Source organism: Indicator indicator, chromosome 1, assembly GCF_027791375.1.
Source record: "Indicator indicator isolate 239-I01 chromosome 1, UM_Iind_1.1, whole genome shotgun sequence".
Classification (NCBI taxonomy): domain Eukaryota; kingdom Metazoa; phylum Chordata; class Aves; order Piciformes; family Indicatoridae; genus Indicator; species Indicator indicator.
In genome coordinates, this window is record NC_072010.1 from 113,594,506 (window position 1) to 113,715,171 (window position 120,666).

At 43.9% G+C, this 120,666-nt stretch overlaps 1 protein-coding gene across 3 annotated transcripts; it reads right to left on the bottom strand.

The window, feature by feature from the left end:
* Positions 1-29,712: 29,712 nt before the first annotated feature.
* Positions 29,713-105,813, bottom strand: RUNX1 (RUNX family transcription factor 1). 3 transcript variants are annotated; one of them, XM_054381275.1, is made up of 6 exons: positions 105,544-105,813; positions 99,969-100,125; positions 82,818-82,922; positions 62,526-62,717; positions 34,737-34,898; positions 29,713-30,206 (listed from the first exon to the last, which is right to left on the bottom strand). In XM_054381275.1, exons 1-6 carry the CDS (start codon positions 105,811-105,813, stop codon positions 29,713-29,715), a joined length of 1,380 nt encoding a protein of 459 aa, XP_054237250.1. The 3 variants fall into 3 exon arrangements, with proteins under 3 accessions (XP_054237250.1, XP_054237243.1, XP_054237257.1); XM_054381268.1 differs by having other exon boundaries at positions 34,737-34,916; XM_054381282.1 differs by lacking the exon at positions 34,737-34,898.
* Between the last annotated feature and the right edge of the window lie 14,853 nt (positions 105,814-120,666).

The following is a 120,666-nucleotide window of genomic DNA, read 5'->3' on the forward strand; positions in this document are numbered from 1 at the left end:
TTTGAGTATAAGTAGGTATCACAATTTCACAAGCCCCATGGAGCCTTGAAAACTTCAGAAAGGTTCATAGTGGTTGTGGACACTCAGTGACTTTACTGGCCACACACGGGAGAGGCCACCTACAAACTGAATTTCCTAGTGTGAGATCTTGAACACTTGACAGGGCTGGGAGAGCAGAGGTTTGCCACATGGCTCACTGCTAAGTTCTCCAGGCAGCAGCCTCAACTGCTATAGTATCCCTGAACTACCTTTAGTCATTTTATGTGAGAGACCCAAGCACAGGCCCTGCTCACAGGTGATGGGGTAAAGCGAGCTGGTTGCTAATACATAGCTCAGACCAGCATTCAGTTTTCCTTTACCAGCACTCTGCAAAGAAGCAAAGGCACGAGGTTTTTCCAAGTCCTCATCTAAACTGGACTCCAGCTGATTAAGATGTTTTTATTGATAAGCAGAATGCAAATTCTGGAAACGAACTAAAGGAAAAAGTCTTATTTCAAAATGTGAAAATTGTACAACTTTTTAATGAAATCAAACCAGTGAACCAAAATAAAAATGAACACTGCTTTTCAAAAACTGATGGCATTTGTTTTTCTTGAGTTTCTTCCTTCTATCATTCTCTTCCCTTTTACTACTAAATTTTTCTCGGTGATGAAAGGGCAAGATTGAGAGGTAGAAGTGCTGGAGGAGAAAAGAGGCCACAAAAATACCAAACAATGGTTTTCAACTCAAAATTAAAAAGTAAATCAAGATGTAAACTAAACCTGTATTCTATTCTGTTGAAAGATATTTGAAAGGTTGCTCTCATCCACTTTGTCCTTCATTTTGAAAACATTAGGATCAGTACCCAGCTACTAAAAGTTTTGTTCTTCTCAAGTGATCTGCAGTGAAGACAAGAAGTCTTTCGAGGTGAAACATCTGCTGCTCCTTGGCCTATAGGAATAATCACAGAACAGATCTTCCAGCTCACTCCACTGTAGAACACTGAAATAGCTGTAGATTGCTCCAGGTAATGAAGCCATACTCACATGAGAAGCTACAAGAATTTGGATCATACACAGGTTCAAGGACGATGGTGGATGTCAAATCCCCTTGACACAAATCCCCTGGGGCTCTGTTCACCTCACACATAACCCTGCTACAGCAGTAAAGTGTTACAAGCCCCTCTGTGTCTAAAGATGCCTGAGGTGGCAGGCTGCAAGGCAATAAGGATGTGTCCATACAGTAAGAGTATTTGTTATGATACCTTGTGATGTGCATCAGTAAAAGCCTTCCTGAAGGTTGGTCTTCTGCTTGATGGCAGTAAAATCTCTGATTGAGCTCTCATCACTGCAGATGTAATAAACTGAAGGCCTCTTCCTCTCTCTCCCATCTCATTCTAGATAAAGCTTGTCCATTAAGGCAAACCACATAACTGCATCTATGAACTGCTAAAACAGAAACAGCCTGCTGAACCACAGCTGCTGCAGAGAGCAGCTGTAGCAGTTAGCCACGTTCCTGTGTCCTCATGAATTAGACACCTTGACTCTGCAGGCCTGTGTGACAGCAATCTAGCTTGGTTCTGCTGTCCAAAGTGCCCAAGTTACCCTGATTTTCTTCACCAAGATGATACTCTGTTCAGGTTAAAGTACTCTGCTTAACAGTGGAGTGGGGATATCTGCAATAGCCTGCTTGTATGGTGCAGACACACCCCTAACACCACAGCAAGGTGGTTCTCACTACATCAAGAGCTGTTCCCAGCTAAATGTGGGAAAGCACTGGAATGCTTTTGTCTCCATCTTCATTTGCCTTATTCAGAAAGTGGGTTCTTTGCCTCTGGGACAAGCAGCTTTAGAGTTTCTACCTAGGGTATGCAGAGAAGCTGCTTGCTCAGGTCTTATGCCAGATTGGGCTGTGGGCAGACCCTGAGCTACAAGGGCCCACAGAAATATAGACCAGGAGGGATACAAATTCAGCTGGCCCTGCAGTGCAATAAGCAACTGAGGTAAGTGGCTCAGGTTGTCCCTGAACCCCACTGCAAGAGGGACAAGAATCAGGAGATCCCAAAGTCAGCCTTGGGCAGGACTGTAGGGTACTCAGCGTGCAGAAAGATGCATGAAGGTGCAACAAAATCCAAAACATAACTGCCACTTTAATTTATACAGTTGGGGTTTCCTTGCTGCTTGGCTTTTTACAGATCAAATGTATTGATCTTTCAGTACCTCAGGTGTGTGTGTGTGTGCTTCAATATTGAAGTGCTGCTGAAATACATCTACCACTATCAACCCACACAGCTGCAAAAATAATGAATTAGATCTTTAGAAGAATGAACTGACTTTAAAAGTGTGAGAGACTGATGATGCAAATGTTCCATCTTCCATTTTCCCTGCTTTCCTACACTAACAGAAGCCAAGAATTAATTGCAAATCATAAAAAAGAAACCTCTGATTTGGGATTCTCCCTCCCACTCAGGGCTATGAACTGCTGCCTAGGCACTAGATTACTGATCCATATATCTACCATCAATATAAATCCAAGGCATATGAAATAGGAGGGACAAGATGAAAGAAGTAGAAGGGAGAAGATAATAGAACAAACAAAACAAAAACAAACAACAAAACAAAAAAGAACTAAACTGAAACAAGGAAAGGGAGATTTTTTTTCTGAGTAACAGGCAGTGTTTGTACTGTATGTATCTGGTATAAACAATGCTTTATATACATACAGGCTACCTTTATGCTTTTGTGCTCAGTCAGAAGGCAATCTCTATTTGTCTGCCCCTCTGAAGAATATTCCTGGTAAGTATGCTAGAACAGTACTTTATCTTGTGAGAAATTACATAACCAAAATAGGAGTGGGAAAAGTTGTAAACAGAGCCAGAGCACCCTTCTTCTCCCCTGAATTTAAGAATTTGTCATTAAATCATATTATAAAATCTAATGAGGGATCAGTCAAAATCATTCATCTGGATTAAAAACAACATCTCGTTTTTACAGCTGACATTTTAAAAGGTTTGAAGGCCAGCTAAAAATAAGATGCCTTAAAATAAAATAATCCTGAAAGATTTCATGCCAAAAAACCGTTGAAACAATTTCTAGTCAGCTTCCTATCTCACCTCTATTGCTCTAGCATTTGAATGCCTTCAAAGTATACTCACACTCACAACACCCCTGTCACAAAAGGAAAGCTGTTACTCTGATTTCACACCCACAGAACTGAAGAAGGCACAAAGAAAATGTTTCTGGTCCAGAGACATCAGGCAAACTGGTGAAATGTGGTCTCTCACACTCCAACCCCAACCACTGGAGAGCTTTCCTGAGAGACACTTTTATAAGTACACAGGGAATTGCACATCTGTTCTCTTTGGTTATATAAGGTCAGATCTGATTCAACTTGACAGTGACTAAAAGGTCTCCTTTATGATTACTGTTCAATTTTTTCACAGCTCTGATAGATTGCTCCTGGTTGTGGGTCTCAACAACACTTGACATACTCAGCATGCATTTGAATTGCCCTAGAAACTGAACCAGTGTTTTGGTATATGTTAGGTGAAGTTGTTTCTGTGGCTGTTCCTGTGAGAAAGTTATCGCTTCCACTAAACATTATTTTAACCTGGCATTTCTAGCAGCTTCTACAACACTAGCCACAGTACCAAAGTCACTCAATAACTAGCTAGACAAAGTACAGTATTACCCTTTAAGTCTCACCACTCTTAATTTTCCAGTAGGTTGGCAGTGAAAACTTCCAGAAGTTCTTTTTTATGTAAAGGGTTCTCATTCAGTTCAGATGGAGGATCAGACACACCTTCTACACTTTCCTGTCCAAACCAGTACAAATGCAAGACAGTGTCAAGTGAGGCAGCCTCTAGAAGCTGAGAACACTGGCAATCCAGGAATCACAAAACACTACATTAGTTACTTTCCTGAGTAAGGATGACAGCTGTCTGGGTATTAGACAACAACTAGAGTAACAAGCTGTTGTGGTTTGGATTGTACCACCCAACTATTTGGAAATTTACCCCAAGGAATAAATTTGCCACACTTACTCAGAAATTTGGAAGTAAAATGAAATTATATTCTAAAAAGTAAATTAAATATAAAAGTATAAAAGGCAATAAACAGATACAAAATACATTTACATATATTCACCGTTCAACAACAGCACAACACCCCCTTGTGCAGTAATTCAGCTCTCTCCAACTCCCCAGACACAAAAAGGCCCAGAGGGCTGTATTACAGCCAGCCCCAGTTATCTCTCTCCCACTGTACCTTATAAAACCCAAACAGAAGGTCAGTCAGACAGCATGCAAGGTCACAGGCAGAACAGAGAAGCAAGTGGCAGCCCAGAGAGAAAAACAAGCTTGTGCTGCAAAATATAAGAAATTCTGCAGTCCAATGGGATGAGATAAAATTATCTAGCATTATTCTGTCCAGCCCCTAAAGACTGCCCATCCCCTAGATTCAAGCTCTTTGGAAAACTCTTGTTCTTATTTACAATACAGACACTAAGCTAGGGCACTAGCCCTGAACTGTAACACAAGGGAAAACACAGAGCTGCCTGTTCCCAGTGTTTCAACTCTCTTTCCATACATCTTGGTGTATGCAAAAAAAGGGAACACAGCTAGAAGCTCTTCTGGAAGATGGTGATTCTGCTTCCTGCATACTTTAGTATGATACATCATGTAACAAGATGCATCCATAAAGAAAATTATCAGAGTTGGCTCTGCCCACAGCATTGCCATGTGTCCCTCAAAGGCCAGCTTCACCTCCAGCACCACTTTTGATCAGCATACAAATAACTGAGTTGTTGAGACTTCTAAAGTGATAGGGAGGTTGCTTCGACCTCTTGAGAGTACAGGGAACATTTTGCTGCTAGTATGGCAGTGAAGACTGACAGAGATTTTAGTAATTGGATGCTTCTTGGAGATCCTCAGATGGGAGACAGATTTGACTTTGAAATCTCAAACCACTCAAACTTTGAAATGCTCAAACCACTAGGTACTGCTACACACAAGCAGTGAAGTCTCCATGTTTTTCTAAGCAACAGGAATACCAAGTCTGCAAGTGCCTAACTACAGATAAGGTGTTACAGTTTGAGACTGGAGCTCTCACTGCTCTGAGACATTAGCACAGAAGGTTTATTTTCAGTCTGAAACACTTGTTCTGTATTCCACTTACTGGTTATAGTGAGTATTGTTTATAGCAGGTAGTTCCCTGCTCAGATGAATTTCCAAGCACTTAACTTTTTGCAGGCATTAAGAAGAGCCCAAGCCCTAACTAAGGAGCAGTAGCCAAGAGAAAGGCACCAAAGTGTGCACATATATTTTAGGCTCTTAGTCGATGCCTGTTTGTGGACAGCAGACCTGAGAAGAGTAGTATCAGTCATCTGCTGGGTGAATGCATCTCTAGCTCTGCTCTGCCTACAGACACATAGCCACTCACATCTGTGTAAGCCACTGTAGTGGATGAGCACTGCCTTGCCACTTTAAGCCAGAACCAGCAAGATAACCAGCAGACAACAGACTGAAAAAAAAAAATCAGATGAAGAGGCACATTTATGTTTAGAGCCTTAAACCCTTTCTTAGTGATGTCACAATCATCTATCACAATGTTAGGCACAAAAGACAGTGCCTTTCTTCTGTCATTCAAACAGGTGAAGGATGAAAACAATGTCTGCTAGAATAAATCTCTAGCACAGTCAGTATAAGCACCCCCAGAATATATCTACTTGTTGCTAGCTGGGTGGAGAGAGCTCAGCTTGGAAACCTCACTGGTCCATGCTGTACATGCATGACTAGCAGAGTGATGAAGAGATTTCCAGATCCAACACATGCTTGATGTTTGAGATTTCAAATCCCAAAGGAACTGAGAGAGAATATTCAGTCTCAGAGCCATGCAGCACCTGTTGAGTTACTCTAACACAACCTTTTCAGTTGGTGCTCACTGTTTTGGCAGGCTTTACAGAAACTGCGCAATTTCAAACAAGATGCTTGGGATTGACCCCAAAATTAGTTTATTGAGAATGTTTTAGCCACATCCTCAAGGAATCTTTGAGGAGATGAAAATTCTGGTTTAGAGAACAGTTGCAGCTTTCCCTGAAGATAACTCATAGGAGATCAACAATGGGAGCAGGAAACAAATAATCTAATAGCATACAACCAATTTTTCAAATTCACTAGAGAGAGAAGTATACTCACTATTTATTTACCAGTACCTCATGTGGGTGTAAACAGTCTACATAATGAGTACACAATGGTGCAATTTCACAACCAATATTACTTGAAACAACATAGATGCACCTGACAGAAAACTGGTCAATATACTCCAAAGCAAATGCAAAATTGGTGGGCAGTTAGCTGAAAAAGGAGCCTGTTGAAGGGTTAACTGTATTATTATGTACTAAATCAGTTGCTTTGCCACAATAACCCCCCACTCGTTTTTAACACTTATGCAAAAACTGCCTTTCAAGATACACACGGCTGTTCTTGTGTCTCCAGGAAAGGAGTTCTTTGCCCTGATGGGGTCTTTGAAATGATCTTGATACAGAAGTACCTAGGTCAGACAACCTGGGTCACAACATGCATAAACTCAGACTGATTCAGGCAGAACTGCCCACTTATGACAAATACCTCTGTTGGGAAACCCTGCTGGGTGTTGTGGCAGATTTAGCAGTTGCAAGGGTCACCACAGTCTAATTCAGCTGACTGCAGAGTGGACAGACTTTTTAGATGCCTACAGACAAGGCAAAAAATTTAGACAAAGTTATCTTTTATTGAGACATTACCAAATGTGACCTGAGAAAGCTGAAAGGTTTTGGTTTGGGTTTAGCTGGGTGGTTCTGTTGAGCAAAATTTACATTGTTTACAGACTACTAAAATTTAATGCTGTTTCCCATAGCAGGATGTTTGTGCCATATTTGAAGCAGCATTCAGTGCTCCTAGGCTTACCTTCTTCACTTAAAAGATGTCCAGTTAATAAACAGTTTAACGTCAATCGTGCACACAAATCCTGCTCTTTGTTTCCATTCACATGTTTTCAGCTCTCATTAAGTTAAAACGGATTTCCTCTTATTTTGTGGAAAAACTTTATGAGAGGACTACGGACAAATATTGAACCTACACTAAGTTTATGATCGAAGTGAGATCCTTGTTTAACCAGGCAGATGGTAGATCTGTCACACTAGAATAAAGTGAGGAAACTCTCATTTATGGAGTGAAACTATGCTGTACATGGGTCAGGTTATATAGCATTCACCCTCTGAAGCTAGAACATGACCTATAGATGTTAATAAAATAGATTATTTAGCCTTTTCTAAGGTATAAAACTAAAAGATCACTGTCCAAATAGAAGCCAATGGGAATTCTGTGGCTTGTAGGTTTATTTCCTGGTTAAATCCCTCTGCCTCCCTGTGTGTGTTTTTGCTTCCAGCTACACTGAAACATGACCTCTGCTCTACAGATATCATCATTATCTCCTCAATATTTGACTCATGATGTGTCACTAGTGCTGAATGACATGGCAAGTTGTACTACAAGTAAAACACACAAAACCAACATTATTAAATGAGGTGCCCTTAAAATACTCAAAAGCAACCTGTAATGACATATTGCTTGCAGTAAGGTTCTTCACAGCCTGCTGTCCTCTCCACTTTTGGATTTTGTCATAGAGAAATATTTCCAAAATGGAAAACTTGCATGGCTATAAGAACTTCTAGTGGAGACAATTTTCCTGTTTCACCTCTCCTTCCCCAGAAATCTTCCCATAACACACAGATAAAGAACTGGTGGCCGCACCCAAAGAGTGGCTGTCAATGGCTCCATGTCCCAGTAGAGGCCAGTGACAAGCGGAGTCCCTCAGGGATCAGTCCTGGGACCAGGCTTGTTCAACATCTTTGTTGGAGACATGGACAGTGGCATTGAGTGCACCCTCAGCAAGTTTGCTGATGACACCAAGCTGTGTGGTGCAGCAGACACGCTGGAGGGAAGGGATGGCATCCAGAGGGACCTGGACAGGCTGGAGAGGTGGGCACAAGCCAACCTCATGAAGTTCAACAGGACCAAGTGCAGGGTCCTGCATCTGGGTTGAGGCAATCCCAAGCACAAATACAGGCTGGGCAGGGACTGGCTGGAAAGCAGCCCTGAGGAGAGGGACTTGGGGGTGCTGGTGGACGAGAAGCTCAACATGAGCTGTCAATGTGCACTTGCAGCCCAGAAAGCAAACCAGATCCTGGGCTGCATGAAGAGAAGTGTGGTCAAGGGAGGTGATTCTCCCCCTCTACTCAGCTCTGGTGAGACCCCACCTGGAGTACTGTGTCCAGTTCTGGAGCCCCTGTTACAAGAGGGATATGGACACGCTGGAAGGTGTTCAGAGAAGGGCCACTGGGATGATCAGAGGGCTGGAGCACCTCTGCTATGAGGACAGACTGAAAGAGTTGGGGCTGTTCAGTCTGGAGAAGAGAAGGCTCCGAGGTGACCTTATTGTGGCCTTCCAGTATCTGAAGGGGGCCTACAAGAAAGCTGGGGAGGGACTTTGTAGGATATCAGGTAGTGACAGGACTAGGGGGAATGGAATAAAGCTGGAAGTGGGGAGATTGAGGCTGGATGTGAGGAAGAAGTTCTTCAGCATGAGAGCGGTGAGAGCCTGGAATGGGTTGTCCAGGGAGGTGGTTGAGGCCCCATCCCTGGAGGTGTTTAAGGCCAGGCTGGATGAGGCTGTGGCCAGCCTGATCTAGTGTGAGGTGTCCCTGCCCATGGCAGGGGGGGTGGAACTAGATGATCCTTGTGGTCCCTTCCAACCCTGACTGATTCTGTGATTCTATATGGGCACCACTTCCTTACAAACACAAATTGGAAAACGACAGTAAAGGAAGTAAGGAAGAATCTTGCTCCATTCAAAAAGATATCTGCCACATTTTGTTACCCAGCTCTAACACATATTATGAAAACCAGCATGCACAGAATCAGCTACATACAGCACCTTCTGTCTGCAAAACCAGCAGTGGATTTGCAAATTTCCAGATTGATTACTTTTCTTCAGATAACCTTTATTCCATTGATTTTTAGGGTGGGCTATGGGAATTACACCTTTTTGTGCTTCATCAAATAATGCCAAAAAAATGAGGATCCTCTCATGCTGATCAGCTACAGAGATCTCCAATAACATCTCACTCTGAGCTTGGTTGGAGAGAAAAAACAAATAGAGAAAAAAGAAGTGTTACAGTGTCCAATGTCAAGTGTATAACTATGTATACACAGTTTTAATAAAGTAAATATTCAATAATAATTAAAATATAAATAATTCTATAATTAGATTGTTAACATTTAAGTATGACATTGTTTAATTCAATAGAAAACATATTAAATCATAGAATCATAGAAAAAATCATAGAATAATCATAGAATAAATAATAAAAAGGATTTATCAAAAGGATTCGTTAAAAGGACTGCAACACCTTCAGCCAGCCAGTTTCTTCAGTGGGACTATAAGACCTACTCTGCCTGAGATTATCTTGCTTTGTATTTTAGCAATTCCCCACCATAATACAAGCATCTTTTCCTCATTCGTTTTACTCACATCTATCACCTCATCCTTCCAACCAGCACACTCAACAGTCACACTCATGATAGCACACTGGTATCCTACTGAGACATACCACACAGGACAGCACTGGGGTCCTGCACACCTTACCTGTTAGATGCTGTGGTTTTTCAGGCACGACTGGAGAAACAGCTACTAGAAAGCCATCTGACATAACTGCAGTGATAAGAATATTAGCCAACATGTTGATTGCCATTGTGGTCAAACAGGATCTTCTAGGTGCTGAAGCCTATATCTACAAAGCTTGTCAAAACTCCTTCAGGCACAATTTCTCTCTGGTTGAACCAAACATCCCATCTCCTGCCTTATAAATCCTTGGCCTTTCTTCATTACCCAGAGAACAAATCCCACATCCAATTTCACTCCAGAAACATGGATTTTGACATTTGGTGTCATGCCTTTTCCTGTTTTCTGTGGTTTGCTTTGTGCCACTCTAATATTATTAGTCACCAACATCAGCAGCCTTTTCTCTGCCCAAGTGAACACATCAGCTGAGTGCTATCACTGCTTGAACAGGAGAATCTCAAATGTGTGTGCAAACTGTGGGATTGAAAGCAGTCACTGCTAACAGCAGCACAGGGGTGATCTCTTGGATTCATGCTGTCAAGGTGGAGAAAAAAAATGGAGCTACCACTTCAGAAGCCAAGATTTCAAACACAGCAGTGGCACTGGCTGTCAGCACAGCAAACAATGAGGAACTGAATAAACAGCAAAGCCTCCAAACTCTGTCATGTGCTCTTGGGGACTAAATCAAAATGTCAAATAGGGGTGAAGTCAGCCTTGATGAATCTGTCAGATGTGGGTTTAAATCACTTGACTGGAGTGTGAGTGGTGTATCACTGGTTTAAGAGTGTTGCCTCAGACTGCAGGGAGTCATAGCCAAGAGCTTCCCTCCTCTGTGTCAGAGGCATTTGGAACCAGAGGAAAGGCTACAAGGGGCATTTGGGGTGGCTTAACTTCCCAGCACACCACAGGCTGTACTTCCCCAACACGCAGGCAGTATAACACAGGGAAAAGGAGTTCCAGAACTACAGAGGGGAGAGAGAAGCAGCTTGGAGTGAGCACTACCATTTTTCTGGGCAAAAAGCTGTCTTTTGATCCTGGCAAAGGGCTTCATTGCCCACTGCAATGTGTTTTTTGTGGTTAACTCCATATACCCACTTCTTGGGTTCCTCCACTGACTAATGGAGCTTCTCTGCTTCACAAACCACAGCTTTCCTTCAGGGAAAGTGCTGCTGAGGTTTAGACAAAGAAGCCTGTAACCCATGCAAGGTTCTCCAAGCACAGTGAGAGGGCTGAGAGTAATGTTGGGAGAAAAGTGCTGCTCTCTTTTCTCATACCTTCACTACAAACAACTTCTGGGTTTTGGTTTGGTGTTGGTTTTGTTGGGTTTTTTTTTTTTTTTGGTTGGTTGGTGGGGTTTGTTTGTTTGTTTTTGTTGTTTTTATCCCCAGCACATATACAATGTGTTGCAAGTGCACTGAGAGGTGGCAGGATCGATCTTCTTCCTGAAAAGGGCAACACTAAGGCATTCTGAAAGGATGCACTTTGCCACTTCTCCCTGAGGAGGATGACCTGGTAGCTTCATTCTGAAGAATTAATGCAGCCCAATGGCCCAAATTCATTCATATTGAGTAAATAGCACCTTGTCTGGCCCTGCTTCAAATGGTTCCCATGGCTATTTGGTCAGCCTTTTGTTGGTCACTGTGGCTGGTCTCAGGTGAGATGACAGTTCAGCACGACACTGCCTCCTGCCTGTTGGCAGTTTCTTAAAATCAAAGCTTGGGCAAGCTGAGTATGGACATTTTTTGGTGGTACCTTTGGCTAAGGAAAACACAAGAGACTAATGAATTGTTTTGACAGGATCTCACATAGCCTGGATGTAAATAAGAAACTGAAGTTGCTGTTTGAAGCCTTGGGGAGGGAGAGGCCAGATAAACTTCATTTACCTGTATAACTTTTCCATAGAGATTTACCTGGGAACAAGGGCTGAGTTCACATCCTACATGTCATTTCTAAACCCAAATGCCCATCCAGAAGCTTGGGAAAATCAAAACCAAACTTTCTGGTGCTCAGCAAGTTGATTCTTCATTTGCAAACATGACTCAGTTGACTTAATAAACAATTACTCATTAGTGGAAGAAAAATGAAGGCAGATAAACAGCACAGCAGACAGTATTTTACTCCTGCTGTATGACTATTTGACAGTTGTCCTTTTTTGGGAAGCTGGTTAGCTCATCTCTCAGTTCCTTCCCTACCTCTTGCAGCAACATCCCACTTACAGCTTGGGTTGGTCAAATCCTGCTGAGCACTACAGTCTGATTCAGATTGTATGAACATTTTAACTTCCACATCTGTTAAGCCATTGACCTCTCTGCAGAAGCAATCAGCAGCAGAGACCATTAGTGCTAACTGTGGTGTATTTTTAGTGACCCCCCCCCCACATATTCATACCAGGAAAGATAAATAGACTTGGACACAGATGCCTCTTGTTGACATAAGATATTGGGGGGTTGACTTTTAAAATTATTAGTTGTTATTTTTGTTATGCAGGGTATCTGTCAGGCAGCAGCAAGGACTAGATGATCCCCAAGGAATAGGAAGTCAGGAGAGAAGGGTGACTTCAGTGAAGGCAGTGGCCTCACTGACAGGTGCCATCCTGAAGGGTCTGAAGGCAGCAGGAAGATAAGGGCTCGTACCAGGGTCCACTGAAAGCCTTTGACATGGCAAGCAAGTGAGCCAGGGACAGGATCAATGCAGGGCCAGCAGCAGGGCTAGAGACAAGCACACCTACAAACATAGCTGAGGCAGGACTGGGAGTCCAGGCCAGTATTGAAATGGGGCTCCCAACCCCCAGGCAAGGGTGGGGGCAGGTCAAGGGGAGGCTGGGCAAGCACACTCAAGACTGTTGGTGCCTGACTATCAAAATCAGAATTCCTAAGTTTGATCAGAAAAATAATCTGCTTTTCTTTTGGGAATGCTGTCACTGAGTCTGTCCCTTTGATTACACTCTTAGAGATGCAACCCAGCCTCTATGTCTGAACTTGTAGAATGGGACATGTTCAGATCTAGGTGAGAGTTTTATCAAAAAGACTGCTTACCAGATTGCAAAAACCACCTGACATTTACAGGTTCTTGTTTTGCCAAGAAGAATACTTCAGTAAACCTCTTTGATACCTGCTATAGTTACAGTGAAGTGGTAACTCATTTACTTTTGAAGTGAAACCAAACATGCAGATGATACAACATCAATAAAGCAGAGAAACATATCTGAACAATCTATTTGTTATCCGGTGCCTTCTCATGTTTTTTTGGATCAGTTTGGATTCTACTGAAGAAAGCCATAAATCTCAAGGACAGCTCATCAGATGTGACTGGAAACATGCTGGCACAGCGCTCGAGCTGTCTCGCAGATCCAGGATGACAAAGTATTTGGCACTCCTAAAGTTTGGATGTGTAAGTATGGAAAGCAAGCAACGATTACTAATATTCTGCATATTGTTGAGAGAGAAGGAATCAACCTGCTTTGAGAGTCAAAATCTTCCTATCAGGCAGTCAGGGCACAGAATGCATTGCTGAGATTACAGCCATAACACAATACTGCAGACAACCCAGCCTAATAGCTTTAAACCTTGTATTACAGTCAACTTTTACATTCAACTTTCAACATTTTCCAAGCTTCCAGGTCTCTGATGTGGCAAGGGGAAGTTCTTTTGAGCTATTTCTCATCTGGATGCATTTATGGTTCCTGACAGTTTTTCAGGACTTCTTGAAATGTATTCCCCAGAAACATTTACAGATCTGTCTGGTTGTCTGATCAGCACATTTGCAGCTAGGCTTTTGTCTGGAAAGGTCAGAATTTCTTTCTGGATGGGCCATATTTACAAGGTCCAAGCCCAGATACATAATACTGTTTACCTTCTTGCCAGGTTCTGATCCAATTAATTAGGAAAGCCTCTTATAGGAAAACTAAATGAAATTTTTTTTTTCTTGCTAGAGATTTTGCAATCTGCAGTTGTCAGAAGCGTTTAAATAATTCATCTCATCTCAGTTGTATGTCTGAGCCATATGCCTGAGCCTTTTCTTCCTCATATTTCGCTGTCCCTGCTCTTTGTAATGCTGTATTTTTGGCTGCTCCAGGCCATCCTTCTGAGAATTGAGCCTTACTGCTCAAGTCCCCCACGTGGTAGCAGAGCAGGTGAAAAGACTTTTTCCCTGATGAAGAAGCAAGGAAAGGATTCATGGATGAAACTTGGAAAGAAATGCCAGATGGCTGTACTCCATTCATTTTCACAGAAGGTATATAGCTACATACACCCCTGGCATGGCTTTGAAAGTCTCATCCAGCAGCAATGAACACAGTAGGTGAAAATGTCTTGCAGATGAAGTTGATGGCTTTTTTAAATTTCCCTTCTGCGAAGAGGGAAAACATGTTGTTATCCTTCCTACAGCTCCTGTATACACATATCCATTGCTCCTGTTAGTGCCTGGTTGCAGCCTTGCTGAGCTGAAGGGCTGTACGATCTCAACTGAAATACAGAGAACTGCTGAAGCCATTTTTTCGCCTTCCTGCCTACCGTGTTTTCCTTCGGCTCAGCACCTAGTTACTACTTCACATAATGACCTTTCCAATTTAAACCCAGCAAGCCAGCACCACGTGAACCAAGAGCTATCTACTAAGCTCACAGATGCCAGACAAATTTTGCAAGCACTCCTGTATCCCTTTATTGATTTAACAGCATACCAAACACCTCTCAGGTTCCTGTCAAACAGCAAAGCCCTGTTGTGGTGGGCCAGGCCTTCTGTACTGCTAAGAGTTAAAGTTTGACAATCACTAATATTTATTTAATTCCGGTTTCTTATTGCTCTGAGGAGCTGCCACGCTGCAGCTGCCCGTGGACGGTGATAACCCTTTGGAAGGGCAACCGTTTGAAACCTGCACCCCCGGCACCTTCCAGCTCCGCTGACCACAAAAGGTTACCTGTCTGTACGGAGGGAGTGAAACGCCGGGGAGGTTAGCAGCTCCGGCTCTGGGAACAATCTCACCGGTGGCTGCATGGCTCTGCTAACACCCAGGCTGGACAATGCCCCGGTTTTGTAAAGCTGTTTCCTCACACAGTACATTACGAGGCACAAAACCCGCCAGGGTCAGTGAGGAAGGGCTGCGGCAGCAACGCTTGGAGCTGAGCCCCGGCCGCGGGGTACCTCTGCCGGCCGCAGCAGACAGGGTGCACCCGAGGCACTCCTAATCTATCACCGTATCCTTATCTCTTCCTCCTCGTCAGAGCGCCAAAGCCCTTGTTTCACCCTCAGCACGCACCCCGCCTCCTGCCACGCTAGGGAGGCACCACCGCCAGCTGCCTGCGCGCCGCGGCTTGATGCCTCCCCGGGCCGTCCTCTGCTCAGGCCCGGGGAGGCACCGAACGCGCTGGCCTATCCCGGCTAGCCCTCGTCCCCTCAGCATCACTACGGGACACTTCCGCACCCCCCGTCCGTCGGTGCAGCCTGGGTTGCAGCGGCGGCCGCCCGCAGCGAGCCGTGGCGGCCCTCTAGCGGCCGGTACCCCGGTTGTGCGGGCTGGGTTCCCCCAGCTCGGGGCTGCGGACGGGCTGGGTGGCCGGGGGCCACCTGGAACCGTGAGGGCGGCGGGGAGAGCCACCTCGGCGCCTGCAGCGGGACCGGGCTCGACCTTGCAGTGCCTGCCGGGTTGGCAGCTCACAGCGCAGCTCGAGGTGGGAGGGTGCTTCCCCCTAGCAGGAAGGGTTCTGCCTGCCGCAAAACCCCGGAGGCGCAGCTCAGGCCTTCTTTGATTGGACCCTTGGGAACAGAGACCTTGTTCTGGTAGGACAACTTGGGTTTGGCTTTGACCAACCAACCCCTTCATTTGCCTCTCAAAAGCGAACGGTCATAAATTCACCTGTGTAACTAACCAGAGGCAGTATGAGCTGTAGGTGACCTGCTGCTGTCAAGGAAGCATCCCTTCCCCACCCTGCCCTGAAAGGTAGGCATCACAGCCTTGTAGCTTGTAAAGCTTGGAAGGACCCATTACAAGTCTCTGACACAAAAGTATTTAGTGGAGGCTACCCATACAGTTTGTGTTTAATATTTCTTCAAGAGGCCAAATGGGTGTGGTAACAACCTAGATTTTTATGTTTCCAGGGCCCATGTCCATGACACTCACAGCCTCCACCTCCTTCACCGATTAAGTCCTGCTCACCAACAAGTGAAAATAATTCCTTCTTCCATCCACCCCAGCACAGCCATTCTCCAGGAAGACCTGAGTCAGATGTTTGGTACCTAAACCAAATACCTGAGGAAGGTGGGGAAGAAGGAGACAATTGCTGGAGGGAGACACACAGTTACTAAACAAGCCTAATGTAAACAAGATCTAAAGCTAGAGTTCAAAGTTATTAAAACTAGGGGGAAATGCCAAAGAAGGAAATTCTTCTCTCTTCAGTCACCAGCTCCAGAGCCAATGAAACCTGCTTCACCACCCCTGAAAGATTATTTATGAGTATGTTTTTAAACTGCAGACAACAATAACAACAACCTCCTCTCCGTGGACCTTTTCATCAATGGAGCTCCAAGTGCTTGTCAAAGAAGGTCAGTGTCACTGTCCATTTGCAGATTAGGTAGAGAAGAAAGGGATTCTGCTACAGCCATCAGCAAGTGAAGAACCCAGGGACAGAATCCTTAGTCAAGTGCCTTTTGTGCTAAGATATGTCACTCAACAAACATAAATCTAAATTTACAAACAGCACCCAAAATTAGGCACTTCTTACTGCAATAGCAGGGACTTGCCCCTCATCATGCTCTAGGTGTTTGTGCAGCCCGTGGACTCATGGGAAAGAGGCACACCTGGTGAGACCACTGAGGCATAGGAAAGGGGGAAAAGTACACTAGTAGCTGCAAAAAATGACAAGGAGATCTGCAACTTGCAGAGCCATGTCAGTTTCTAATGGTGGGTTATTATCAGCAACTGAGAGTATTGCATCATAAGCTCCAGAGTGTGTCAGTAGTGGTACAGACAAGAAAAGAGACCCTCAAGGAATTTAATTCTGAGACATGCTCAGCAATCACTGTGAGAAGATGAGGTTATTCTCCTCCTTAGAGCATCCATCTCCATTAGCATCACCTAGTTCCTTAAATGGTTTATCTCTAGCATATGTTTGTTTTATTAAGAAAAAAAAACCACCCCAAACCTTCAGAACTTCCTACACTGTAAGGAGAAACCACTCTTTAGGGATGTCCTTACACCTCTTTAACAGACAATGAAAAATCTCATTCTCTTTAACAGAACTTGCTTTTTGTCTGCTAGAACTTTTTTCTCTTTCCTAGTTGCAAAATCCATCTGGGAGGGATAACAGGTAGGAAACATAATTTTGCTTAGGTAAAGATTTGGAATAAATCTGACTTTCCGCTTGCCCTTTTCCCCCACAAGACAGAACAAACACAATTCACTCTTCCTTCATGTGAGGCTGTTACTGAAACTGCCAAGGTTTTTGTGGGAGGCAAATCTCAATATGCCTGTAGATACAGCTGCAAACAGCACATACAAATCTCACTCACCAAAGTGACTGAAGGGCTCTATCTCTTCTACTCACTATTGTCTCAGACATTCTTGTATCAAAAGAATCAAGAATCAAGAATCAAGAATCAAGAAGGTTGGAAGAGACCTCAAGGATCATCGAGTCCAACCTGTCACCCTGCACCTCATGCCTATCTAAACCATGGCACCAAGTGCCACATCCAATCCCCTCTTGAACACCTCCAGGGATGGTGACTCCACCACCTCCCTGGGCAGCCCATTCCAATGGCCAACCACTCTCTCTGTGAAGAACTTTCTCCTCACCTCCAGCCTAAACCTCCCCTGGCGCAGCTTGAGACTGTGTCCTCTTGTTCTGGTGCTGGTTGCCTGGGAGAAGAGACCAACCCCCTCCTGGCTACAACCTCCCTTCAGGTAGTTGTAGACAGCAATGAGGTCTCCCCTGAGCCTTCTCTTCTCCAGGCTAAACAGTCCCAGCTCCCTCAGCCTCTCCTCATAGGGCTTGTGCTCAAGGCCTCTCCCCAGCCTCGTTGCCCTTCTCTGGACATGCTCCAGCAATTCAACATCTTTCCTAAACTGAGGGGCCCAGAACTGGACACAGTACTCAAGGTGTGGCCTAACCAGTGCTGTGTACAGGGGTACAATGACCTCCCTGCTCCTGCTGGCCAAACTATGCCTGATGCAGGCCAGGATGCCATTGGCTCTCTTGGCTCCCTGGGCACACTGCTGGCTCATGTTCAGGCACCTGTCAACCAGTACCCCCAGGTCCCTTTCCACCTGGCTGCTCTCCAGCCACTCTGACCCCAGCCTGTAAAAAAAAAGCCTTGAGAAGTGTCAAAATTCACCACCCCCAAGGAGGAGACTCAGCAATGAGTGGCTCCCTTTTCATTTATAATCCACAATGGCTAAATGGACACTTGGAAACTTCTTGGCCGTACCACATAATTGTATATATGCTATGGTAAAGTGTGGAAGACTGATTGGTTTAAGACAATTTGCTCTTACAAGCAAGAACACGCACACCTCCCACCCCCCCACAGATGGGAGGGAAAATAACACAAAAAACCCTGGGTTGAGATAAAGAGAGAGTTTAATGGAATGATAATACAGTGTACAATTACCTTAGCCCATTTCACAGTACAACAAAAGCAGAAACAGCATCAGAAGCCATCTTTAACGCAACCCCCTCATTCTCCAATCCCATAGCCAGCCCAGTGGAAAAGACCAACACCCCAAAACCAGAATCTAGAAGCCTCTCATGTTACAATCTGAACTATGAGTCCCATGATACTTTGTTCCAGCCACCACTTTTACTTTAAAGCTGGCGTGATGTCAGCATGGTATCAAATACTTGCCAGCAGATTCAGCTGAACCCATGACACTGATGCATCTTAGCACTTTAAACTCTGATAAGCAGAGGTTGGAGAGTCACACAGAATCACAGAATGCCAGGTTGGAATGGACCCCAAGGATCATCTGGTCCAGCCTTTCTAGGTAATAGTATACTTTACATGAGATGGCCCTGTCAAATTGAGTCTTAAAACTAATAGTCATCTCTAGTCAGACAGTCAGCACTGGAGACATGGCAACAAAGATTGCCCCAAAGACCATTGCTTGAGACATACATGGAGAACAAACATGGCTTTGCAAAGTGACTGTGTACTTGTATCTTCCAAAGCATGCTCCATGATTTTCATATTTTTAGATCCCTTCATTCCTTCCCAATCTCCTGTCCTCTCTGGCTGCTTGCTGTGGTCTGACATAACGTTCTTTGAGGAAAGAGTACAAGCAAACATAAGTGAGAAGCCATTTCTGTCAGGGTGAGGAAGAACACTGGCAGATATTCATTCTGGAGACAGCAGCTGGTGCCAAATACCAGTTCAGCTATAGGTTCCTCATTGAAACAGAGCAGCCTGCCAGTCTTTAAAGTCTCCTATGTTCCAGATTCACTCCTCACATATTGACTTTACTCTCAGGAGAGCTAAGAGAAGTGCAAATCAAAAATGTTGTGTTTTAAGGAGAATTACAGAATCACAGGATGTTAGGGGTTGGAAGAGACCTCTGGAGATCATTGAGTTCAACTCCCCTGCCAGAGCAGGACCATAGAATCTAGCACAGGTCACACAGGAACACATCCAGATGTGTATTGAAAGTCTCCAGAGAAGGAAACTCCTCCACAACCCCTCTGCGGAGCCTGTCCAGTGCTCTGTGACCCTCACAGTGAAGAAGTTCCTCATCATGTTGAGGTGGAACTTTCTGTTGTAGCTTATATCCATTACCCCTTGTCCTATCACAGGGTGCAATGGAGAAGATCCTGTCCCCTCCCTCTTGACCTCCAGCCCTCAGGTATTTAGAAACGTTTATTAAATCCCCTCTCAGTCTTCTCTCTCCAGACTAAGTAGCCCCAGGGCTCTCAGCCTCTCCTCATAGGGCAGTGCTCCAGTCCCTTAATCATCCTGGTAGCTCTCTGTTGGACACTCTCTCAAGTAGATCCTGTCCCTCTTCAACTGGGGAACCCAAAACTGGATGCAATATTCCAGGTGTGGCCTCACCAGGGCAGAGTAGAGGGGGAGGAGAACCTCCCTTGGTCTGCTGGACACACTCCTCTTAATGCACCCCAGGATCCCATTGGCCTTCTTGGCCACAAGGGCACATTGCTGACCCATGGGTAACTTGTTATCCACCAGGACTCCCAGGTCCTTCTCCATGGGGCTGCTCTCTAGCAGATCACCTCCTAACCTGTACTGGTACAGCTTATTATTCCTTCCCAGATGCAGGACTCTGCACTTACCCTTGTTGAACCTCATCAGGTTTCTCTCTGCCCAGCTCTTCAGTCTGTCCAGGTCTTGCTGAATGGCTGCACAGCCTTCAGGCGAATCAGCCAAGCCTCCCAGTTTGTTATCATCAGCAAACTTTCTGAGCAGACACTGTCTGTCTGTCTGTCCCCTCATCAATGTCATTGATGAAGATGTTGAACAGCATCGGACCCAGCACTGATCCCTGGGGATCCCCACTAGTCACAGCTCTCCAGCTGTACTTGGCACAAAGTTAAGGTGCATGCAAGACTTTAGAAAACAGAAAATGTCAATCTTGGCTACAGGACACTGAGGAAGGACACAAATATTTTCCAACAGAAGATACGCTTAAAGATCCAGGGAGGTTAGGAAGAGTATAGGTCCTTACAGAGTTATCTTACTAATCAAGTCAAATTAAGGGGATTACATTTGTAAAGGTAGAACCACAAGGCCAAATATCTGCCCATTTAACACCTTAGGTCTGCAATGTCACCCAGCTGAGCTGATGGGATCACAGTCACAGTCTTGCCAGCACTGAAAATTAGCCAAAATGCTTGTGTAGGAAGAGGTTGCTTTTGGCCACTTGGAAATATTTGTGATGAACTGTGGTACAGCATGCTGACTCACCTCAACCTTGTCACCAGTGCTGCTGATCAGGAGCATTGCCTGCTTCCCACAGAGTGAGGAACCTGGAAGACCTAGGATTCCCAGCAAAGCTGGCAGGCTCCAACCTCTCGCAACTGAGGTTACTTTGCTTTTAGCATTTTCAAAAGGATACTACCAAACATTATTTCAGGACCATGTGGGCAGATGTTTGCCATGTGCTGAAAGTTTTGGAAATATGACTTGCTGTTCCAAAATAGAGCAGCTATTTTCCCTCTCATCTGGACCCAGAATCATAACGGCCATGGGGTGGACATGCTGGAATTTGACTGGTTGTGATCACACAAGCTCCAAATTTACATATGTTGGACTGACATCTCTGGGCTCCCGCTGCTGCAGGAGGCTGGAGAAATATCAGAGATGGGTATGATAGAGGAGGGTGCAGAACAGAAAAAGAAAAGGAGGAGGACAGTTGCTTTTGCCCTCTGCAAATTTAGCTACTGTTTTACACAGCAAAAGTGAAATATGAAATATTCCCCATGTAAATTAACCCATATTACCTTGTTTCAGAGCAACTCTCTATCACAGACCCTTAAGAGAGGAAGGCTGAAGTCTGCCATAGGGGCTTCACACAGGAATTTTACAATTTTGGTGAAAATAAGCTGATTTTCAGTCAATTTCAACAGACTTCCGTGCCTGTAATGCTCATCTCATGCAAAAACATAGTGCAGTTTGATCACTGGGCTCTTTTGAAGAAGGCCACATCAGCAAGCTGGGTGGTTGTTGGTATTAGAGTATCAACAACTGGAGTACCTGGGCTGGGGCCTGTGGCATGGCATTCAGTGCCCCTCAGGCATGCACCTCCTGAGCTGCTAGGGCTGGGAAATCTGCACTCTAATACCTGTGGTGTCCCCACAGGCAGCAACCAGAGCTGCCTCCTGAACTGGGAGGTCTTGGTCCTGAGGGATCCTGGTGTGAAAAAAACAGGGGAATGGGACTAAGCAGCCAGCAGGCATAAACCTGGTGGTCTCATGAAGCACACCCAGATATCAGAGACCTCCTGGGGAACTGAAACTGCAGGCTGCCTTGAATACAGTCTGTCTTCTCTGCTTCCACAGGACGTGTCAGGTGTAGCAGAGTTAATAGTAAGATTGCTGTCTCAGCTTCCCCAGAAAAGCTACAGATGTTCCTGTGTTTGGAGCAGTTGAAAGTTAAACAGCCAGAGGGACTTTTTCCATGTTACAGGAAACAATTCTGCATCAGCAGGGAACAGGTTCTCTCTGACTGTGTTCCTACCCTTAGGAACCAGCATTTTATGAAGCCCACAGATCCGACCTAACCCCCCCTGCTCTGAAAGTAGGATATGTTTTAAATCTGTGTATTAGATTTTCTTTCTAAATTGTTTTATCCTCCTCTTACAAACCCAAACAATTCCCAGACAGTGACTCGTGCTGACTAATCCAGTCTGGGAGACTTCTAGGTGTCCCTGTAACTTAAAACCAGAAAACAAGCTTCCTAATTCAGTAGCTAGACATTCCAATGAAGACCTGTAGGTTCTGTGCTTTTATTTTTTTCTTCTCCTCAGGGTTAAACATGCTTTTATCTACATTGTGCCTCCCTCCCCCAGCAGGCAAAAGTTGAGCTGAACTGTAATTCGGACATTCCTTCCCTCAGATCCTGCCTACGCTAGAAGTTCTGCTCTGCAGGGCATCCCAGTGGCAAAGTTATTGTGAGTCCTCAGAGAAGGTAAACAGTGAAAAAAGGTGCTGTCACCCAGGGGGAAGAGGGGAGTGCCTGAAGTAATAACCAAAGCATGTTCCCAAATCATCTTACAGACCTGTAAGAAGCCCAGTGTTGTAAAAAGATACGGGGCCGTGGATAAATTGTATTTTTGGCCCATTTACAGTGCTGGGCTGAGTCATATTTTAGTCATGTCTGGAAACTACAGTGCCATTAAAAGGTCTTCCAGTATCACAGCAGTTGCAGTGGTGATAGGCTTCTAAGTCAAAAATGCTGTGAACAAAGTCTGTCTCACAGCAGATAATAGAGTTCATTGTTCTGTTCTGTGAACCACACATGCTGCACCAGTAACCAGCATTTCCATGCCTGCTTAGAAAAAGAGGTATCACTTCTGGGCACAGTAAGCGCCCTGCACTACTAACCCAAGCCTGTTGTCTTGTGAGACAAGCCACTGAGGAGAGGGGGAGAAGCCATGTACACCAAAGGTAGCACACCTGTGTTGTCTTTGCAGGACATCTGTGTCGAGGCGTGTGGTGGTATTTAATAAGCTGCTTTGGCTCTGGAGCCTGCTTTATGGCTGTTTCCTCGTTGCGCAAGTCAAACACAGCAGTGTGGGAGAACACCCATGACAATGGCCTTTTTAATTAAAGGTCTTTTGAAGCTGTCAGTCAGGCTGTGAGGTGCAACAAGAAGTCAACAACCTTTTACGTTCACCCTTGCCAGCCCCTCCTCTCACAAACAGCAGCCTCCAGACTTAGTCTTCATCACCTTCTTTGCCCTGTCCTCTTCCTCCTCCTCGAGCAGCCAGAGTGGGGAGGATTTGAGATGGCCTTTCTCAGCTACCAAAAATGGTATCACAGGGCCACCATGAGTGCTCAGGGATCTCAGAGGGCTGCCTTGACTGTGAACTGCCTGCTCCTGAGTGCTCAGCTGCCCCTTTTGCCAAGTGCCCTGAGCAAGGAGGAAGGCTGAAGGGCAGGAGAGGGCAGCTGCCCATATTCACCCTGCAGAAAGTGTGTGCCATCAACTACCATGAAAGCTGGCAGGCTTGGGGCTAGGAGGAACTCAGTGTAGCTGATCTGCACAAATGCCTGAGCTGCTGCTATCAAGAAAGACACAGCCTTTCTCACAAGGACAGGCAGCCTCAGTGGTAGTGGGAGATGTACATCCAGTTAAAATGGCCATGGCAGCCTGACACCTTAATCTCCTCTCCAAAATGAGAACTATTCTAGTGTGTCCCCTACATAGTCTTCAAAATCTAGCAATAAATATTTCTGTTGAGATGCCCTTGTGTGTAATATATCTTGTTTTGCTTTGTCTGGCACTATTTGTAGCTTTTTTTTTCTGCTGGGTTAAAGTAAGAAACAAAATAAATACGTGCTCTATTTCATCATTCACCTCTTAAAGAAGAGCTCTTGGGTTTCACAGAGTAAGGAGAAGAGTATGTAGGGTAGACCTCTGCAAAAAATGCAAGTGCAGTATTGTTAGGATAACATGGAATTGTGCCATTCCATGAAATGTCAGATGGTCATACTGAGCAGGGTAACCAGCAACCACATCAGAGGTGTTACTGTTTCTAACCTCAGTTCAGCAGCTGTTTCCTCCTCGTGTCTTGGCCCTGACTTTAAAAAGATATGAAGAGGTGGAGTGTTACCTGACAGGTGCTCACAAAAGAAAAATACACCTTCAATAATTTGTTTTGTAGTTTGTTTTTCACTACATTGAGACCAGCAGAGGAAAGTTAATGCTTGTATATATACATTATTGCATAGAAGGATACTACTGAGTGCAATATGTTGTGTAGGATATATGTAAGATTTTTAATATATATATATATATTCCTGTGCATGGGTACCGAGGCTTTCGGAATGAATTTTCAGTATTGACTATGTTCCTTTTTTTCTCATCTGGAAAGCTTGGTTCTCTCATATTAATGTTTCATTAACCCTACTGTTTCATTATTTATTTAAAGAGAAAAACAACCAATATCTCATAAGTAATATGACCTCAAACTCTCTGTTTTGGTGCTCCTGAAGTAAGAGTCAACGCATCAATATCAAAAAGGATCAGGTCCAAGAAACAAAAGATTAAGAGAGAAATATAAGAGCTGTAGACAACGTTGAAATATTGAAATGCAATCGAGAATCCAGAGATATGATGCAATTATTAGGCTTCTGCATCTGCAAGTCTTATTTCAGTCCAATTTTGATGGTCCTATTGGACTGCAGGCCTTTTACCAGGTTGCTCCACAGTGGGAAAATGCCCTTTTTTTTTTTTGTTAACAAAGAAACAAGTAATTTATTTTAACAAAAGTACGGAAACATATTTTTGATGTTGTGAGCAATGTATGGTCAGTATCCTTTTCCTGATGGTTACTTTTTCTCTGGGAGAATTGTTTTCTCTCTGATGAAAGAATACACCAGGCCAATGTGCATACTTGTCAAACATTTTATTTGTCATTCACACTAATTATGATATTGAATTTACAGAGGAAACTGTGGTACAAAGAAAGAAAGAAAGAAAAAGAAAGAAAGAAAGGAAGGAAGAAAGGTCTTCATTAGAACTAACGCAGCAGTCCAGCTGCTCTGTGTGCTAGTCGTAATGAGTTCTCCTGTGGCGCTGGACACAGCCATCCCTATGTACAGCAAGAGTCTACTCTGACGTGGTGTCTAGAGACTTCCTGTAGTGGGGAAAAAAAATCTTCTCTATTGTTTTTTCCTATCTTGTTCCAAAACACAGCACCCCTCCGCTCCCACCACCCCTCCTCAAAGGAAAAAAAAAAAAAAGAAAAGTAAAGACAAATCCTCTCCTATCATAAACCAAAAAAGCAAACTCCCAGTTTCCCCTTCTGGAAATGTTCAGCATTACAGTGGCAAGGGAAAATGTGACTGTTGCAGGATGCTGCAGCATCGGTTTTGTAAACATAGCCAGTAAATGCTGAACAAATACACTTTGATGCCATAATGATAGGAGTGCGTCTCATGCTGTGTCTTCCCCTCAGAGTTGCCATAGGGCCACCTCATAGGGAAAGTTTAGGTTTTGTTTTAAAGAGAGATGTAACTGTCAAACCCAAAATACCACAAATAACCCAGAGTTTTTGCTCATTCATTTCTCCCCTACCACAAAAAAGTGAAGACTGTGGAATAGAGACCATGCTATAACTGTTTACAAAAGTGAATAAAATGTAGTTAATCTTGAAGCCTAAAATAACTAATTCAGAACAAAACAGGTCTCACTACAGTATTTAAGCAAACACAAAGGTAAGATCATTAAAAACACAGAAAAATGGAAAAAAAAAGGCAGAGTAATTACAAGCACTAAATATTTTGCTATGAAGCTTTTGAAATCTATTTACATACATAAATACAAGTAACATTGTTGATGCAACCCTTTTAGGACAAGGAAGAAAAATGCCAAGTGATCGGTACTGACCAAGCCAGGTTAACAAAATTAAAATACAAAAAACGTTATGATGCAGGAAAACAAGCAATTGTTTTGCTCAAATAGAAAAATGATCCACTTCTCCTCAATCTTCAAACACATCAATGGAAAAGGTCACCCAGAAAGCAGTGATGAATGTTTCAAGAGCACAGGCAATTCAGAACACTGACAAAGACTGTGGGCCATCTGGAGGAAAGAATTTTTCTCCTTTCCAGCAGGTAATTTGATATAATTCTACAAGTCAAACCCTTTGCGGCAAGGATGCACTCTGCATCCACCTCCCCCTTGCACTAAAACTCCTGTACATCACCCTGGAAGTGTAACAGGAACTCTTGAAGTGAGCATAAATGTTGTTTGAGAGGAGAGTACTGGGCCTTAGAGCAAATGAGAGCCAGGCGCTATGTTTACTTTGAAGTTGTTATGGCTTTGTCTGGACGAGTTGTGTCTTGTGAAAGGAACACACAGGCTGACAGTAAGGACTGCCATTAACTCTATTTTGGTAGGAAGAAGTGTCTAAGGCACTCTGCCGACTGCAACTTGTGAACAGAAACAGTAGTGCTTTTTTGATTCCATTCAGCTACTGGGATGATAAAACTATATGTATGTTTATATTTATACATGTATATAAATATATACTCATATACTGTAACTTGGAAACGTGAATGGGGAAAATGTTTTATCCAAAAGTCCTCTTCCTGCCTGCTAAGTGCTTTTAAGATATGAGAGAAACGACATCTTTACAAGCTTGAAGATCTTTGCTGTCCTTAGGACATGGGATGGCTACAAAAATATAGATTTGTGTAAACTGTGGTTTCTCATAAGCACTTGTGTGTCTACACTGAAACCCACAGTGATTAATCAGACTAATTAGGAGGGCTAATGAACCTAGCTTTTCCTTTGTAAAGAAGATGCTGGTTTGTGCTGTGCTGGATGTATGCAGAGAAGTTAGACTCAAAAGTTTAGTAGCTGGCAATGACCACAGGTGAGACCCTAGGAAATCCCAAAGGTTTGTTAGATGTCATTAAAGATACAGGGTAAGTGTGGTGATAAGGCCTGCAGTTTCTCATCTTGTTCACACCAGGGAGAGTAAAATTGAATTTCACCTTTGAGACAACTGTAAAGAAAGTAGATGTGTAGACATAAGAAATGGTCAATGCAGTGTCTTCAGGCCATGAGATGCCAACTCCCCATTCTGGTGAATCCCTGACCTTTCAGTCTCAATAGTGGGCAGTGCAGTATTACAGCCTAAAAGGGACAAAAAGCTTTAGCAGAAAGCAGACAGTGGCAACAGACAGGCCTGGGAACATACTAACCACATCAACCTCTCTTCTGCGGCTGGCCTGAAGTCACCCAGCCACAGCAGCCCTGCCCTGTGTGGGGAGGCATATGGCTGCTCTGAGGTCTTCCCTCCCTCACTTCTGGGTTCATGTTGACAGTACTATGCACTTGGGTGGTCCAGTCACAAGGCAGGTGTGAGAGCTGTAGTAAATGATGGTTTTATTTACACATGACAGAGAATGTGTAAGATGGAGTCTGTTACATAGTTACTGTTTAGTGATGAAGGACTTTTCTTTTTTAGGCTACTGAAGAGATGACATACCAACTATATAAATGTCACAGCAGGCAGGATCTCTGTATTTCTGCATTCAGGAGGGTCTCCAGAGTCACAAAATGTATTTTTATTGGTTCTGATAATTTGGATGTTTTCTTCATTTTTGATCAGAGTACACTCTAGAAAGTTATACAGAATATTATACTAAATGAAAAGCATAAGGCTACGAATGTATTTTAAGTGAAACGTTTTGAACTTTTCCTGAGTCTCTTGAAACATTCCCTGTTTTCTGCACAAAAATGACCTTATTGACAATGTAAATTCTTCAATTTGTAACTTTTCAATACCAAAGTGCTACTGCATCTGACTTAAACAAAGAAGCAAAATCATATAAAAACAAAGAAAACTTGAAAAACAATGGTTTTAAATAAGTCCAGCTGTTTTGCTGCCTGCAGCCAAGGATCTTTTTAATTTGAATCCTTTAAATTCTTTTTTAAACATCAAACACTGATCTGAAGTCCTGCTTTCAAATACTCTCTGAGTTGACCTGCAATTGTTTCACTCATTTAAGAGGTACATTAAATAATAATCAGCTAATTTGGAACACACACACGTGTCAACATCAGCAGTTTGTAAGTAATGAGTAGTACAACAACTGCATCCAGACCAAACTCTCAAATAAAAATAGTGCCATAAACTTTACAGTGACATCTGCTATGTTTGTGCTGGTAACGATGGGCAGCAATGAAGACTGTTATTAAATATACTGTTAGTATAAACCCTGCATATTTGCCACAGGGCAGAATATTGAATGCACCAATTTTAAACACCCTTCCTCTTCCCTCAGAATATGGTGATAGAAGCACTGTTAAAGCCTCTTCTTTGCTAGCCTACTTTTCTGTTCAGTTTGAGTTACTTTGTGATGCATGAACTGATCTATTTTCCAGCACACTGGATCGTGGCTTTTGTACTGTGCAGAAATCTTGGCTCTGCTGAGGTGGGAGCAAATCTCACATCGATTCCATCAGAGCCAGGACTTCACCCTTGCCATGCTGGGTGTTGGCTTTCACTTTTGACTAGGAGGCCTCCACCAGTGCTATTAGGAAGCCCAGGACAAGCTTGGTAGTAGAATGAGGCCATATGGGGATGTATTTAGTCAGAGGACATTGAGCCTGCCTTATAAAATATGTACATCCTGATTACTGATCCTGAGGGTCACCATTGGTGACAAAGGGGAAGTGAGGAAGGAGAAAAGATATATGACCCCACTGAGTGGGAAGGCACAGAAAGTCACAGGGATTTTGGTGCCTACATCATTTCAGTAGGAGTTTGGCACCTAAATGCCTTTGAGGATCTGAGCATGGTTAGCTGAATCAAATGACAGTGAGATAATTGTAAACAATATTGCTAGGTAATTGGGAGCTCACTGTACCCATCGTTATTCCAGCCTTATTCAATGTGATAAATTTGACTTTGGCTGCTAGGAAAAAAGGCAATTGCTGATCTTTTTCAATATAGGCATATTTAAATAATAATAGTATCAACAAATAAGAAAAGTCTAAATATCAAGCATAAATATCAATGAATTCATCAAAGTAGTACAGTAGTTGAAAATGACCCAAGGCTGTAGCCGTTGTATTTAAAAAAAAAAAGTCCAAGAGAAAAAAGTTAAATTAAGTCATTGAAAAGGGGGCTGATTCTTTCAGCTGACAAAGCAAGAAAGAAGCAAGCATGATTTAAACAAACAAAAAAAAGAGCAAATATTTTTTTTCTTTTGCAATTTATAAGGTGCCAAGAGAAATAAACAATTTAGATGCAAAGCAGGATGAGCTGCATCCTAAAAAAATCCCTCAAAACCAAACCCAAAACAAAACAATAAAAAAACCCCTAGCAATAAAAATTTCCATATTCTTTGGAATATACAATATGGTTTAAAAAAAAAAAAAGAAAGAAAGAATGAAGTCCAACATATAAAACCTCTCATTCACAGCATTGCTAAAACAGAAGCGTTCACAGTTTCCCTCTGGGAATCTTCCTATACTTCCTTACAGTTAATATGTCCATAAGATGCAGTAAACTCACAAAGATTTTTGTAGGTTTTAAGTCTTAAAAATAGAACTGAACTGAAACTCTCTTAAGGGCTGTGGAGACCTTCAAGCCCAGGCATGTTAGAAAGCCACAGGCCTGAAAACAGACTGGGTACCTTTCTACCCACCCTTGCTACCTCTGGACCACCAACCCTGGCATCCTCCTTTCCAGAAGCTCAGCCCCATTAAAGGATGCTTTGCTGGAGCAATGTTGCTTCACCAGGGGCTACTACATGCCACTTCTGAAGGATTTGCTTCTGAAAGTGATGTATGAAAGTGGCAGGGCCCATAAGCAAGACAGGTGTTTATGGGATACCTATGGGCACCAGGCAATGGAAAGCATGTTAGTCCTGACCCATAACTACTTAAAATTCATTCAGTATGGTCGCCACACTGCTTCCTCTAGCCTTGCCGTGGTCACCATGTTAGTGGGGGAGTTACTGTGGCTCCCTTCTGCCTCAACCACCTCACTTTGGTTGGGAAGGTTGGGGTTGAGGAGCGTTGATCCCGTGGAGGCATTGGTGCAGGGTGGGTGGATGCGTGGCGGGGACCGGTCTCCCCCTGAGATCATGGAGAACTGATAGGACCCGGCAGAGGTTCCGTAGTAGAGGTGGTAGGAGGGCGAGGTGGTCTGGAACGGGCTGCCCTGTGCCTGCGACGAGCCAGGGTAGGGAGGTGGGAGGTAAGTGTGGTATCTCGTGGCTGTGGACATGGCAGACATACCAATTCCTATCCCTGAACTGACAGGTGTCGGCGTGTAGGTGAATGCTCCTGGGTAGTGCATCCGAGGGTCAGAGATGGAGGGTAGCGCGGAGAAGGAGCGGTCAATTCCCACTCGGGGGTCACTGAAAGCAGTCAAGTCAGAAGCACCTGGGTGGGGGGTAAAGAATAAAGAGAACTGTTGAGCTGGCAAAATGCAGATTTACCTGTTTGAGGTGATAACCAACATCCAAACTCTGGTCTACGGTTAACTAAAGTGGCCACAACAGAGCTTTGCCCCACCTGCTCTCTAATGCAGTCATAGATCTGGACAGTTAAGATTCATTTCAGTAAAGCAGCAATTAAACAGGAGTGCCAAGTTCTCACTCTGTTTTGTATGTGTATGTGTCCACTCTTAGAGATCTTACCGTACATGCTGTTATTTACACTGCCGGAGTGTCCCTGTCCTCAAGGGGCAGGTGGGGAAGAGGGACACAGATCTCAAATTCCTTGCTCAGCATCATTTGACTCACTAGGGACATTGACATCGATGGGACCTGTACATTTTCCAGCTTCTGAGTAATCTCTCCTTGCACCCAGTTTTATTTGCCAACTCAAATGGGAAGCTCCATGGAGCAGAAATTGTCCTTCAGATACACAAATGTGCACAGGTGGGGTTTACACATTTAGAATCACAGTCCCCATCGAGTCTTAAGTCAAGATAAATCAGGTTCGCTTAATGTCTCTGTGTTTGGGTCCTCATTTCATGTCTACATAATTGGTACAGCTCTGAAAATCCTGGCTCTAATGGGTATGTAAAGAAGGACAATAATAGTATTGCCTTGTTAAAGTCAAAGGATATATCTGAGGGTTGGCTTTTTTTTTTTCCTTTCATGTATGCTAGAACCCTTTCTCATCCTACTAAGTGAGATGTTTTATGGGACAGTCAAATTCTGCTCTGCTTTGTCTGACATCAGTGGAAGTATGCCCAGTCCTGCTGTCTCCTTCCCTGGTGTGCAAGGATTTAAACAAGAGGAGCAGATAATGGCCTCTTTACGAAGGATCTTCATCATGACTCAGATTAATGGAAGGTGTCAGTCCCTAGACTTGGCAGCTATGCATGCTTAAAATAACAAAAATAATAATTAACAAAAAAATCTTTCCAGAAGATTTCTTCTGTCAGACAAGGCGTGGAGTCTGCAGAAGAGGAGCCATGTGCTGAAGGAAATACTCATGAGAAGAAGCAGAGAGAAAACAAAGTTCTTGGCTCTGACCAGATTTAAAGCTAGAGCAGACACACTTTAGTGCTAAGTTCTGAAAGCTCCTCAATGATACAGCCAGCACACTTTGATGGATTTCTCTAAGTTTCTTAGAAAAGCTCTGATGCATTCTGCATGTTTCAGTTTTGAGTTTGCCTTCCATTTTTTCCTGGAAGATAAAAGAGACCCCTGAACATATTTCCTTCCCCTAGACCCCAGCACCTTTAGGTTTAACATGACAAGATACACCATGGTATGGAATGGCAGGAGCTTCACAGAGTAGCTAAGATTGAAGATGGCATTTGGCAACCTGTCAGATTTTAAATGGTACTTCCACACCTCATTCCTGAGGAAGAAATCAAACTTGTTGAAACTTCCTGGACACAACACTTAGCAGATGAGGGTTTCTTCTGCCCAGTTTGGCAAAAAGAATAACAAGACTTAATGTCAGTATGTTTCAAGCATGTCCTGTGTCTTTGCTTTTTCTTTTGAGTCTTTAGGTGCTAGGGCTTAACAAAACCCCTCAAATTTGCTCCTTGTTCTGACAAGGAAAAATTTCGTAGAGAGACAGCAAGTATATGTGATAGTAATGGGACTGGAGAGAAAATACTGTGAAAGATTTTTCTAGGAATATTAAATGACATTTTACACAGAACTAACATATTGGAAGTATTATAAAAATTACTTAGAATGTGTAAAAATGAGCCCCCTTGTACAGAATTAAGACAGGAAAGAGAATGCTGACAAAGATACTCTGGGTTCCTTCACAAATGGAGAAAGTACACCTGACCCAAGGTAAAGCACTCTGACCATGGGCACTAAAAGCACTGACAAGCCCTAGTGCTGGTGCTCTACCTCCATGCTCACCACATGCCACAAAAAAAAAAAAAAAAAAAAGCAGCACAGCATGCAGTTACTCCATGCACACGTGGCTCTCTTCCGCTAGCCTGTGCCCTCCACCATGGAAGCCTTCAGTGCTTGTGCCACACACAGCACAATAAGAGCCCTGGTGCACAATGACAACATTTGGGTGCTACAGCAGTGCAAAAAATATCACATTTCAATACTTGAGTGCATTCACTCATTTCAGTGCAACCTCAGTTGTCACACTGGTGAAGGTAAAATGTGATTAAGCATCCATTCAACCTGAGTCACTTATCCACACCTCTAAGTACACATGCATCAGGCACCCCTGTATAGGGTTTGAAAATCAAAATAGCTGGCAAATTTGGATTACAAGCAATTTTATCAATAAAAAATTACTTTTCTAAGTAAAAAAAAAATTATTAAATAGTTTGTTTTACTTAAAATTTTCTGGTTGCTATGAAGAAGATAATTTTTAATCTCTATTTTCTCCATTTCTGCATTTTGCCAGTGGAAAGGAGTGAAAAGGGAGAGGAAACACAAGGGAGAAAGTAAAAAGGATTTTTTCATTTTAAATGAAGATTGTGTCAATGAGAAATGGGAATTTTTAGACTATTTTTAAACTGAGAAATTTCTTTCTTTTTTTTTTCTTTTCTTTTTTCTTTTTTGTCCCTTCTGGAAGGTTTCCTGTATTCTTAGCTATGTCTAAGATTTAATTAGCAACCAGACCTAACAAATACTTAGGTTTTGGTGAACATTGTCCCTGTGACTCTTTCAAAGAAGGCTGTACATGACAATAGGATAGGCTGGAGCATATTCAAAGGTTCTTTCTGACCTTAGAAGTCCTGAGTATTCAAATGAAAGCAATATGTGGGCCAAAAGAGCTATTTTTGGAAAAGTCATGTGTAAATTTGTATTACATGGCTCTCATTCATTTTAAGAAAATTCCTGCTATTGAACACACACACACACACACACACACACACAGATACTGGTTTAATATATGTGGTTTGGAGTCAGCAAACCAGGGGGGGAGCTTTCACTTCCATGCTACGTTTTTATGCTGGCTTGTAAAGCTCTGCAGTACAGTTTGATGAAGACGTAACAAGACAATCTAGTGCAACACATAAAACGTCAACCCCCACCATCCTGCAGTCACTGTGTCCACCCGTAAGCTGCTCTGCTCTGGTCTGAATTTACAGTAAGGGAAGGAAGTAGAACTGAAATATCTGTGGCATTCCTTTATTGGTAGATATGATTGCTCTTCAGCACTCCAAACTCTTTTTATAGTCCCATACATCTTCAAAGTGCTGCTTTTTCCTCTGTTTTGTCTTGGTTTTTTACAATGATACCTTGGGCTCTAAACCATATTTCTCTTTACTCTTTGCACAAATCCCAGCAAAGCACTGGAGAAGACTTGCTGCAGACGGCCTGCAATAGGCTTCTTTGTAACTGGACTGCAGCAGCACCCTAGGACATTGAATCATAGAATCATAGAATCATAGTATCAACAAGGTTGGAAAAGACCTCAGAGATCATCAAGTCCAACCTATCACCCAGCACTTCATGACTAACTAAACCATGGCTCCAAGTGCCACGTCCAATCCTTTTTTGAACACCTCAAGGGACAGTGACTCCACCACCTCCCTGGGCAGCACATTCCAATGGCAGATCACTCTTTGTGTGAAGAACTTTCTCCTCACCATGAGCTTAAGCTTCCCCTGCCAGCTTGAGACTGTCCTCTTGTTCTGTTGCTGGTTGCCTGGGAGAAGAGACCAAGCCCCACCTGTCTACAACCTCCTTTCAGGTAGTTGTAGACAGCAATGAGGTCTCCCCTGAGCCTCCTCTTCTCCAGGCTAAACAGTCCCAGCTCCTTCAGCCTCTCCTCATAGGGCTTGTGCTCGAGGCCTCTCCCCAGCCTCGTTGCCCTTCTCTGGACACGTTCAAGTGTCTCAATACCCTTCTTAAATTGAGGAGCCCAGAACTGGACACAGTACTCAAGGTGTAGCCTAACCAGTGCTGTGTACAGGGGCACAATGACTTCCCTGCTCCTGCTGGCCACACTATTTCTGATGCAGGCCAGGATGCCATTGGCCTTCTTGGCCACCTGGGCACACTGCTGGCTCATGTTCAGCTGCTGTCAATCAGTACCCCCAGGTCCCTTTCTGCCTGGCTGCTCTCCAGCCACTCTGACCCCATCCTGTAGCTCTGCATGGGGTTGTTGTGGCCAAAGTGCAGCACCCAGCACTTGACTTGTTAAATGCCATCATGTTGGACTCTGCCCATCTGTCCAGCCTGGCAAGGTCTCTCTGGAGAGCCCTTCTACCCTCTAACCGATCAACACCTGCTCCCAACTTGGTGTTGTCTGCAAACCTACTAAAGGTGGACTCAATCCCCTCATCCAGATCATCAATAAGGATATTGAACAGGATTGGGCCCAACACTGATCCCTGGGGGATGCCACTAGTGACTGGCTGCCAGCTGGATGTGGCACCATTCACCACCACAGTCTGCACTGGAGTCAGCCTCGAGGCTGTGGTGAGGCCTAGTGAGGGGGAACTAATTTTTGGGTACTTACTTGACAGCCGGCTTGAAAGCTCTGCGGTGAGGGATGTCATGCCGCTAGCCCTGCCGGGTGATATTGGTGTGGCAGGGTGCACAGAGGGGGTTGCAATGGAGCCCAGGTACTGGTAGGACTGGTCGTAGGACCATGGCGGAGATGGCTGTACTTGCCTTGTGTCTGCAATGAAAAAGAGACCTATAGGCTGTTTTGAATGATAAAACTTTGCAATCAAATACGTGAACCAAACCACATGGTGGAAATAGAAACTTAGATGCTAAGATAATTACATTTCAGTTCCATAATCCCCTTTTGTCAAGAGACCTTCAGAGGAATTGGTTTCTAAAATATTATTTGTGCACCTGTGAGTTTTGATGGGTTGATTTTTTTCTTGTGAAGCTTTTTGATATTTCACTTTGATAGTGGGCAGGAAAAAGTGGCCAGGAGAAAGCAGATTAAGCTTCCCAAAGTGAAAGGCTGCTCATTGCTGAGATGCATTAGTACTTCAGACCGTATCTTTGCAGCCCATTTAGCCCAAAAGGCATGTCTTGCATGGCACTGAGGAGACAAAATCACTGAACTGTGAACGTTTCTGTGCAAGAATGTAAGTAGAGTAAAAAACCCTCAAGATTAAAATATGTTTATGTGTGAAAGAGATAGAGATGGAGAATGAGACTAGTATCCTCCAGAAGGCAGATTCCTAAGTGGACGAATAGGACTGGGGAATTTGACTTCCTCAGTCTTTTGAAAATCCCAGGCTTAATGAAATGAACAGGTATTTTGTACATCTATTTTGTACATGCTAAAGTACAGGAATACAACTCAGAGCGATGAGTCCATCCACTAACAGTGGCTGAACTTCAAAAAGAAGGTGGCCTTACAGAAGTTCTGTGGCACTGCTAAGATGAAAATGCAGACACACCCCGAGTACCAGTTTTCTGCAGAAACTGCTGGATCTTAGAAGCAAAATCTCAAAATGCACAGAGGCATAAGACATTTAGAGGAAAACACTAACCTATTATTGTCTAGCCACACTACTAGTTTGGCTGACTTTTGAAATCAGAGATGCACAGCAGGGAGTTTGTCCAAATGAGTTGCAGCAAGGCAGAAACAACTCCTTTCTGCTTATTTCATCTTTGCATATGAAGCTGGCATTTTCCAGTGTGTAGAAGTATCGAATTTTTGCATAAATCAAAGAGAGCAAGATTCCTCCTCTTACCTATCAAGAGTTTTTTAAAAATTCTTTTTTTTTGTAAATAATTTTGCATTTTCTTCAGCTCTAAGAGCATTTTCCTGCAGCTTCATCTTGATAATTGTCTTTTTGAAAAAGGCAAATGTTGGATGAACTGCATTCAAATAAAATTGGTATCAGCATGGAAGGGAAGTTTCCCAAATCTGAGATGAAGGACTTTGATCTTCCATCAGAAAGCCCATCTGGAAATTATTTCTTTCGTGCTTTATGGGGATGAGTTTTACATTTTGTTTTTTTCATCTGTTTAGAAGGAAAGATCTACACAAAACTCCAAGCTTTTAAAAAGTTACTGATGAAGTCACATGCACAATAAACTAAAGTCTTGTAAGGACTTTTCTGCTGAGTAATATATTAAAACTCAGATATTATTAATATTTAATCTTTTTTTTCAGACAGACTTCTTTAAAAATAAATTCAGTTGACTCGTCCTGTTTTAAAAGCAGCATCCAATTGGATTAAATGGAATTCAGTAGAAACAAACAAAAAGACACAGGCACAAAGCCTGTCTTATTCTGAATTACAACATCCTCTCATCATTAATGTATGGTCAGTGTTTATTGAAGATGACAGGGAGACAGATGAGGGAATTCAGTCTCCAGGGGTAGCATTAGGATAAATACCACAAAGCACTGACAGAGTAAGCGTTGTAATGGCATGACACTGTGTGTTTCAATTCTGAAACAGGGTTAATTAAATCATTACTCCCTTATTTCAGCAGGCAATTCCATTGATTTCAGTTCAGTAGTGCAGCTGACTACTAGAATCCTGATACCCATGCTGGAGGAATCCCAGCTCAGGGATGGAAACTCCCTTGGCTAGTCTTCCTGCATGGGAAGCCCTCAGTGTGCTCTGCCAAGGCTGATGCACAGAGGTGACAGAGCCTCCCCTCTGTCACCTCTCTCAACGCTATCACTGCAGAAACCATTAAACCCCTTTGGCTGGAAACCTTTATGTTTTTAGGTGCTCTGTGCTTAGGTCACAGCACTGCAGAGAGAGGGGGAAAATCTGTCTTCGGAGAGATCTAGGTATGTGTGAAGGGGGTGTGGCCACCCATCCTTGGTTCTTTAGGCTGAAAGGAGAGAACAGACCGTGTGTTTTCTCCTGTTACAAACTGTCATTGAGTGGCCGGGCAGCTCTGTCCATCACTTTTCTTCTACTTACACTTTGGGAGAAGAAACATGGCTTTGTTTGGTACCTTGCCCAGCACATGTCAGATCCTGGTCCATGAAACAACCCCCAGTGCAATAAATGTATGATCAACACTAAGAAGATGCAGAAAAAGCCACAGCAGTCACTGCAGTGGCAGGAGAAGCAGCAAGACCTTGTCATGGAGTTGCTAAATAGTGGTAAGGCTAAGTTGATATATGGTTTATTTCTTCTAGTGCTACTAGGTTTGCACAGTGTCTTGACTAGAAACTTGGCAATGTACCAAGTACATGTCTAGTGACATCCAGAAAGAAACTGCCAAGGTATCTGACCTGTCTTACCTATTTGCTGTTATTATTGACTTCCAGGGTACTTGAAACAGTGCTAGACAGCTTGAGAGACCCCCCATTATTAGTCTTCTCATTCCATTATGTCTTTCTTAAGTGAAAGTTCGAACAACTAATCAATTTTCCTTCTTGTACCTGTATTCCCAATTGCTATATTTGCTCTTAAAGACTGACTTTTTGACATCAGACTGGTTAAGAAAGTGCAGCCTGTTTAGTGGTATTAATATAGCACATTATATTATATATACATATTAAAGCAGGTTGTGCTGACTAACACCAGGCATCACCTTCACAGTTTTTTAATAAAAAGTAGAGAATGCCAACAAGCAGAGATTGCAACCTGATGCAATCTGTGAATCTGTTATAGCATTTTTATGGCACCATTTCAGTATCAAGAGGCAGACTCAGCTCCCAGTAAAGGAACAGTTTGTATTTCCAGCAGCTTCAGTAGGATTTGGATCAGAGGCTGCAAACAGTATTTTACTTTCATGAGATCTGCTCTTCTTCCACTTGCAAAATTAAACTGTAATGGGTTCAAATTTGTCACAGGACTAGGCTACACAAAAAGGCAACAAACTCTTTCTGACTCCATCTCTTTTCTGCTTTTAAAATCAAGGAATGCACATCTCAGAAGCTAGTAGCTTGGCATAGGGAACCAAGTGTGTGGCTTTTCGTGGCTGAAGTTAATTTGGTGGAAATAAACTGCATGTAAATGGGAGTTGCTTCCCAACTCAGAATACTTGTGAGGAGATTTGCGGAGTGAGCTACTTCAACAAAGGGAAAATAACAGGGCTTTGAGTCCAGACAGTTTAAAAGCCAAACAAGATTCCAAAATAATTTGAAAGAAGATCAAAATAGCACAAAACCAAGGAAGTTACTCCAGTTGGTGTGATCTGTGCCCAATCCTCCTGGGATTTCTCCCATTAGCAAGTACTTTCCATTTCTGCCTTTTTTATGGTGTGAGAAAATGTATTTAAGACATGAAAACAGTTATTAATTGCAATAAAACACTCCAGGGTGAGAATTATGGTGCAATAATTCACACCTTGGTGTGCAGTCACGAGCTCTCGGCCTCCAGCCTCATGCCTAACAAGCTATTAAGCAGAAAATATTGAGCCATCTTTCATGCCTCGTCATGTTTTATTGCCATGAATAAGTTGCGTTCGGCTTGTTTTAAAAACTTGTAATTAAGCTGTTCAAATGTTGCATAATGTTAATAGTTCAATGAAACAAGCTTTGCTTAGAGACTCGGAGACAAAAAACCCAACAGCCAGTCTCCCCTTTTCATGATGCTCCCTCCGGTCCTGCTATTTAGCATTTTCCCAGCCATTTTCGCCTCAGGAAATTAAAACCCTCACCCGAAGGAGGCGGCCGGTCGCTGCTTTAGTCGAGAGGTGCCGGGGCAGCGCCGTGCGTCAGTAGATGGCAGCGGAGACCTTGCAGAAGGCAGCGTCGGCGTCGGCGGCGACTCCGCGCCCCGGGGCGCCCTCGAGCCCCGACGGCGGCTGCTGGGCTCCCAGCGCAGGGCGGAGGGAGAGCGCGGCGGCCAGGCTGCTTCCGAGACCCGCCGGTAACATAACTAGCTTGAGCAGGAATTTTCCCGGAGCCGTCACAACCCTTCGTACGACCTTTGTTGACAGCTCTTAGTCATTCCTACCCGGGACGCCGCCAGCGCTCTCCAACCGCAACTCTGCTCTGGCGCAGTCACTGCACAGAAGGAGCATCTCTCAGGAGCAGCTCTGGGCTCAGTGCTTATCCAAGAGTGCAGATGCACAGGAGAGGTGTGTATACACCCAGACCCGAGGATTCCCATGCTCAGCAGAACCGGTACGGTTAAGCAGGGCAAACAAACAAACAGGCAATGGAGTTGTCCTAGTGTGACACAGGGCATGTTTTGGCTTCCAAAGTTGTTATGGATAGTCAAGTACAGAAAGAGAACTCCCTTTGTGCTCGGAGTACAAGACTTCAGTCAAAACCACAGTTTGCGCAGAACATCCTTTTGCCTCTAAAACTGATTCTGAGCATGCAGAACATAAAAAATCGCTTGGGGCAGAATAAACATGAAGTTTTTGGATGCTAGTTCTATGTGATTATTTTTCAGGGGGAGGCACACACTTTAAAATGTTAAACAACATCCCCTTCTCCCTCCAAAAGAACACACTAGGATGCTGTCAGGCACTCAGAATGTATAAATCATCCAGTCTCGGTGGGACTGTGGTGATTCATAGTACTGCATCAGAATTTGCTTGAGATGATAACAAAAATGTGTATAATCATGTCTATATAACAAATACAACAATCCATATCAAGCTGTCTAAAAGAAAGCCCCTGGCAAGATTTCATGTTCTGATCAGAAAAGATTTTTTTTCAACCATATTAAAAGCTTTAAGCTTCAAATTCAAATCAGATAACAGGTCCCACTACACCTTCTGAGCCCAATGGAAAAATGCTTATGTGGATGTCCATGGCTCCTGCTGGGCTAGATCCCCTGCACCTCTGAATCTGTTTTATGCCCTTTGAGTGCTGAGAGAGATGGTTCTCTGTGTGTCACGGCAGGTCAGACATTGCTGCCGGCTCCCAGCCAAGAGGCGCCGCATGGCCAAATCTCGGTATGATACAGCATGTTCCTGGAAGCCTCAGAAAGCGGCAGCAGGATGTGAGTCAGTACGCAGTGGCGAGAGGCGGGATGGCGGCGAAGCCCGGGAGGGAGCAGGTATGCCTTTGACTCAGCCAGACTGCCCGCCTTCCCACCTTCCCCTTCCTGCCAGGCTGCACTTGCACATCGACTGCCTGCACCTCCGCTCTCCTCCCCGGCCCCTCCACTTCGGAAATGACACCTGCCTGCTGGCAGATACAATTACCTGGACAAACTACCTTCTACAAGTGATTTTTTTTCCAAGCCAAGGTTAGGGGAGACAAAGGAGTCAGCCCCGAGAACCGAACAGCTAATGTCAGGGAAAATCTCCCGATCCTCAGCACAGCAAGATGAAGATGAATTGCGAAATAGTAGCTGCTGTTGCCAGATATTTTTCTCAAGTTGCAAAAATTTCTGTCAGTCATACGCAACAAACCCCGAAAGTCACAAAGCATTGAGCTTCACAATTCCTCCACCATCCTGGCAAGCACTTTAAAGGCAGCAACTGGCAGAAGATGTGGGGTGGAATGAAAACTGGGATTAGTTTACTGGTGTCAGAAGCAGACAAGAAGAAAGTCGGATCCGTAACCACTTTGAAAGGCTTTTCTGAGTCTGAGATTTGTCTGTCTGTCTGCCACTCTGCCCTCCCTTCTCCCCCACCCCCAGTCTGATTTGCTAATCTTTCCAAATGGAAACAGTTTTTATAGTGTGACTTTCGCTTCCTTTGAGGTAAGGCAGGAATGGTCTTGATTAGACTTGTTCATTCAGAGAGGTGTCTTGCTTAACAGAGGAAATGGACTCTGAGCACAGATACTCCATGTAGGTTTGTGCTCAGGAGAAAGACGCTGCCTGCCTAAAAACTTAAATTCATTTTTGCCTCCTTCCCCCTTTTGCCAACATCTCTTACATGCTTTTCTCTGCCTCTTCTTCCTGCTTACTTTCTCACTCCACTGGCTTCAGGTGAAAGTGTGATAAGCAGAAGGGACCATGTTATAGTCCTACATGTGTCTGACCTGGTCTCTCTCTGAGAAGTTAAAGCATCTGAAATGACTCAGTCTCCCTCGCTCAGGACCCAGCAAATCCTCAGCCTAATGCAGCACAGTGAAAAGGTGTGTCATCTCCCGGCAGCTGAAGGAATTAGTCAGTAGCTTAAATAAGGGGGACTTTCCAAAGGACAAGTTCATCACTGGCAGTGGCAGCAGCCGCACAAGGCTGGTATTCTCATACTTCTCAGTGCTGGAACATGAGGAGCTGGAAAATTACAGAGCAAACTGTAAAATTCCACCAGCAGCTACTTCACTCCGCAGGGTGGTTTCCCTCCATGTGCCAGGCTGTGGAAACTGATGTCACATCACAGAGCCACCTCCCAGTGCAACAGCTGGGAGACCTGTAGGTTTCAGAGGTGGGAGCTCTGATTTGCCCCCAGGGTAGGTTTTTTCAAAGCCATCTAATTTCCACTGGAAGTTTATAGGAGATGAGCATTCACTCCTCTCCATAGCCTTGAAAACCCCCTTTTAGATTGCTAACAGGTGACAGGATTTAATGTGGTTGAGAACGACAGTGACAGCTATGTCACATGTCTGGAAATTTTTATGGTGGGGGGGTTCGGAGGGTGGAAGAGCCACCCAAATCCCCAGCTATTCTCTGGAAGGGAGATCTTTAGCAGCAACTTCCTGCCTCAGTATTTGCTTTCATTTTATTTCAATATTACCACAGATTTGTGGAGCATTGCAAAGGCTTGAGTAGGTCTATAGGTATTTGAGCCTCTAAAAAACCTCCTATGGGGTAGAAGAAAGAGAGAGTTTTTCCACACTGAGGTATCACACTCTGGAGAATAAAGAAGAAAGAAATCAGTCTAAACCAGAAACCTTTGAACAAACAGTTGCTGCGGCTATTTGTTCTAGCTACAGTGCTTAAGAGTTGATGCAGAACTTCCCACAGCATGGTAGGTGTTGCATGGTAGGAGGCTACCAGCCCCTGAGAGGGGTTGAATGCATAGTAAAGACAACCATGGAAAACCACAGAGTGGTGTGATTAGGTGCTGGAGTGCAGAGTACCATTTATACTGCTCACTCAGTACTTTGCATTCAATTTCTGTGCATCATCTACCCCTGACTCACATCTTCTGTGTTAGCTTCTTTCTTTTCAGCATTGCACTAGAAAGGGTCTTGAGGACAAAAATGGTGCAACCCTGGCAGTGCCTTTGAGGATATCAGTCATCCAGTGCTGAATGTGATGAAAACCTGGAAGTCTTATATTGATAGCTTTTCTTTAGAAATAGATGGCAGGGAAGGGGGAAACCCAAAATGAATGCAACCTAATGGTTAGTTTGAATTTCTTTCACTCTCTCTATGCCCATGTCAAGAAAGTCAGTGCTCCAATAATATAGGACACCTGGAGATGATACAAAGGCAGCAGGGAAAAGTGTCTGTTCCAACTGTGTATTTTGGGGGGATAGAAGGAGAATTGTGTATTTCCTTATGTTTAAAGCTACCTGAATGAGCTGCCTAGACTAGCAGACCCATATATACACGATGCACCAGAAAGGAAAAGGCAGCATTTTAGTAATGGTAGTTGGCTGTGGGGTGAAGGTCTCCTAAATAACCCTCTCAGTTCTCACTGCTAACTTGGTGCCAGAATCAGGAAGTACAGACAACTCCAAATACCGAACTGTGAAAACTCTGATTTCACAATCAACATGTGCTGCCCTAGCAGGTTAGTACATAAGCTGCTCAAACGAAATATAAACCATCTCTCCTCCTGAGTAAGCACACTCCTTCTGGGCTGGCGTCACTGCTGCTTTGAAGAACATGATGCCATTATGGGCAAACTGCAAAGTTTCTGGGTGCCAGTGACATGCAGAAGTTGGAAAGCTGAGTTTTGCAAATTAAGGATGCATTGTTCTTTGTCTTTGGAGGTATGAGTCACCCTGGAAAGCTGCAGTTATTTGCTCAAGAGGGAGACTCCATTCCACTTCCCTTCTTCCTTTTCCTTCCCTCTCTGCATCCACAAGGAATGAAGGAAAAGAATTCAGCTTTGACTTTCCACTCTTTTGGCTGCCCTGAAGGAGACATGCCGCCAGACTTGATGCCACTGCTGTGTTCTCCCCTATCTCATAAGCATACTGCTAAAGCACAAACTGAAACAGTGAGGAATCAGGGACAGATACCATGTGGACATTGGCAATGAGCAGACTTCACCCTTCATCCCACTGTGCCCAGCCTGGGAGGTGGTGTGTTGCAGAGAGCCCTGTGGCTCAGACAGCAGGATAGCAGCACAAACACATACACGTGTGTCCACAGTGCTGCACTGCACGGCAGTTTCCTCTGGCTTCAGAGATATTAGGGAGAGAGCAGGTTGTATGCTGCTGATAGAAAGACATCATCTGTGGTGACCCACACAGTGACTAAGGAAGGGGACCTGATGAGGGAGTCACTACTCCTTTGTCCATCTTAGCAAATCCTTACCTGGAAATCACACCTCTCTGAGTCTGGAGAGGAATTGCGTGGGTTCTGGGGCAGCTTCCCCTGACCTGCTGCCACCCCAGTCTGTATGACCAGCCATGCTCAACAATAGAACACCTCTGTTCCTGTCCAACTCGTCCCCTCCCCAGCTTCTCCCTTCTGCTGCTCTAGTTCCAGCTATGGCTCTCCTCTTCACCTTTCGTTCAACCACAGTAGTACATGATCACCTCCCAGGTAATAAATTCATTGATCCTCTCACTGCCCCTTGGGGAAGGGTATTACTGCAAGCCTCTTTTTAGCAGATGGAGAACTGATGCTCATAGAAAGCATGGCTCTGGTTCAGTACTCAGCACACAGAGCTTAGTGCTTGGCTGAGTCAGAGCACATGTGAATTACCTTATGTCACCCCAGCAAGGAAAGTTCACCTGTAAAAACAGCTTGAGGGACTTTGTGCTAGTTACCTCACATCCTGAAAGCAATCTACCTGAAGTGTACCAGAAGGGCTCACCACGAAGCAGGTCAATCAGCCCATCTACCTTCCTGCTGGTGAGAACTGCTGGCAGGTATATTATGCCCTGGAAATGCAGACATAGAACTAAGGTGCTAATTGTGTACAAAGTCTCCTGGTGTACTGGTTCTTGGGGAAGGATTCATCCCACCTGAGAGATCTACAGTGAAGGTGTCTACCTCTGAGCTACGTGTCTAGACTCTAGACTTTATTGCCAACAGGGTAAAACAGACACTTGTAGGGAGCAAGTCATTTCACCCTAAGGGAGACATCTAAGCCAAGCCAGGTGGGTGAATCACACCCAATGAACAGCTGTTTCTCTCTCCAGTTGCAAAGATACCAGATGACTGTCAGATGGAGACATACAGAACACAGATGTCTAAAGTTAGGTGAAACGAATCCCTGGTTACACCTCCAAACTTTCTCTTTCAAGGGTTGGAGCAAGACCAAAGGAAGTGGAGGGATATCTTCTGGGCCAGGACCTGGAAGTAACATTGAGTCACTGTTTGCAGACAGAATTGCCTGCACCTTCCTCTCTAGGGCAATACCCTCCATGCTGTGGGCTGGACCAATCCTGCTGGTCCTGGGTGGAAATTGCTGATACCCTGGTGCCCAGCCCCAGAGTTGTTGCCTCAGCAGGGCTCTGCCTTAGAATGTTCAAGAAGGCAGTCATGAGGTCTCATCACAGTGCAACACTTCCTAGTTTTCTATCTGTGTTTCAAGACAATGAAATACAAGGCAGAAAGTTCCTTGGATGGGTTATTCCCACCTGAAAATTAATGCCATTAAAAAAAAAAAAAAAAGGAACAGAGTTGAATGAGGAAGTCTCTGCAGTCCATTGGGATACATGGTGATAAAGGAGGACTACAATGTGGCCTTAGGTATATTACAGGTTGTTCCTGATGTTGTGAACTAATTACTCGATATTAAAGTTCTTTAGCCTATAGATAAACAAAAAGTCCTCATCAATCTCTTCTTTTACACTTTCAGTACTCCGTCCTCTTTCTCAACATGAAAGTAGAGGAAGAAAAAAATTTACTCTCTGAAGCTTACAGTCATTTTATCCACCACAACACACTGACCTTGATATGAACTAATTAGGATTGCAATAGATTATTAATATGAGCCAGTAAGGTGGAGTTTTGTCAGTATAAAAGAGGCCTTTGAAGATAACAGCCATTTACACTTTCATGATCTCATCCCAAGTGCTCAGAAGAAAGCCTATAAACTAATAAAGTAGAATTCATCCAGGGGCACTCTGCACACACAGTGGAGTATCACCCTCCAAACCCTTATTCAGGATGGCAAATGAAATCTGCTTGGATTCTTTTAAATTCCAACACAAATCAGGATTAAAACAACTTTTGGTAATAAGCAGATCTCTGATGATCTAAAGACACACTGGTTCATTTTATTGACTTAGAGAAAGTCAGTGACATATCAAATGCAACCTTCATACTTTTTAACAACTGAGGTCACCTTGAGAAAAGTGATACTGAGCCCAGTGGTATGAAACCTCTCTCCAGAGTGCAGCTTTGATTTACAAGGTGAAGTAAGGTCTTCTTCATATGAATGAATACATATTTGTAAAGTCAGTTTGACTTAGAACAATGCACACATTTTTTTAAAAAGTAGGTAACTAAGAAACTGTTGCTCATTATATTACTCAGCTAAGATGGACTTGTTGAAAGCTCTACTAAGTGAGCCACTCCTCTAAACAGTCGACCTGATTTTGAGGAGATCTGTAAAACCAAATTGGAAAATGAGTCAAGCCCACAAATATGTGCTGAAAGCGCCAACTCACTTGGTTTTTAGGGGCATTAAGTCCAAAAATGTATTTATAATATTATTTAAGAAATGCTTTGCTTCCTTTATCAAATCCCTTGGCACTTGCTGTGTAGTTGAGGAATCCTGCCACGCTGTGACCATTAGCGATTATCCTGTGTGACCTACTCTTGGTGATCCTGCTCTAGCAGGGTGATTGGATTCAATGATCTTTTGAGGTCCCTTCCAACCCCTGGGATTCTGTGATTCCACCTGATCTATGGCCCCAGTGGGTGGCAGTAGGACATCTCCCCTGAGTCCTCCCTGAATCATAGAGGCTGGAGAAGTATAGCTGAAGGAAGGAGGATGAGAAGAAAGATACTTATCTCCTGGTTCAACCATTTGCCACAGTTGTGGGAGCAAGAGTGCTCAAGTCATTCACTAGATCCAGCTCAGCTTGGTGTTCACTCTGCTGGACATATTCATACCTTATACTGATTGATTTTGGAGCAAGCTACAGCTAAATCCAAAGGGCAAAAGAAAGAAGCAGCATGAGAAGTTCAAATGCTTCTAAGTGCTGCTAAAGATGCCAGGCAGAAGCTCAGAAAACCAACACACAGACAAGCTGTTGCAGGACTGGAGCCTCTCAGTAGTCCTCCTAAAGCAAAGTGCCAAAAACGAGACCCCTGAATAATCATAGAATCATAGAATCATAGAATCAGTCAGGATTGGAAGGAACCACAAGGATCATCTAGGTCCAACCCCCCTGCCATGGGCAGGGACACCTCACACTAGAGGTGTGTGCAGGCACAGGGCTTTGAACATGTAGGACTCACCCAGCTACACTGTGGACATAGACTCTCCATCAGGGCAGCTGGGGAGAGGTTTACCCTGAAAAGGGAGGATACCCCTGTGCCACCCATCAGGGCAGTGAAACCTGGAGGAGACCTGGGAGAAACCTGCTGATGCCCCAATTGCCCTATACCTCTCTGCCCTTTCTCCTAGAGCTCTTCCTGCAAGGGACAACCAGGCTGCTCAGAAAGTGCACTGAGGCCCCAAATTCCATGTACCTATGTCCCAAGCATAATTTCTGGTTTGTGTGCAGTAGGTGCTACGAGAGTGGGTAGAGTAAGGAATAACAGCATTGAAGGAAAATTGTAATCCAGTATAGAAAAGAAGTGTCAATGCATGTCAAATATGGCAAAATGTCCCAGTGTGGAAGAAATAAAGTAGTTTCCACTATTAACCAACAAACAGCTATTGTGCTGCCAGACAGAGGCAGATTTCTTTTTGGAATAGGAAATGTGTGATGTTTTATACAAATAACAGTTTTGTTTCCCTTTCTGTATTAAACATCTTAAAAATCAACCTTGAAAATGGTAAAGATTTCTAAATAGCTTGATTAAGTCTTGCTTGTTACAATCTCTTTCAAGTTATATCCTGTGATTAGCCTTTCTGCTCAGAAGTATCATGTAAAATTGTTGTTCTCTGTTAGCAGTTATGAACCTATGAAACACTGACACATCTAAAACTTCTTACAAACTTAGCTCAACACAGCAAAACTCCACTGAATGTGCTGAACTGAGCAGTTTTAGAGAAGAATGGCACAAAGAGTAAGATCACAAGTCATCATTGTAAGCAAAAGAAATATTTTTCCATTTAAGCAACTATCTCAGAGCTAGACACAATCAAGATATGGATGCAAATATTAAATAGTATCCAAGTATGAGTAAGACCAAACAAGGCATTTACATTTAATGTAAAAATCCAATGTGATGGCAAGAAATGATGTTATTGTAGGTTCTAGACTGTTGACTTGCTCAGGGGGGGGAAAAAAAAAATCAGAAATTGCCTTAACTGAAATATTTTTTATGTCTACATTTTCATAATTTTAAAAGTTGGCAACATTTTGAATCAATTCATTTCTATTCAGCTATGAATTCTGTATTTGCTGTTGCTGTTTTTGCACTTGGTGATATTTTGAGACTGCCAGCGAAACAAACCAAACCGAACCAAACCAAACCGAACCAAACCAAACCAAACCAAACCAAACCAAACCAAACCAAACCAAACCAAACCAAACCAAACCAAACCAAACCACCACCATCTCCCCTCACTTATTTGTGCAGCTCTTTAATCTGCTTCAATTAATATGCTGTTACTAATTTTTTCCCCAATGTGATCCCAAAACGGTCGCTTAGCTCCACTCACAGTAGTCTCTCCTGCCAGTGACTTAAATATGAAATAGTTTATTCCCCTGTCCTCCAGCAGCTCTTTCCCCAACCTCACATGCTCATTTAGCCAGTCTGAACCTAGAGATAAGCGGATGATGAGACACTAGAAGGCAAAACCAGACAATTAACTAGGCAAATGCTTGAAGGATTTGGGGCCTGCAGCAAAAATGCTGTTTACTGAAGACTGAAAGCACAATTTCTACTTAGTGCAAGCCAGTGTGTCTGAACTCAGCAGTTCTGGATAGTGGCCACCAGTGGACTCAGAGTAAGGTTTATAGGTGCGAGATAACATCACACTCCTGTCTGCATTTCATCACCGCAGGGCCTTTTGCTGTATTATTAAACAAAGGCATGCAAGTACCAACAGAAGTATATTTTACCATCTGTCTTTATATTCACTCATTACATAGTTAATCATTTATTTTTATGTTGAAGACCACCCCAACAAGGAGCAAGAGCAGATTCTCAGCTAGCCTAGTTAGTAGAGCAAGGCCAACTTATATTGGCTTTCTTTTGGTCTAATTCTGCACTTCTTAAAACTCATTGGATAGAAGCAGGGTTGCAATGCCTCACGCTCTCATTTTTTTCTTCCTACTTTCCTTCTTGCAAGATGTTTTGGGACAAAGAAGGGAGACTGCAGTAAGAGTCAAGATGAGGGAACTTGAACACAACGCTGTGTTGTATTTGACGCCACTCTTCCCACCAAGGTCTCCACATACCCACTCCCATCTGCACAGCTCCAGCAATGCATCCATTAATAGGGCTGGTAAAAATGGAGGAGATTGCCTTGAAAGTGTAGGGAAAGGACATGGGAAAGCCGCTGAATTGCAGAATCAGCATTTCACCTGCACAGGTGGACCCAGTCACTAACAGCACCACAGCAGTTCTGCCAACCCAGGAGGATCAGTTAGCCTTTGCCGATGCATGGCAGATATGTGGGGTGACAACTTGTGCTCCAAGGAATTGCTCAGCCACATGCCTCCTGATTTGGTGAAAAATTGCCATTAACAGTAAAGGGAAAAATCCTGCCAGGGACAGGTCTGCATCCCCTCCCTCCCTCTGCCACCCACTCAGTGGGAAGAGAGGTACAACTAAAAGGACAGGAAAAGGCATTCATTTCCAGAGAATACATATTGAAAACATTTTTGCAACAGAACTGGATGAGGATGAGCAGATCAATGGAGATCACAAGGGCCAAGATGAATGACCAAGACAATGATCAGATTCCTGCCTTCAACTCAGGAGTGAATGGTGTATGGAGCCAGGGTGATCCTCCACCCAGGCTGAGATGCTTCAGTGCCAGGACACAGAGGATATCAGCCATGCTGGCATCAGAGTCTAGCACCTTCACAACCTCTGAGATCAGAAGAAATGACCCCAAATTCTAGGTAGATGGCACAGGTGCTAGGCATGCTGATAAGAAGCTATTAATAGCATTAACCCAGATGAAGGTAAACTTTTCAGTAAGAGTGCAACAAACTAGGTGCCTGTCTCCCAGGCTTAATCCACCAGCCATGGTCCGACAGAGTAAATCCCTGGACATCAACCCTTTGTCACATTTAACTGCCAAGATTAAGCTATACTTTCCATAAGCACTCCATTGGCTTTGTATTGTAAATATATTTTCCCCAACAGGAAAGAGGGGCATGCTGCATCCAAGCACGGGGAACGTGTCTTGTGAAGAGACAGCATTTCCTTAGTTCTACCTTTATTTTTTTTTCCTTCTTCAAATGTGAAAAATAAGTTATAGGACAGCCTTTGGTGGAGATGTGTGCAACAAGGCCTTCATTGTCTCAGACAGGTGTGAGATTGGAATTGATTCAGCGCCAACAACCCCAGTATCAGAGCCAGCTCTGTGAGCTGAAAACATACACCAACCATCCAGTAATACTACTGCAGCCAGCCAGAGACTCAACAATTTAAGGCTTAACACACACACAACATAAATCAGATGAGGATGTACCAGCCAACCGTCAGCTTCTTGGGCAGATGCCTGCAGACCGTCTGTGCAGATCAGACCTTGCCTGTTTCAGTTATTGGAAACATTTTTTTTAAAAATATTTTTTTCATATAAAGATGAGAGGCTGGGTGGAGCTGCTAGCTCAGACACATCTACATTTGCCCTATCTTGCCCCAACAGCCCTCCTTTGCCTGCTGTTTGGAGACAGTACTTCTTGTAAAGTCACTTTATTCCAAGTGCAGGAGGGAAGGAATTACATCTTGGGGAAATGTTTAATGTACAAATACAAAAATCACATGGACATGTACTCAGTATGCACCACCCTCGTGAAACAAAACCGTTCCCTTCCTTGGGAGTTTAGAAGGTTCTGAACATGATCAAACAAGCACAAGAATTAGCACAGCTGGTTTTCTCTTTTCTTTTCTCTTTTCTTTTCTTTTCTTTTCTGTTTTTTTTCTTTTCTTTTCTGTTTTTTTTCTTTTCTTTTCTTTTCTTTTCTTTTCTTTTCTTTTCTTTTCTTTTCTTTTCTTTTCTTTTCTTTTCTTTTCTTTTCTTTTCTTTTCTTTTCTTTTCTTTTCTTTTCTTTTCTTTCTTTTCTTTTCTTTTCTTTTCTTTTTCCTTTTCCCCTTTTTCCTTTCCTTTCCCTTTTTCCTTTCCTTTCCTTTCCTTTCCTTTCCTTTCCTTTCCTTTCCTTTCCTTTCCTTTCCTTTCCTTTCCTTTCCTTTCCTTTCCTTTCCTTCCTTTCCTTTCCTTTCCTTCCTTCCCTTCCTTCCCTTCCTTCCCTTCCTTCCCTTCCCTCCCTTCCTCCCTTCCCTTCCCTTCCTTCCCTTCCCTTCCCTTCCCTCCCTTCCTTCCCTTCCTTCCTTCCCTTCCCTTCCTTCCTTTCCTTTCCTTTCCTTTCCTTTCCTTTCCTTTCCTTTCCTTCCTTTCCTTTCCTTTCCTTTCCTTTCCTTTCCTTTCCTTTCCTTTCCTTTCCTTTCCTTTCCTTTCCTTTCCTTTCCTTTCCCTTTCCTTTCCTTTCCTTTCCCTTTCCTTTCCTTTCTTTTCCTTTTTCTTTTTTATTTGGCTTTTCTTTCCATGAATGGACATATTTCCTTCATTTTTCCAGAAAAAATATTTTCACACTCTCTCTTCTCTCTGCCTTTACTTCTTTCACCTGCTTCAACCTAGTCCCTGCTCCACATCTGGCTGTATTAGTTACCTCAGTGGGGGCAAGAGAGAGCAGTAATTGTGGCATCCCACTCCTCCCCTAGGCTCTGACACATGCATGGAGAGATCCCATGTGGTACCCCACTGGCTTGGGCATGGTCACCCATAGATGACCCACAGACACACTGGTGACAGTGGTGTTCTCCATCATGCTCAAGGCATCTGGTGAACTCTGCTCTGCCTGGTTTCTTCCTGTGCCCTGGCAGCTCAGTTTTAGCTGCCCTCAATTACACATGCAAGCACTTCTTCTGTTCCTCTGAACCCAGGGCTCTTGCATTTCATAACACAGATGGGCAACACTCACAGTCCCTTGTGGAATGAAAGAAGGACCAGAAGGAGGTTTCTTTGGACCAAGCCTGGCTCATGAAGGCCCCAGGCTGGTCCGTTGCTGAATCCATCAGCAGGGCTTATCCTCTGGTTGGGCAATGGAGGAGGGCTTGCAGGGGTGGAGGTTGGGGAGTGCCATCAGCGCAAGAGCCTGGCACAAATACCCAGGTATGTACTTAAATGCTGAAGAAAGCTGAAGGAGAGCTTTTCAAAAAAGTATTTGCAGAGGAGGGGTGGATTTGACAATACATTAGCAATCCATTTGTATCTAGGTGAGTGTTACTTGGCAAATCTTGGTTTACACTCACTTGAAATGTTTCCCTCCCTTTTTTGTGGCTCCTTTTCAAGGTAACACAAGTGTTCACTTTTATAATGTGTGGCAGAGCAGCATTGTTTTCTGATGGACACTTTCCCCCAGGAACTAATCAATACGGAGTTTGAATTTGCAAGTGGTTTTGCATGTAAAATTGCTTATTTATATACAGGTCTCAAAGATATCAAAGAGACTATTCTTTTGAGCAGTTATTCACATGCTTTACTGCAGAATGAGGATCACTGTTGGGACCTGGGATTTTAAAAGTTAAATTATAGTTCAGTAAACTTATGCAATAAGAACTTAAATCATCATAAACGCTACAGTTGCTCAGCTCACTATAAATCATCACTATGCTAATAAAATGAAGAATCGCTTCTGACAAAGCATTGCCTTTCCTGCAGGTCAGAAGACATGGCAGTTTACAGCAACTTCTCTGGATGCTGGACACTTATCAATGGATAGAACAGTGAATATACAACTTTTTGCTATGCAAAAGATTTTTGCTTCTATTGTTTTTGGTTGGCAACGATCAGCTGAATTTAATCTGCCAGAAGCTAAGGGAACCTAAACAAGTCCCGTCTAAAAGCTCTGATAGTTGTGATTATTTAAAAACACAGAGGAAGCAGACTACAATCATTTGTATTCGAAAGCATGCTTAGTGATCCACTTCCATTTTGGAGCAGCTGATAAAAAACACCCAAACCAGCTCTGAAAGTGCCTGAAGTTGTGCACCAGATCCTAGATGGTCTCAGAATCAGTGAGCTTGAACTGAGTATCTTGCCCAACACAGATAAAACAAGTAAACCTCTGGAACAGTCCAGGGCATTTACTTGTTGGAAATCAAGCTGACCCTGACAGCAAACCCACAATTTTTGAATTGATCTTCTTCATATGCTTTTGTTTTTCAATGCTTTTAAGAGGACAGTTGTATAAACACAATGAAAATGGTCATACAGAGGTGATTGTCTATTTGACTATATAATGTGCACTTCCTCTTCTAACTGTTTTCATGAGCACATCTAAGCCCGTTGTTCTTTGCATGTGAACAATCTCCATTTACAGGGGTCATAATATACTGAATACACAGTAAGTTTGCTAAGGGTGTACTGCGTACTTAAGTCATCTAAGAGGAGCCCTGTGAAACCTCTAACCATGTGGGATCCTTACAGGTCTCCTTGACACAACATCTTGTTAAAGGAATGGCAGTGGATGAGACAAGGGCATGTCTGCACTTGATGCTTTGAAAGTAGCCCCTTGCTCCATGGATAAATCCTGCTGGTGAAGAAAGCAGTCTGTGCCAGAGCTCCTGAATGCAAAGCCCCTTGGCTGCTATGAGCACAGGTAACTCCTGCAGCCTCCTGCAGGGCTGGAGGGGCTGACTGCACTCCATCCAACTCTAGCTGTCTGCACCAGTCTAGACCAGGTGGGCTCTGTATGCTGAGGTGTGGTTTTCACTTCAAAATCAAACATTTCAATGCTAGCTTGTGTGCTAGGCTCCTCATTTCCTCCTTCTTTGTTTTCTAGATGAAAATACTATGGATGTCTGTGGTCACTCTGCTCTAATCCCTTAGTTTTTCAAATTTTTAGAGGTTTCTTTCAATATTTAAGGGAAAAGAATACATTCAGTGACAAAATCAAAGTGGTATCTTCTGGCACATGGGTAGCATCAGCTGAATAATAAACTGGTTTCAGTGGGTGTTTGTTTTTAGGGTAAGGAGCTCGTATTTATTTTTTGTTTGCTTTATTTACCATGGAAGGTAATTTGAGCTCTGGTATCAAAACATGTCATGTTCTGCCAAGAGGGGATTAAAGAGGAGAACACTATGGAAAGAAACTGGGTTCGTCAGTAAAGAACTGAGGGAGATTTTATTTACTGGAGTTTTGCAATCAGTGCTTTTAATCTTCCTCACAATTGCACCATTCAAATGCCAAGAATATACTTCAAGGGCCAGTGAAGAATAACCCCAAACCCAAGAAACAGCATCCTCAAATACTGAAATGTTATCAAACATGGCCATGCATCACCATCCAAAGTCCAGGACAGTGGAAGCACCTGCCTCTGGGGCAGGCAGGGATAGTTGCTTTAGACACCTCTAGCATTTCTATGCCACAGGTGAGATTTAGTGCCAGGCAAGAGAAGCTTTGAGCCAGAATAAGGTTTGTCCATGGAAAAGTAGGAGAATCCAGTGATCCAGCTACTCTCAACAGCAGACAGAAATGTACCCTGAGGTACAGTGTATTTAAGCTGCCATCCTGGAAGATGCTGAGCCTTCTCAGTTTCCTCAGAAATGAGGAGAAGAGCTGGCAGAGGCTCCACCATGGAGGAGTGACTCCAGCACTGCTGTACTGAAAGAGAGCTAAAGGAGAAAGAAGTGAGCCCAAGTAGTTCACTTTTTTCTCTGGCAATCACAAAGACCATCAAGAGCACTAACACTAGGCTGGTGGCCACAATACAGGCACAAGATACTGGGTTAGAGAGCAGCTCCACTTATGCAGTGACATAACGGAGAAGGGACTTTGGCATACTAAGTGTAGGATGACAAAACAAAACAAACCAGAATGGATTGCTGTGCAAGTTAAAAACTGAACCAGGGATACTTGTCCCTACCTGCAAGCTGTTTCTCATAGCAGTATCCATCAGCTCAGCCTTGTTCTCATGTGGTAAAAGACATGGACTGATTAATGAAAAATAAAACTGTGTCTTGATTAATGAAAAATAAAACTGTGTCTGGGCATGAGCTGTCAAATTTTATAGCTGCCTAAAGATTCATCTAGACAGGTAGAGGGACTTCCAAAGGCATTTCCATAGCTGTCCCTGATTTCTTTGTGGCTTAGGTGCTTGGGCTCTATCAAAAGTCTTGATAAGGTGCCTTTCTGGTGTGCTAAGTTTTCCAAAGCACTCTGTAAAAATCAAGCGCTAGATAGCTTGCCAAAAGATATGCAGAATGACTTTGACAAAACTTAGAGCAAAATACAGATCTCTAAACTTCTTGATTTCTTTTAAATCCAGTGTTTCCTTTTCTTTAGTGCAAAGTCATCCTTTAGGATGCTCTGTGTGGAGGACAAAAGCTGGGGAAAAAAGCAGATGAAAAATTTGCCTAAGTGAAAATGCTGCTTAGGGATTGAGAACATATTTGTTGCCTTATCTACTGCTTTTTTTAATGTCAGGAAGTGCCAGCAACTGGAAAACAAAGATTGGTATCTTTTAAATGTATCGACACTTGGAAATCTTCTGGATTAAACACCATTACATAACTCTTTCCATTAGGGCCTTAAGTTGATGAAAAAGCTAAACAATTTCAGGCCCTTTGTTTTTTTCTTAGAGCTGAATGTGAGGAGGCAGAGGAGGCTCTTGTGCAAGGCTTATGCCCTGGAGCTGAGTGTGCTGCATGCAACGCGGGCAGGTGTTGAGGAACTGGCTTCCTCACTTCACTGTGCCCCAAGAGGGAACAGATGGAGGAGGCACAAATCTGTGGCTAAAGGGGATGAATCCTTGAGGCGCGTGGATGAGGCAGCAGAATGGATTCCTGCCACCCTCAAATAAGAAAAGCCTTCCTCTTAGGAGGCAAAGCATGAGGTCTCCGACACCAGTGCTGGGGAGACAAATGAGCCTGCGTCCAAGGTGGGATATATACAGAGAACTGCTGAAGATCTGATGGTTCATGTAGGAGTACGGAGTGTACTGGGATTCTGCAGGAAAAGGTTTTAGCTTGTCACTGAGATCCAGCAGAGCAAATAGTTGAGAAGATCCCTGAGCATCCTCCTGCCAGTCCAGGGAACTGAAATGTCCCTTGTTTCACCCCAGTTAATCCACGTGTGCAGAGAACTGATTGAATGGAAGAAAACACAGGCCTGGAGAACATCCTCTGGGCCCTGCAGCCCAGCCACATCTTGTGTTCTGAGCTTGCATAATGCAGCAAGATCCAACTTAAATGATGTCTTGCTGTCTCTGATATCCTCCTGGAAGGCTGCCAGGGCTGCTCTGATACCTAGGAATCATCTTCTAATCTCCAGTCTAAATTCATTGACGGTCAGTTTACAGAATAACCACTTGATCTTGAGCCAACACTGTCCTTCAGAGCAGATGTTTCTCCTCCCTCCCCAGCACTGAACCTCTCTGCTGTGTTTATTGACTGTAAATACCTTCCTTCTCAGCCTCTGTTTTGGCACACTGCATAAACTCAGCTCTGCTAACCTCTTCTTTAATGTAAGGTCTTTATTTCTCTTATACTGTAAGGTCTTTATTTCTCTTATACTAACTGTGACTTTGCACCTGCTGCCACTTGAATTAAATTTTTCTTGGAACACTGATTGACCATTTCTTCCTCTGGACCTCAGATGAGATTTTTCTAAAACCTTCCATGCTGCTATTAATACAATGTCCCACCTATGGTATCTCAAAATGGCAAAACTGCTGACCTGGTACTGGCAGGGAAAGGGGGAAGAGCGGACATTTCTAACACTGGACAGAGGGAATTCCTCAGGACTGCTTTCATTCCTGGGCTGCTGCTGAGTATCACCATCCCTCTTTGTGTGTTACAGCACAACCAGCCCTGCAGATAAGCAAAGCCTTGGCAGTGAAAATGGGTCACAACAACAACATTTTCTCCCTGTCAAAATTAGTATTTGGACACAGCTCTCATCACAAACTTAACCCATCAAATGAAAGACATGCCTCTTGCTGTAAGGAACCTATTTCCACATGAGATGAAATGATTGAGTAAAAAAAGATGGTGAAAACTGAAGTAAAAAGAAAAAAAGACACTATGAGGCTGTGATTCCTTAACTATATTAGGCACATCTTGTGTATGTTTACCAGACTGATATTTTCTAGTCTATACAATATATTCTGTATATATACAATAGCTTCATAAATATTCTCCAAGACACAAATATAGAGAGTGTTAGTTTCAGAGCAAAATGTGAAGTCTCACTTATCCAGAAGCACTACACAACTTACTTTGTGCTTCTGCAGATGGCAAGAGTCACACAAGAGTGGTGAGAGCCTGGAATGGGTTGTCCAGGGAGGTGGTTGAGGCCCCATCCCTGGAGGTGTTTAAGGCCAGGCTGGATGAGGCTCTGGCCAGCCTGATCTAGTGTGAGGTGTCCCTGCCCATAGCAGGGGAGTTAGAACTAGATGATCCTTGTGGTCCCTTCCAACCCTGACTGATTCTATGATTCTATGATTTCTGCTTCTCCCTTTTAGTTTATGCTTTAAAGCAAACTTCCTAAGGCATGTTCCAGTTTGGTTGATGCAAGTAACTGGACAAAAGCAGGAGCACCTGTGCCTGCAGAGCTGCAAGATGGATTCAGACAGTCTTATATTTGTTAGAAAGGGGTATGAAAAAGGAGGGAGTCTGCTCCCCAGAGTAGACTTCTTTTAAACTGAATGAAAGAAGAATTGTGTTGCTAATCCTGTTCACATTCTCCTGTGCTCTTCTCTTTGCATTCAGCTTGGTTTATGACACAACAAATAGACAGCAGAGTGAGTCTGCTGCTAGTAACACTGTCCCCCTTAAAAACAAAGCCTGCAAAGGTTACCCATGGCATTATATAAAGGTATTATGTGTGGAGCAATAACTGCAAATCAAAGAAACATACTGTACTTTTTCCATAAAAAGATGCTTCTTTCTATAAACTTTCTTTTTTTTGATACAGCCAGCTGAAACCCTTCCAGCTAAACAGACCTAGTTTGCAAAACATTTTGGGAAAATAGCACTATTTCAACAAACTCTCTCCAGCCTCCTGGTGGTGGTGGCACTTCGGCTCTGGTTCTATGCCATGGGGGTAGCTTGACCTCCTTCTTTTTCCCTGTGCAGGAACTATTTAATTGTTCCTGGCATTGAAAGGAGGGGAAAGGAGAAAAAACATCTCTCCTCCTCACCTGGAGTTGGCTCTCGGCACACATTTACCAGAGACAGGTGTTGAAGGGGAGCTACATTAAGGCCAATAGTAAAATGTTCACAACCTGGCTCCTGGGGAAGAAATTGTACTCAGGGCTGGGGAGGAGGGCTCTTGAACATCCAGATAAAGCACTGGAGCTGGGGAACTTGGCAGCTCTGGCCATGTTGATTTGAAATTACGTACTCATTGCCAGCTCCTGCGCTGCCAGCACTGCCCGTGGGTGTGCTGACACGACCCACCCCCCACCACTCCACAGGCTGGGGAGGAGAGAGACAGGAGTGGGGTTGATAGCAAGGGTGCCAAGCTCAGGCAGGGGAGTGTATTTTGGGACAGAGAGGTCAAGTGGCTATTCAAGTGGAAATGGGATGATTCACAGATTCACACATTGCCTTGGGTCAGAAGGGACCCTCAAAGGTCGTCTTCTCCAACACTCCTGCAGTAAGCAGGGACACCTCCAAATAGAACAGACTGCCCAGAGCCACATCAAGTCTGATCTGCTATTAAATCACCATTTACCTGCTCTGCAAGTGCACCAGGTTAAGGAAAGATGAGAAGACACAGAGACATCCGAAGAAAATAGAAAAATATCACATTTAGTGTATTGCACAATGCAAAGAGTTGGCAAACCCCTGATCTTGAAAGCCTGTTTATCTGTTTTGGCAGGGAGCTATGAGTGCCTCAATCCTGGATTCTCAGAAGTGCCTGAAAACTGCATTTTGCAACAGCAAAATGGGGAGGCAGTGACAGCCTTGTCGAAGCCTGCTCTGAAACACTGCTGTGCGACCACTTCTAACTCTACTAATCTACAGTATATTAAGCTGATTTCAAAGTGGAAATATTAAAAATTGGGCAGGATACAGCTGTAGTAGGAACAAAGCCATTTTAATTCCCTGGGCTTAAACCATCGCCCTTGACTCCACTCCTGTTTTTCACCAGTTCATGAGAACCCTGATAAACTTGGGCTGGTTTTGGTGGAATGAGATTACGATAGCAAGGACCTTGAAACGTCTCTTAAACAAAGCATATTGCACCTGGAGGAAGACAAAAGGCTGGCTTGTAACAAAATAATCTTTCAGTCGTTATGTTTCATGCTAATTCAAAGACCTGATCTTTAAATGATCTCTCTTGCTTTGCTATCAGTGCTAATTCTGCTGCTTTGCTTTAAGATCTGTTAGCAATTTTATTACAGCTTTTTGTTTCCAGGGATTTTGGACGTGGTCATAAAAGTGTGGTCACAGCAGAAACTTAACATATAAAGTTACAAAATTTAAAAAGAAAAATTAAAAAAAAAAAAACAAAGGGGAAGAAAAAGGTTATCGAGCAAACTCATGTATTTTTAAGGCTGTAAAAGCTTAAAAAGAATAAGAAGTCTGTAGCTTAACTACAATGATTAGTTTTTTTTTCCCCTAGTCAAGAGAAATGGCTTTATTTTATTTTATTTTTTAACCTACGGGTAACTAATAAATCACTAGTTGGAAACATTTTTTTTTTGGCCAATCTGGAAGAAAAAAGAATACTGACGTTTTAAAATTTTTTTGGATTACATTCCTAACCCCACTGGTTAGGAATTAATTTACTGACTTTATTAACTCAACATGAATTCCTTCGAAAGAATACCTCTTGGCCTGATGACTTACACATTTAAAACACTTCTACTGGCCCTGAAAATAAATATACTGTAAAAGAACCACATAAATTCATATTTATGTAAAACTCTTGAATTACAGGTCAACCTATGCTGGTTAACATTAACCACTGTAAAATCAGTAATCATAAATTTAGTAACTTTCCAGGCTGGTGTTAGAAGAAAGTCAGATTTACAGCTATTACATATATAAACTTAAATGCTCATCAAGAGTCTTATCTAAACTTTCCTAAACAACACTCCAGCACAGCTCACATTGCTCTGTTTTCTTTTCACCTCTATACAAAGGAAGGGGTGAGTTAAAGTAGAAGTATGGGCCAGGTTTGAGGCTTTAACTGAATATCCTTACTCTGTGCCTGCAGATCAAATCCTTTGACATTATACGCTTGGTACAAGCACAAAGTAATCTTTCAACTTAAACCATGTGTGATGTGGTGGATGCTTTTTCTCCCCTTCTGTTCCCCTTTGGTCTCTGAATTGGCTATGGTTAGATCTTTTAAATGAACAGGTGTACTCTCTCCCTCCCTGTGATATGAAAGAAGCATAAAACTTGATTATAGCAATTTATGGCCTCTTAACTTGCTTTGACTTGTATCCATGACACAAGCAGCTTTATGCTCAGATTCAGCACTTTCTAAAATAGGAAGTTGAAATTAACCTCAATCCTGTTACAGATGAAAACCTCAACAAATAAACAATGGTTTAGTGGCATGGCAAGCTCCCCCTTTAAATCCAAGAGCTGCTCTGAGGTGCCTGTTTTGAGTAAGTTTTGTGTTTTAAAAAAAAGATAATTGGACTTGGATGAATAGAGAACTAGCCTGTGATTCATAGTGGTGTGACTTAAGACAAAGTTTAATGCTGCTACTTGGAAGTCAGCAATGTATGGCGGTTTATGTCTTATTCAAAAAGCGTTTTGTGCTTTCTTCAGCAAGAGAGAGTTTCAACAGAAGTGTTCCAGGATGCAAAGATGTGTGGATAGGTACAGAAACACTAGGGAGCAGGTCAGAAGTGTTTTGGTTTTGTGTTCTGAAATGTAGCACGGTTTATCAAAATTGGAAAGCTGATTAAATATCCCAACTGTCTAGAGGTCACACAGGACAACAGCGCAAAAGCAAATCACACTTTGAAAACTGAGTTAAAAATGATGGTGCTGGAGCTCCTTCCCACTATATTCCTTTTTCCCCACTATGATAGCATGACCCTGAAAAGATGAGCCCTAGATAGTAAAAGGCGTCTGCAGCAGAGACAGTCCCAAATGAGGCAGGGTTCAGTTTGGGGTTTATTTTATTGATAGAGACTGCAAGCCTCAACAAGTTGCCCAATGGATAACATGCTCATTTTGAGGGCAGAGAATAGGGGAAACTGGGAGAAAGCAGCCCAATAGGTGAAGAAGAGGAAACGTTAGCAGTTCCATTTGCTGTCCTTCTCTGAGCTACATCCGCAGGTGAAACACATTAAAGTCTCGTTGGCAAAGAGCAAAGCAGAGCAACCTACCAAAACTATTTCTGGAGAGAGCAGCTGAATCCCTGGCCAGCCATGAAAAGCCTATAGCTCTGAAGCTGCACAGGCAAGGGACTCTCACAGGGAACCAGGGAAGAGGGATACTTGACGTTAAACTTGATACTCTGCTAAGCATACAGTGTTCCCAAGAAGCTGAAGAATGTGAGCCTGAGACTGATATCTCCACCCACGTAGCCGCTGGCTGCTGAGTAGCCATAATAATATGTGTGTTTTCTTTTATAGGAACAGAGATGTGTGCAGGAGAATCCCAAGGCGGTTTGCTCTGCAAATCACAAAACGAAGTGAGGGGATTGCCAGCTGCTGGGAGAGAAGCAGGATTGGATCCTTCACCTGAGCTGACCTGACATTGCTTTAGAAAGGGAGAGAGCTGAGTGGTTCTTCCAATTGTCCTTTCGCCCCTCTCTTTCTACAGTATGGAACATGGAAATGTGCAGATTTATTTCCCCTGCTTCTCAAATATGCTCACAGCAAAGTCAACAGCAGATCTGCAGATTCTGCTATACAAAAGACCTCTCTAGCCCTGGGAATAAAAGGATGTAACAAGCGCTTGCTTTGGGTAAGCGATAACCTTTTCAGCAGGCAAAAAAGAGTACCCTGACTTTCAAAATAAATGCTGAAAAAAGAACTTATTTGCATTTGTGGTAACTATTTCTTCCCAAAAACCCTGGCAGAGAACCTTGACTAAGGCCATTTCATTCTGGCTGGAAGAACAGAAGAATAGCAAATTCCATCAGGAACAGCGCTCACTAAAATTAATACTGCCCCATACCCTCCCTTAGGTTCATCTCAGTATGAATCTTTGATACGTGTTTTGCAGGACACACAAGAGCTGACGATTTGGTGACCTGATTCACCAAGTTCCAGATGATTCGAGAGACAGAGTTGGTTTTAGCAGACAGACTCAGACCTAGCAGTGGCAGATAGGATTTCAATGACGGCTTGGTTTCACTGGCATCATCTGAGAGGGTGATCTCAGAGGAGATCAGACTCCTGAGTCATCATTTTGCAGGTTTTCATTCAAATAAACCCCCCTGGATACCACTAGCCACAGAAATATGCTCCAACTAGCCCACCCATATTAATGTCTTAGCACTAAGAGATGTCTTCAGGGGACAAAGCACTTTGCAAAGCTCTCTTTGTGGCTGCCTTCCTAGGAAAGGTCAAAACAAGGCACTGATGCTATTTCTCTCTCATTCAAGCACACAATGTAATGATAAATACCTGTCTGGAAGTGCACCTACACATAGAAAAATGCCTGGCTTACTGCATCTTTGCAAGAAAACAACAGCTTTCAAGACATTACAGTTCTCAGTGAGGTTAACTAACACCATGAGCTGTACTGACACTGGGAAGATGAAATAGTATAGACCCCTTAAAATCTGTCAGGTCTTTAGAAATACAGATGTATTTTAGGAATCCCCTCCTTTCACTTGTAAAATGCTCTCACGCATTAAAGGCAGCCAAGGAGAGTCCAGAAGAGACGGAGGGGCAGGAGGCCAGTGCCAGTGAGCCCCAATGCTTCACAGGCTGGTGGGATGGAGGTGGGCAAGCAGGGGGAGGATTTCAGGTACTTACCCTGAATCTGACTCTGAGGTTGAGGGTTAAAAGCAGTGGTGTGGTTCAAGGAGGCTCGTGGGTTGGGTGTGGGGGCTGGGTGGTGTGGGCTGACCCTCATGGCTGTACGACGCAACTGCTCCAGTTCACTCAGGCGCTCTGAAAAGGACAAGCTCCCGGGCTTTGTCTGCTCATCTATTTTCTGACGATGTCCTATTGTGGGAGGGGGGGGAAAAAGATCAGAAAATCTCACTGACACATGAGGTCTGTTGACTTATTTTCTTTTAAAATTGTTTTTCTTATTTTTTTAAACCCCTTGTCCACTGGCAAAGTACCTAAGCAGCTAGCGGCCATCTGAAATTAAACTGAAACCACCTCCACTGCAAGAATAGGAGACACAAGCAAGTCATGCATTGTAATCATACTATGGGGAAGCCTGAAGCATGACCTAGTCTGAAGAACCAGATCCACTGAAAACTGCAATGTCTTTTTACACCTCGCTCTGGAAGAAGAGATTCTAAAAGGAAGACTGTCTGTGAGGATGCATAAAAGGAGGAAACATTGAGTGGCTCCTGTGTTAAACCTGCACTGTTGGGCTATAAAATAGCAAATCCAAACAAATTCCGTTTTTTGATCCTTTTGCAGAGGATTTACAGACAAAAATAGGAAAACCAAACCCACTAGAAGCTGTCAGACTTGAAAATGGAGTAATGAAGTTGCTCTTAGTGGCATCAGGAGCTTCAGAAACCTGAGGTTCCACCAGACATCTGACTATAAGAGAGCAGATACTGACACCACAGCATTGGACAGTCAACTGTGGACTTGGTCATAACCACATGGGAGTTAGAGGGTCCAGCACACCCTGTGGCAGTGCAGTCCTCATGAAGCTCTAGTGTTGTGACCCTGTGGGGCTGGGAGGGTGACAAGGAAGGCACTGGAGAGGCTCAGCTTCAGCACAGAATTGGGACATATCCTGATTCAAGAAAAGGCAGAGACACATCTCATCATGGGCAGGACTATATTCAAGATAAGCCTTAACTAGCAGCAGTGAGTACTATGCAAGGACTAAAGTAATGCATTTCTAACTGTTGCCTTTGGTTGCTCTCTGGACTGGGATCCTTTGTGTGTCAACCCGTAACCACAGAGACAGCACACAGAGCATACAAGAAGGATGTTTCATTTTCTGGAACACTTTTTCTCTGGTAGGCACACATTTTACATCCTTCTTCTACCTCTTTAAGAGCTAATCTACTGTTACAAATTTGCAAACCACTTCTGTGTCCATTGGTTTCCAGCCTTATGAGATAGCCTTCAAAAGTGAGATACCTTATTCTGGAAGGCTGCTGAAGCTGAAGTAGAATGTTTGGTGGAATGTCTGAAATGGGGTGGTTCAGACACATTCATAACCAGTGGAATCAAAAACTTCCTATGTCATTTTCCCCACTCCCCAAAATGCTTTTTCTTCTTAAAGATCACAGAAAACAGCTCTTCAGCAGGAAGGCCAGAAGAAGACTGTCTCTGGCACACAAGTCTGGCTTTCTCCAAAGGCAAGGCAAGACACTGACTGCAATGAGTTTATGAGGACAAAGACTCCCATCTGTATTTAGTCAATGGCGTAGGATCCCTAGCTTCAGAGATGTTATTTTCATACCTTCTACTTGGGGACCCTCATGTGGAGCAATGGATGCCGTGATCTCTCTTTTACCCCTAATTCCATTTCTGCTGCATTTGTCACAGGAAATCAGCTGCCTCATGAATCTTTGTGCTTTACCCATTCCCCTTCTGAACTGGGGGGCACTGTTACCATAATGGAAAAGTATGTGAAATCTCTAGTCTAGAGGTCAAAAAATCTTTTTTTTTCCTACTTGTTCCCTTGAAGAAGGTGGCATTATTCTTGATTTCTGCTGAACATCATAGTTTGCTGTCTATCTGCTCCTGATTTTCATTTTCCTGTTGTGAAGAGTTGCCTTCTGCAGCTTTCTTTGCATCTCTGTCCTCCCTGCAAGGAGGTGGACAGGGTGGTTCCTATGGTGAGTCTTCTCTCAACTCACGGCCACAGTAGTCAAACAGACTGGCACAAAGCTCCTGAAAATAATCTGCTGTGCCCTATTCCACACATCTCTGTAGTACTTAATACATAAAGATTTATAAACATCCAGCTTCCAAATTTTGAATATCAGTGAATAAGCAGCAAAAGATCTCTGAAGAACTCTGTATGCCCCTTACTCTACAGAACACTCTTTCAAGCCACCCTAACAGCTCAATCGAGACACAGGACCATTTTATGGACTAAAAGGAAAAACTACATTTAAAAGCAGTTCCCAGTAGCTACATTTCTAAAATTAAATTTTATAACTCATATTATGGTTCCAAATCGCAGTGGCTCAGTGCTTCTTCCTGTTGCCAGGCCCTTTGGCACAGTTTGAACTGTCTCAAATTCCACTGTGCTGTAAATTATCCCAAGAGGGGAGAAAAAAATATGTAAAAAGACTTTATGTAGTAGCAGTTTCATCATTAAAGAGACCCATTAGGGCTTCTGAAATGGAGAAAACAGGAGGGGAGAAGTGAAGAAAGATGAAAAAGACTTTTATCTGACATTCTGGTTGGTCAAGAGCAAGCACTTCATTTGTCAGCAGTTGCAAAGCGGGATACGGCCTCAAGCCTTGGTCTCCTGACCCTGGACTTGAATGCAAACATGCAGAGTCATGAGACATTTGTAAAATGCCTCATACATTTGGATTATTTTAGGCTTCAACATGCTGAACCTAGGGCTTGCAGAGCCAAGAACCAGATCCTTCCAAATCCATTCCTCCAATGTAATTTATTCCTCATTTCAAATTCCACTCAGATATCTTCTGCTTTTATGGGAGCGCACCAATGACCCCTTGCTACCCAACCTCCTCTTTCTGCTACCCAACCTCCTCTTTCTACTTCCCTGGTGCTGTTCTCCCAGCATCTGGAGCTTTCCTGCCTGGGTTGAAGCGAAGTGTCCCAGCAATGCAAGCCTGTGTGCTAGCAGCCTCACGCAGAGGTGAGTGGTTCCTCTGAAGCCTACAGGACAAGGGCCGCATTAAGGCAGCCGAGGAAGGAATTAGCTTTCCTGCTTTGAATATACTTCAGGTACTAATTTTATACCAAGCTGGCACAAGACACTGGGCAGGGCAGACAAACCTGAGCTTACTCTGAACAAACCAGTGAGAAGGCAGCGAGCAAGGCAAATTAACCCAGGCACAGCATCCTCCCAAGGTCACTGCAGGGCACCCCATTCCCAGGCCAGCTCTCTCTGAGCTGATGTGAGTATCTCCACCTGTCTTTGCACCACACACCCATCAAGTGAATCTCCTGCTCCTCTGTCCACCTCAGCCCTATGCTGTCCAAGATCATCCTGCTGAATTTTGGGCATTAAAGAGAGGTGTCTCAGCTAGCAGCCTCTTGCACTGTACCTCCTTCATAGCCTGGGGGTACCAGTGGTGCATGGGCACGCACAAGATCTGTCTCACATCCCTTGGACTTGTGGAAATTCCACTTGTGTCAACACATTTTGGGAAGGAAGACCATCATCAACAGGCTCCTTCTCAGGGGACCTCTGCTGGTGTTTTTGTCCATACATTGCAATGTTTTGCTGGGAAGTACATAGAATCAATGCCAGGTAAATATCATCTCAAGATGCAGCTCCAAATGTGGCACATTTTCTTTTCCCCTCAGTCAGAAATGCTATTCAACCTTTTTTCCCCTTGCTGACTGCTGCAGGTAGCAACACAGAACCTGTTTTGCATAAAGATCTGCAGCAGCAAAGTGAAGAACTATGCCAGAAAAAGGGAAGAAAATATAAAAGGTTTTCCTAAGCCACTATAAATGCACTGGTAGAGCTTTTCTAGGGTGACTTGTATTTTTATGTTTATTAGCTTTTCTTTGAAGTTACTCTCTAAAAGGCAAGTTCTCCTCGGTTCACCCCTGTGAAGTCCAGGACTATTATTATCCCCCTTTTATAGATGGAAAACTGAGTGGCAGAGAAATTAGGTGACTTGCCTGTGGTCAGGCAGTGACCCTGTGGCAGACACTCACCTCCCAGCTCAGTGTGGTGACAACAAGCTCAAGCTTTCCCTTTGCAGGAGAGCAGCATGGTGCAGGATGAAAAGAGCAGCAGGAAGGCACTCGGAAACTAGTGCAGATCTGCTGAGCCAGCAGAGTGGCCACGAGGATCTGCCACTTTTGCAAATCAGATGGAACTCTATGGAAGTCCATCAAACATCTAGTTGTTGAAGCAAGTAGACATAGGCCCAGAGCTTGCAGGTACAGCAGACTTGCCACAAGACCGCACTGCTGTCCTCTTTCTCTCCTTGGGTCCCCATAGTTTTAGACAAGAATCAGTTTGCAGGTACTAGCAGAGGAAAGAAAATGGCAAAGAATTTTTTTTTTTCCCTTTGGGTTGCAGGGTCAGCGTTCAAATCACTGGAATATGCAGATGTCCATCCAGCCAACTTGGCTAAACCACAGGGTTTGGTGGGGGGGGGGTGTGTGTGTTAGATTTTTTTTTTTCTTATCCCTTTCAAGTACTGCCTCAGTGAGGTCAGGTGAATGTTTTTTACACAAAATATTAAATAAGGAGGGGGCAGAAGACTTTAGCTTTTTTGATACTTTTACAGCAACACAACATGAAAATGCTTTCCCTCTTAATGGGAGGGAAATGCAGTTTTATAGACTTTAAGAGACTGTGGAGCACCCAGTTTGGCAGCTTTCTGGTTTCTGGGTGCAGAAACAAGAAGAACAAAGTGCTTTGGCTGCCCCCGTTTTCGTGCACATTGGACAATCATTGGGAACAGTTGCTCATTCTGGGTTTCACACTATGCCCAGCCCCATGCAGATGACAGCAGTGCTCTGGGCTGCCTGCAGATGCAGAAAAAAAAACGATCTCCCATCACCTTCCTTTTAACCTAGTTTTAAAAGGTGTCACTAGATGCCTTTCAGGTTCAGAAGGGGAGAAGCAGGTAAAACAAAGGGTAAGTAAAGGTGTTGCCACTCTCATTCTGCCAGCTGAGACTACTGAAACTACTCTGAGTATGCAGGACTGTTTCACAAGAAAACACTGCCGGAGTGGATTAATAGAAGGAAGTCACAGGGCAATTACATTCTTCTATTTCTTATTCTCTTTCACTCACAAATTTGACTCTTTGAAGCTCATGCATCAGGAGGTACTAACGCCCACAAAAGGTTTGGGCTTGGAGAACTAGGTATCAGATGGAGACTCACTGGCTCACAGCTGCTGAGCATCCTGGCTAAAAGCAAACCCAAGCAGAAATGCCAGAGTTTTTCATGTTTATTACCCTCAAATTTTCTGCCCCAAATCAGCAGTTTGTATTTGCATGGAGATAGTATAAAAGGAATTTAATTAAATGGAGTCATTTCTCCAGAATGGAATCAGAACACATCCCCTCTCTCCTCTGCTCTCTCTTTACCCAGGCAGAAATGGAAACTTCACATCCAGAAAGTGGATTATACACAAGAAAACACAGCATCTAGCCAGACTTTGCTGAAGTAGGGAGTGGCTGATGAGACCTGATGCTTTGGTTCAACGAAAGCTGGCATCTCCTCTTTTCAGGGCTGTTTGTGTTCAGGGCTTTGTTTTGGCTCCATCTCTAGTGGGGCAGAAAATAATCCATGTTTCATTGTGTTCAGATAACAAAATGGTAAACATTGTTTTGTCCATGGAGCTAAAATAAATCCAGTTATTTTGTTTATAGTGACGGATGTGAAAAAAATATACTCTTTCACACTATTCTAGGAAGTGAACACACTACCTTTAGTGCAAAAAAATGATACATTCTTGTAAATAAAAGTCAATTAAAATGTAGTGCTTCTATATTACTACCAAGCCAGGAATTGTAAATGCTTGAAAATCAGCTATGCTCACAAAATGCTCACAAAAAAAGCTTTTTTTTTGGCTAACAATAGAAATGGTGCCTTAAGTGCATAAACCAGTAATATTTTCCTATGTGCCAGACACCCTAGATAGAAAATACTTGGCATATTCTTTCCCCATTATTTCCTATGTGCAGAGAAAGAGCAAGTAGTGTAAGTTTTCTAGGACACCATTTGCTCTGGTTTCCAACAGACCTGACCTGATCCTGCAGAGATGAACATGTATGCTTTGCATAAGGCACTAACCCTTGTTACATAGCAGCTCAGAGGGCTCTTGGAAATCATGCTTGAAAATAAAACTAATTCGCAGAGTTGTTTCCTCTGTAGCCTCCATCACTTGGATGGAGGCTACTTACACTGCATTCAGGCATTTGAAGGATCAGTATGGGACAGTGTCAGATCTCATTAACCTCTTGCACAGAGTTAGAAATACAACATAAAAAGTTCCTAAAAAAGGAATTAAGCACACTGTACAATATTTTCTCTTACCTCAAGTAAAAGTATTATTGCTAGGGTAAGGAGAAATAATGGTGTTTGTAGTCAGAGCTTCAAGTAGACTCACCAACAATGATGGGGTTTTGCTGTTTTTCTTAAGCACTGTACAGCACAAGCCTTGTTTCCAGACAGAAGGAACATCATGACAGACAGGATATTATGCTTGACATTTTGGTACTGTGTCTGTAATTACCAGCAGAATCAGGGCTGTGCATCAGTCCTGACCTGATTGTAGCACAAGGTGCTGGGCAACCTATGAGTGAGGCTGGATACTATGTGATTTGATGACCAAGCTGACATCCCATGGCCCTTCAGAAGCAAAATGCTGAGCACTGCCAAGCACAGAGAGCTTGACACCAGGAAGTGATGTGCTTCTCCTGTCAGGTCCCTGGCAAATCTCACCCCTTCTGTGTCTCTGTGGAAAAATCTGCCTTGTTACTCCAACTACCTGTAGACAGACTAGACGTTTCAGGTACAATCCTATGCTGGGCATTTAATTTTTTCTAGCAGATAATCCAGTTTGTCTGTATGTTGAACAAGTGTCCAGTGATACCAAGGTGAACAAAGATTTATATGGCAGGTTCCCTGCTCTCCAGTAACTTCCCACTTTTCCTGGGGGACAGCCCAGGTAGCTTCTTGCACCTCTGTTGGGAGGTTAGTCACCCTACCGCAATGACACGTACCCTGAATGGTTGGTGGAGTTTTCCTCTGTGTGTTTTAACAGTAGTTAAACAATATTTTGGCTTTTTGTCTTTTTCTCTTCTTTTCTGTATCAGTGTTTTTAAATAAAACCCACACAAGCAGATCATAGAATCATAGAATCAGTAAGGATTGGAAGGGACCACAAGGATCATCCAGTTCCAACCCCCCTGCCATAGGCAGGGACACCTCACACTAGATCAGGCTGGCCACAGCCTCATCCAGCCTGGCCTTAAACACCTCCAGGGATGGGGCCCCAACCACCTCCCTGGACAACCCATACCAGGCTCTCACCACTCTCATGCTGAAGAACTTCTTCCTCACTTCCAGCCTCAATCTCCCCACTTCCAGCTTTATTCCATTCCCCCTAGTCCTGTCACTACCTGAGATCCTAAAAAGTCCTTCCCCAGCTTTCTTGCAGGCCCCCTTCAGATACTGGAAGGCCACAATAAGGTCACCTCAGAGCCTTCTCTTCTCCAGACTGAACAGCCCCAACTCTTTCAGTCTGTCCTCATAGCAGAGGTGCTCCAGTCCTCTGATCATCCTGGTGGCCCTTCTCTGAACACCTTCCAGCGTGTCCATATCCCTCTTGTAACAGGGGCTCCAGAACTGGACGCAGTACTCCAGGTGGGGTCTCACCAGAGCTGAGTAGAGGGGGAGAATCACCTCCCTTGACCCGCTGGCCACACTTCTCTTCATGCAGCCCAGGCTCTGGTTTGCTTTCTGGGCTGCAAGTGCACATTGACAGCTCATGTTGAGCTTCTCGTCCACCAGCACCCCCAAGTCCCTCTCCTCAGGGCTGCTTTCCAGCCACTCACTGCCCAGCCTGTATTTGTGCTTGGGATTGCCTCAACCCAGATGCAGGACCCTGCACTTGGTCTTGTTGAACATCATGAGGTTGGCTTGTGCCCACCTCTCCAGCCTGTCCAGGTCCCTCTGGATGCCATCCCTTTCCTCCAGCATGTCTGCTGCACCACACAGCTTGGTGTCATCAGCAAACTTGCTGAGGGTACACTCAATGCCACTGTCCATGTCACCAACAAAGATGTTGAACAAGACTGGTCCCAGGACTGATGATCCCTGAGGGACTCTGCTTGTCACTGGCCTCTACTGGGACATGGAGCCATTGACAGCCACTCTTTCGGTGCGGCCATCAAGCCAGTTCTTTATCCATCTCGTGGTCGTGATGCTATAGGTAGAACAAAATCTGCTGTGAAAAAAGAGTTCTGCCCTGGAACAAACTAGAGCATGTGGCAGAATCCAGATCAAGACCCTCTTGCCTGGTCTATGTTAGAAAACAAACTTTGGTTTTCTATTTTCCTGGTGAGTGTTCTGTCAGGCTGAGAGCCCTTTTTGCCACTGATTCGCTATCCAGATGCTCTGGGAGAGCTCCACTAGGGAATGTCCCTTGGAAAATGAACAAGTGGAGGCTATTGACATGGCATGTTGACTGAGAGGCTGTGGACTCTTCCAGGATGAGTCCCCCCAGCTCTCTACCTCCCTCCCGATGAACATACGAAAAGCCTCATGTCTACCCTGAGTTACCACAGCCACAGAAAGCAATCTTGACAATTTTTGCAAGGCAGGTAATATGCATCCTCTCCCTCTAGCTCTGTTATTGAGGCCTGTGCTATACCAACAAATAGCAATGCACAAACACATTTCCACTTAAATCACAATTATTTTGCTTGCTATGGATCCACCAAAACTCCTGGTGAATCTAACATATGTAGGTCTTGTATTTCTGTCATGGAAGTGCAATTATTCTGTGGGTTCACCCCAAGAATTAGGTCACTGCAGAAAAGGAAAAGTAAGGGAACTGAGTATTAGGCGTTTGGAGGCCAGAATTTGCTAATGAAAGTTAAATTAGTCTAGAAAATTATACCCTTTTCTTTTTTTCCCCTTTCCCTCATGTCAATATATATACTTTAAAAATACCAGCTCTTTGACAGAGTTTGAATGACTCCCAGCTTAAGCATCACATTGCCAAAAGTCTCTTTTGTTTCTTTATAGTTTGCATCTTCCCACATGTACAAACTGCCATAAGAATACCCTCCAGCCATGGGCTGAGGCATCACAGTTGAAGATATGTATGAAAGAGTAGGTGTAGAATGATGCACAACCAGCCAACCAACAGCTCAGCAAGTAACCAAGGAAAATATGGGCACAAAAAGGTACCTCTATCAGGAAAAAAAAAAAAAAGCACAACACAAAACAAACCAACGCAACAACACCAAAAAAACTCCACCTGCAGAAACACAAGGCTCATGTAGCAAAGACCGAGCCACCAATTGGGTGACCCCTGGGAGAAGGTTGTCTTTCTGCTGAATACAAGGGACCAGGCTCATAGTTCAATCACCTTAATCAAATGTGCAAGCTGAGATGGGATGACTCTGAACCCCCTCCCTCAGCCTGAGTTGGGAAAAAAGCAAAGGATGATAGCATTTGTCACCTTTACAGTGCCTCTCAGAGGACAGATGAACAGGAAAGCGAGTTATGATGCACAAGCATCATAATATCGGAGGTCAGAGAAATAACTTAAACAGGAACCCATTTCATCAGTCTGCCATAATATCTTTAGACACTAAAAGGCCTCCATCATTCAGCCTCAGACAGAGCTGTACATGGGACCTGCAAGTTAAAGGTCAAGTCCTGTGGCTTACTGTTTACATAAACCAGGAGGATTTGGCAATAGAAAAGTAAATTTACTCCCCACGGATGCTGACCATTCATACTTTGACGACTTGTAAAAAACTTTCCTCCTGTCCAAAAAAAAGCTATAGCCAGGTTACAGGCTTCCCTCAAACTGAAGAGCTTTGCTTTTACCAAGCGTGGTGACTGATGTTTCCACACAATAGTTGAAAATACCTGTTTTCCCAAAGAAACAGAATCTGTAGGTTACTAAGTAGTCTCTCCCCTGTAGTAATGCTCTATTGTGCCTCCACAGGACTGCGGTTCACTGAAAGCTCATAAATTTCATGTGGTTCTGCCTAGTCTTTATTTTAGGTTCTTGAACCATTTTATGCTTTCCTCATTTTCTTTGCAGCTGCAGAGAGATATAGTAAGCTACTGTATAGCATTTTGAAAGCAGGGCCTCTGAGAAGTTTCCAAACTGCATACAAGCAGGTTATTCTTTGGCTTGTTTTCTTTGGCTTGGTGTTAGCAGTACAGAATGAGTCAAACAGTATTAACTTTCAAGAGGGAAGTGGTGTGGTCAACCAAAACTGTTTGCGGCTAGATTGCGAAGATAGGTAGAGCAGGTAATGAAGAACAGCCCATAATGCAGGGTGTAGGTAGGAGAGGCAGACAGACTCAGACAAACAGAATCTTTAATAATTAAATCAACACTGTCGCCTGAATTTTTCTGTGGCTTTATATGCTAAGGTTATGACACAGCCTGGCTTTTCTGGACTGGTCAGCCCTGAGAAGATGGCCTGGTACATGTCATGCTTCATCGACTTGAACTACAATACTTTGCAAAGGAAGAATAAAGGTCAGGTCCTGTTTTAACAAAGGAAATACATCAACTTTTCATTTATGGCTGGTTAAATTTTTTCTTGTGTCTCCTCCCACTTTTACAGGCTGTGCCTTATCTGTTCTATGATTAAAGGCGGCAAGGGAGATGTTTCCCTCCTTTAGGATGTGTTGCAATTATTAACAAGCATATCATGCCCTCATAGTAGAGACAACTCCTTCTCTTACAATTCAGAAGCAGAGTTGAGAGAGTGTCTCCCTAAGCATCAGTCTCCCTCATGCTCTGCACAGACCTGAGCAGCGCAGACCATAGGGAACAGTCTCACCAAGGTTTATCACTAACACTACTAGGAAATACCTTCCTCATTACAATTCCAAATTGCAGCAGACAAGCAAGGAGCAAGGTCACAAATGGAGATGTAGAGCAAGAGTCCTCTTTGCATTCTTCAGAGTGGGTGACAGAGAATGAAGCAAAAGCCTGCAGTGTTTTCCTATGGGCCTGCAATGAAGAAACTGCTGCACCTTTTGATTATCCAGGGCAGGTAAATCTGCAAAGGACTGCAACAGAGATGGATTTTCACACCTTCCAGTTATATTCCAAGAAGAAAATAAGGCTATTCAGTGGAAGTCCCACACGGCTTCATCCAGCCTTTCTCTTAAACACTTGTTGTTTTGGTAAACTTGTAAGGAAGCCAACTCCTCAAAACCAGAGGCTTCAGAAAAGGTCCTAGACCACCAAAAGCTTGCTTGGTGAACAGAGGCACTTAACTACTCCATGCAGGGTGAAAGTTTCCCTTCCCTTTTCCTAGCTGCCTTACCAGCCTGAGAAAAAGAAGACCCTCTCTCCCACCTCCTGTGGAAAGCACAGTGAAGGAGGCAGGTTGCAGAGGTTTTGTGGTCAGGTCCTGCTGCCCTCCAGCACATCCCTGAAAGAAACTTTCTCATCTGCCAGCAGTGTGGTAGGCATTCAGCAGCAAGCCCTGGAGGGACTGCAGGACTGCTGACTGATGCTCCAGTAGCCCAGCTTTACTACCCAACCTCCTTCTAGGGAGGGTAAGGGTTGTGTATGACACCCTTGAAACCACAGTTGGCAGCTCTGCCGCAGGGTTTCAACCACAAGTCCGTCCTTCCCCAGCTCAAGCAAAACTCAGAAGCTTCTTCAAACATTTCGTTTGCTTGTGTTTAATGACTGCCATTCAAAAGCCTTTCCTTGCTGAAAAAATATGATGCATGAAGGACCAGACTCAGAAATCTTTCTTTCACAGCACCATTAACTTCTTCCTGGAAAGACACTTGGCATGTCAGTGGGGACCAATGTATAGTCATATCCCCTAAGGCCAACCTACTTGCCCAAAAGCTGCTTATTAATGCACAAACACAAGACATACAAGTTCCACCTATGCAGACTTTTTTCTTTTTTTCTATGGAAAATGCTCCACCCCTAAAACGCTTGTTCAATGATTTTAACAGCTACAAATTCTTTGTAGGTAAGTGCAGTTGACAGGACAGAGTCAGACCTACTGACTCCTTAGGGAGCATTTTCAGAAGTAATATACACTCACCTAATTCTGCTTTTGTCACCTTTAGAGTACTTGCCCACAGATTTCAGCAGAGCCTTGAAAACACCACCATGTGTAAGCACTTAAAAATATTCACCTCAGCCTTTGTAGCTGTTCAGTCATTAGGCAATATGATAATGAACAGTAAATGAGAAACAATAATGCATATGAAACAGGAAATAAAATTTTAAAAGCTGACAAATACAAAAATAACAATATACCTGTTCTCAATTTAAAATCACACTAATTCAAAGGATGATTGGAAAAAGACCTGGGGGGGATTAAATGACTCAAAAAAGGAGTTGAAATAATATCTAAAGGACTGAGTCAGTCTTACTGCTGTTCCTAGCCCACACCACAGCAATCTGGTTTCCTGTTTACCTATTTTATGCAAGGAAGGAGCTTGTCTTGTCAACACTTCTGTGTATCTTTAAGAAAACAGCCACATGACTAGGCAAATAAATTGTACCCCTGTACACAGCACTGGTTAGGCCACACCTTGAGTCCTGTGTCCAGTTCTGGGCCCCTCAGTTTAGGAAAGATGTTGAATTGCTGGAGCATGTCCAGAGAAGGGCAACGAGGCTGGGGAGAGGCCTTGAGCACAAGCCCTGTGAGGAGAGGCTGAGGGAGCTGGGGGTGTTTAGCCTGGAGAAGAGGAGGCTCAGGGGTGACCTCATTGCTGTCTACAACTACCTGAAGGGAGGTTGTAGCCAGGAGGGGGTTGGTCTCTTCTCCCAGGCAACCAGCACCAGAACAAGAGGACACAGTCTCAAGCTGCGCCAGGGGAGGTTTAGGCTGGAGGTGAGGAGAAAGTTCTTCACAGAGAGAGTGGTTGGCCATTGGAATGTGCTGCCCAGGGAGGTGGTGGAGTCACCATCCCTGGAGGTGTTCAAGAGGGGATTGGACGTGGCACTTGGTGCCATGGTTTAGATAGTCATGAGGTTTAGGGTGACAGGTTGGACTCGATGATCTTTGAGGTCTCTTCCAGCCTTCTTGATTCTATGATATGTGAGTTACTGCACTCCCAGAAAAGTTCTCTTGACACAAGATTTTGTATTGCACATATTTGATAATTTTCTTGAACTAAAATGACACATTCTCTGTCTCATATCACCTGACAGCAACTCACCTAACTGACTCAGCAGGGAGACTGATATATGCCAGGAGAAATAATTCTGTTCCATCTTTTTCATATGGAAAAGAAGTATCTGTACCATGAAACTTCAAGGATGCTTGAATTCAAAACCTATTGAGAACCTACCTAGTGAGTAGGACAAAAAAGGATTCCTCCTCTTCTCCCCCCCCCCAGCATTGTTATGCCAGGGAGTGCCAAGCATTCACATAAATTTCATAATCCTTTGCATGTGATGGAGATCATCCAGTACTGTTTTTAGGAGCTGCAGGTAAGCTGCTAGCCAATTAAAGTCCATATGAGGCAGGTCTTGCCTGAATCTTGCCTACACCGAGGAATCTTTGCACTATGGTAGTTACAGCAGATACTGATCTTTGCTTTCCAGCTCCTGGGCAGTGTGTCTGTACGATTTTCAATCTAAAACCAACTGCTGGAGGGCATGGGCTATGCTTTAAGTTTCTGCTGACAGTGAAAGGCCCCAAGGGAGGTCAAGACTGAAGAGTGTGAGACCTCAGACAACAGGATGATGCTGTGCCAGCCCCACCAGCCATTTTGAGGGAGGCAGCCCCAGCCCAGAGCAGCCCCATCTCTGAAAGGGCTGCTCTGCTATCTCCTCATGGAGGAGAAGAAGTTTGCCAAGCACCAGGTATGGGGGGCACAGAGAGGTCTTTCTGGGTCATGAGGGACCTGAGAGCTGCAGAGGTGACTGTTGATGCTGACTGCATCCATACACATGACCACTGGTCCTGTGCTGTAGCCAAGCTTTGAACATCTAGTATCAAGCGGTCCTGTGCTATGTGATGCTCCTGTGCTATACAGTCCTGTGCTAAGCCAGAAGGTCAAAGCTGTATCATTGGAGTAACTTAGGCCGGTTGCATGAAAGTTCATGCATAATAGAAACAGGCTGATTTCCCCCCTCACTCTTCACTTTTCTTCAGAAAACACAAGTCACAAAGGGACAAACTGCCCTCTGCTCTTTCCCTGTGTACTTTCATTATGAAAAATAGGCTGGTGGCATGCACAGCTTTCACAGCGTGGGGGAGACGTGCCCAATCACAGGACATACATTTTAGGCTGTTGTTCCTTTGTTGCTCTGGGGTATTGTGGAGCTGGCCTGGCTGCTAGGGGACTGCTAGGACCAAGCCTGTTCAGAAAAAGCTCCTTTGGTCTGCAAGCATGCCCTTGCAATATCACGCTACTTTATTGTATTTAAGTGCATTCAATTACTTGTTCATCCTTTGATGAGACATAGACACACACAGAGAAGGGAAACCTGCAGTGACTGCCAACCTATCCATACCAAGAGACAGCAATGCATCAAGTCAATTGTGTGAATTTGAGCTAGCAAAGTTTTGTAACTTCCCTGAGCTGCTGCACGCTTGCACATAACCATTGCACAAGCCAACTACAAATGTCCCCAGAGTGCACCCATAATTTAAGCACTAGTCTACCCACATCAGTGTCACCCAGACAATAGGATGTGGGGACACAAACACACAGGCACAGATCCAGCAGTATGCAATCATCAGCTTTTCTTGCAGCCCATTCTTTTGCCTGTACATGGTCTGTTTAATTTGGAAGCTCCTGAGTGCAAGTACCTTGCCCAAGATTCTTTAAAAGTGATTAGCAAAGCTGGGTTGTGATACTGAGAGGGTGATGTGCTGTGGAGCACACAGCTAGTGCCAGCAAAGCAAGAAAGGGCCTCTGCTGCACTTCTGTTATATAGACAATCAACTCATAAACACCACCTTTTCCTCAACACATTTCCTGTTGAGCCATTTCTAGGCAATGTACGTCTCCAGGTGAATGGAAAAGTCTGAAAAGCCATCAGTGACATTTATATGGTAAATCTACTCCAATTACACAATGATTCATTTTTTCTTCACTTCTAAACTGTTCATTGGTACATGCTGATCTCAGTTTCCAACAGATGGAGGCATTTGTAGCAGAAAGCAAGCAAGAAATGAAGACATTTAGCACTATTTCATCTCACTGAGATTAAAATGAGTGATGATGGAAGTGAGATGAATTTCATCTCACTCAGAAGAAAAGGTGGTTTAGAGAAAGGTCTGGCTTTTTCTTGCACAAAAGGCTGGAGGTGGAAGAGATGTGAAACTCTTAAAGCAGTCATCTCTTCCAAGCCTGACATGTGTGGTCTTCCCCACTTCTACCACAGGATAAGAGGGTGCCAGTTCTCCTCTCAGAAGCTACTCCCAGAACCCGCCTAATTCTGGCTCAGAAGTTACTCTGGGAATCTAAGTCTGTAGGCAACAGTTGGACGGGGCAGAGGAAAGGATAAGCAGATCAGCTGCACTTAACATCATCAGCCCTTGGGGATTCCCTAAAAAAAGCCCTTCAGCTGGGCAAGGGAGTGTTTGAAGGTTTCCTTCAGAACAGCTTGAGACTGTGGGCTTTCCTTGAACATTACAAGTAAGACGGGATCACTTCAGATCAGGGTCTGAGATTGTCTTTAGCTGTAGCTGATCAAAGATTTACCTGCCCCACATGCCACCCTCAAAAACTCCCCACACCCCTCCTCTCTACCCACCCACTCCACCCCCTCTTAGCTTTGCCAGGAGGCAAAAGGAAATTTCCATTTCTAAAAAGGCATTTCTTGGGTCAGCTGCTTTTTAAGCTCCTTCTCAAATGTTGCTTAGTGATATTATTCTCTCCCTCTGCTCTTCAGCATGCTGGTCTTGATACAAGGATGACAAAAAAAAGTGTTTGGGAAACACACGTATCCAATACAGGATGACTGCATTTAATGCCCAGCTTAACCTTGGATATCTTAGGCCCACTGGGGTTAAATCCATGTGGTCTTTTCATTTTGTGCCATTTCCAGGCACTTGGTCCATTAGTGAATTTTTCAGAGCTGTGTAAGTTAAAACAATTCAATGAGAAAACCAGAAAGAAGCAGTCAAAAGAAGAAAAACCTAATTTTTCAGCAGATGTACACAGTAGGTCAAATGGCCTAGGGGAAATATTTAATTTAAGAGTCATACTATTTCTACCAAGTTTCCTAACCAAAAGTATTTTCATCAGGAGCACTACTCTTGATCTGGTTACTGCTAATGATTTTCCCCATGGACTTAGCTCATAAAAACATAAATTGCTTTATGAATCACAGAATCATAGAAGCTGGAGAAGAAAATGATGGGTTAGGTCATCTTGCCCTTCTCCCTGACAGTGCAGTATTATTTCTTTTTACAAAAAAATTAGAAAATAAGCACTCATTCAAAGCTGGAGAATAAAATCATAAGTTCAAGAGAGATTTTTTTAAAATACATCATGTGGAGGAAAAGCCAGATTCTTAAGCACCTTGGCTCTCATCTGCATGCTATTAAAATTTGATCAGTAGCACAGCCAGAAATTCAATTGCAAAAAAAAAAAAAAGGACAATGGTGCAAATTCTTGTGCATGAGTAATTACCACAATTGTAAATGCAAACCCAGTAGTTACACAGGCAAATACGGTGCTAGGCAAAGACCTGGCCATCACAATAACCATGACCAAATGTACAATGGGGCATGCAAGAACTCAAAATCTGCAGGCCTTTCTGCAGTATGAAGGTGGCATGTATGATAACACAGTTGTTGTGATTTCTCCACACATTTCAGTGCCAAAGACTATGCTATGTATATTTGCTTTTATAGCCTTTGGTTGAGCATTTTTCTGTTTTCCAAAACTGACTTTAAATCCTGCTTTGTGTTATGTTTTGAAGGTTTTTCCCTAAGCATGAAGAGACTGTCCTTTTGCATTAAAAAAGAAATCAAAACATTTTGAGAACCCATCTAATTCTGGCTCAGAAAGTGCTCTTGATCTGACATTCACTGCAGACCAAAGAAAATGTTTCTGTTATTTCTTAAGCTAATCAATCTTAAAGTTTTTTGTTTGTTTTGTTTAGTTTTGTTTAAAAAGAAAGAAAAGGTATTTCCATGTCCTGTAAAGCTGGCTAAAGGTTATCCTGGTGTGAAGTTCTGGCTTTTGTCTTGGATGGCCCACATCCTCAGAAATGGTCTTGTACCTTCCACCATTTTTTTTAACATGTTTTTTTCCCAGGTCTCTGTAAAACAGTAGTATCTAATTTTTCTGCCATTACTGTCTTCCACAGATTTCTTTTGAATTGGGATGTCTTATAAAATAGATCTCAGTATTTCTGTAATTCCTTTAGCTCAAGCAAATGAGTGAGTCATGGATCTATAAGCAAGAATGGCTCCAAAATAGCGGAACTAGAAACACTAATCTAGCAATTTTTATTTTGATCCTAGCCTCAATACAGTAAGGCTGATATAATTTAAAGCCCCCTCAGCACACAGCTGCATATTCTGACATATCTAGTCACAAATCTTGTACATGTGTTTGTGCAGGTAACAGCCCTACAATCTATCTTTGTACAGGCTCCACGTGTAACTGATATAACTGAACCAATTCAAAATGGGATACATCCACCCAGACAGATTAAGGAAAACTAGATGTAAAGGCCAAACCAGTCAGAATTGTCCCAGAATGGAGAATGCACTTCTTCTTTCCTTCATACACTGTGGTATATCTCATCAGGCCAATCCCCATCTCAGTCAAACATATAAAGAGAAGAGACATCAGACTGATGGCAACAGCCACTGAGACTCAGAAACCCTTGCTGAGAAGGCAAAGTGAAAGACTTGGCCCCAAGAGGGACGATGGTATTCTGGGGTGCCTAAAGGAGAGTGTGGCCAGCAGGTCACAGGAGGTTCTCCTGCCCCTCTATTCTGCCCTGGTGAGGCTTCATCTGGAGTATTTTGTGTTCTGGGCTCCCTAGTCCAAGAGAGACAGGGAACTGCTAGAGAGCCCAACAGAGGGCTATGAGGATGATTAAGGAAATAGAATATCTGTTTTATGAGAAAAGGCTGGGAGACCTGGGGCTTTTTAGCCTGGGAAGAGAAGGCTGAGATAGGATCTGATCAATGCTTGCAAATACTTTAAGGGTGAGTGTCAAGAAGACTGGGCCAGCCTCTGTCCACTGGTGTCCCCCCCCAGGATGGGGGGACAATGTTACAAACTGCAACAATGGGAACTCCTGCTTCAACGTGAGGGAAAACTTCTTTACCTAAATAATGAAATTTATTTTTAGGGTGATGGAGCACTGGAGCAGGCTGCCCAGAGAGGTTGTGCAGTATCCTCTGAAGACTTTCAAAACCCATCTGGATGCAATCCTGTGTGGCCTGCCCTAGGTGAACCTGCTTTGGCAGGAGGGTTGGACTTGATGATCTCCAGAGGTCTCTTCCAATCCCTACCATTGTGTGATTCTGTGATTATGTGACTTTGCGGCCCACTAAAAAATACAAGGAGCATAATCCCTTCTACACCGTGTCATGAATGACTTAGCAATAAAAAGAGCTGTGCATTCTTATCAAGGGGGAAGTCTCACCTCTTCTCCTTACAGCAGTAAAGCCTCCTCCACAACGATGCTGATTTGTCTATGGCAAAGTGGAATTTTTTACAAGGAAACTTTCACATACATTTGAGTTGGGATGATATGCATGTTGCTTCAGTACGTATTATATCTCTACTTCCTTTTTAAAATGTAAAATCTTATTAAATATTAACTATTAGACCAACTGAAGAATTGATTTAAAACAGTAGGCATGCCTGTAGGATGATTTTGTGTCTTATCATTGTAGCAGACTCATATTCAAAACACTAAAGCTTATTTGTTGTCTGCAAACTATGAGCATGCCCAGGGAATTCCACATGCAAATTTGCAACTTGCATATACAAATATCTTTTTTTATGTGCACAGCTACCTGGTTCACCAAGGGTATTTTTCAGGGACAATTCAACTACAATTTTCAAAACCAATAAATATAAACTGAGTAAGAAGCCTTACCCAAACAACAGTATTTGTTTTAAATTCTGGCCTCATATCCAAGAAATATAGGTCATATTTTTCCACTAAATGCATGCAGCATCATGATGCAACTCAGACAAATGAAAGCTTGAGAAAAAAATGCACAGGCAAGACATGAGTTTTCTAAACTATTTTAGCTGAACTTTCAAATCCATCTTTTCTTCCCCCACCCAATTAAACAATCCCAAGCTGTGAGCCTCATTCTTTAGTGAGTGTTTGAATCCTGCTGTTGTCTTCTCATGGGATGATTCCACTTAAGCAACAGCCAGAACTTCTGCCAAGCATGCGGGAGGAGTGCAAGAAAATAACCACAAACCTCAATTTACATCAGGGCATTTCAATAGAAGTATGAAAAAGCCCCACTTGGGCTAGTGACAGGTTAACAATTGTCTCTACTAACAGGCAGTGCATGTGCTGCAGAAGCATCTAAACCTGCATATCTGGCTCCACCCTCTCTTCAGTCTCCAGACAAAACAGCCTGCCCTTGCCATCTGAACAAAACAAATGCCTCTGTGAGAGGTGCAGATATTCCCCTGGATATACCAACCCATTCACCTCCTCCTTGTACTTAATTCTTAAAAAAAGAGAGGGGGGGAAAAAAAGGAAAGTCTGGGTGTCTGTGAAAATGGGTGCTCCTAAGGGTGCTGTACGACAGCATGAGCAACAGTGAACTCTACAAAGCATCTACCAGGTGACCTCTCTCAGGCATTTATTTCTTTTTGCAGTGTGGCTGAGCTTGAAAAGTAAGATCAATGATATATTGGTTTCCAATGCTTTAAAATCCTCTTAACATCTGAAAGGCAGGACTATCAAGAAATGATGTGTAAGGTATACGCTGCCCACCTTTTTACCAGCATCTCTTCTGTCAGCTTTTGGTTATGATCCAAGTTACCCCTGGGCAGATACTTTGCAAATGCAGTGCAAGTGATATTCTAGATCAGCTGAAGAAGACCCATGAGAAATAAGGCTTTGGGAAGGTATAATTAAAACCAACCGAAGAACAGTCTTGGCTTAAAACATACCCACTGCTCCACATGCACTGGATATTGCTGTTTCACGAGGCTGATGATGAACACCTAAACTAAACCACTGAGCTGGCCTTCTGCAAATGGCAAAGGCAGAAGCCAAGTGAGCATTAGCACACTTACTTCTGGGTTCACGAGGTCCATCCACTGTTATCTTGATGGCTCTGTGGTATGTGGCTACTTGCGGCGGATTCGTGAAGACCGTGATAGTCAGCGTGAAGCTTTTCCCTGCAACAGGAAAAAAACCATTACTGAACATGTACGGAGAAAAGGAGTACACCTCATTTCAGATAGCACTTGAACACACCAAATGACACAGAACCACTTTAGCTGTCCATAGCTGAAGATTGATATGTGCCCAGAGAGCAGGATGTATAACCTCACAACTGTCTGGTGCTGGATGCATTCCCTCCATGGCAACAGCTCAAAGCTATTATTTGAAAAAAATTAATTTATATTTAAATGATCTACACTTTGTTTGTAAAAAAAAAAGGTTACCCTTAATAGTGAAGAATTTATCTGATCTACATGACTGCTGGTAGGTTATCTGTACGTTCTAAAAGGTGTAAGTTCAGAGACATTTAGAAATCGTGGCTGACTCTTCCAAAACTGCCACAGGAATCTGACGAACACCACTTGTTAAAATTAAGAACTGGGTGCTCAGATCCCCTAGGGAGATTACAAAATCCCATACTTTGTGGTATTGCCTCAATTCCATATTGCAAACCATAACCTTTTAAAAATAATCTGCTACTGCAATGTCAAGAAATAAGGGAATGGAAAAAAAAAATAATCCTTACATCTTGTCCACAGAGAATTAAAATGTTTTATGAAAATACAGCAAAGCATTATGCTTCATTTCTCTATCATTCAGTAAGAAAACTGTGAAGAACTTTTCGAGATTGTTATGTGCACATCACGTCTCTAAGTTCAGAAGAGCACTCATTTTGATGGCCTGAATTTGCTTTTGGCCAATGCCAGCATTTACTTCGGGCATTTTGTAAATAACAAAAGGAACATTCTGCATCTTTGATAAGACTGCACATATGCATTCATTACGGCTTTGGCCTGGACAACAATAAAAACATTGCCTGTCAGCAGGTTTAGCATACTTATCTCAGCATCATGGAGGACTCAGATACTGACAGGAATCTTTGTTATCAGTAAGAGACATCAAGGGACATCACCCCAACTTAGATAAACAGGAACTGTTTAAAGAAAATTGAGGTTCTCCTTCTTTGGGCACATGCTGTGCGAGCTTTCCCATACAGATCTGCCTGCTTCATTTTAGCACTGGCTCCAGCCCTCCCAAGTGCTGAGTTTCTTCCTTTCTAAGATTTCCCACTTTTTTTGTTTGCTTCATTCATCTATACAAATAAACATAAATTTAAATATAAATGTAAATATAAATGTCTGCCTCTAGCAGCAATATTCTTCCCCTCCCTACGCACATCCACTTGAAATTCAATACTTCTCTTAATGCAGTTCCTACTTTGGTGCTAATGGTCTGTATCAACATCACTGCGAGCACACACACATAGTTGTTACTGGAAACTGTCCTCATCACATCCCTGTGAATTAGGGAGGTATTCTCTCCAGTCTATGGATGAGGAACTGTGGGGAGATAAAGTGTTTTGGCCACGATCTCACAGGAAGCCTGTGGCCAGCGATGCTAACCACTTTGGCTGCTGCAACTAAATCCAACTGTAATCCTGAATCACAGCCCTGACAAAACAGAAGCTGAAACACAAGCCTCACAAATCCCAGGCCAGTGTCTTACCACCTCCACATCCTCAGTAGAAACCAGTCCATGAGATCAAAAGAATTGCAACAGAAGCAAAAATCACTTCAGATCCCTGTCTCGGGGCCCTTGGCCCTCAACTCTTGGGCCTTACAACTACCCAGACCAAGGATGCCTGTGTTCTTGACATTCTTTAAATATCAAATTTATCAAATTATCAAACACATGATAAAGCTTTCCACCTTTGTTACTCTTTCTCTGCCAGAACAACAGATCTTTCTTGAGGCATCAGTAATAAAGTTCAATGAACTTCCTTCCAAAGAACTTTAACAGCCAGAGGATTAGACATAACAAATATCAGAGAAACACCTGTAGATCTTCTTCCCAAAACCAGTTTTCCTGTATCATTATACACACCTAGACCACCAAGACTGAAAAGTACTTTGAAAATATACTTTATTCCCTTTTCTAATCTGCAGTACTTCCATCTTGCTTCCTAATAGATTTTTTTTTCATTTGGCAGCTGCTGATATAATAGTAAGATACTCCTGCTATTCTGCTGAAATACATAGTAACTTTATTTCTTTAGAAGGCTCTTGTGGATATTCCACATAGAAAAGAAACACTGAAAAATAAATGTATAACAACAGTAAAATGTGACCACATTACCAGTTTACTAGACCGGAATAAAGAAGAGGGAGGTGAAGTTACTTTCAAGATTTTCTACAGACTAGGCGAGATCCCAGAGTCTGTATAAGGTTGTGTCACAAGTTGGCAAAAGCATGAAGATACTTAGCTTACTTCTTGTTGACAGAAGACTATTCATTAACCACATGCTGGTTAACCACAGGACTATATAACCATAAACCTATGTGTCACTCATTGCAACTTACCAATAATTCTGGCTGTGTTTTTTCTCTGGTTATTGTGTTTCTTTTATATTTAGCTTTATTAAGTGGTTTTATCACTTTTATTCATGGCTTCTACATTATTCATCATTTATGTGTCTGGTTGACGAAGGTAGATTTAGATTGGAGGTATTGTTAGTGAAATCTGTGTTTTATGGATATACCTGTTTGGGGATGACAGCAGGACTATGAACACCTCCTCCTTGCTTTTATGTATTATGATGCAGATTTTTATTTTCAACATACACTTGCATAATACACTAACACACAAGTCCATGCACATACACGTAAGTATGCAACATGCAGCACACTAAACTGGTGGAAATAATACCAGATTAGTCACTGAGGGCTGTATTCAGGATCCCTGACACTGAAGCCTGCATTAGATGCCATGATTTCCCATGCCTAAGTAAGAGAGCCTCCTAACCACAATTAGAAAACCTATGCTGAGCATTTAGTTTCTCTGCCAAACTCAGAAAGGGACGGGTGCCACCAAAACTGAGTCAGACAACCTAAGTGATGGACAGACTTCTCTAGTGACTATAAAGAGGGAGCAAACACTCCAAGAAGACATTCTGAAACACTGTCCTTGTTTGGATGCCTCCAACAGTCATGATGAGAATTTGATGATGTCCTAGTAGCCAGAGCAAGCTGGCACATAGCCTTCCATTAGGTAGCATCAAAATCTGAGTCCCTCTGAGTTAAACAGTACACCCTACAGAACACCATACACAAAGAAGCTTGAAGCCAACCACTACTGCACCATCGTGGGGGTGTGCTGGTGGCAGAAGGGCTGATGGGTGATGTCAATGTCAAGCTTTACCTCACTGGTTTGTAAGAAACACTTCAGAGACTGTTTCTCTCTCTGTAAGTATCCCTGGCACCTCCTAATACTAGGCACACAGCATCTCATGAGCATGAGGATTAAATTCTCCAGATGTGGGACAGGACTCTGCCTTTGGAAACCCTTCCCATAGACATCAAGTATATCCTAATATGTGTAAGGGCAGAGCAGAAAACTCACTCCTTCCATGAAGCCTTCCCTCACAACTAGGATAGGGAAAAGTGCTTGGTAATGTTTATTTTTGCAAGAGCATTAAGGTCAGAACCTTTCTAGAAAAAATAATGGAAACTGTAGCGTTTCTGTCCAAAATACAATACTGACTTTTGAAAGAGGCTCTGTTGATAGGTTTGCTGGAGGCTGAGCTATCAGTGCAGAGCCCTCAAGAATTGCTGCTGACTTGACAGCTGAAGTCAGATGGATTAAACCAGCTCATGACTTTACAGGATTGCTCCTAAGATCCCCCAATGCTGTGCAAAGCTGCAAGAACCTAAGAGGAAGCACAAGTCAGAAAGCTAGCATCCACTCAGCAATGCTGTTCCTGGACCAGCAAAAGGTGAGGATCAGCCTCCAAGAATCAAGGCATCTGAAGGTGTTGTGCCTGTACTCTCAACTGCCATACAGGAGTCTGAAGTCTGCATTCAATCTGTATCCCATCTGACAGAGACTGGAAGCAAAATGAGCAGTGAGCTCATATCTAGCACGATGAGAGAGGACTGAAGTGGTACCCCAGAACAGCGCTGAAGGGCTCTAGAGGGAGCAATAGGCTTGTATGCTATGGCCCCTGGGAATATTTGAGGAACCAAGAGGGAAACAATGAATCCCAAGTGACAACAAGGTCACATGAAACTCCTGTGTCCTGCTTTAGTCATCTCTGAGCAGTGTCATGACCAGACGTGTCTGGAAATGGGAGGAAGGCCCACTTAAAATATAAATGTCTGCATGGCCAGACACAAAGGGGAATGAGAACAGATACACTTTAGGGAAGAGAGAATGCCTTGAACCTGTCATTTAATTTTAATCCATTTCTTTTTCAGGCTGAGACACTGACTCCATTGATAATGCTTCATGCAAATGATGACAGAAAAAAAGGGAGTTTGCTCTAGGTGGGGCACAGGGGGGCATGGAGAAGGGAGGCCAACAAATAATGCAGTTAAAATCACTATCTTTTGCTTTGGGGATTTATTCTGATGATCACAGATGTGTCATTAGAGTTGTTTGTTTGCTTGTTTGTTTTTTAAATTGTTACAATAAATTATTAAATAAAAAGAAGAAATAAAAAAGGGAAAGGAGCCAAGAATGCTTGTGCTGACAAGGACAACAGGTATAGATGGAAAAATGGAAAATGCAATATACCAGTAAGATACAAATCCTATTACAGACATTTCTATTGTATTGGAGAGAGACTTCCAGGTTCTAGTAAGAAAGATTATAATACCTTTTTTTTTTTTTTAATAAAGCTTCTACTTTTTAGTGCTTGTGTATTTACTGTTATTAAATGACTAAATGGTCAATTTTATACATCTCTACAAATTCTCATAACATCTTTCTGGATATCTGTCAAAGTGAAGAAGTCTGCTGCATGTTAATGTATCTGACTGTACTGCTGAGCAGGATGTAATACACAGACACTCGAGTATTAAATGTCAGCTATTACAAACTGGAGCAAATTTTTGCCATTCTTATCATTTAAACCCCTTAATACTCCCAATGTAACCAACAGGATGAGAAGGCCTAACATAATTTGACCAATCATTAGTTAACTGCTGTTCATCATAAGAATGAAATATTTTTGTAGCTGTTCAAGTTGCATGTCCAGTTGCAAAAAACATGCACAGGTCCAAATTTTTTGCTTAGATGGCAACTCTTTTCTCTTGCCTGTTGTCCAGTGGCTAGGTCATCAGAAAAAAAACCTGCAGCTGAGGTAAGCAGCATAAAACCCCCCCACACACTAATTTGTTTACCACTAGTACCACAAATGCCACTGAATTTAAATATGAGAAGAAACTGTTATATGCTGCCATGCTGTAAATAGTTTACAAAGACTAACCACCACAGACCAACGGTCCAAGCAGAAAAATGTGAATGTGTGGAGATGTCAGCAAATAGGAGTTATTGCCCAGAGAAATGCAAGAATTGCCCATGCAAATCAGCTGCATGGGCAACGTATCTGTTTGTGCATTTATATGGATGTTTTGTGAGTATAAGTGTGTGTCAAGTTGGAGATTTGGGAAATACACTCACTTGCCTCCTGACAAACCAGCCTGGGTAAGCATAAAGGTATAGATCTGAACATTTCTGTGGAGTGTCTCACTCCAGGAAGTCCTTATATCTGTGTTTACATAGCATCTACTTACCCAGAATGAAATCTCTGTCCCATTAAATCCATAGGTGTTTTGTTCTGCATTCATATGGTTCCAAGTTGTCATGCAAATATCCAAAAGCAGCCCTGCTGCAAATTTGGATCCAACTATGCACTACTGAATTTGCTTTGCAATAAGTTGTGGAAAAGCAATTTGCTGCTGCAGAAGCGTGGCTGGCACTGGCTTCTCCCCTTCCCATATTTCTCAGCTCCTGGCAGCACTGAGCGCTTAACTGAGATCTGCACTTCACTCTCTTTTCCTTCTCTGCTCATACTCCATGCTTTTTTTTCCATGTAACAAGTCAAATGATGTGGTGTAGAACAGCAGAGCTGTCTGCCTCTCCTGCCACTGCTCTGGGGTTTCCCAGAGATAGAAGAAAGTTGTGTCTAGGGCAGAATAATTTCAAGGCATTATTTTGGTGAAGTACATGTACATTTAACCTAAGGCAACACAGGGACTATAGTAAACAACCAAAATGACATAACTGGAATCAAGGAACATTAACAGAAACTCTCTGAAGTTAAACAGGCACTCAGAATAAATTTTACCTTAAGCCCCTTTGCTGGGTGATAAGTATTGTCCCTGACACTCTTCTTATAACTCAAATTAAGTGTAAGTCTGCAAGCTCTGGACATGAAATATTTAAGCAAACAGATGCAGAAGCTGGTTCTATACTTCGTGTAACTTACAGCTGTTAAGATAAAGCTGACTCAGGTCCTCAGCAACTATTCCAGCAGGCAGGTATTGATGATGCACAGCAATGTTTTGTGCATGTCCCTTGTCATCAGCTGTACCAGGCATGCTACAAGGCCTGTCCCCTACACTATGCATTTCACTTTACACTGGAGAATGCCCATGCAGGTAACAGGTCCTAAAGTCACTTTCCCCTTCTTTTCTGTGCCATGGTGGTAACAACATTCAAATCCCTTTCCTCAGAAAGAGGGAAAAAAAACCCAACCAACCAAACAAAAATAACCCCATCTTCTTGCTGAAATAAACAAAAAAAATGCCAGCACCCAGCATCCTCAAAACATGTCATTGTCAATTCAAAAGTCACATATTTGCTTGAATGCTGCTTTCTATCCATTCTTGTAGCAACTAACACCTTTAGTGTTTGATCTGAAGCCCTCAGAAGAGTGATTCTCCCTTGTACAAACAGGGCTCTCTCACATTCTCAAGCGCTACAAGGGTGGAACTCAGCTCACAAAAACAGTCACAATATTTTTCTCTTCTTTTTGGCCAGATGTTTACATTTTAATTTGACAAGAGTTCATGTGCAGCCAGTTTCACTTCTGCGCTGATGAGCAGTTTCACTTCCCAGTCCCATGTGCTGTCATGATGATACCATCCACCGCCTCCTCCAAGCCTTGCAGGGGCCTCTGTGCTAATCCCTTTCCTGACAGCCTGACAATGTGTGTAAAAGTGCAGCCGCTGCTGCTGCTGCTCCACTGTTTGCCTGCAAGGCACCTGATGGCCCTCCTCTGCTTGAGAAACTTGGGTCTGAAATGCACTTGTTTGAAATGTTCGTGTCTAAAATGCTAGATGCAAGATGCCAATCTCAGTTAGACTCCTTTGGTTTCCTTCCTTCAGGTTACTACTCCTACCACCTTGATGTCATTTGTCCTGTGAATGTGCTTCAGCAGAGATGCCACAAAAGCGTGGTTTATTCTGTTCAGAGAAAAAAAGTCGGTGGCAGTTGAGTAGCTGGAGATGGCAGCTGTAGGCACTGAACATTTATTGGGAAGGGAGCTGCAGCAGAAGACATGTAGGAGGGTAACTCTTAGCTTATGGGAAACAATGTAAATGAACTGAGAAAACTCATAGGGTCAAGATATTTGGCACAGAGGTGTGGCAAGAAGAAGGTCTCTGAAGACAGACTGTCTCACAATAGTCAGCTTAGGGTGACACCCAGTAGTTAACGTAGATGTTAGTCATTTTTGTATGCCAACATCCACATTCCACAAACATACAAACCAGCAGGAATCCACCTATATGTTGCTGTCTAATTTCACAAGAGAGACTATTTCAAGCAATGGTAGGAACATCACTTGTACTTCAGCATCCTTAGGTCTAAGTTCTATGTAAATACCAGATTTTAGGCTTTGTGATGGAGGCTGTATATATACGTGTGTGTGAGCATGTGCACCAGAGTTAAAACAATGACAACACGTGAAAAAATGTTTCTCCATTCTGTTTAGAGAATTGTTTCTGAAAGACAACACAACTGAATTTTTTGGAATGGGAGGCCTTCTTAGAAAGCCTGCAGAAAAGTTTTTTAAATGGATTAAAGCCCTGAAAGACTGGGATGGGAGGGGAAGACCTTTTAATGGAAAAGCAAAGCAGCCTCTAACTATAAGTGGAGTTGCTGCAGTAACCACTATAAAATTCTTATGAACTTGGGTGGAGACAATAATTACAGCACAGGAAGAATGAGATGCTATGGGGTGCCCAGCCTCTGCGGCAGAGTGGCAGCACAAGGAAATTACAGTCTGAGTCTTACAATGCAATGCTTATTGTTAAAATATTTTTAAGACTTGAGAAGTGTATATGCAATTTGTACAAGTGTACATGTCACTAATGTTTGAACACAGATTTTGAGAACGTGCAATTTTTTTCCCCTTGAAGATAACTCTAATGGAAAAATCTGATGCTCCTATGAATACGATACCCTAAAACCCAAACCTCCACTTTCAAGCTGTGACCCACTACATATAAAGGAATTCTGACCTTTTTTCTTCGTGCAATATTATTTTTGTTTTAACTTAAGTGCTTCTCTACACCAGAGCTTCAGCTCTTTGTGAACAAGTGTTCAGAAATGACCTAGCCTCCAGAAAGTGCATCCAGCTGCAAGGCAGAATGAAAAAATGATCATTCAGCAGACTGCTGTGTCACTGCTGAATGGTTCAGAGAAAGGGAAAAACAGCAACAGGAACACCAGATGGAAAAGACAGTTCAGAATAAAATTACTCAAATTCAAAGCTACCACCTTCTCACAGAAAATGCTTTGAGATCTTTAAGCCTAATAATAGTCCTTAACCCAGCTATAATTTCAAACCATTAATAAGCTTTTTGAGGCAGAAATTATCACCCTCTCTTTATAGGTGATGAGAGAGACATGAAAAGGTTGAGGCCCAGATTCACAAGAGGATTTAGCTTCCTGAAGTGGGATTCAGGTTTGACTTAAATGCTTAAGCCCAAAATTACAACCCTCATCCCTCCCAACCCCCCATCCAAGAGGTACCTAGCAGTAGCCATGGTGAATATCTGTGGGGGTTTCCACTGCTAAACAGCCTCATGCTCTCAAGGCCACAAGCTCAGACTCCATGAAGAAGCATCTCAATGTGGTCAGTTGGCTCCAACCCACATCCTAAAGCCCTCCTCTGCCCCTTCTCCTCAAGAAGACCTGGTTTGAGAGCTGCTGCTCAGGACTCACCCACTGACAGTGGGTGGCCACTCACAGTGGCCTCTGTTCCTGCTTTAAGCATTAGGGCACTTCCCTAGGGAAGGTCCCTGCTTTGCAGGATGCACCTCAGATGTACACTTTACACTTCCCCAAGGGTACCATGACCAAATCACTGTGGTGGGGTGGCAGAGTCTTTAAGCCATTCCCAATGGCTGGAGGTCCTCTGGAAGAAGAGGTGCTTGACCAGAGGGACGGTGCATGCAAAACTCTCAGGGCTGGTAGCTGCAGCATTTGTGGTGTGGGGAGCACCTCATTTCACTCTCTTCTCCAAGGACTGCTTTTGTGTTTGCATCCATGATTTCTTCACCCCTTGAAGCCCTATTCTCATCATCTACCTAATTGTTAGAACAGGAAAACCTCAGTGTAATGGGTGTTGTAGGTTTTGGCAGATCCTATTCCAAGGCACCTTCATTTCATGGTGCATTTGTCCTGTGAACCTAGAAAAGGCTCTTTGAGAGCTAGATTTTGTCTCAGTCCCTCTCCCTTTTCCCAGCATTAGCCTTCACTTGGGACCAGCCCAAGTCTGGCTATTTGTCTATCCACATGCTGGAATACCTCAGTGTTCTGGCATGATGCAGGAGCTGGGAACAAACATGCTCCTTGCCCTACAAAATGATGAAGATGATGACCTCTCAGCATGGCTGCAGGCAGAGGCATCAGGTACAGGGAACGAGGAAGGTGGGAGTTCACTGGAAGAACTTAGTTCACTGCTCTGAATATGAAAGGCAAGAAGCACTTTTATGATGAGGGCCATTTCAGCAAGGGACTTCTGGCTGCAGTGGCCTAAAGGAGATGAACACCAAAAGAAAACCTGACAAGTCACTTCTTGAGAAGCTAGCTGAACATAGGAGTGTGCACTGGGACTGTTTACTTTGAGTTCATTTTCTTAGAGGAAGGACTCCTCTGTGCTGTCATTACACTAATGCAATGTGCATTGATTTCAAAGCTTGGAAGAGGTCTAGGGTCACTCGATGGATATCCATGCAGTCAGTGATGGGGGAGATAACACTGCCATTACAAACTTGGAACCTGTCAAGTTTCACCAGAGACAACTTCCAAATGTAGAACAACCTCTGTGGCCTCAGATATGGATGTACCTTTGTCAGAGTGGTGCATAAAGTCTAGCCTGTGGAAACTTGGCAATCATGCCAAAGTGTCTTCCTCAGTTTCTTCCTAAACTTCAGGGACCTGATGTACATACACACTGCTCCAAGCACTGCCTCGCTGAAGAGCTCTTATGGCATCAACCCTTCACAGCAGCTGCTTCACTCCTCCCCTCCTTGGCCTCCAGAACCTACACCATCTCCCCTACTGCCTGCTCCCTCCCCACACCATACTGCAGGTAGCTCCCCATGCTTGAGGGGACATTAGGAAATCGCAGCAGGAATTCAGGACAGTTTTCAGCAGCACACTTTGAGGCCAAAACCTGCTCCCAAGAAAAAGACTGACACAGGAATCCCAACTTGTTCTGAGAGGCAGCAGCTCTTAAAGGGGGTGGACAGGAGGAGCATCAATAGATAAAGGAGGACAAGAGACAGAGATTGAAACAGGACAGATATGAAGGGAATAAGGTCGATTTTGAGAGAAAACTGAGTTGAAATAATATGACGGGGAAAACGGGAGAAATAGAATGGGAGCAAAAGAGATGGAAAGTCACACAGCATTAAAGTAATAGCAAAAAACCCCCAAAGTCTATTTTTCACTATTGCTAGTTTTTATAGGGCAGCAAATACTGATTCAGACTGACGAGGGTTTATGCACATGACTATACTGGAAAAGACTTTCCCAAAAGGAATTGTGAGCCACTGATTTACAGCATCCTCACTTCTGCTAATCCTGAGTGAACTGACAAGGACTGTATACCATAAAACAGTCAGCTGAAGTTCACTAGCCAACCCTGAAGACAATCATAATTTGTCTCTCAGAATGCTTTTATTTTGATAGCAAACTAGCAGCTATTATTTGAGTTGTAATACAGGTACATGGGTACACACATAAATTTTTTTTAATTAGAACTCAAGCAGCCTTTTAAGGAGGCCACACTAAAATAAAAAGCAAAATAAAAACAAAAAAAAAAGAAGAAAAAAGAAAAAGCTGAAAAGCAAACAGATCTCTTGAAACTATGTAACCTCTTCATCTAGAGAGGTAGTTTGTTTTCTCTAAGCAGTACCCTGGTAAGCCAGACTCCTTTTATCATAGGAAAAAAAAAAAGACAAAAATAAAATGCTCAGAGGATAGCATCTGCCTCATCCTCATCTTCAGCCCAAGTTTGAAAAACGTACAAGCAGAGCTCTGCAGAACCAAAAAATAGATTTATTGTTATTGGACTGAGGGCAGTGGTTCAGCACTTGGCATGGCCACTGTTTACAGCAGTAATGCTCCCGGAGACAGGAAGTTCTCCAAATCGCTCTGCCATTATTTTTCTCCTGTTGACGCTTTCTGATCAAGAGTTTTTTTGCCCAGACGAAATTTTAAGTAACCCAGCAGAGAGTGTTTGGGAGCTGGCAAATCCAGCTGCAGTCATGCTCAGCCTCACGGACCACATGACGTTTTCTGAGCCAAAGCCCTGCGCAGAGCTGCATCGTACATATACTTTCTTACACAATCAACGATTCATGCAAACCCGGCTGCACGTAGCCAGTGTGTGCCGAAGACAGCTCAGGCGGCTCAGGCGTAATGAGAAAGTCTTCTCCCCTCCCCTCCTCCTGCCACTACGTTCCTGCCAACAGCCAGGACCGAAGCAGCCGTAGTCCTCAAAGGGCTGGGCTTACTGATCAATGCAATGCTTTGGCTTGAAATAGGCATTGGCTCCTTCCCATTGCGGGAAACCTGCACCCTGAATTCTTCCACAGCTACTCAGTTTACAGGGAAATCTCAATTAAAATTAACAACACAACTAAGCCACCCTAAATCACTTAAAAATGAAATTACCACGTCTGGCCTCTGTCTTTTAGAGAAAATTCACCACTCGTTACAGACTGGAGGGAGAAAAATCCTGTGGTAAACATCAACCCTCTAATGGACAGCGGGGGTGTGGACCAGCAGCACCGTTCCTTTCTTTAGCCACTCTCCACAGGCAGCAGGACTGGCAACAGTGGCCCTGGGTGATGCCTAGCTTTCCCACCCCAAAGGCCATACTATCCTTGCCCATGCCTGGCACAATGGCAGGGCTGTGGGATGGCTCAAGGGAGCTGCCTGTGTCTTTATAGCTAACCTGCCCTCTTGCTGGCTGCGGTATCATGCTAACCCCACATACTTCTGAATCTGAAGTATAAATAACTGGTTGTTTTTACACTCTATCAATTGACTCTTTTTTTTCAGTTTTGATTGCTGTTGGATTTCTTCTATTTTCATCCCATCTGGCACTCACGACTCATTGTTACTCCAGTATGTGATACTGCATCCCCTGAAGCATTCCAATGGCTTGGATCAGGACCCAGCCGGCTGCTTAACAATGATTTTATGATCCTGTTGAATAGCATCCTCCTCTGTTTTGCACACATTTTTATGATTTAAGCAAAAAAACAAAACAAATTTTAACAAAATGTTCGAATAAAGCAACCACAAGCTGAAGTTCCACAGAAGGAGCAAAAACTCTGACTCAAGAAGACTCAGAATTCAGACAATAATTTCTGGGGTTTAAGTATTCTAGAGATTCTGTCTTGAAATTGTTCTTTTTATTTTCCTCACAATTACATCAAGAAACATCCCTGATGGCAGAAACTTCTGATTATGCTTGGCAATATCTCTTGTGCTCTCCTACCAGCTACACCTGTGAAAAAGGAGTACTTCTTCGGCTCTGTGGAAACTGAAAGCTGTCACAAAACTTCTCCATTACACTAATCCCCATAGCTAGCAGGAAAGATACATATATAGGCTTAATTTTCAGTCCCTTCCAAGACAGAGTTTTTAAAAAAGGCCTTGCTGGAATGCTGTTGCAAAGCTCCAGCTCCCAGCTTTAGACTGAGATCTTCTGCAGCAAGCCAAGACACTTCCTCATTAGCTACTATTATGATAACCTATTAATAATTATTTTCATCTGGAAAACATGTTTATTTGTTGGGGTTTTTTTTTAAAGTTACGTTCTACAAAGAAGATAGTTACTGGGATTAATGATTCCATGAGGAAAATATGTAATGCTTACTGAGCCATGAAGCTTTTCCTCTCCAAAATAACTATTTATTTTTAATTTTCTCCAATGAACTTCGATGGTGTCAGGCTTTTTGCATCCGATTTATTTCATCATAGTAACCTAAACCAGTTCATTATATATTAAGAGGGCACTTTGCAGTAGTAGCATTTTAAAGTTTGAAGAATTTATGAACAAAGGGAGACAATAAAGATTTTTTTTTTTGACCAGGTAATCAGGCAAGGGGGGAGGGGGAGAGGGGGGCTGTGATTGACTCAAGTTTTAAACTACATTTTTCTTTCAGAAATTACTTACTTGGGCTTACAAGCCAGACAGGCAGGTTTTCCCAGCAGCATTCTCAAATTAGGGTGAGGAATAGTAACTCTGGATTCCAGCCAATTCCAATGTAAATCTGTTTTATTTGGGAAAGCAAGCCAAATTGCTTTTATACAACATCTCGATGTTTTGGGTGACCTGCAATATTCTCAGCTCCCATTCTAGGTGTCAAGAAAATCAAGTGGGTTGCTGTAATTTATTATTTTTTTGCAATTCTGAGCAACAGGCACAGGCAGAGCAACATGGGGCAACCGCTTGCTGTTAAATACGAAACAAATGATGAAATGTAGTTTAGATCTTTAAGTCTTGGCCAATATTTGGTTCCTGTGTCTTCTCTGACCGACAGGCAGGGTCGGACCCCACAACAGGGGGAATGGCTGTAATTCTCTCAGTCAGTACAGAACCACTTATTCTCTGAGATGAAAATCTGGACAATAGTCTTAAGTACAAGACAGCTGTCAGACTCACTTGCTAGATTGCATTTAAAGCCCACAAGGGAAAAAAACCAAGCAAACAAACAAAAAAAGTATTTATTAAGAACATCATGAATGACAATTTCCGGCTCTCTTAGAAAGGAGAGAGTGGTGGCTCGTCATCGGTTTGGCAAGACTTTTAATATGGGGATGGTTGCACCTGCATGATAACTGATGCACAGAGATCTGTCACCAGCCAAAGCCATTCCCTACTCTCCAGCAGGGATTTTAAATCACCTGAAATACACAAGGAATGTCCACTCTGATCGTAACCAATGTGAACTTTCAATCACTGTTAACGTAATATTCCTGGCAACACATTATCACTGGTGGCAACTGAACTTACTCAAACTCAAATATTACAGAGCAAACAAAGTTTCAGTTAATTTTCCTCTACCCAAGTATCAAAGGAAGCAATGCTTTTTGAAGCAGCTACCTTATGCTTAGGCTTTATACAAATTCAGCAGAATACCACCTCAGAAATCCCAAACCAAATGCAAACAATCCCCACCTTTGGAAAACAATCCCTTGTTCAGGGAGTAAACAAAAGCATATATTAGTCATTTGCTCCAAAGATGGGCAGCCAATGGAGGTGATGAGATTTAACCTTGAAGTCTGACTAATAGCACGCAGCGTTCCCAAATCACTCCATCACTTAAAGGATCCCAAACACCTGATTATCACACAACATACAATGCTTATGTCTGTGCACAAGAGACTGGCTACTAGCAACTGCTGATAGCAGGGTAAGGGGCTCAACGACACTCTCCATCAAATTTTCTGTCTGAGAAGGAACTGTTCTCTCTCAGCTGCTGGATTTTGACCTTGAATCTCACACAGTCCACTGTTATGATTTCTAGCTTCATCACTATGGCCCGAACTGAACTACAGGTTTGTTTTTATTAGCTTCTCCGTCACTCTGCCAGCTATTCATTTGAATCGTCTAAACAGTCATCTCTGAATCATAATGCAAATTCCATTTACTGAAAAGGTGGTACCTTTAATATAACAAATGAACATGTTTAATGACTGATACTTTTAGACATTACAGCATCTCTCATGTTTTCAGTAAATGGATATAATTTATTCTGCATTACCCTATTATTATCCTTTGCTAGCATTACGAAGCTACGTTCTCAGCTGTGGGTGTTTTCCACCAGGTGCATTTTGAAGACAGCCTAAACAACACGATTTAAAAGACACCTCGCTCTGTATCCTCAACTAAAAATGCTGCAGGATACAGAGGGACTGGATTGGTATTTTATTCTTAAAATATTCTTACTGATTGCACTTGTGTTTCAACAGGGCCGTGCTCTTCCACAATCGCTGACTGTATTTATACTGGAAGAATATCTACAGATGCATTCCACCTCAAAGGCAAATACAGGCTGTTGTGTATAATCAGGATAACTTCCTCAGTCTGAAGGCTGACACATCTCCTATTTGGAATAAAGCATTTTGAGACCAAGCGAGCAGAAGTGGGTCACCTTTGTAACTCTCCTGAAGCATGCTCCTAACTCCATTCATTTTTTTAAGAAGCACTCATGCAACCGCACATCAAGAGATGGCTCTGATGCTCACATGGGGAGAGAGGTAGAGAAAAACTGTGAGGAGAAATAGTGATGCCCTGAGCACTCAGCCTGGTTCAGAGAGACACCATTACACAAACTGCTCAAAAAGGTAAGATGCAGAAACCTACTTCTGTGCAGTAAACATAATCATTTTCATTTGTGAGTGTTTTAACACCGAAACATTCCTAAATAACACTGCTGTGTTTGGAACACCATAATGTTACATTCCAATTTTACTTAAAGATAGGAATGAAAAAGAAAAGCACGTAAGTAAATAGCATATGAAGTCACATGGAAGGTGAGACAGTTTTTCATTCTTGACCTTAAAAGAGAGAGACTGATCTTTTCTCTGAGCTTCTTCCAAGCAACAGCTCACTGACCTCTCTCCTGTGGGTTTTACCCACAGCAGCAGGACTCCATTCACAGCAACAAGGTTAATAAGAGAAGTACATAAAATAATCGTGTAATACAAAGGTAAACATGATTGCTTGGAATTTATGGGGTTTAATGTTATGGACTGGAGCCAAAGAGTGAAGTTGCAAAGGGTCCTTTTGTTGATTTTACAGGCTTTTGGATCAAGATTTGTACACCTGTCCGTTCACACGTGATGGGAGCAGCATGTGTCAGGTACTATTTGCAGCTTCCTAAAAATATTTTCCTATAGTTCCAGTTTATGTCAGCTTCGACTCTTATTTGTTATTTATGCTCATAAGGCCCTTTTATTTCCATACTGGTAATTGCTGGTTATCACAAAGGTGCAGCAAGTCAGATACTAAGCTCGTCTCTTCAGTTCTGATCTATCCTATCCACTTTGCCAAAGCACATGAAATAGCGGGACTACTGTGCATTGCTCTACACCTATTTCAGAGAAAGATAACCCAGAAAAAGTGCCCTGTGCCTTCATCAAGACGTGATAAACCTAGAAAATTTTTACATCTATGCAGGAAACACTTGCAATTACAATTGCAAAAAACACAACACAACAGCAAGTTGAGTTGCTGTTACACAGAACTTTTGCAGAGAGTGCCTGGGAGCCCTGAGACCGTCATGAGGCGATAGACAAGCTGAAAATTCTCATTCAGCATTGAAAATATGGCATTTAAGCTTCAATGTGGGTAATATTGTGCTGTTTTAAACTTGGTGAGATGACTTCCAGGGTCAGATGTAACTTGCTATCTCTATGAGATGTAACTTGCTATCTCTATGAATCATTTTATTGTTATGATCTATTGTGTTGTTTAAAATTGAAACAGCACAGTCCAGGGTAAAACAAACAAACAAACAAAAAAGCCATCTAGCTAATTCTGTGCCTTTGGAATTGGCCTACGCCAGATCTTCTAGCATTGCCTGCTGCGGAATACTCCAAAACATCGTCTTCAAATTCCCTCTACATAATCAGAACTTGACATAACCGGTGAACATGACTGAATTGTAGTTGAGAACACATACCTCTTCCACTTCTACCCACAAATCGGAGGTCGTTGAACCTTGCTACTTGGTTTTTCATGGCAGCTGTGGCATTTCTGAGCTCTGCAGAGTAGTTTTCGTCGTTTCCAGCCATCACTGTTACCAGCGTCCCATCGGGCACATCTCCCAAGGCCACCACCTATGAAATCAAGGAGCAGAAATTTCAGCTTCCTTACATGATTTTTAATTAGTAACATGAGAGAATAGGAAAAAAGCAGTAACAGCAAAAATCTACGTAGACTAAAAAGTTGTTTGGGGAAAACAAGAGTCACTTCCACCCAGAGCTACAGAAAAGTTTTCACATCGACGCACCTCCGAAATACACAGCACAATGCGTATTCTGACCTGAAAAATGCTTGGAAGCAGCTTTCCAAAATATACTTCTGTAATTGTCAGTAAATAAATTCAAGTAATGAGAACTGATTCTGGTCTGAATTACATCAGTAGCATTACTCCTAAGCTACAGTGGAGTCAGCACAATGCTGGGAATGTAAAATTCAAGGGAAAACAAAACCAAAGTTATCATCTCAGTTCCTGCATCAGTTCCTTGTCTTCTCCTTCTGCTGCTCACAACAGACCTGCCCCAGTATACATTTAGAGTAAACCCACAGAAATGTAGGCCTCAATTGAATGTTTAATCACGACTTACCTAACAATTTATTTTTTTCCTTGAGAAGCATGAAAGCAAATTGTTGACTTAAGACCTCACCCGCAACCTGATGGATGGAAATCGTGATCTGAACTAATTAAATCTGCAATCGCTCAGACAAAGCCTTTCACTTGATCCAAAATGTTTGCGCTGTAGCTCCTTGGTGCCAGCATTTATCAAAGGAATATTTAGGAACACAGGATTTGCCGCATTTTTGATGCTCAGAGGTATATATATGTCTAACAAATTTTATAGCTCGCGTCTACAATGTTCTCACTGATTAAAAAATGAAAATTTTATCTTATCTTCTTGAGCAGGACAAAATTCTCAGAACAATTTTACCTTGCTACAATTAAATGGATATCTGGTGTGTCTCTTGATTTACTCTGGCAAAAGCAAGAGCTTGAATTAGGTCCCCTATCGTACTTTTTTTAGATCCTGTCGCTGTTCCTCTACTTAAGTCTACAGTCTCAGGACTACTAGCAATAAAAAAAAAAAATTCTTAAAAATATAATTCTAGCTAAGTTTAATTTCCTCTTTTATACGTTGTAAGAGGAAGCAGTCCTGCATCATTTCCTCTGAGTTGCAGCTTGATACTTTTCCTTCCTCTTAGCGTTTTCTAGCTATGTCCATGAAGTTATAGCTGTCTGAAAATGGGCATGGCCCGGTTTTACTTCTATTAGCTTCTAATCGCACTTGTTCTTTCCAAACAGGATCAGCGGCTCTTTCACTTGATCCGCCTTTGACACTTAACTCCCCAGCCACAGCTACCTCCCATGGTATGAGAGAGGACTTCAGTCTCAGGTACAGGAAGCTGTGTTTCTCACTTCATTACTCTCTCATTTGTCACCAATAACCCTTATTTTCACTTCCACACACAAAGTTAAAATCACTGTGTCAAAATTCCTTCTTTATGTATCTATTTCAACTTTCATATTCATATTCTTCTGTGGCCCAAGTTTTTGCTTTTTCTTGTTCTCCTCTACATGCCATAATGCATTTCTGTGGCCTGTGCTATGCTCAACTTTTCAAATTTCCCTGATCTTGGCATAAATTAGTCCCTGCTTGAAATGTTTATGTTAGGAGGTCTTCCCCTTGCACAGCATTGTGCCATGGGGCACGCTGGTTCACAAGATTAGCAACTGTGAACCCAATGTGCTCACCCAGTTCTTAAAAAGTTACCATAAACCTTTAAAATATGCACATATATCAAAGGCACAAGAAAGGGAAAGGGGAAAATGGGGGCATCACCATCATCCCCCTGCAATGCAAATGTCTGCATGTTCATTTAAGGAAATAGACGCTCACATTTTGAGGAACGAAAAATCTTTGTGAATTCAGGGTCAGTTGTCTTTTACAGGATAAATATTCTAATTAATTGTTTTCAAATTACCCTGAAGGCAACCTCAGCAATAAGGCACACACAACAAAATATTAGAAGCAAGTATAAAAATTACACATCCCACAAAAAGAAACTAGAGTTAAAAGTCAGAGACAACAGAAACAGAAATACAAACATTTACATTAGAAAAAAGACTAAACAGATAAGCTGAGACTTGCTGACTGGAGTTATCTAGTTCTTTGTTGTACTCTTTAGCTCTTAAACATATGTATTTCCAAAGAAGCCAGAGGAGTATCAGAGTTGCAACACTGCTGGGTATCTAAATTACCTACTTCTGCCACATCAATCAAACAGAACTGGCCTTTTAAATAAGAATTAGATTCTTTCTAACAGTGTTTGGGCAGTCAATCTATATGGCATCTTACATTTATTATTTTCTAAGCTTCTCAGAATCTTTGTTTTAGGGGAGAAAAAAAAAGAGGAATGGAAATGATCATTCTAGTTTGAAGTAAAAACCTAAAAGATCAAAACATTATGAATGATTTTTTTTTTTAAGGAAACGTGAAGAGAAAATTCTTTACTGATGCAATGGTTGTTAGCAAATACTTGATAAAACTCAGGTCTTTTCTGACAGGTGCAAATAAGATAACTGGCATTACAGGAATGATGTGAACTGAATTTTTCTGGTTCTTGGTTCAAATGATCACAAAATTTACGTCTTTTAAAGTACCTTTGCAAATATTCAGTATTCAGTATGAAACCAATGCAATTGGTTTAGACGTGGCAAACTATTTCAAAACTCATTTCTCAGCAGTCGCACGGCAGGAGCGTTTGAAGGGAAGATGAAGTGCACCAGGAGTCCCAGCAAGCAGGTGCCTCCCAGCACAAAAGTTCAGGATCTCACAAGGAAACCCTCTCCTGTTTTTTGTTGTTGTTGTTTGTTTGTTTGGGCTATTTTTGTTGTTGTTTTGTGGGTTGTGTTTTTCTGGTGTTGTGGTTTTTTTTGGCGGGGGGGATGGGAGGTTGTGTTTGGCTATTTGTTGTTTGCGGGGGTTTGTTGCTATTGTTTGCTGGTTTGGTTTTTTTGGGGGGGTGTCTTGGGTTTTTGTTTGTTTAGATTTTTTTTCCTTGCATATTTCTGGGTTAAACCAGCTCAGTGTTACTAACGCTTACTTTGGAGCAACATCTGTTTGGAGAACTTGACCCTCTATTCTGTTTGCAGAAGTTGGAAGAGGGCTCGCTAGCTAAAACGGAGGGCTGCAGCAGCTGTGGAGGACAGAGGACGGGGAACGAGAGCAGCGTTTCATCTCTCTCGAAACCAGCTCCCGAGTTGGGCAATTTTCACACAACCAGCCTGCCGCCAGAAGTGCCCCCTGCCCGGAGAGGAGATGGGGACTGGGGCATCAGTCTCTGCCGGACTCCGCGGCTCCCGGCAATTCGGCACCGAGGCGAGCCGGGGCCGGTCGGCAGCACCGCTTTCGTCCGGCGGCTTGGGAAGCTGAGCAGGAGCGGAAAGAGCCACCGCTGGTCCCCGCGCTTCCCATTCCCCGCAGGGAGACGGCCGGCGCTAGGCACGGACACGCGTGGCACGGCGGGGAGTCTCCGCGGTCGCCTCCGGCCTTAGAGGACCCCTAGGAGAAACACCGTCCGCGTGTGGACGTTTTGGTTATCTCCCTTCCCGGCAGGGCGGAGTGGGTTCTCACGCCTGTTCTACACAGTAACTCTGCCTTCCAGGAGGAGAGCTTCCCGAGTAATTAGCAGCAGTTGCCTAGTGCGTGGGTGACAGTAAAGTCATTAATCTAAATGTGTGAATTTAGGAACTGACCGTGCCGATTAGTTCCTCCCTTTTCCCCCGACTCATATATGCGTAAACCAAGAAGACTCTCCAGACATAATAAAACTTTCCCCTGAAGTCGCCTCCTCGCCAGGATTTCCCAAAACTCTGGGAGATAAACTGATCCCCTTCTCCCTCGTTTCTTCTCCCCCCAAAAGCCATGGAAAGACTCGTGTCCGACAACCTTCAAAAAAGTTGTAGTGAGGCGGTCGGTGTTTAGCAGAGACCGCAAAAGAAAGCACGAACTTCACAAATCCCGATCCTAAATCTAACCCCGGGGGCTCCCAGAGAGCTGCATGTCTCTGCGGCTCCCACCTCGGTGAAAAGAATAACGAGAATAATTACCTTTTCCTTTCCCTGTTCGGAAGCGTATCTACATCAGTAGCATGAAAACCTGTACCTTCAACAAGTCAGCGATTGAGCCAAGTCAAAGGAGGGGATGAATTTTGCTTGAACCCGGGTAACGGGAAAGCAGGCCGCCTAAGGGCGCAGGCTTCTGCCGGGCTCTGCAAACAGGAGCCCAAGCGGCCGCAGAGTCTGACCAGGCTAGGCCCCGACGCTGATTATAATAAAATACAGCCCAAGAAAGGAAATGTGGCTGGGTTTTGTTTTTGTTTTGTTTTTATTTCGAAGAGCGCCTTGCAGCCTGGTGAGGTGAAGCCCTGCTCTTCAGGAGCGGGTGGCCGGCCGGTGGCCGCCGGGCGCTGCGCCGCGGGGCTGCCTGCGAAGGGACCCACCGCCGCTGCGTGAGGTCTGTTGTCGGCCCGGGGCTCCTTTTTTTAGCGGCGGGACGCCTGCACCCGTCTGCAACGGGCTGCGCCGGCAACTGGTCCCCAGGGAAGCCTAACACCTCCGGTTACCCTTTCTTTTTTTATTATTATCATCAAATTTCTTTTTCCCTTGCCCTGAGCCGCGCCTCACTATCAGGGTTATGAATGGGTAGAAGACAGAGGCAGCGACTGGAGGGATACTGCCCAGCCCACAGCATGCCCCAGCTGCCGCCTGTGCTCGCTCTTGCCCGGAGCCCGGGCGAGACTCACGGCGCTCCCGCTCACCCCGCGCCTTCTCACGCTGTCGAGACTTGTCACTCGCGACCGCGGAAGAAAGGAGAGAAGGAAGGAGGGAAGGAAGGAGGGAAGGAAGGAGGGAAGGAAGGAGGGAAGGAAGGAGGGAAGGAAGGAGGGAGGGAAGGAGGGAGGGAAGGAGGGAGGGAAGGAGGGAGGGAAGGAGGGAGGGAAGGAGGGAGGGAAGGAGGGAAGGAGGGAAAGAGGAGGGAAAGAAGGAGGGAGGGAAGGAGGGAGGGAACGAGGGAGGGAAGGAAGGAGGGAAGGAAAGAGCGAAGGAAGGAGAGAAGGAAGGAGGGAAGGAAGGAGAGAGGGAAGGACGGAGGGAAGGAGGGAAGGAAGGAAGGAGGAAAGGAAGGAAGGAGGGAAGGGAGGAGGAAAGGAAGGCAGAAAAGAAGGAGGAAGGGAAGGAGGAAAGGAAGGAGGAAAGGAAGGAGGAAAGGAAGGAGGGGAAGCAGGAGATGCAGGGTCGGCTGCGACCTACTGCCGGCCCCGACGGGGCCTCCCAGCCAGGGCAAGCCTGGCCGGTCCGGGTCTCGGTCCGGATGCGGATTCGAGCCCGATGTCGGAGGCTTGTGTCCCCCGCAACCGCGGGGCGCGCAACCTGATTTTCCATCCCCGCCGCCCCTGCCCCCAGAAGCGCGATTTTCAGTAGCTAGCAGACGTACCTTGAAGGCGATGGGCAGTGTCTTGTTGCAGCGCCAGTGGGTGGGCAGCACGGAGCAGAGGAAGTTAGGGCTGTCGGTGCGCACCAGCTCCCCGGGGTGGTCCGCCAGGACCTCCACCATGCTGCGGTCGGCGCTGCGCAGCTTCCCCGGCAAGGCGCCGCTGTGGTCGGCGCCGGGCAGCGGCAGCGGCTCGGTCATCTTCCCCGGGCTCAGCGTGGTGGAGGGCGGCGTGAAGCGGCGGCTGGTGCTGGTATCTACGGGGATACGCATCACAACAAGCCTTTTGAGTGAAAGACCTCCACAGAGTTTTTACAAAACAGCGAAACGAGCGTAACTCTTCAGCGATCTGCTCTCTGGGGACCAACATAAACGGATACAGGCTGAGGACCCGGGGGAAACTTGTTTCTATGCCAGTCCCCGAAGTTAATTTTTTGCTGAAGGCGGCTGAGATAGCGAGCACGCCGAGACTTAACTCTTGGCTTCCTGGCGCGGCGGAACAGATCACGTTAATCCGACAAGTGAAAAGGTCGTCCGTGCGGGGCTTTACCGCGACACCTGTGCATCTAGTTTGCGGCCGTGACACAAAAAGTTATCGGGCGAAAGCTCCTTCCAAACTCCCAAACACCGTGGTAAAAAAATAGGCAAGTCAAATACAAGACGCGGTCAGCAACACATGCAAAGCCTGGGCTTCCCAGAGAGTCAGTTGCGTATTAGTTTCTTCCAGGTGACTTCTTTATAGTCCCAAGACAAAACAAAATACATCAACCTCTTCCGTAGGCAAAAATCGCTCTTTAAGAGAGGGAAATTCGGGGTCAGTCTTCAGAGAAGGCAATACACGAACTAGACTTTCTGATCAAAGGTCAGCTGGCTACAACTTTATATACATATTCACATACACACACGCCCGCACACACACGTATACTCTACTTCATAAAATATTTACAATATAATCTGTAGAGAATTTAAACACAACAGGAATCCATTAATGTTCTCTGCGAGATTTTTTTTTCCCTAAGCAGCCTTGAAAATCAGCTTCAGTAGTTTGATTCGAGTTGCTCTAAGAGTAGTCGTGTCATGACCTTTCAATCATTCTTGCGCAAAAAGAAAAGCTCAGTGCACAGCATTCAAACTTTGAATCTGTCTTCTTTGCACTTGTCTTTGGTATAATATCTTTCATCAATTTAAAAAGAAAGGTCGCAGCCGATCGCAAGCTCTGAGGCTAAAAGGTCCACAGCTGAAAACTTAGGTTTGGGGATGTTGGTTAAATTGTGGGTTCCCTCTGTGGTTTTGTGTGTGCAACAGCGCTCTCTCTCTCTCACTCACGTCCTCCTCAGCAGTCAAACCACCAAGAGTCTGCAACAATTTCAGCAGTCATTGCCAATTCTCTCTCTCTTTTTTTTTTTTCCCCCAGTATTTGAGGCAATCTTCCCCTAACTCGGCCACAGGAACCGGCTGCTTAACAATATTTTAACCGCAGCAGGTGGAAGTCTGCTTTCGGAAACATTGCTTTTCTCTCGGCCGCCTCCAGCCAGCAGGATGGGTACTGCCAGCCTGCGCGGAGAGCCCCCACGCACACGCACACACTGAAAAGCAACCACACAGCAACAATAAACTAAAAAAAAAAAAAAAAAAACCACACGCACAAAAAAATCCCACTAAACCCAAAGTCCCCAAAAAACAACAACCCCAAAACCCACTACTTTTGAACGAGTGAAAGCTTTCCTTCCGCAAAAGAGGAGGTGGCGGTGAGCGGGGTGGAGGAGTCGCTGACCCCTACGGAGAGAGACGGAAAGAACTGGGACGGCTCAAAGCCCCGAAGTTGCCAGCCAGAGTTAGAAGTGACAGCTCCAGCCCAGACGACGGCTCAGAGAAAGGGCATTTCCAACAGCGGAGAGCTCTCGGGTCTTCACGTGAGACGCGGGGAAACGCAGAGGCCTCCTGCCGGCGGGCCGCCCACGGCGCCGGGGCTCTGCCGGGCCGTACCCTGCCGCTCTGCTCCGCGCCCCGCCGCACTGGGCTAGGCTGGGGTCCGCGCCGCCCGCCCGGCGCCCCGCCGCCCCGCGCCCGCCGCCGCCGCCGGGATGAATGGAGGTGGCCGGGAGCGAGTTGGCTGCGGCGGGCGGAGTGCGGAGGAATGTCATTCCCCCGGCTGCTTTGCATACGGGGAGGGCGCCGGCCAATCACGTCCCTTTCCGGGAGCTTCCAGGGCGCGGCCGCGGGCCAGGGGCTCCTGGAATTGGCGCGCCCGCAGCCGCCGCTACCGTGGGGCGCGGGGGTGAGCGCCGGGTCGGCGGGATACCGCGGACACCGCAATCGCGCACCCACGGGAGGGCCGCGGAATGCCGCTCCCCGAGCCCACCGCAAAGGCGCTGGCGGCGGGGCCCGCGCTTGCGGTTTGCCGAAGGGTGGTTAGGGCAGCCGCAGCTGCATGACTCCCGGTTCTGCCTGCCGCCGGTGCAGGTCCCGCTTGCCCTTCGCTTACAGACCACTCGCCCCTTTGGAGCGGCTGGTGCCCGCAAGGTGCTCGCAGCACTGCAGTCGGCGCCCCGGCACACGTCCATCGCCGTCCGCGCACGGTGCCGGGCAACCCCGCGAGCCCTCGGGCGACTCCCGGCGGCATTTGCTCCGGGACTCCTCTCATAAGGGGTACATCTGAATAGGTGGTCCCCGAGGCAACTGCCGCCAGGCTGGCGTCACCCGTCTGCTCGCTGCTTCCCGGTACCGCGGACAAGGACGCGGCTCCGAGAGGCGCTCATCGCTGTCCGGCATGTTTGGGCGGGCGCCGGGCCCAGCCCGGGGACATTCCCCATCCCAGCATAGCCTCGCCACCGGCCGGGCCTGCCGGCAGCACAGCGGAGACGAGGTCGGGCCGGCGAGCGGGCAGTGCCTTACGGGCAGCAGTGGGCCGCCGGCGCTTGCCCCGTAAGGCGGCCTGGGCTCATGGCCGGTAGCCGGGGTGCTGAGTGGAGGCACGGCTGCCCCTTTGGGCTGGGTTGTGCTTGGGTTTTCGGGTTTTGTGGGTTTCTTTTTCTTTTGTGCGTGTGTGTCTGCGTGTAGCGAATGTCGTAGTCTCGCCGCTGGCTTAACCCAGGCAGGGAACGGGGCGATCCCCGCCCGCAGCCGCCGTGGCGGTGGCTCTCCCTCCCATCCCCCCTCGCGGTCTTGGCAACAGCCTTGGGGTTCCCTTCAGGAAACTTCACACCCTTCGTCCTGACCGTGTCTCCTCTCCCTGCACAGCCGCCCCTCCCCACGGCCACCTCCGGGCCGCCGCCGTTCCCGCCAGCTCAGCAGCCGCCACGCTCCCCCGGGTACGGGCAGGCTTTGACGGGGACCGACAGCAGCGGCGACGGGGTGGGCGGGGGGCGGGTGAGAGCGGGACTGCGTGCGTGAGGTGGGCGTGGCGGCAAAGGGGACACCTCTGGGGCCTCCTTATGCCGCGGGGACCTGCGCTCCGAAACGGCTGCGGAGAGCTGGCCGGGGCTGCTGCACGCTGCCAGGCCTTGCGCAAGGCGGCGATGTCCCCGGCGGTGACTCTCGGTGCAGCTCTGCGGCAGGCCGGCAGAGGGGGCCCGCCGCCCGCCGTCGACCCTGCAGCGGTGAACGGAGAGGGGGAGCGCCACGAGGTGACCTCAGGATAGGGCTGTCGCTGACCGTCCGCCCTCGCAGAAGCTCAAGGGGGCTGCAGTCCCGCGGGAGACGCGACCTGCCGCATCCTCTGAGACTGTTCGGAGAGCCGTCTTGCTCGGCGGCTGGCCAGGAGGCTCCGGTACCCACCCCGAGCCGTCGCCGGCTTTCCGCTACCCCGGGGCGCACCGAAAGGGGCGAGGGCAGGGAAGGGAAGACCCTCAGTTTTGCCGACGCCCGCTTGGAAACGCTCTAGAGTTGCAGAAACGCGGTTTGGGCACTCTGCGACCTGGAGGTGTTGGAGCAGAGAGCAAGCTCCTGCCATTTACGCTGCCTGGTTTCCACTCAATTAAAGTGAGGGCAGGCTGCGTTCCCAGGTTGAGAGAAATCGGCTTTTGGCCTCATGCCGGGAAGAGGGATGCGCCGGGTGCCCTGCCGAGCTCCTTGCGCCGAGATCCGCGCAGCGCAAACTAAGTTAGGGAAGCGGCGCAGCCGCTTGCGAGCAAATTCATGGTAGAAGTGCCAAGTGCGAATTTCCTCTCGCCCCACCAGTGCAGTTCATGAGCCCTTTCACCTCTATGGTGACTTACAAAGCTTCGTCTGCCCGCTGCTGTCCTGCCGTCCCTTTGCGGGGCCGGGGGCCGGTAAGGCGGTGCCCATCCCGGGCTGCTCATCCGCGCCCGGGGCTGGCCCGCGGCGTCTCCTCGCCTGTCCTCCAAGCCGGAGGGTTGCGGCTTCGTCTTCTCATGACCTGCCCCCATGTTTCCCCTCCTTCTTCTCTGCCATGGACACGGGGCAGGTTACCTGTGCCCCCCCTCCTCTCCCGAAGCGCTGCGGTAGGATCGCTAATCGGGCAGAGGAGCGCGGATCAGCCCTACCGCCGCGCTTAGCAACATGTCCCTGGTTTAAGCAGGCGAGTTTGGTACAGAAAACTATTTCACACCAAGTTTCTATGGAGTTTCTATGGTTTGAGTGTGGGGTTTATTTTCTTTCTTTCTTCTCCCCCTCCTCCCTCTCCCCCCCATCCGCCGTCTCTTACACGGCTCCTTTCTTGTATGAAATTATCCCGAAGGACAGTTTTCCTTCTGAAAAAATAAATAGGCAAATGGCTGTTACAAACTACAGTTTAAAATCCATCTGGGATATATTAGTGGCCGATAGCTTTTTTACAGGCATTGTAGTAATAAGTTATTTTACTGATCTCAATGAATCTACATATATCGCCTAAAATGTGGAAACATAGCGTTTGGCTTTTTTTTTTTTTCCCTTTTTTTTTTAAAAATCAAGCGATAGGGCTTGTTTTACATTTAAATTCATGAATATGTTGGTCTGAATTTCACTCGCCGCTTTTAATCTTGTCTTAATCTGAACTCCTGTCATGGTCTTGTGTGAGTGACTGCTTTTGGAACTAAGCTGTTGACTTGGTCGAAACCACAACAACTCTTTATGATAAATGCAAAACAAACCCCATCTATTACACAGATGGGTAGTCGTAAAGGCATAAAATGCTACGATTTAGCAGAAAATACCACATGGTTATAGTTTTCTGTAATTTAGTAGCGTTATCAGTGTTGAGATGAGGGACGTTAATGTAGACTAAAGGTGACAGTATTCTTTTTTTCCCTTTTATTTCCTTTTTTTTTTTTAATTGCATAGAAGCCAGCTTTTGCCAAGTAAGTTAAGGAGTTAAGGGTAGACAGAAAATAACGTGGTGAGAATATTTTGATTCAACACGAGATATGTATTTTACAAGCCCGTTATCCCTAGCTACACATCGGTTGTTGGTTTTCTTTGCTTTTCTTTATTTTCCCCCGTTTGTTTAGCTAATTCAATTTATCATCTTCCTGATAATTTTAATTTTACATGACAAAGAGGAACTCTCATAGGTACTTGCTGTCCCTTTACTATATCTTGTGTAGATACTTTGGAAGAATAGGAGTTAATTAGCAGCTTGCGGGGATAATAGTGATGAGGCAAAGTAAGGCGACGGTGCAGGGTATTTAAAGCTGATGCTGCTTCTCACATAGTCAGACTTTTTAGCATGCCTAGTGCTAAGACTTGCGCTCGGGCACTCAGTCTTTTCTGCAGGAATCCTTTTGAAGCGGGAATCGTAACTTTACCAATTCACATTCTATACTGCTTACATTTGTATTTTGACATCAATTCATTACAGCCGTAAACAAACCACAAGTGAATCTCTATCTACCATGCCTTGCCTCTGTCATGCAGGATTACTCGACCACAAAGCACCGAGTTTTTTACCTAATACAGTTAAGCTAAAGATTCGGAAATAGGAGAGGGAGCAACAGTTTAGGGATGAATTTTAAACAGCCTAAATTGCAAAGGTTGAATTAGAGCCTGAACAAAATGTGAGTTCCCACTGCGCAGGTAAATATTTCCTGGCCAAGGAGGCAGCAATGGGTTTGATTTGTGTGGGAGAGGAGAAAGCTTGCACAAGGCAGGTGAAAAACAGTTGTTGAAGGAGAAAAAAAAAAAAAAAAGGCAGACCTTAGTTAGCACAAACTGAGAGAACTGGCCACAGACCCTGCTTTTGTCACTTAGAAATGTGCCCAACCTCATTCTTAGCACTTCAATAGAAATCTCTTTGGGGAGTACAATTACATATGCACTTAATTGCGTGGATCATCTGGGCTTAATGTGGCATTATTCAATGGGTCATCTCCTACCTCTTGCACCTGAATTCATGTCATAGGTGTATTAAGACCCTCTTAGAGATGTCTATAGTGGCATAAGTGTGCCTTGCTTCTTTTAGTGATGAATCAGTGGAGCAATGCCTGAGAATGAAATTTGTGGGATCAAGCTTCTGACTTGTCCCTGCAAATATTTATTGCATAGCAGTTACCATCATGAGTGATTCCACTGACTGACCTGAAAAAAAGTCACTATAGTGATATATGAAATTATTTTTTGACTGCTGAAGTAATGAAACATTGCACAGAGAAAAGCAGCAGACAGACTTAAGATTCTTAATTCCTGCAGCAATCTCTCAGACACAATGAAATATCAGTATTTCATCCCTGCTTGTAAAATGCACATATGATGACACCAAGAATGAGACATGAGGTGGCCATCAGGGAAGTGTGGACAGGACTACACAGGTGTATGCTGTCTAGCTTCTCTTCTTTCCAGGGAGGGAGAAGTGCCTAAACCCCTTCAGGGATCTGGTCTTTGATCTCTGTTAACTGATACAGGATTATTCACTCTGGAAGCTGTGAAACTGGCTACAGATCAGTCTATGCAAAGCAGAGGGGTTGTGAGGAAAGATGAAATAACACATATCTGTTCAATATCTTTAACCTGGGCATCTAATTACATGTGACCTGAGTTTGCCACTGAAGAAGTTCCTGAGGACTCTCCATTCTCTTTATGACTGCCAGGTGATAATGATGCAAAAGCCTGTCTTGTTCTTCCTTGGCAGAAGCTGAGCCTTTTTCTTTTGAAATTGGACAGAGCAATCCATGTGCTTGTTACTCAAAATATTTTAGAAGATAGACGTGACTCCTGTTTTGAGGATGTAGGGAATGGTTTGCCTAAATAGTCAGCCTGTTACTAGGACATGGACCTACATATGGAGGCAGCTCCCTTTTTCCATTTCACATTCTTCCTCACTCAGAAACTGAAACCCAGAGAGCTGCGTCTCAGTCAACTAAAACTATCATCTGGTGGCAGCAATGGGCAGGGAGCAGGGTGCAAACATGAAAGGACAATCTTCAGGAGAGGCTAAACTGTTAATTTGCATCCAGCATTAACCTCAGCTTTGTAGGTCCTTCTAGGGTTTTGCTGGGTGAAGGAATGAACCAAGCCAACAGCCAAAGGAGGAGCTCAGAGTTGGCAAAGCCCCAGAAGGATAGGTGGTAAAATGAGATTCATCTGACTCTTCCTACCAGCATGGATGCAATCTCAATGGCTGGCACGGCAATGCACCCAACTGTGTGACTGATGCAGCACTTCATGAGTGCTACCACCCCTGGTGACATTTCTCCACAATACTCCTCCTCTCCATTTCCTCAATGGGAAAGCAGCCTGTGTTCATGCCCTCCCTCACTTACCCTGGCTCAGCTTTGCTAGGAGATTTTTTTAAGGTCCAAAGCTAAGGCTGGGCTCATTCTTGTGCTCACCTGCTGTGTGTGTCAGCTTGCTGCTAGTACCTAGAGTCAGGGGCCACAGCACCAGGCAGAGGGTGCTTCTCTCCTCCTCTATTTTGTGTGAAGCATCCCAATATGGCTTTAAAGATACTTTCTATACCAGTGGGGCAGTTTTCTTCTTGGTCCTACGTGGCTGTTGAAAAATGTATGAGTAGGAGTGGAGAGTGGGTTAAAGCTTCCACTGCAAAACCACCTTTCAGTGGTTTGTCTTTTGTACAGTTGTCATACCTGTGGCCCAGACGTGTGAAAGGCATCAATGTGCAGTTATGATGCAACACATTTTGCCTTCCTCAAAGTGAAATTTGGGTACTTGGTGCATGATAAGGAGAGAAAGGCTATCTGGAAGCACAGAAACAGAGGGCTCACATCTAGAGATGAGGGAGCACTCAATCTTATTTTCCCAGCCCTTAGATCCCAGGAAGAGCAATGGGTTTAGTTCTGGCCACTGTGTTACTGGCTGTATATCAGCGAATGAGAAAGATTACAGAGAAGGGCAGCTGCAGTGATTAAAGGTCTGGGAGGAACTACCTATAAGGAAAGATTAAAGGAATTAAATAGATACATATAATTTAGGGCAAAAAGGAAGCCAAGGGGACAGCATGACTGTGGTTTACAACTACATGAAAGACAACTATGAAAAGGATGAGGAGGGACTGTTTTCATTACTTAAAAATGATAAGACAAGAAATAACAGAAGCCAACTGAAGTAAAACGAGTTCAGTTTTAAGAGCAGGGGCAACACTGGTTCTCAGATCAAATAGGCAGGAGAATATGCTCTCAGGGAAGCTTCAGATTCAACATGACTTGAACTTTTCAAGTCAGAGCTTGACAAGCACCTTGGAGGGGAAAGTTTAAGAAACAGTAGAAGCAAAGCCAAAAAGCACTGGGGTGTACCTCATGACCTAGAAGCCCAGATGATTTTGAGGCCATTCTAGAGGGCTGCAGAAAACAAACACACACAAACATTCAGAGCTTTTGGACCATTTCTTTCTCTGCACAGCTCAAAATTAAAAGGAGGATTGGGGGGAGGCTAAGCATGGAAAATTAGTCATTTAACATGAGTCTGCTGTGGCTGATCCCTAGAGGAGAAACCAATTACTTGAAATAGTTGGGAGTATGGGGTGGAGAAGGGAATGGAAATTGTTGAAAAACTGCCATCTGGTATAAGTGCTTGCTGGTTTGGAGACTTAAAAAATACACACTGTGTGCCATTATACTATGCTCGTTACAGGCCTAGATGAATGCAGATAACATCACCCACACCTAGTATTTTCTGTAGCATTTTATGTACTCAGGTTCACATCATAACAACCTCCAGCACTAATTGTAGCATTTGGGCTTTTGATCTTCTGATCTGGTAGGAACACTCTGGGTACCCTGTACCAGAAAGTGGTGGACAGAAAAATATCCATCTGCTTTGGTTCCAGGATATTTAAAAGGAGCAGTAAATCTGACCCAACAGCTGTGGCATAAGGAGGATTTTGCAGATGCCACAGAATTAATATAGCTACTTTATTTCCCTCTCCAGCCCCTCTGAAGGTAAGAGCATGCTGCTGGAGCAGGAGCTGCAGGTGTGCTGTCAGCTGCCCCTAAGTGCTCTGGACAGCTTGATTTGTATTGAAGGAGCCCTGGTGATACTTTGATTTGTGCTAGGAGCTGTGCAGGTGAATTTCCCTCCCATGCCCCAGACTTTTCTCCTGACTGAGCAAAGAGAGATTAAGCTCACTGAATGTACTCAGCCTACAAAAGAAAATTCACTATAGCCACGGTGCTAATAAGCAAAATGTAACAATAGCATTCACACTGCATCAGATCCAAATGACTTGCTATGGGCTTGCCTTTCTCAGGATCAACTTGCTTCATTTTCAGTCAAAATTAAGTATAAATTTTAAATCATTGCAAAAGTTCGTATAGGGTCATAAGCAGGAGATTGAAAACCTTGGTGCATTCTTGGGACAAAGCTCCTTCCCTAGGCACCCCCATTTCACTTTACTGCTGACATGGGAAGTTCTGGGGTATCATCTGTCACTTCTTGACTGAGAGGCTTTCACTCTGCCATTGAAAAAAAAGCCTCAATTACAGGAAAGTTTTATGACATAAACATTGTTTTTCATCAAATAAATGAGAGATATTTAAACTTTATACAGAAGCCTGAGTCACTGTTAACTTTGCTCCAACTTTGAGACAGTTAAATTAATACAGAAAGATCTTTAAATTAAAAAATATCCTCCCATTATCCCTCTGCATAAGGGATTCATCCTTCTGGTCAACAGAATGGGGAGATGCTTGGATCCTAAGGAAAAGAAGCTCCTGACAGCACAACAGAAAGGAAGAAAGATTGTTTCCAGAGGAGGCTCCCTCCCTCCTAGGCTTACCAGGAGGGAAGTTGTGATCTCACAACACTTTGGAGTGGTGTTAACAGCTAGGAGAAATAAGGATGCTAACTTCATACTTTTTCTTCTTCCTACATTACTTTCACCATTTAGAAATTGTGAGAGACTAGAACAATGAAATAGGAAGCATTCAGAAGAAAATGATAATGTTATTGCCAGTATGACATTGTGATGGTTGTGTCAGCAGGTGATATTATTAGGAAAGCCCTTCAGTGAATGGATGGCTTCTCTGCTGCTCATGTCCCATCCTGCCCTTCATCTCCTGTTTTTAAGGGTCAGGAGGTGTTTCATTCCTCTTTTGCCATTTTCTCTTGTTCCATCACCCATTTTGGTAAGGTAAATGCTTGTAGCTCAGTCATTGCTCACGTGGGAATGCACATAACATTGACTTACAGAATATCATGCAGAAAAGGGTTTTGCTTGTGAGCCATTAGGGGCATCATGCTTGGGACTTTCACTGCAACATCCCTTGATCAAACTGGGGATGGAGGAAGAAAAGCCTGACTGAAATGCTATGATACTATTAACCATGCTCAGTTCTACTAATGCATTCTCACAGCCACAGATGAAGCCACAGGATAATCTCCTAAATTGCTTCTTCTCCACGTAACATTCCAACTGTGCCTGACCCTGCCTTAGCAGGTCTGAGCCTGGATATGCTGGTGTCATCCCTGGGAGCAGTCTCCCTGTACAGCCCAGCTCATCAGCTGTGGGGTGTGTGGGATGGCAATTAGAAAAGATTCAGAAAGACATGTCAGACTCTCTAGAGATAGACCTTAATGACAGTAAATATGAAGAGAAAAGCATTTGGAGAATTTTGGTCCTGATTAATAATAAAAATTTCAGCTAAAAGGTACCAATTCTAAGGTTAACACCAACATTTGCTAAACGGCCACATAAAATCCTCTGCTGAACTTCACCCAATAAGATGCATTTGCACTTTTAGGCTAAGCATGTGCTTACAGGACAAGGCTGAGGAGAGAGCAGGATGCACTATGACTAGTTTTATCTTTTTGTAAGGTAATAATTCTTCTTTCAGTTCAATAGGAAGAAGAGTTTTCTAGAAAAAAAATGTGTGTGAGATGCTGTATGCAAGATGCACACATCCAGTGTTGTAAGACTTCACTATCAGGTTCTCAGGACTGTGGGTAGATTCTGAATGTTACTTGCTTTTGGCAATCCTGTAGGAAAAGGACCTGATGCTCAGGTGGTCTTACTGGCAAAGAAATGCCTGTGCCAACCAACTGGCAGTGATGCCTGTGTATAGTTGATGAAACTCTGTCTTGGGATGTTTCTGTGTATGTCTCTCTTGGGTTGCCCTAGGGTTTGTAAATGACAAGTCTAGTTATATATATTGCCCTTCTCTAAAATCTTGCACAACTGATCCCACAGTGGCACAAGCACGGGAGGTAGGAGGTCTGCAGATCAGATTCTGCACTCCTTTCAAAATATGCCCTCACCAGAGCCAAAAGACACCAAAATTACTCAGCAGGTTTATTCTTTGTGATACTCTTCATAGCATCTCACTTCCCCTTAGGTTCTTTCAGTACCACAGTAACAGTTTAACACATAAAACTGTTTTACAATTTGATTCTTTTAGGGGACTTCCACTATTTGATTATTTTAAGGGACTCCTAAGCTGATGCAAATGTTTGCAGGAACCATCAGTGTCAATCAGTTAAACAAGGACTTTCCAAGAAGGTCTACAGGGTGAATTGACAGTCTCAACCACCTGTGTGACCCAGGGAGGAGGTCTGCAATGAGCATCATCTGGGGCAAAGCCAGACCTCCAGAGTCTGCCCTGGGAACTTGTGTGTGGAGCAGCACACAGGATGAGCATGTAATGGAGACTCTTGCTCCGACTGAGGCAGAAGATAGCATTTCCAGGGCTGTCAGTTTGACATCCCTTACCACCAGTAATTTGACTTAAAACAGGTGTGAATAATTGCTACAAAAATGTTACTTTGTTTCAATGGAAATAATCACTGCTCCTCTTGGGTGGTTTTTTCTTAAGCATTTTTAATTTACCAGCTGTGTCATCTACTGCCTTTGATCTCAACCACAGATCTCCCTCAGGTCATAATGAGGTGCAACTTCATATCAAAGCCTCCTCCCTCATTTGTCCAAGATGAAATCAGTGCATGCCAGCCATGAAACAGAGTGATCCAAGGAGAGGAAGGAAGCAGCTGAGGTGAGTCAGGTCCCCCCATGCACCCCAAAAGGGGATGCTGAAGTAATCCTGTGCCCCTTGCCCCTTCCTTCTGATGCTTCCTTGTACCTAGACAGTGATATTGGTGGCTTAAAATCTGAGTCTGAGCCATCAATGTGAACTTGCAGCACAGCAAGCCAGTCACATCCTGGACTGCATCAAAAGAAGTGTGACCACCAGACTGAAGGTGATTCTCCCCCTCTACTCCACTCTTGTGACACCTCACCTGGAGGTGTAAGAAAGACATGGACCTCCTTGTGCGGGTCCAGAGGAGGGCCATGAAAATGATCAGGGGGCTGGGTGCACTTTTCCTGTGAGGACAGACTGAGAGAACTGGGGTTGTCCAGTCTGGAGAAGAGAAGGCTCTGGGGAGACCTTACAGTGGCCTGCCAGTATTTAAAGGGAATCTAAAGGAAAGATGGAGATGGACTCTTCTTATCAGGGAGTTTAATGATAGAATGAGGGGTAGTGGTTTTAAATAGGAAGAGAGTGGCTTTAGATTAGCTATTAGCAAGAAATTCTTTACTGTGAGGGTAGTGAAACCTTGGAAAACATTGCTCAGAGAAGTTGCGGATGACCCATTCCTGGTAAAGTTCAAAGCCAGGCTGGATCAGGCTTTAAGCAACCTGATGCCATGGAAGGTGTCCCTGCCCATAGCAGAGGGGATGGAACTGGATGATCTTTAAGGTTCTTTCCAGCTCAATCTATTCTGTGATTCTATGCTGGCCAGGTTTTCCTCCCATGGCCTGGAAGTGCCATGCAGTAGGATGATGATCTAGCATAGCTTAACAAAACCCAATGCCCCCTGTCTCTCCCAGGCTATAAAATCTTCCACGAGCCTGGTTTTCTGCCTCCTCAATTCTAGCTGTGAGGCCTTGATTTGTGTCAGGGTAGGTGAGAACAAAAACTGTAATTCCAGGCCTTTAACTTCAGTCTTGCTACAAATCTTCCATGAAACAGAGCCTAGCCTTGTAGAAGATTCAAGAGCATGAAATATTCTTGGCAGCAAGTAATAATAAATGGCTCTCTGAATACCAACTACAATACACAACTCTTTTAAAAGGAAATTTGCTGTAGAGTGAACAAAGCTTAGCAAGATTAGCTCAAGATCATATTTGTCTACTGCTTTCCCATTACAGATGTTGCACATGATGCCCTGCGGCACAACATGGCATCTATAAATTGGTAGGTTCATTTTAAAAGACATCAGGATATTTTAATCTTTTTCCTCTAATTCACATGACTAATTACAAATTCAGGGACTGTAAATGCCTTAGTTTTAGCTCTGCTAGGCAACAGACACGTGGAATCATAGAATAATTTTGGTGGGAAAAGACCTCTAGCAATATATTTTAGCCTCTATTAGTCAAACATTCTTGCATGATTTTTAGGTGTGAATTATCACCATTAAATCAAGCCCACAGAGAACAACATTAAACAAAGGTAGTTGCTCGTTTGATTTGTGCATAACACAAACCATCTCTCATGACAGCCACTTAACATTTATTTATCTACAGTATCTTTGATGTTTTGCAGAGCAAGAATTAGAGGCATCTGTTAAAAGCAGAATCTGAATAATAGTTTCTAACTTGACACACATTTGTTCTAGGCAACCAACTCTTAAGTGGCCTTTCCTGAGAAGAGAGGCTAGACCTGATGCCCTCCAACCTCAACCCTTCTGTGATTCTGTTATCCTTCTGTAAATTCCTTCTTATTCCATGCTGTTAAGGGAACATCAAGCTTAGAGGCCAGTTTCTCAGATGCTATGAAAAAGATAATCCCCAAGATTTCCTGTACCTTACAATGCAGAAAGAATCCAACAAAATACCAAGGTTTATTCTAGGCATGGGTCATAACACCCCAGCTAGGTCAGTAAAATGTTTCACTGTTTTGCTTGCTTTTGAAAAACCTTATCAATCATCCAGCCTCCTTGCAGGTTTGGTTTTTGTTAGTTTTTTTTTTTTTGTTTTTGTTTTTGTTTTTTTTCAGAGCTTGCTCTGTGTGTGAAGTTCCTCAAAAGTAAACCAGGGAAAGGCCAGACTTGTCCCAAGGGCATGGCACATGACTGGTCCTCCAGCCATCACAGCCTGTGCATCACCTGAGCACTGGGATGGTAAGCCCTCAGTGTCAGGCTTTATCTAGCACTTAGGTATATTGCAAAACAGTTCAATGCCATCTTCCCAAGTGTTCTGCACCATAAACAAATGGTGATCCTCTCAATTTGGCACTGATTTAGGATGAGTAGAATTCAGAGTTTAGGGTGTTCATGGACTATAAATCAGAAGAAAATGTGTCCCCTCCTCTAATTTCACATGGAAACATCATCCCCCTGATGTAAGTGCCACATAGGCTTCCAAAAACAAAGGGTGAGAGAGGAAAAGTAAAGGACCCTTCAAGCAGGAATGAAGAATAATAGATCTGCCTTTCTTCATTCCAAATTTTCATTCTTTTATCTTCATTGTCGCTCTTAAAATCAGAACTATAAAAATGTTTAGAACCTTGCTATGAATCCCGTTTACATACAGATACAAATTTGTTTAGGTTAGTAAATGTTTAGCAGAAAAAGAGTAACTAAGAGCAAAGATTATAGCAAAATTAATAAATTTCACAGTATGCCAAATATTAACCCCCACATTTCTCTCTGGCTCGCTGTTTGTACAAGAGGTACCAATGATGCTGGAAAAGGCAATCTTATTCTCTACAGATACACAGCAAAATGGATCATGGCAAG

Bases quoted from the DNA above. Each gene is read 5' to 3' on its own strand.
- RUNX1 (XM_054381268.1), bottom strand. From the start codon at position 105,813: ATGCGTATCCCCGTAGATACCAGCACCAGCCGCCGCTTCACGCCGCCC. The intron at 82,923-99,968 runs GTATGTGTTCTC...TTCCTGTTGCAG, and splicing joins TGTGGGTAGAAGTGGAAGAG to GGAAAAGCTTCACGCTGACT. The intron at 62,718-82,817 runs GTAAGTGTGCTA...CTCCCACAATAG, and splicing joins TGGACCTCGTGAACCCAGAA to GACATCGTCAGAAAATAGAT.